Here is a 144,179-nt window from a genome sequence, read left to right on the forward strand (position 1 = left end):
GTAGGAACATCTTCCACTAGCCCAGCACGTATATTTGGGAAGTTCTCTTCTGCTTCCCTCTTTGGAAAGGAATTTACTTATGTCCTTGCCAGGAATAAATCTTTGATCATTTCCTAGAGGGGGGTCAAAGAGGAGTTTGAGAATACCCACAAACTCAGAAGTTTATGGGTGCTCCCAAACTTCCCAAAGAAACCATCGCCTTTCACACCTCTTAAATTGACATCCACTATTTGTCGACACCTGGATACTATTTCATATGAATAAAATGATGTACGACCCTGTTATAGTCTGAGAATTACTTGTAGTATTCCATCAGCCACTCACAAATGTAAAGCAGACTTACAAAAGTAAATGGTTTTGTGAATTGAACCAAAATGTGTCTGTTGGATCAGTTTCACCTGCACTTTTACTTCATTGTTAGAGACTACGCCAGGGCAGTGAGAAGTGAAAACTCGTGGTTTAATGTGTCTGTTGCAGTTATATTACAATAGATTTTGTGCTAGTAATCTTCATGTATTTTTCATTCTGCACCCGTTTCTATCATTTGTTAGTAGAATATTATGGGTGTTAAAATAATGATACAATTCATTTTATTCCTTATAGGTTTATAGCTGGTTTAGATTTAAAAAAAACCTGTGAGCCTGATTCACTAAGGTAAACATAAGCTTTTGTGTAAGTTTACAATTGTTTGCTATCAACAAAGGGATTTACGGGCAGTATCTTTATGAGTGCGGAGTCTCCGTGCATAAAAAGATTGGTGTTTTTATGTGCAGAGACCTTGCACTCATTAAGACACTACTCATAAGCAGCGGCGGCTCCTGCGCAATGGCAGAGGAGCGTCGCCCCACTGGCTCAGCCAGCAGCTGAAAAACAAAACAATATTGTTTTATATTTCATCTGATGGATGACGCTGCCATGTTCAATGCACCTGCATAGTACAGCTTTTTTTGTTTTACAAAACAAACTGAGAAAGTGGGCGTTAGTGTTTGTAAAACAAATGTCCTGATATTCTATGTTTTCCTGACCTCGACAGCTATGTTGCCCCTGGCAGCCCCAAACGAGTACATCAGAACGTCCCCACTAAATAGGGTAGATAATATGAGGTGCTTAGACTTATGTCCAAGGGGTTGTCGGTCTAAGGTTTCCACAGACAGAGCCAGTGGAAGCTCAGCTGGCAGAAACATGTCGGTTGACCTGACTATAAACAGAGCAAGGGAACCAAGAGTTTGCCTGACATAGTGCTCCGCCAAATTTGTGGCAAAGTACTCTTGCTGTCATATTTTAAATCAAACCCTTAATTCCTTTCTGAAAAGGGAGCAGAACAGTGACAGCTTGCAGGGAGAAGGGGGTGGGGTTGGGAACAATATATAAAAAACAGAAAAACACTTACCTTCTCGTGCTGCAGCCACCTCCGTCTCTCCTCCGTCGCTGCTAAAGAGTGCAGAAGCACACAGGCTCCCATAAGCCAATCACAACATCACAATGTAGTGTTGTGATTGGTCTGAGCACCGTGGATCGGCCCTCAGATGGGGACTGGGGGGCTGGGCATGTTCTCCACCAGCCTGTATAATGCAGCCTGGTCGAGAACATGCAAAGTACGCATGATGGTTTGGCTGGGCCAAGATGTCAGTTCAAGCAGTCATGCGCACTTAGTGTGCACAGTGCATTCCTCCCTGATCCGCCAACCCCGCCGTGCCCTAACCCAGCCCCGCAGCAACGGAAAGTAAAATAATAACCTTGTTATTGTCATTTTATATTTCCCTTTTCGTCTGCTCTGAGAGCAGTGGGGCGACGCTCCACCGCCTTAGCACAGGAGCCGCCCCTGGAGCAGAAACTAAATGTAGCCAAAACCAGAATTTGTGGTACACTTTGAAGAATGTTTACATATCTCTTTGACAGACATGTGAATATGTGTCTTTGAGGGTATTGGAATGAGGAGACAGTTAGGTTCTCTATTATGTAAAATAACATAATTCTTGCCTCTTTTTAATCCATGCATTGACCATTCTGCCTCGCAAAAATAAAAGATCATTAGATGTTGAAAAAAAGGTCGCAAAACCTAAACCCGTTCCCCACTATGTCTGAATCTTTTCGGCTCTTCCCTAGCCTGGCACCTGCCTTGGGCATCCTGTGACCGAGTCACAGAATCTCTAGGGCAGGAGGGGCTGTATATAAAGTATCTCTTTTATACACTATCTGACTGTCAAAGCATAGCTGAGCTCAAGTAAGTGCAAGATGCCCCTGATGCCCCAACTGTCTGACTTCATTGAACAACATCATTTGCTGGATGACACCCAATTTGGTTTCAGAAGGAACCATGGGACGGAAACAGCGCTGATAAAGGCGGCTGATGAGATCAGAGCTATTTTAGATCATAATGGGGCAGCTGCTCTCATTCTGCTAGATCTCTCAGCCGCCTTTGACACGGTCGATCACTCTATTTTGATCGACCGTGTCTCAGCACTGGGGGTCAATCTTCGAGCCAGAGACCTAATAGCTTCCTTTTTGGCGAACCGTTCCCAAGCTGTGAAACTTGGTACTTTCTACTCGCCTACTACCACATTACCCTGTGGAGTACCCCAGGGATCCTCGCTAAGTCCGACACTATTTAACATCTATGTGTCGGACTTGGCGAGGGTCATAAAAACTTATGGACTGAATCTGACCACCTATGCAGACGACACCCAACTGGTGTTGGCGGTCCATAAGAATGGTTTGGCAGTTGCCTCAAGATTTCAGGAGGCTTTACTAGCCATAGGTTCCTGGATGTTGGGGAACTGCCTTAAACTAAATTCGAACAAAACCGAGGTGATGACCTTTGGCAACCTGTCTCCGGTGTGGTCTGACATCTGGTGGCCCATAGAACTCGGCCCCCCACCGGTACCGGTTGCCAAGGTCAGGAACCTGGGGGTCACATTTGACACCAAACTAACTTTTATCCATCATGTCAATAATGTGACCTCAGCTTCCTTCTTCATCCTCAGGAAAATTAAAAAACTACTTCCTTTTTTACCCCTGGCTGCAGGAATGACATTGATCTCCACACTTATATTTTCGAAATTGGACTATTGCAATGCCCTCCTGCTGAATGCCCAACAGCAGGTTGTGGATAAACTGCAATTAGTCCAAAATGCAGCGGCCAGGGTACTTCTTTCCATTCCCAAGTATAAATCTGTTGCAGCTGCCATACGTCAACTCCATTGGCTTACAGTTAGAAGCCGCATAAAATTCAAGGCCCTCTGTATTGCATACAAGGCAATACATAACTCAGGCCCTCAATTTTTAAGAAATGCTTTCAGGATTTACACCCCTAGCAGGTCTCTTCGTTCGGCATCTAATTTTCTGCTCCCCCTTCCTCGCACCAGAACAGTTACTTGGGGAGACAGACGTTTTCTGGTAGCTACGGCGAGATTATGGAACTCCCTTCCTCTTTGTATTAAAATCAGTCCAACCTTGTTTATTTTCCGAAAACAGCTCAAAACATGGCTTTTTGATCAATAAATACTTTTTTCTTTTCAGTTTACTGTTCAAATCCTCTGCGCCGAGACACCCTCGGGTATTTGTGCGCATTACAAATTGAATAAACATAAACATAAACATAAACATGCGAGGATCTTCTTATTAAATAACCGGAAGCTACTGCGTTCCAGGCAATGATGTGGAAGCAGGAGGTGCAATCAAGCCCACAATGCGCAAACACCAATAGTTAAAATGTGTGTCACTAACCACCTGATTCATCAAGCTAAATTGCACTCGCAAAGGGCAAGATTCTCAGAATCTTGCCTTTTGCGAGTGCAATTTTTGCATTTGGGATTCATCATCCCAAATGCAAAAATCGCTATTTAAGAATTCGCATATTAGCGAGGAATTGGATTTAAGGAATCTCTAATAGAGATTCCTTAAATGCAATTCATCAACCAATTAGAAATTGCGAAATTGCAATATTTGGTCGCAATTTACCACCAAGTCTGACTTGGTGGTAAATTGCGAAAATAGTGTAAAAAGCACTTAAGTGCATTTTTTTCTTTTGCATGTTACACACACACATGTCCTTTGGACATGTGTGTGCGCAACACCTGTTCAAATGTGCATTTAAGGGGTGCTACAGGGTGTCCTTTGGACACCCCTGGCACCCTTAAAATCGCTATCTTATTTGTGAGTAGCAAATTGCTACTCGCAAATAAGGGATACTCCCCATTCATTCCTATGGGCCTTTTGGCCCATAGGAATGAATGGGGAGTTATTCCTTATTTGCGAGTAGCAATTTGCTACTCGCAAATAAGGAATGTGTAGGAATCGCTATTTATTTAGCAATTCCTACATGAATACCGTTTTGCAAGTCCTCAATAGCGAATCGCTATGATTCGCTATTAGGGGCTCGCAAAACGGCCCCTTGATGAATCAGGCTGTAAGTATAGTAATAATATCGCATCTGACTCAAAGTAAATCACTTTACAAGTGCTACATGTATGCAGTCTTTTCCGACATTCCTCAAGATGTTATATATACTACAGTGTAGATTGGAGTAAAGAAGTCAATCAAACCAATGAAAGTACAAATGTGTCTGTGAGCTGAAAAAATGGGCGTTAGAACAAATTATAGAGGAACAAATATAGGGGCATATTATCAAGGACCGGTGTTAGAATTATCGCCTTTTTATCAGCAGGAAACTGCTGATAAAACGGCGATAATGGACTTGATAATACAGCCTTGTTAATTCCCATAGAAGCCCAGGTTAACACCAGAACATGGGCTTCTATGGGAATTAACAAGAGCGTATTATCAAGCCCATTATCGCCGTTTTATCGGCAGTTTCCTGCCGATAAAACGGCGATAATTTTAACACCGGTCCTTGATAAATTGCCCCATAGTGTGGGGAAAATGAAATTAAATGAAATTTTAATTTATAACACGCACTAATACCCAAGGGTGTTTCGGCGCTATAATATCGTGTCAATATATCAAAGGACAAAAATATTGCAAAGGTAAATTTCTATGGGAAAGCAAAGTTTACCTATGCTTAACTCCACACGTATGTACCATGACAATATATATACCTTCAAAGTACGTAGATATAGAGTTAAGTATACTAAATCTGTACTTACCTTCTCGATATTTTGGTCCTCTGTATTTTTAACACGATATTCTGTCCACACAATATTTTTGCCATCGAGATTCTATCAAACATCTGAAACAATGGGTTTAAGAGCGCCATATGGCTTACATTTCCCAACCAAAATAAGATACAAAAGGAGGCCGACTGTCTGCTGCTGTGTTCTGTGTGTGACCTAAGGTCACAGGTTCAATGATGTTATTACAACATAAGAGGATAATGCACATGCTGCAAGTTATGTGTATAACTGGCAGTTACAGCTTTTTTTTGTTGTTGCAGTTTTACATAGCACACATTTGACATGTGCACCAGTTGCATTACAGATGGATGCATTCATTTGTAGGTAAGGAGAGATTAAGAGATTTGCCCAGAATAACAGAATACTTGAGCCTCCCGCCAGGTTCGGACGTGGTTGCCCAGCTTCAAAGTCAACAGCTCTAGCCGAGCTAGAGCCGAGCCAAGATAGCAGAGTGATATAGTCATCCCTGTGAGACAGCTCTCTGTTCATTTGCTTGCTGCAGGGATATGTCCACCTAATCTTCAGGTCACATAGTCACAACACACGAGCAATGTAGTTCAATATGTTAATGTGCTTACAGCAGATCACAGAATCTAATACCATTAGGGTGGGTCAGAAGTGGAGAGGAGAGACGAAGTGCCTTCTCCATGAAATGAATCATAATCAGCAATGCACATTCATCGTTCCTTGTAAGATATGTCAAGGGCTGGCATGCTGCAAAAATTGTTGTGTGTCCAGCGCGTATGAATCCTTGCAGTAAATCACCTTTTTTTTTTCAACCTTTAATAAACAAAATGTGTACATTTCAACATGATAAAAACAGCTGTTACACAAAGTGGACTCTAGGACTGTAGATATTTAAAATGATACTCAGACGCCACTCTCCAAAAGTAGACAAAAATAGAATCATCAAGCATTTCGCGGTATGGTTTTTGAGGTGGGGAAGACAAATAGAATACATTCATATATTCAATTCTAGTACTTTATTTCGGTAATTTATCAAACTACAAATGCAAAAAAGCTATACAGTGCATTTAAAACAATACACAATCACAAACTCCAATGTCCTGATTTACAATTACAATCTGTGTACCAGCATACAATAACCGCATACAAGAGCCGTATAGACAACGATTATACTTGGGATGATCAACATAAGCTAAATAGGCTGTATGTTCTTTGTCCAGCCGGACAGAATTTTTATTTAAACATTGCTTTTTAGTCAAGGAAATATTTAAGTGGAGCGCAACCTGCGACCCACACACACAGAACAAGAAACAAAATAGAGGGGGGGGTTTCAGGCAAGGAAAGAAGAGGTCTGTTTAACAGTAATCAGTAGACAGACTTGATTATGTGTTAGTACCATTGTGCATTACATTCACAATATAAAGTCCCATATGGTACATAGGTGTCGACGTTTCGATCCATAAACTTAGATACATGGGATCATCTTCAGGACAGTAAAAATGAACATGCCTGTCTTAGAACAAAATTATTACGACCCAAGGGGGGGCCGGGTAACTGCACTTCCAGAATTAGCGTGCAGGTACAAGCGAGAGTCTGGCAACGAATTGTGCCGGGCGTTGATGGTGATTTCGGACAAGTGCCCAAGTGTTTCTGCAATCTACACAGTGCTTGGACACCAAATTTTTCCATATTCAAATCAACCAACGGTGCCTGTCTTTTTGATAGCCAGGACAGAAAAAAAATACATGCAACTCTGACTCCTCTGTGTTGGTACAGGCCAGGCAACCTAACAAAAATATGCCTGCCCATTTATTAGAGAAAAGCACGCAGAGGAAGGACCCCATGCCTAAATTTTATATATAATTTCCTCCCTAGTGCGGGGTGTATGTCATCCAAGGCAGACTCTAGGATGTACTGATCTTTAACTCTCAAGAAAGCAGCTGTTAATGTGCCTGTTGCAGAGCTCTCCTGAAGGTGGGCAAGTTTACCATCCCTATAACTCCAGGCCAATTCCTTACTGGAACTTGTAGGATATGCTTCCTCAGGGTTGTACCATAGGCTCGCTCAACCCATATCCAGAAGTGCATCCCTAACGTGAGCTCACCAAAATAATTTCCCAGCGCCCTGCAGGCCCAAGACCTCCATTAACTTTGCCCTATATACTGCTCATTCCGGGGTAGCCAATAAGCGACGTCAGAAAGTAATGGGTCTGAGAGCAATTTTGTCTGCAATTGGTCTCACCCCTAAGTCCAGGTGAAGCGGTGGGAGGTGGAAGCTAAAGGGGAGTCCAATTAGCTGCCTAGCAAAAAAGTTCTCGGTATTGGTGATGTTTCTAATAGAACAAAGCCCCCAAAGTTCAGCCCCATACATTACAGCACCCTTTGTTTGCACTTTGTAGATCTCAACGAGCGGTCAGATAGGTTTGTGGAAGGAGTTCCTAAATAGCTTGGTCAACCCCCCCCATGGTCGGTGCTCCCTTTAGGCATGTTTTGTGTCCCCCAGTCCATTTTTTTTATTAGAGTGACTGTTATGTTATGTTATGTAATTTGCTTTTATAAGGCGCACAGCTACCCAAGGGTTTCCAGGCGCCGCCTGAATATACACAAAAAGGGGTGGATAGGACCTATTGACAGAATAGCCAGGTTTTTAAAGTTCTGCGAAAGCAAAGACTAGTCTCATTCCTCAAAAATAGAGGAAGAGAATTCCACAAAGTTGGATAATAATATAATGACCTATTCGGAAAAAATGGAAAATGGAAACTACATAGGTTTCAATTGAAACACAAAAAAACAACCATATTAGTTTTTTGTTAATCGTGAAGTCGCCGTAAAAACTGAGGACTGCGACTTCACGATTCACAAAAAACTAATATGGTTTTTTTTGTGTTTCAGTTGAAACCTATGTATTTTCCATTTTTGTCCGAATAGGTCATTATATTATTGTGACTTTGTTTCCTTACTTCTTTTAGATCGACCGACTCTGAAGGAAAAATATTCGCTAGATACCACGTATTTGATGGGCGCCCTTTTTCGGAACTCAAGTGAGATAAATACTTGGTTCACCTTTCCTATTTATTAGGTAGTTATTATGATTTAGTACAACTTTAATACATTTACTGCATTAGACTTTACCTTCACACATTTTTATAGCTCGGTACTGAATGAAGTATATTTGTATCTCTCTCTTGGCCGTTCATAGTGTTTATGAGCCTCGACCTGTAGAAGCAACTTGGACGCGAACTATCTCCCCAATATTTTCCTTATATTGGGTAAAAATTAGGTTAGTAGATCATGCTAGGTTTTTCTACTTTTGTATTTAATTTTGTGTTATCTTAAGCTTAGAGCTTCTTTACACCAATACAATATGTTTGTCTTACTTGATCAGATTATTTGCACATTATCGCTAAAAGACTTTCCTTTGGATTGTTGCAGATAGTTTGTGATTCTGACGATACTTGATGTCCCATTGTTATTTGGATTGGAGGTATGCCTAATTTTTATCTCTTTATGGTTATTAACCTCCCCCCCACCTCTCTTTTGAAAATTCTGTGGTAGTCTGTTAAGTACTTTGTTTTTGCCTCCATCCAGTTTGCGTCGCCATCCAAGTGAATTCCAGTTTGGTTTCTCCTCAATTAAACCATTTTTTGAAGTTGGATATTCTGTTGCTCAAGAGGGGTATTTCCCGGAGATGGTGAGTCTTGTTCTTACAATTCTAGGTGACTACTTTGAACATGCTGGGTGTGATAGGCCATTTCTGCATGTATCATTAATGTATTATTTTGTTGAATTTGTCCGGTTGGTGGATCAGCTATTTTGGTTACTGAGGGATTGCCCTGTCATGATATTGTCTTTGTGTCTCTGGTGTTCTATTTTCCCTTTATGATAAGTTATTGTTGAGGATTGACTATAAACTGTATTGTGCCTTTCTTTTTAAAGGCAAAAACAACTGTTGATGGACAGAATGCAGAACAATGTCATACATTCACCCCAGTACAGAGATCTGGCAGTTTGGGCTGGACTGTTCCCATGAGGCACAGGGTCAAGGCTGATTTGCATATGGCCATGTCTGAACTGGGGTGGTGTGGAGTGCAAAAAAACGATGGATTTAGGCCAGGATCTCTGTACTGGGGTGAATGTATGACATTGTTCTGCATTCTGTCCACCAACTGTTGTTTTTGCATTTGTCACCCCGAGTTGGACGGGTATGCTCAGACGTGAGTCCCGTGCTCTCCACACCACTGGAGTCAAACTATCCTGGCTGATGACAGCTGATAGCCAGAAACCGGTCCTAGGATGCTTGATTCCGGTGCAGGGAAGACATGGCTTGGCAGTTCAGGCTGGACTGTTCCCATGAGGCACAGGGTCAAGGCTGATTTGCATATAGCCATGTCTGAACTGGGGTGTTGTGGTGTGCAAAAAACGATGGATTTAGGCCCAGATCTCTGTACTGGGGTGAATGTATGACATTGTTCTGCATTCTGTCCATCAACTGTTGTTTTTGCATTTGTCACCCCGAGTGGGACGGGTATGCTCAGACGTGAGTCCCATGCTCTCCACACCACTGGAGTCAAGCTATCCTGGCTGATGATGGCTGATAGCCAGAAACCGGTCCTAGGATGCATGATTCCGGTCCAGGGAAGACATGGCTTGGTAGTTCGGGCTGGACTGTTCCCATGAGGCACAGGGTCAAGGCTTATTTGCATATGGCCATGTCTGAACTGGGGTGGTGTGGAGTGCAAAAAGACGATGGATTTAGGCCCAGATCTCTGTACTGGGGTGAATGTATGACATTGTTCTGCATTCTGTCCATCAACTGTTGTTTTTGCATTTCTTTTTAAAGGGGCGGCATTGATGCAGGAATACATGTTGTTGTTAAATTCCAACTCTCAAATTGTCTTTATTCTTGTGCTTATGAGCTCCATGAGCATACAGCTGAATCATAGTGACTGTTTTTTAATGTTGTTTTTTAATGTTGTATATCCTGTATTATATATGGTTGTTATATGTATTTTTTGTGTTATATATGGTTGTGATATATATTTTTATAAATTTTCTTTCTGTCTTACAGTTTATCTTTTGTCAAATATATATTTGCTTGTGGTCCACATTTGTGTACTACATGTAATTTTAAACATGTGCTGTTTCGGATTCTTCTCTTCATGTATGTATATTTATGTATGTATTTTGTCTACTTCTTTCAGCCCTGATGAAGTTCCCCATGAGAACGAAATGTGTTGGCTGAAAATTCTTGTCTTTCTGTGAACCGTTTTTGTCAATAAAGAAATTCTGAAAAAATTCTGGAGCAAATTCCTGGATATTACTTCTTCCTGTGCACACCATTCAAGGACTATAAGAGATCAAATATATCCGCTCCATGTTTTGGAAGTGAGCGACAGTTCATACTCAAGAATCTGAATTCTCTATTCATGCTTTTTACTTCTGCCCCATGGACATATGTGGGGTTACTAGACTCTGTGTTTCTCCTTTGAGACTGCGGGGCCAACATATAGCCACATTTATCACAGCTCCTGATCATAGTTTCAAAGGAAGAGGGATGCATCTGTATGCAGTCAAAATGAGGAATGGTGCGCAAATTTTGCAATTGTTTGGAGAAATAAGTACAGAGGGTTGATGGTAAAGATTCACGAATTCTGGGCCCTGGGCTTATACTGGCGCGAACGGGCACAGACGGGCTTGCCTTTGGCGCGCCATCGACTCGCCTGCTGCACGCGTCTGCTGTGCGCGTCCTTCCTGTGTCCATTAAATAGCTTAATGGACGTGCGGCATGCAGGAAATAGATCATTTAGCTACCAGATGCGCTAACCGCCCAAAGCGCGTGGCTACCTGCAGAGGCAGTCACGTAAACTGGAAGTTTTACTTTTTAGCAAAGGAGTATAATACACTCCATGAGCAACTACAACTCCAAGATACTCAAATACAGATTTATACCCTCTCCAGCGGGGTGCCATGCAAGGCGGGATTTGGGCGAGTTAAACTGGCTGGGTTAAAGAGTATATATTTAGTCTTCTGGATGTTAATCTCCAGCCCCCTGCATTTGCAAAAGGCATTGAAACTGTTAAGTTTCCTCTGTATGCCCATGGGTGATTTTGAGAGCAAGAGAGTATCGTCGCCAAACATCATTGCCGGCACTTTGCTATTCGCTATCTTGGGCGCATCAATGTTCTTCCCCGTGTTCAATGTGTCAACAAGTGCATTTATATAGAGGCAAAACAGGGTGGGTGCGAGCACACAGCCTTGTCTTACTCCTATGTCAATGGCTATTGGTGTCGCGAGTTCACCATGTTTACCAAACCTCATCCGAGCATAATTGCCTTCATGTAATCAACTAAACATATGGCAGAGATAGGTAGGGACCTCCAGATCACATAAGACAGTCCACAATTTGTCTCTTGGTGCCAAATCAAACACGGTTTTTAGGTCCACAAAAATTAAATAGAGGCTGCAACCCTCTATAGTCACAGTTTTCCAGTACAAGAGTTGGAGCCTAAATATTTGGTCGATGTTGGATGTATTTTATCTAAAACTGGCTTGGAATGGACTCAAAATGTTCGTCCATCCAAGTCTGAAGAAGGTCCAACAGTACCCAGGCAAAGATTTTCTGGCTGATGTCAATTAAGCTTATAGGTCTACAGTTGGTGGGTGTTGGACTTGGCCCTTTTGGCCGGTTCACCCTGAAACCTTTTGCATTCTCTTAACCTTTTTCTGTAAACTGGTGTTGGTGATTTTAGGCCTGTGGGCACTTTAGCACTGTGGCCCAGTGTAAAGTGTGTGTGCTCCATGAGTGCATATGGTGGTTTAAAGGGCCAGAGGACCCTGTGTTCTTGGGATGGCCATTCCCACGAGGTCTGGCTGAGGTTCACGCTAGGTACCCAGCGGGTGCTAGGCGTACCGGGCGGTGTGCCATTGTCGCCTCCACCCCCCTCCCGAGACCTATGGGGCGTGGATCTTTCTATTAACAAACCATACAGGTTCCTCTAAATATGAGGAAAATCCCACAATTTGTTGGTTTGTTCTCTTTTTGTTTGCACCTATAGTTTTTACACCTATTTTAACTTTCACGTCCTCTGGTCAGGGTGGGCCTTAGCACGTCCATACCGCCGAGGTACATTCCCCATGGTCCTGAAGAAAGCCCAGTAAATAACACATCAAGGCCAGAAACATGTCGACCCCACTTTAAGTGGAAATACCCAAACAATTAAATTTGGTAATTTCCGCACACATATTTTAACATTTCACATTGACCACTGAATAAAGTTTTTTGCGTGGTATCCAACTGTGCCACTTTTAAACCACTTTTTTCACATTATTGCCACAAAAACCAGCTCCGCAGTATCCTGGCGTCGTAGCACACCAGGGAGGCACTCGGCTTCTCCTGGTGGGACCAATGATGAAGCATGTCACCAACCAGGGTGGTGGGTGAGGGCTTTATAAAAATCCGATGTGTTTTTATCACTTCTGGCTAACCGACCTCGTGTGTCTGTGCTTACACATATAATAAGCGATACTCTTTTGTTGTTTGAAACATATACACCTGGGGGACTAAGAGTGTCCCTTCCCTCCCTCTCCTGTTGTTGATATCTCATTCCCATGAGCGGGCTCGCCGTCGCAGGCCGCTCCACCGAGAGGGGCATTTCTTTTGTGCTGGAGAGGGCCCCTGAGGGCCACAGTTCTTTGGGGGCAGATTGAGGCACATTGTCAGCACCTGGGTGGTTCCGCCAGAGAGTGGGCCGGCCCAGCGATGGTTGCATATGTTTTAGTGCCACATGGGGTCCAGAGGGCACAGAGGTGCCGGGCCCCCCTTTTGCAAAGTGCCACAGCTGCGCTGCACCAGCGCGGGCAGCTACAACGAATGGGGAACAAAGGCGAGAAAGTCCCTGAGTGGGACCGGAGGCACAGAGGTGCCAGTGAGTTTCCCAGCTGCCCAGCAAGTAGTGGGCAGCTGCTACATTTAAGTTTGCGCTGTGGCGCACTGTGGATTCAGCTGCTAGGCAGCAGCCCTGACATTCTGGACACAGGGCATGTGAGCCCCTTTTAATATGGACAGTTGGCCAGGGGGACTGTTGGGCTTATAGGGCACCAGGCCCTAAAGTGATTTATGTGGTGCTAGGAAATGTGATTCATGTAGTATGATTTGCGCACCCTGTTTTATTCCTCTAAATGTGGTTCTTACGATTATGAGGTTGTTTTGCATAACATGGTTTATGCTAGTGAGATTATGTTCCACTGTGAGATTTATGCCCCTAATGTGAGTTATGCTTAGGAGATTAGGGTCTAATGCATTTAGACTTATGAGATGATTGCTTAAGGTGTTTATGCTGGTGAGGTTGGCGCAGAATGTAATTTGCGGCTAATGTGATACTGCGCATAATGTAGTTTATGTTACAGGCTGAGGCTGAGTACAGTGGTTATCAGTGATTACTGGTTGTACGTTTATGATATGTTTTACTTTTACTAAGTTCGCTTTGTGATGGTTCTGACAGAGGTCCAGTGGGCCCTGTCATGTGTAAATAATCCCTTATAGATATGACCTAGTGCCAGGTGGCACCATGTATAATCTGTGTTTACTATTCTAATGTGTTATGAGAATACAATGGCTATTTTTGATGTAACCTTGTGTGGAGTTCCTTTTGTGGTGTGACAGGGATGTTGTTGCTGTGTGCGTGCGCAACTGCTTTACACATGGCCTCCGGGATAAGCCTGACTGCTCGTGCCAAGCTACCAAGGGGGTGAGCAGGGGTTATCTTCGGCGTGTAACTCCCTTGCCCTGACTAGAGTTGTGGTTTCTGCCTGGCTTTGGTGCAAGCCTTAGCCAACCAGAAATCCCATTTCTAACAGTGGGAAGAAGTGGTGTGCCCTTTATGTAGACAGGCAGGATAACCGCTCCAGCCAGGTTGCCGGGATCGCCATGCCCTGAAATATAGCATTAAATAGGATCCACATGGAAGGGCCCCAGATGGTTGGCTCTGTACGAAAGAGGTCCCATGGAATCTTGTCTAGCCCAGGAGCTTTGGACGGGCTATTCTGCTTATGGAGCTGACTATTTCTGTGGGAGTTAGCTCGGGGGCCTCATTGTGCACATTCTGACGTAAAATATTATCTGGAGCTAAAGTAGTACCCTCAACCTCCATCCTTGTGTAAATGCCTCAAAGTGTTTCTTCCAGACATCAGCCACAATGTTGGTTTCTATGGCCTGCTTCCCTTCACTACTGCCTGTGTTAACTATATTCCAGAAGGTCTTCATGTTGTGGGTAGATAGGTCCCTTTTCAGAGAGCCCCCCTTGTCCATCTCCCACATTTTCATTTCTTCAGTAGTGCTGTCTCCCTATAATACCCTCTTTTCTTTGATTAGGGGTCTATCCTTGGCTTTAATTGCATCTAGCAGAGCTAGCTTGGCCTTCCAACATTTATCATTAAACTGGGAGAGTTTGACCTTTTTGCACCCTCTTGAGTGATATGATGGAAAAAATATGAAAGCCAAAGTGGAAGTCAGTACTTTATGGGTCTCAGCGACTCACTTGAGGGAGGTGAATATACCATCTCTAGATATAAACTGGTTTGCTGCCAGTAGGATCATGATAACAGATTCATATAAGGAGGCCAACCTATCATGAGATTGCTGTATAACGGACCACCAGACTGTTCTTTTGTTGTTGGTAAATGTTAATTTGTCATCTAGCGATGTTTTTAAAACAGAGGCTTCCTCAGAAATCGACATCTCTAACTTCACAATCAGGGAGTAGTGATCACTATTGTGTCGGGACATGACAACAAAGTCAGCAACCCTGTGCCACATCCTGGTATATACCAGGATGTAATCTAGAATCTACTGTATGCAATCTATTAAAGGTGTGTTTCCCTGGAGAATCAGTTTTTTTTTCGGCCATTGCATGCCCTTAGGAAATGGTTTAGAGTGAAGGATTTCATCTGAAGCACCAACGGAGTGCAGGCCCTAGTTGGTGGAATATTGTCTCGGGAATTGCCCAATGCAGGTCTTTTTCGCTGGGAATTCCTCCATTGAGATCGTTCAGGGGCTCGAATTGGCAGTTAAAATCACCACCAATAACCAACCAGGGATTGTTAGGGATGGTGGATATAAAAGCAGCAGTTTGTCAAAGGTTGGGGATTCTTGGTTGTTGCTTACAAGCCTAGAGTAGACATTAACTAGGATAATTTTGACCTTCGGTGTAAATGTAAGAAGAATGCACTGGATATCATTTAAGGGGGGCTCCAACAGCTTAGCTGTACAGCCCAAATGAGAACCTACCCATATGCAGAGACCACCCAAAGGCCTGCCCTTACCTCTAGTGGTGGCCGCTATTCTATATGACACAAATCCCATCCGCTGTGTGTCTTCCCTAGCTCAAGTTTCCTGGAACATGCATAAATCATGTTGGTCCACAAATGCCCCCCAGTCAAGGTTGTCCAATTTGTTTCTAAGGCCCGCAACATTCCATGATAGGACCCTCAGCTTGGTTTGTTCTATGTGGTTATCTGGGAAGGATGTCTGGATATCAGCATTGAGTGGCATAGTTTCTCTCAGATGGTCGCTTACACTCTTCACCAGACAAGTAGAGTACATTCACATATATGCACTGGCGGCCCTCAACATTTTGAAAAGGTGCAGCACCATGACTGGGATTGTACACAAACAGCTTGATGCACATGTCTTCAAAACTTTTTTGAAGAGGTTGACACCTGTGTGCCTGTCCAGAGCATAGTTACTTAGGCTGTGCAAGGCTGTTCTAAATAACAATGGCTTCTAGGTTATTGCAATGTCTAAATAGGTGTGATAGAGGGTGCAGGGACCAACTAGCTCAGTTTTACCATACTCATATTGGGCCCATATAACATTCACACTTTGAACTAGTAGTCCTGCCTAACCAATTACTAATTTAGTCACCCTATCAGTTGCCCAGAGGTCTGATTTAGGACTTATACCTGTAAACCATGACTTAAATCCTTTTCACCTTACTATAAGTCCTGTGAATCAGAGAGTTAGAATAAACAGGTAGTATTTAAACACATTTACTTTTGTATAATAACCACAGACTGAGGGAAATTTTTAAAACCTTTATCTATGAGAGATTTTCTGAGTCAAATTGAAAAGCCCACAATCTCGTGACCATAAATTTTACAAGCAAGAATATAACCAATAAGACATAAAGTTTGTAAGAAATCACAATAACACCTTTAGTCATTGGTACCTGGGAAGGGTGAGAAAGGGAAATAGCACAAGGACATAGCACATGGATTATATTTACCTAGAATGATGCAATGACCAATCCTGGCCACGGGCTGGGGCAAAAAAGGACCAGGACCAGGCTCCTGACTAATCAGGTGCCCTCGGGACAAGACAGGTGCAGATCAGGACAGGTGACTTCAGCTAAGTGCAACGCCAGCGTCACAACCCTCTCTCTAGGCAAGCCAATTGGTACCCCGATTGGGAAATCGATTCTTCTGGCAGAGTGCTCCGCCAGCACCTCTGCTCTCAATCACCTATTGAGTGTGTTGGGTCAGTGACAGGTCAGCTATTTGGACAAGTCAGACAATTTCCCTATCTAAGCCTACCTTAGTTATACCACTTCGAGGGCTGTGTACCACCCCTAAATGTTGCAGATCTATGTGTTCCCCTTCAGTGATTGGTTGGAAAGACGAGGAGAGGTCATCACATCATACTAAGATGAGATCATCCCAATTGACTTGAATTGATCACGTTCCTACCCATAATTTATTTTCTCATTGTTTTATTCCGCCCACCAACATTATTTCATTTTAGCATTTTGTCAGTCTTCTTCCTTTTCCCAGGTCATGGGATGAGGTTCTCAGGCGCATCACGGGTAAGACAATCCCTGGCATAGTTTCAATGCCACAGTTCGAGGTCTCTCGTTTCTCCCGGCACATGCGCAGTATGCATTCAAAATGGCGATTCAAGACACCCCTCAGGCCCAAATACGAGCTAGTAACAAAATCAAAGAGAAGCATATTAGAATACAAAAATAAATGAATGCACTGTATACCACTTATCGCTACTCTAACCCCATTACTTTATTTTAAATTGTGCATTAATAGTTAAGCAGAATGAACAAGCTTAGTACAAGCTGCAGCATAAGCATTAGCATGTGAGATTTAAAGCGGCCATTTCTGGCATTAGTGCGCAGAAGCAAAGTTTTCCCACCAAGCAGAAAGGAATTCACACCACATAAGTATGGCAGGCGCAGGCGCAGTGAAATTCCCGCATTGCGGCGGACATTTTAATGCATTTGAGTTACTGTTAGTAAAAGCACATTGTCAAGCTTCCCCTAGATACTAGAAATGTCGTGAAATGTAAATATTAGTTAACAAAACATGTTGCTTAGTATATTACATATTTAGAGAGGGTTGAGTACAAGCAAGTTTCGGTATATGTGAAACCTTGTTCCATCAGGTGGAAAAACAAAGAATCAAATAAATTTGAATTTGAATTTTGAATTTAAAAAACATTTATACAGCGCGCTTTCACCCAGCGGTTTCATGGCGCTATTAAGTTGCAATGGACGGCAGCAGTAGGAGGGAGTTTAGACGGGGTAAGCTTGCGCAAATAAGAGGGTTTTGAGTTCCCTCCGAAACTGAGTGTAAGAGGGCGTTGTGCGAAGGGCAACAGGGAGAGAATTCCAGAATGCTGGGGCCAGGACAGCGAACTTCGTTCCACCTGCCCTCCGTTTTTTAAAACGGGGGGTGACTAGGAGGGCCGAGTGAGAGGAGCGTAGTTCTCTGCCTGGAAGGTAGGGCACAATGGCAGAGCATATAAATTCAGGGGCAGTGCCTGACCTAGCCTGTAAGGTGAGGCAGCCAAGTTTGAAGAGGGCACGCTCTCGCACCGGCAGCCAGTGTAAAGCTTTAAGTAGCGGACTGGCCCGATGATATTTAGGGAGGCCATGAATCAGGCGGGCAGCCTGATTCTGCACCAGCTGCAGACGATGGATCGCGTAAGCTGGGGCCCCATTGTATATAGCATTACCATAATCAATGCGGGACAGTACCATGGCCATGACAATGATTTTCAGAGCCGGGAGGGAAAAAAAGCGGGAGACTTTCCTAATTATTCTTAGGGAGAAGAAACAAGAAGAGACGACCGAACCAATGTGTGAATGGATAGAAAGTTGTGAATCCAAGAAAATCCCAAGGGTTTTAACTTTAGAAACAGGGAGTGGAGGGACACCAAGTGAAGGAGGCCAAAAGGAAGGGGACCATGGACTGCAACCACCTCCGGTCAAGACCAACTCGGTCTTGTCTGGATTGAGTTTGAGGTGGTTGCAGTTCATCCAATCTTGGATGAATGTCATGACTGACTGGACGTTCTGGGCAGATGAAGGGGAGTGGGAAAGGTTAAAGATTAGCTGGAGGTCATCGGCATAATTAAACACCGTGACCTCCAGCTGCTGTAACATAAAAATGAGGGGATAAATGTATAGATTAAACAAAAGGGGGGAAAGTGACGATCCCTGAGGACCCCCGCACTCCACCTTGCGGGAGGCCGCGGCGAAGCCGGCCAGATGGACCGCTTCAGTTCTCCCCGCCAGGAAGGACTCAAGCCACGAGAGGGCCAAGCCCTCTATGCCCGCCGCCCTGACACGGCTGAGGAGGATGGAATGATCCACCGTGTCAAAAGCGGCGGACAGATCCAAAAGTATCAGGGCTTGTGGTACGTTGGTATCAATACCCTTCCGCAGCCTGTCCATCACCGAGATTACCACCTTCTCCGTGGAGTGCAGGGGCCTGAACCCAGCTTGGCAGGAGGAGAGGCAATGATTTGCCTCTACGTGGGCACTCAGGGTAGTCGTGACGTGAGTCTCAAGAACTTTAGCTAGGTAGGGCAGAAGGGAAATAGGACGATAATTGGAAGGGGAAGATGAGTCGGCGCCGGATTTTTTTAGGATTGGGACGACAACCGCTGATTTATGTAGACTGGGAACGGTGCCGTTAGTGAGTGAACCATTAAGAAGGGTCAGGGGCGGGATAGGACAGTGTAAATAAATTTCCCTAAGAATATGGGCTGGGGCGAAATCCAGGGGAGATCCTGATTTGACTCGGTCCAACAACGGTGAGAGAGTATCAGTGGTCAGCAAAGGAAAAGAAGACAGTTTGGAAACCGTGAGGGGAGGGGAAGGGTTTGTAAATGCAGGGGAAGGAAGGGGGATGTTAAGTTTAATTTTTACAACTTTGTCAATGAAGAACTCATTGAGTGAGTTGCAAAGGGACTGGGAGGGAGGAATTGACGTTGTGGCTCTACCAGATGATGCGAGTTCATGGACAGTCGAGAATATTTCTTTAGAGTGAGACTCTGCTGCCATTACTCTGCTCGTATAGAACTCTGTTTTAGCATCAAGGATGCCCTTTTTATAAGTTTGTAGTACAGACAGGTAAACTGCCTTTAGCTCGAGACTGTAAGTTCTGCGCCAAGCTCACTCGGCCCTCCGTGCAGCCAGTTTCTTACCTTTTAGATCCAAGGTGAACCAACGGTTGGCTGCATGGGCTCGCCTGACTGTGAGTCGCCTTAAAGGGGCAAACTCGTCGCCTGCCAAAGTCAGCCAGTTGTCGATGGCGGACAGCTGGGAAATGGCTGTAAGGCCAGATAGCTCGGGACAGGTTTTGGCCAGAGTAGAGCAAAGGGAGGGCATGTCAGTTTTTCCCCATTTCCTGACCCAGGTGTTCTTGGGAAGTTGGGGTTTGGTCAAAGGGGCTAAGGCAAGGGAAAAAGTGATGGTGGAGTGATCCGACCAGGAACAAGGGGTTATTATAGGGGGTGTGGACGGGATGTTTAGTGCCCAAATTTGGTCTAGTACGTGGCCATGCGAGTGAGTCGGGCTATGAACAAGAGGTGAAAAGTTTAAACTAGTCATGAAGTTGGTAAACTCCCTAGATTGAAGGCTCTCAGCAGGATCATTGGGCCAAAAGTTGAAATCCCCCAGGACCAATACTGATGAGTTATTAATCACCAGGGTGGCCAGAGAGTCTGAATACTGGGAAGGAAAGAAGGAGTCAGAGTGACAGCAACAGGATTTTCAGAGTGCTGAAATCGAATATCACCAAAGTGAGAATAGTTTCAGAACTCCCTTATTCATTCACCCACCGATACATTCGTCTGAGTTATGCACCTGTTCCAGACATCTGTCTGAAGCTTACAGGTCACGCATGCCTTATCATTCACATCCTGTAACTGATGAAAGCTTGTTCAACTCTGTAATGCTGGATCTGTTCTTAGGAAATGGAAGATTGAACTTTGCTATTGTTGTGCTGCCCGTATTCTGTGAAGAACTAAAGCTTGTAATGCTGATGCTTGATTTGTACCTGTTTGTGCTGATGCTACACTTGCTGTGCCTGTCTTCTGAAGTAAGGATGCTTCCACTTTTCTTGCCTAAGGGGTAGCAGTTGTATAAAGAGTAGTTTTTCCACATATTATACAAAAAAGGATAATTTTAATGCCCTTGGATAACATGCCCAGGCTGGTCAGAAGCTATTATTGAACCCAGGGCAAAACTAGCGGCCGAATCCTGAACCCCATGCCCTGATTTCAATCACAACGGCCCTGCGTGACCAAACTGAGTCACCCAGGGCAATTACTTTCCTTCCTCTGCTTTCTTGTCAGAGTTCATCACTTTTGAGAGCAACTTGAAATAATGTAGTTCGGGATCTGCACTGTGCAGAAACATCTCTTGTATATGGTTCGATAGACCATAATACTATGACAACAGTAAAGACCTTGAATAGGAGGCACAAAACAACTGTTTTGCCTCTTGGGTCATTAATAATATTGTCATCAGAGCTGAAGGGGGAAGAATGCGATATCCATTCTAGATATGAAGTGCACAATGTCTAACCAGGAATCTTGAATTGAATTCCAGCTTCCAAGTTTGAGCAAACAGCTTGACACTAGCAATTACTTTTCTCCAGGGTGACTCCTTTTCCAAGAACACCACATCTGAGAGCACCTCAGGAATCACACTGTACAACATCCTCTCTTATGTTTGGTTTAATAGACCATAATGTTGAAATAGTTCAGGATGCACACTGTACAACAACCCTTCTTGTGTATGGTTTAATAAAGCATAATGTTTCTCTGTCTACAGAAATAAAAGGCTTCTATTGGAGGAAACAGGACAACTGACCTGCCTCTTGAGCGATTAATAAAATAGTCACACAATAAAGAGTGTTGTTCACTAATTTTAATACAGGCCAGTAAGAGCAGCCATATATTCTAAAGTGCTAGAGTGAAACAATCCAAAATGCATTTTTATATGTAAAAGTTCATACCTCAGCTATAAATACAGTGGCAGTCACTGAACTTTGCAGAAGAGCAGGAAGTCCAAGCTGAGCTGGAAGCTTTCCATCAGCCTCCACAACACTGTTTTTCTAGACAGAATGCCATACAGATGGGACTGCGGAGACCTATGGGACAGGGCGGTCACTGCCTCACTACCACTGCCCCATTGGGGCAGGAGATGCTTTGGTGTTGGGAGTATAGTTCGTGGTATCAAGGCCTACACTCCCGCTGCCCACACCCAGTCAGTTGCGAGTGTGGCTTGGCAGCAAGGGCATGGTTTGCTTTATAATGCAGTCTGTGATCACAATGACTTGGCTTGGGAAACACTCTGCGCATTTACAATCTCACTAATAGCCTGTTGTGAGGTCTGCCCCATTTACCCTCCCCTTCTGAGGCTGGCGAAAATGCCCAACGAAGCATTGATATTTTCACAATATTTGATGTGCTACCCATTTTCCTGAGGAAGGCACCTGACCCACAGGAACAGAATTTAAGAAGCGAAACAAGTTGATGGAAAAGAGAAGTGTCCATTGCTTGACCCTCTAGTGGTAAAACATTTTACACTCACCCGCCTAGAATTGTAATATATGTCTAACAGTTTAACAAAGGGAGAAAATATCAACATTAGTGATATAACATCACCCAAACTAGAGAACCCAATAACTAGGAGACTGTACAATCCGGTAAACAGTAGTAATCTCGAATTCGTCCCAGCGCGAGACATGGAACCCACTGATTTAGCATACTACATGAGGTAGGCAAGGGTTCATCATATATGTGTACATGAATGTATGGTAATTCCATAAGGGGTTTAGCTTTTTTTCTTGCATGTGGTTTGTACTTCCTATATGCTTGCCTGTATATGAGAATTATACAGTAGGCCTTTATCGCTTATTACTCACTCCTTATTGCATTAACTGCCTGTGTTGTACATGTCCTGTATGTGTGAGAGAATCATGTGGCGTTCTCTTTGCTGCTGTCACCTGTCCATAACTTATACCTTGTGTTAGGGAAGGTGGCACTGCTGCTTTCTGTGTTGTACATTTATAGTATTGTGAAGTTTGGTATAAACTTTTCACTTCACATAAGATAAAATCGATCTACATTGGCAATGCTTCTTTTATTACATCACTAGCAGCCCGTCCTGACGTTGTCCGGGTATGAATTGCTGCCGGCCAGTAGTATATTGTTTTGTAGGATTTCGTTTTGATAGCATTTCTTATCTGTGACAGGCCTGTGAAACGCTCCGATTCACAGTGCACTGCTGATGCACTTAAGAGTGCGAGTTCAGTAGTGTGTGAACTCGAGTTTCCCTACTTTATTTTTCCTTGCAATATTATATAGCGCGAACTCGACAACATGGCATGAGCACAATTTACATTCATTTGTGGTAGGCACGGGGAGACACAGCGATTTGCTTGGAATCATAGGATGTTGAGCTGATGCCGAGATTCAACGTAGCTCCCCAGCTCTAAAGTTCGCTATTCTAGAACTTGTGGCGGGAGGTGTGTCTAAAAGTGTATGTAGGTGCTGGCCATCAATGAGAGAGACCTGTGCATTTTTCAAATGGGTGGTGAAAAAATATGAGTATGTTGCTGGAGATGTGGGCCGCCGTGCCACCAATGTACTCACCGGGGGAGGGTAAACACCCATTATTCCGCAACTTTCTTTCCGCAAACCATCACTCTGCATACTTTCATTAGGAAAGTACCATGACTCCGCAATGCCATTATAACGCATGGCATTACATTTTATATGCTTTTACCACGCATACATTTACAACGCAATTCGTTGTAAATGCATGAATGGTAAAAGCATGTTTTATTTAATATTTGGATAAGGTAAGTATGGGTATAGGGGTATATGTTTTGGGGTACTGAGGTATATGTTTTGGGGTGTTTGGGTATTTTAAGGGTTCAGATATAGTTTTGGGTTATGGGGTACAGGAGTAGTTTTAGGGTTTAGGTATAGGTATGGGTTTTGGGGTACAGGGGTGTTTTTAGGGTTCAGGGCTAGGTTTGGGTTTGGGGTATAGGGGTATTTTTAGGGTTCAGGGCTATGTTTGGGTTTTGGGGTACATGAGTATTTTTAGGGTTCAGGGCTAGGTTTGGGTTTTGGGGTACAGGGGTATTTTAGGGTTCAGGGTTATTTTTAGGGTTCAGGGGTAGGTTTGGGTTTTGGGGTACAGGGGTATTTTAAGGGTTCAGGGCTAGGTTTGGGTTTTGGGGTACAGGGGTATTTTAGGGTTTAGGGGTGGTTTTGGGGTACAGTGGTATTTCTAGGGTTCAGGGCTAGGTTTGGGTTTTGGGGTACAGGAGTATTTTTAGGGTTCAGGGGTAGGTTTGGGTTTTGAGGTTCAGGTGTATTTATAGGGTTCATGGCTAGGTTTGGGTTTTGGGGTACAGGGGTATTTTTACGGTTTAGGGATAGGTTTGCGTTTTGGGGTACAGGGTATATTTATAGGGTTAAGATGGGTTAGTGTTTAAGGTTGTTGGGGTATTTTAAGGAGTAAGGGCGGGTTATGATTATGGGGTGCAGGGGTATTTAAAGGGAGCAGGGTGGGATTAGCACACGATATGAGACATGGCATGAAGGGCGGAACGTACCACACACCCCAGCGTTTGTCATGCCCCAGCACACGCCCACAGCACAACGCAGACACGCCCACAAGGGACTACTTTGCTGGCACTGTTCGTTTACCTTTTAAATGTATATGGTGGGCGTTTGCATAGCCTATGTCCTTCTGCTGCAACTGCCCTTTCCAACGCTGTATTGGGTGTTGTGATTGGTGCTGTGGTTCCTGAGATTACCCACCTCAAAGGTTTGGGCTCTCTCTTTATTATATTAGTATAGATGTGATTGAAAGAGTGAATCCTCATAAAATATGTGAGCAGAGTTTACTGTTGGTTTTATGCGTGAAACAAATGTTTTTTTAAATAGAGTAGGAGACTTTGTAAAACTTTAGAAGATTGCTGACAAGTAGCTCGCCATCACAATATAACACCTCCAGCCAAATTTTGGCATTTTAGCCAACAGCACTTTACATGCTGGGGTTTTGATACCATAATGAAACTGTTAAAAACAAAAATATAAGCCCCACAATGCAATATGCTGCTGGCTAAAAACAAATAGATGATGGTATCCTATGTCAAAGTGCTAAAGCGCAGAGTTGTAAGTTGCAAAATAATATGTAGTTCCTGGCTTTCTCCCATTTTTTGTAGGCAATCGGGGTGAAACAACTCAGTGGGCAAGACGGCAAAGATATCCTTTGTCATGCAAATGTCCGTATCTCCTGTTAATGGGTTAACATTAACACTCCTTGGAATACCAACTTTCCAAAAGGACCTATTTACCAGACGAATGCCAACATCAGCCAAAGACACAGATAAAAGAAAATGTATAACCTTCCACTCCCTCTTTTCCAGCCCATCCTCAGCGGTTTGTGGGATTTAAGTGTCACGCTTGGAACACCTGCATGATGCACTTGTCGCAAACAATTGCAGCACAGGCTGCGGGTGCTGCCCCATTGCAAATATGCCAAATTTATGTCTCAATGCACTGAAGCTGACCAGCCAAGCTCTGCACAGCTGACTAGGCCACCGAGCCGGACTGGGAACCCAAAGCAGCCTTGGCCATTTTGTCTGACCAGCCCACGTGCAGGGGATGAGGGGACTAGGCGGGGGTTAGTCTGTGCAAATGTGACGCACTGCTGCTTTTGTTACTCAAGTCAATATTGCAGCAGTGCTGCAATACTGGCCCCCAGTAACAAAACTGGACCCCTTCCTTCCACCCGAATAAGCGACATTAAAACAAATGCGATACAACGCATTCCATACAACGCAGTTGTTACAATAGTAGTATAGTTTACTAGTTCAACTCCAGTCGGTGCAACAGTAGGAAAGGTGTTGTATTTTAAATCCAACACCTTCTGCCCCCTGTAGCAAGCCATTGTAACGACCCCTACAGCAAGTCGTTGTAACGACTTGCATTGTAATGTTTTGCGATGTAACAACGCGTTTGTTGTAACAACCGTGTTGTAATGAAATGCGTTGTATGGCCTTCGTTGTAAATGATGTCTCCCCTTCTGGCCTCCCGGGGAAACACCCGATGCCCGCTAGCCAGCCCTGCCCTGCTAGGCCAACTCTTGCACTCAAAGGACCCTATCTCCCAGGTGTTGCACTACACGCCCTCTGGCGTGTGAACAGTGACATAAACTATAAATTATCAATAAAATCGTTTTTTGTTTTTTTCAAGCATAATGATATTGAAAACTTTAAATGAAACTACACTGTATGGCAAGGTGGAAAATAAGGATTTACAGAGGTGCAGTAGTGCACTGTGCTTCCATTTTCAACAGCGTGAACTTTTAAACTTTCTGGAAGCTGTAATTGGATTTTGGCTCTCCCGGGGATGGTCCAGTTGCCAAATACTGGTACACCCTGTTCACCATGACAACGCAGGGTTCAAAATGTAAAGAACTATTACCATGACAGAAATTACCTTGCCGCGGTTAGGTTGCTGCATGGCCGGTTATCGAATTTCTACAAGCAACGTTGGTATTTTAATGTCCCAGCAGGTTCAAAAGTAAGCAAAATCACCTAAATCTGGTATTTTAGCCCTTAATTGCACATCCTACAAACAGCAATTATAAATAGAAATCATTTCTTTTTAATGTGTTCTAGAGCTGTGTTAATGGACCCTGACTAATAATTGAAGTAAACAAAGGCAGGAATTCATGTTAAAATGATACATTCGATTTTGTTTAAAGGCCTGTTTGGTATCATGTTTGAACCTTTGCAGACTCTTAAAACACCAACAAATGGCTAGGAAAAGCGGCAACCTTATATGTGGTATGTAAAGTGATCTATAGCATGCTCACAGTGACAGTGTTACTGTATGTAAACCACCATTGCGCTGGAGACGTCCACTGTGCACGGATGTGTGAAGCACAATTGACAAACCATTATCCATTTCTAACTGGTAAAGTAGTCTTCAATATCAACAGCTCCTCCCTTTGAAAAGAAAAGCCTTGTCATTCTAACTTTATTTCAATGCATCGATAGACTCAGTTTGATTTCCTGTGTGATCTTGGGCATGTCCAGTATACCTTATGTAACCAATGTAGCTTTCTGAGTTCATGATTAGTATCTCTTCTAAATGACACTCAATGTAAAAGTATAATTTAATATTCTAAACTGACATGAGTTCAATCGGTCACATGTAAAAGAAGTACATTCTTTGAATTTTGAAGGGTCTGTATATATGTAATAGACTCTCTTAGACAAGCAACAGCAGAGCCCTCACCCTCCCTTCTTCCTGAATCCCTGAAGGTCAATGTTGCTCTTGATAGAACCTGCAGGAGACAGGAACCAACCAAAGGCAAAAACAAATGTTATGAAGCACGTGTGCAGAGTGGAACTGACCGTGCTGGGCATCGGGTGTTTACCCGGGAGGCTGGAAGGGTGGAGGCCGGTTTTCCAGCAGTGGGGGGCGGTTCTGTTACGGGGCAACGGTTTTGCAGTGGTGCTGTTATATCGATCCCATAGTAACAAAAGCTGCAAGCAAGTGTTTCCAGCACCCCTTGGCCAGGCAGTGCTTCCCCAGGGGCTGGTATGAAAAAAATGCCAGGGCTGCTTTGGGGTGCCAGTCCCGCCCTGTTCATTAGCTTAGGGCAGGGTTACTAAAATGACAACATACGTACACCTAGGTGCCTGTGCCATTTGCGTGTAGCATCCGCCCGGACAAAAAAATCCTGATACGTAGGTATCAAATGGGTGTGCACCCACTTTTATCTCTAGCTGTATGAGGGACAAATTAGAAGTAATCGCAGGTCAAAAGCCTTTAATTTACTTGCTTGTTGGAACCTCTCATCTGTCCCCATTGCAGATAGAGAAAATAATTCTCCAATCAGTATCAGTTCAACATCTCCTACAAAACTGGAGGTAACTCCCTTAATGACTTCCTGTTCTGTCACCCCAAAAGTCAATAGCCTCCAGAATAAGATGAAGCAGAAGAACACATCAAAATGATCGTGCGAATAGCATTCCCGAAAGTGGTTCCAGGTATCCAGATAACAGCTGGTGGAAGCCCCTTTGGAAGACAATTACCTTCAACTCTGATCTGTAAAGAGTGAGACAAATAATTATCAATCATGGGTGGCCTGCTTTTGAGGGGGGCAAAGTTCATAGTACCCTTGTGCCTAAGGACTGAATGGTCAAACGTGTGCATCAAGGCCACCAGGGCGTCTTCAACACAAAGGCCCACCTAGGGAAAGGTTTGGGGTACCCAGGCATGGAAGGCCAATTGGATAACACCATAACTGCATGCCTGACGTACCAAGCAACAAGAGCTCAGTGCCGACATCAACAATTACAGAAGCCAGCATTGCTCCGTGGCTTACTCGTAGGGCAGATTTTCATGCACTCCCTGATGGAAGACTGCTGGTAGTCATTGACACCTGCAACAATTATCCAGTGGTGGAAAACCTGAACACCACAACATCTGAACTAATACATCCAAAACTGGAAAAACTAGTGGTGGTTTATGGTATCCCTAAATCGGTTAAATTGAATAATGAACCCCCCCTTTCATAGGGCCCTCTTTAAAGCATACATTTCTGAGCTAGGCATCGCACATAGGAAGATCATCCTGAGATGGTTGTACACCCTAAGGAAAACTCTAAGAATAAGGACAGAACAACAAATCAACGTTGAATGGTTAGTCCACCACTTCCTGATGGGAAACCGATTCAACTACCAACTTCAATCCAGGAAATCTTTTGTTCAGGAGACCAATTGAAGTTGTGATACCAACAGCACCCTTTCCCTTGTAAAAGACAGATCGTTGTGGTGCAAATTCAGGACACAATTTGAATGTGTCTCATGGGTGGTTTACCCTAGAAAGTGGCATAGTCCCTGGGCGGCGACTAGGACTCTAACATGCACTACAAATTGATATGTAATACTCAATATAAAAACAAATTGTTTAATGAAAAATGATACTGTGATACTTTTCACATTACCACATTAATGCTTCATGTATTTTTGCATATATAATGCTTGCATGGATAATATGTACATTTACACAAATGTCAATAGTACAAACTTTGTTTAAACAAAACAAAATGACAGAACCCAATGCATTTCGGGACACCAGGTCCCTTCTTCAGGGGTAATCTGTAGGGAAGGAATGGGAAACATTTAAAAAATGCACACTTGGATCAACAACAAGATTTAGAAAAGTAAGAATCGAGAGACATCTTCTAGTTATATAAGTGGTCATGCACCCTACACCATATAGTGATAGAATCAGCGACACAGTGTGATACCAAGAAAATTGGGCACTTCCTGTCTTCACACGAACGATACTACTCAAACATGAAGGTAAAAACAAACATGTTAAAGGTGCAAACAAGGACCAGTGACTGGCGTTTTATATGTCATTAACCGTTGACTCTACATACCTACTGGAACTATGATCAAACTTGTGTATTCCCTGAAGTGGCTTACTGTAGTTTGGCGATGTCAAGCAGCTAAAAAATGAAACATAATATGTTTCCACAATGCTACATCAATCCATCAAATGGCTAATTTGTCTGGTATATTCCAAATCTCACCATGTGCTCAGAGATAAACCCGGTGTTCTAACGAGCAGCGTACCCTCATCGAGCGCTGTACCCCCTACGTCACTCTACGTCACAGGGGGTGCAGCGATTTTGAGAACCAAGCTATTGGCCGTCGTTCCCCCATCGAGCTTTGTACCCCCTATGTCACGTAGGAGGAGTTGTTCATTGTTCGTTGTAGCTTCTGGGAGACGGTCGCTGTGTTTATCGTCGCCCGCCATTATTTTCTAAAAGTGGAATTACGCGGGCAATTCTTTCCAATTGATGGAAATAGTTTAACGGTCGCTGTGTTTATTGTCGCCTGCCATTATTTTCTAAAAGTGGAATTACGCGAGCAATTCTTTCAAATTGATGGAAATAATTTTTTTAACATGTTATTTGCATGTTTAAAGGAAGTTTTTTTTCACATATTGTTGTAATCGTTCTTTTTAATTCTGTAAAGTTTGACAAACATGTTTTTTCGAAATTGATTTTTTAATATATAATTTAAAATATTATATTTATCTTTTAATTTCTTATGCAATATATAATAAATGTTATAATGTATCATGATATAATAATTATGAAGAATTAATTCTTTTTATTAATAGTAATTAATTCTTAATAATATAATATTTATGAATTATAATTTTTTTTCAAAATGGAGCTTATATAGGCCGATTGTAGTTTGCCTGTGTGGGTTTACTAGCCTTTGTCTGGCGTTGATGCGGAGCACGTAGTATTTGTGCTCTCTGTGCTTTTGTATACCCCTTTGGTGAAAAGGGACCTTAAACAGTCCTGATCTATGCTTTTATTGTGCGTTTGCTAGGGTTTGGCTGGCGTTAATTGTGAGCAGCTAGTATTTATGCTTACTGTGGTTTTCTGTACCCCCTATGTCAAAAGGGAGTTTATACAGGCCTGTTCTTGGTTTTTAGTGTGTGTTCACTAGGGATCAGCTGGCGTTCATTGTCAGCAGCTAGTATTTCTGCTCACCGTGGTTTTGTCTACCCCCTAAGTCATAAAAGGAGCTTAAATACAGGCCTGTTCTAGGTTTTTAGTGTGCGTGAACTAGGGTTGGCCTGGCGTGGATTGGAGAGCAGGTATTATTTATGCTCACCGTGGTTATTGTGTACCCCCTAAGTCATAAAGGGAGCTTATACAGGCCATTTCTACTTTGCCAGTTTGCGTGGACTAGGGTTTGGCTGGTGCTGACGGCGAGCGGGTAGTATTTATGCTCACTGTGGTTATTGTGTACCCCCTTAAGTCATAAAGGGAGCTTATACAGGCCTTTTCTACTTTGCCACTGTGCGTGGACTAGGGTTTGGCTGGTTCTGATGGCGAGCGGGTAGTATTTATGCTCACCGTGGTTATTGTGTACCCCCGAAGTCATAAAGGGAGCTTATACAGGCCTTTTCTACTTTGCCACTGTGCGTGGACTAGGGTTTGGCTGGTTCTGATGGCGAGCGGGTAGTATTTATGCTCACCGTGGTTATTGTGTACCCCCTAAGTCATAAAGAGAGCTTATACAGGCCTTTTCTACTTTGCCAGTGTGCGTGGACTAGGGTTTGGCTGGTTCTGATGGCGAGCGAGTAGTATTTATGCTCACCGTGGTTATTGTGTACCCCCATAAGTCATAAAGGGAGCTTATACAGGCCTTTTCTACTTTGCCACTAGCGTGGACTAGGGTTTGGCTGGTTCTGATGGCGAGCGGGTAGTGCTTATGCTCACCGTGGTTATTGTGTACCCCCTAAGTCATAAAGGGAGCTTATACAGGCCTATTCTACTTTGCCACTGTGCGTGGACTAGGGTTTGGCTGGTGCTGATGGCGAGCGGGTAGTATTTATGCTCACCGTGGTTATTGTGTACCCCCTTAAGTCATAAAGGGAGCTTATACAGGCCTTTTCTACTTTGCCACTGTGCGTGGACTAGGGTTTGGCTGGTTCTGATGGTCGAGCGGGTAGTATTTATGCTCACCGTGGTTATTGTGTACCTCCTAAGTCATAAAGAGAGCTTATACAGGCCTTTTCTACTTTGCCACTGTGCGTGACTTAACCTCTTACTTGTCCATTGTTTTCTCCTCATAGTTCAAGCCTGTACAATTCATCTGCCGTTGCCCTCTCAGTGCATGTTGGATCAACCACTTGATATTCATCATTAGACACCACCTTGTGCATACCCACCCTGAAAATGGTTACACTGGCCATTGTACATGCAGACTTTCTTCCAGCCTTTTCATGGATTCTTGCAGTACCATATGTAACCTCCCACCTTCTCTGTTCAATGGATTTTGAAAGCCCTTATCAACCATTCAAGATAAAAACAACGAAGGCTGTGAAACAACTTTATATCCGAGCTCTGCATGCCATCTTAATACCCAAATCATTAAACTAAATGCTTTGTACCTTTCTTTAATGTGCTTCGGTTGCACAGTCTATTCTTGTGTGTTTGTGCGCTTCACAACAATTGAAAGCACCATCTCCATGCATATTGTATAATAAAGCACTTGACACAATGCAGTGACACTATTTATTTTTAGTAATTCTTTATTTCATTTTTTTTTAAATTAATTTCCACAAGTACAAACTAAGTTCCTTTTAATAGCATAATAAATATGAAATACATTTTACATTATACATAACAAATGCCGATATTACAGTAAAGAAATGTTAAGAATGTATCAAAAGTCACAACTGTTAAAATCTTTGCACTTCCAACATTAACATTAAAAAAAAATTCTATATATCACTGTAAAATTTGTGGGCCCACAAATGCCAATATTACTATTTTTAAACAGTCTGTACTGATCCAGTGTAGCTCTAAATTCAAAACATGATGACCACAAACACTGATATAACAGTACAGAACTTGTGAAAATTGTTTCAATGTTTCAGAATAACTCATTTCAATTTACTGACAACATGTTTCTTTACTACTGACATATCTTAGATATGGTAAATGTCACTTACACAGTAAGTGTTTGGCATGTTCTGCTGTACATTAACATGGTTGCCATAATCCTGCCGTCTTGTTTTTAGATGTTTTCAAATTGCTTTGAAGAACTCTATCTAGTCCCTGGTAACGCTGTCTCCTTCTGATGATATTGTGCCAGGGCCTCGACTCTCTTGTTAGCATCATTGTATTAAGATGGTGACAATGGAATTATGAAAGCTATAATATACTCCTTGCATATGTTAGTAAACGCAACAGGGAAACTTGCTAACTATAATAATCCACATTTGTAAAGCGCACAATCACCCGTAAGGGGCGCTGGGGGCCGTTGGGAAGATTAAGCAAGCTATTGCCCAGAGTCACATGGTGCTGGGCTAATCTGCTGCTGGTACCAGGGATCGAACCGTGATCCCCAGATTCCGGAGTAGGTCACCCTAGCCGTGGCGCCACACCTCTTCCCTAAATATACAATGCAGGCCTGACATAGTAGTGACAGACGACATTATATATAACACTTATAAATTACTACGACATAGAAGCGTCCTTTTAAAAAATATGTATTTGCACACTTTATTATGTATATTTTCATCAATTACATTTTATAATTAGCCATAATTAATCATCAATGCGTGTAATTAAATCGATGACATTTACTGTTAAGCAATATATGCAAGTGTTGTCCTCTATATTTCTGGGCAATTATTGTTCTTCTGCTTTTTGAGTAACTATTCAGATGTCGTATGTGACTTGTCTCAGTTACTGGTTTCACACCATATTCTACATTAATAATTCATTACATTTATGTTGGAGTGTAAAGTTGAGTTAGATTGATGTTTTGAATACTTTTAAAAACTGAACATGTTTTCAAACCTAATATTCTTGAATTTGATACATTTGTCCTGTATGTCAAGTGTTCTCTGAAAGCACCCATCTAGCCCTAAAACACTGATGCCCTGAGCCATGTACAAATACAATCGGACCCTGGTGCGAAGAGCCATGCCGTAATACAAAAATCAAGTGCACTTTCAATCCCAAATGGCGTCTAAAGAGGTAGCCATGTGCTTTTCTAATGTGTTATGCAGTTTCATACTGTTTGCTATCTCTCTCAATTTGCTTGCTCTAAAACCTGTATTAAAATACAAGATTATCAAAGTAAGATTAAGAATCTGCCTTCCAATGGGTCTACTCTCTTGAGTACGCTTAAAATGATGGAGCAGGTAGCATCAGACAATAGCACAACAATCTCTGAACAAACAGGGAGGAACCAGGAGGTGGTTAGTGGCAAGATCAACATAAAAGAGATTGACATAGATGTCAAGGAGAAGACATTCGACGTCTAGTAGATTGACGTTGAGAAGTATAAATTAGAAGAGGTCGCCGTCAAGGAGACAGTAACGTGTTACTCGAGAAAGGTCAAAATTCAAAAAATACATATCTAATTGTAATTTTATCGTTTGCTTTCTACAAAAGATCACATTGAAATTTGCTTTATGTAGCAGTTCCGATTCAAATATGTTAACATTAATGGAGTTAAATGTACGTTGTTTTTCGAAGTTCGATTGTAATGAATGTTTGAATTGTGAAGAAAAGTTATAGCCCGTGTGTTTTTAAAAAATACTTGAACATAATGACTATCTTAAAAATCAGAAAGATACCCAAACGGTGAATGATGTAGCGTTCTAGTGTTCCACCTACACTCAGACGCCGAGGATGAAATCACTCCAGCACAAATGGACATGCATACTTAACCACTGGCATGGTGGCAGCTCAGGAGCCTCAAGGAAGAGGGCACATGTTCCATCTGTTTGAAATATGTTTCTGAGCTGCTCATTCAGTAACTCTTGACGGCAGAAGAAGGTGAACCAAAAAAAGAGCTGGAAGCCAAGAAGGTGGCCAATTGGATATGCGCAAAAGTAGCTGCCCCCCGCCCAGAAGCCCAGAAAGGCTCCCAGGCAGGGTAACGGGAGACACGCTCGAAGGCAAGCCCGTCGATCGTGATCCCGTTGACAAGTATAGTCATGTGATGTATAGCAGTATCCAACAAACATCCAACTATTAACATAAAAGATAAGATGTGAGAGAACAGCAACTGTTGATGCCCTCGAAAGAAGAAGGAGGTGAACAAAAAAGAGCTGAAGCCAAGAAGGCGGACAATTGGACATCTAGGCAAAATAGCTGCCCCCCGCCCAGGAGCCCAAAAAAGGGTCCCGGGCGAGGGAACGGGACACACGTCGACGGAGATCCCATCGAACATGAATCCCGTTGACACACACCGATGTAGTCTTGTCATTTGCCTTGAAAAAAACACAGTGAACAGTCAAAAGGAAACATTGAATAACAATTTTGTTCCCTCTGCAAACATTGATTAATAATTGCCTTCCCAGAGCAAGCAATGAATAACAATGTGGATGCTCAACAAAGAGGATCTGAGAACAGAATTAACTGTACTGTATGAAATGCATGTATTACGGCAGGCCCCTAGTGACGGAAGAGAACAAAAAAGAGGTGGAAGCCTAGAAGGCTGATGACGGTAAAAGATGACCCAAAAAGAGGTAGAAGCCTAGAAGGCTCAAAAGTTTTGACTAAATTGCTGCCCCCCGCCCAGAAGCCCATATAGGGTTTTAGGCGAGGGAACGGGGCACACGTCGACGGAGACCCCGTCGTCTGTGATCCCGTTGACACACACCAGTGTCGAAGCATTTCGACTTTTCAATCTACATGTGAATACTGAATGACAAGCAGGGGCAGTGTTTCACAACATAATGTCTCTGAATCGACGAGATGGAAGACAACAAAAAAGAGGTGGAAGCCTAGAAGGCTGATGACGGCAAAAGATGATCTAAAAAGAGGTAGAAGCCTAGAAGGCTCACAAGTTTTGACAAAATTGCTGCCCCCCCGCCCAGAAGCCCATAAAGGGTTCCAGGCGAGGGAGCGGGACACACGTCGACGGAGACCCCGTTGTCCGTGATCCCGTTGAACCACACCAGTGTCGAAGCATTTCGACTTTTCAATCTACATCTGAATACTGAATGACAAGCAGGGGCCGCGTTTCACAACATAATGTCTCTGAATCGACGAGACAGAAGACAACAAAAAAGAGGTGGAAGCCTAGAAGGCTGATGACGGCAAAAGATGACCCAAAAAGAGGTAGAGGGCTCACAAGTTTTGACTAAATTGCTGACCCCCGCCCAGAAGCCCATAAAGGGTTCCAGGCGAGGGAATGGGACACACGTCGACGGAGACCCCGTCGAACGTGATCCCGTTGACACACACCAGTGTCGAAGCGTGTGGACTTTTCAATCTACATGTGAATACTCAATGACAAGCAAGTGCAGCGTTTCACAAAATTATCTCTCTGAATTGACGAGACAGAAGAAAACAAAAAGAGGAAGATGAACAAAAAAAGAGCTGGAAGCCAAGAAGGCGGACAATTGGACATGTCGGCAAAGTAGCTGCCCCCCGCCCAGGAGCCCAAAAAAAGGGTCCCGGGAGAGGGAACGGGACACACGTCGACGGAGATCCCATCGAACATGATCCTGTTGACACACAACGATGTTGAAGCGTCTTATGACCGTACCAAGCCATAAAAGAACACTGACTCTTGGCGGCAGAAGCAGCAGATGAAAAAAAAGAGCTGGAAGCCAAGAAGGCGGACAATTGAACATCCGCAAAACCAATACAAATTTTAGGCTGTTATGGACAGCTCAATCATTGTGAAGGTTGAAGAAAATGAATTAATATAATGATGTTCAGCTTCCAAGTCCATTACACAGAGACATGACTCTGTGCACTTTGGCACACTTTCAAATAAAATCCATCATTAACAAGCCATTGCTTGAAATACAAGCCGGCGACCAACTGAGTATCAGCTCATTGAGTACTGACACCTGTAAAAAAAAATGAAGACATAGTGTGTCCTGTTTGGTTTTTAACCTCCATAAACAGATATGTGGCTTTGAGCAGTACAGCAAACTCCAACTAAGACTAAATACTTGCGCAAAACTGATAGGAGTGTTTGTTCCCAGTCAGGGGATCGTTTGAATGCACATGATTTGCCATGGAGTTGCCTCATTCATGCATTAATGGACCCGTCAACTGTGGCATACAATGGCGTACAAATTGATGTGTTGCATTATGTGGATGCTGAATAAGGGTATTGTCAAAAGTCAAAAATTTTATGCAGTTTTGAAAAGAAGATAACACACGAGCCACATCGAACGGAACCAGATAGCCAGGTGTGGCTGACTGGAGTGCAAGCGCGCAGCATTTAACAACACCACAACAATCTCTGAACAAAGAGAGAGGATGAGCACAGCTCGGTGAATAACCTTTCACACACAACTTATAAGGCAGGCTAAGGGCGGCCTGTCAGATCTGATCTTGAAAGTCATAACCTCCTCGGCCGAGATGAATGCAGTTTCAGATGGAAGACCAGAGACCAGACAGATGCAACCGAGGTGCTGCAATGGGAGACTGGTCAGACTCAGACTGGGGTCAACAAGGAGAGTCCAATGAACGCAAAGACTCACGCTCGGATCAAGAATAGACCCCCAATTGGTCTTATTGTGTCCAGTGTGAATACATGGAAGCAGAAGAGGATAATATCTGCTGACATCAACACAAGTGCATGTTGAAGAACAATTTTAACTACAATCTGCACTGCATTACTTGAGTCTGTGGTGTTTGATTCATTTCTCTAAAAAATGGACTACTACAGTTAGCGAATGACCAATTATAACCACCCCTTCCGGCAGTCAAAGAAATCGACGCCCCAAAAAAAAATCAATGGAACAGCAGAAGAACATCTAGAATAAAAGTACAAGCCCAGAAGGGGCCTGTATTTTGTAATTTCAACACAGGCTCAATAAGTGGCCAGTACTTTAAGTTACAATAACAATATACAAACAGAGCCCAGAAAGGGCCTGTACTTTGAATTACAAGAATAATAAACAAACACTGCACAGGAAGGGTCTGTACTTTGAATTAAAATAATAGACAAACACAACTCTGAAAGGGTCTGTACTTTGAATTTAAAGATTCATAGTGACTGTACTTTCAAATTGGTTTGTTGCATTGTGTGGACGCTGAATAAGTTCTGAAGCCAACTGGACTCATCTTGTCCAAAGTGATCTTGAAGTTGGTGACCTCTTCAGTTGTACTTGGGAATGTGAACAATAACAGTACAGGCCCAGAATGGGCCTGTATTTTGGAAATTCGACAATATAAGTACTGGCCCAGAAGGGGCCTGTACTTTAAAAATTCAACAATAAAAGTACAGGCCCAGAAGGGGCCTGTACTTGAAAAATTCAACAATAAAAGTACAGGCTCAGAAGGGGCATGTACTTTGTAATTTCGACAATAAAAGTACAGGACCAGAAGGGGCCTGTACTTTAGACATTCAACAATATAAGTACAGGCCCAGAAGGGGCCTGTACTTGAAAAATTCGACAATAAAAGTACAGGCCCAGAAGCGGCCTGTACTTTGTAATTTCAACAATTAAAAGTACAGGCCCAGAAGGGGCCTGTACTTTGTAATTTCAACAATTAAAAGTACAGGCCCAGAAGGGGCCTGTACTTTAGACATTCAACAATAAAAGAACAGGCCCAGGAGGGGCCTGTACTTTGGAAATTCAACCAAGTTTGCAAGGAGTTGGCCGTCTGAGAAGAGGTTTCAAATCTCATTTCCAGATAAAGTTAAAGTACCAGGCATTAACAAGCTGGATGACATTAACCAACTCCACAAAGAAGAGCAAAGTGACAAATTGCCTGATTTAAAGACAATGGAACAGCAGAAGAACATCAAGAATAAAAGTAGAGGCCCAGAAGGGGCCTGCACTTTAGACATTCGACAATAAAAGTACAGGCCCAGGAGGGGCCTGTACTTTGAAAATTCGACCAAGTTAGCAAGGAGTTGGACGTCTGAGAAGAGGTTTCAAATCTCACTTCCAGATAAAGTTAAAGTACCAGGCATTAACAAGCTGGATGACATTATCCAACTCCACAAAGAAGAGCGAAGTGACACATTGCCTGATTTAAAGACAATGGAACATAAGAACATCAAGAATACAAGTAATTTCAACACAGGCTCAATAAGTGGCCAGTACTTTAAGTGACAGAATTAATAGACAAACAGAGCCCAGAATGGGCCTGTATTTGAATTAAAAGAATAATGAGCAAACACTGTACGGGAAGGGCCTGTAGTTTGAATTAAAAGAACAGACAAACACAGTTCTGAAAGGGCCTGTCCTTTCAATGTAAAGAATCATAGTGACTGTACTTTCAAATTGGTGTGCTACATTGTGTGGACGCTGAATAAGTCCAGAAGCCGACAGGACTCATGTGGTCCAAACCGATCTTGACGATGGTGACCGATTCAGCTATACTTGGGAATATCAACAATAAAAAAACAGGCCCAGAAGGGCCTGTATTTTTTAATTTTGACAATAAAAGTACAGGCCGGGAAAGGTCCTTTACTTTGGAAATTCGTCAATAAAATTACTCTTTGGAAGGCTAATTTAGAATGATGCATTAGACGGTGAACCCGGGACATGGCAATTCAGTCAAAAAAAAAAAAAAAGGATCACCAGAGACTAAAGAAGGCAGACAAGTTGGATATTTGAAGAATTAGCTGCCCCCCACCCAGAAGCCCATAAAGGGTCACGGGCAGGGGAACTGGACACACATGTAGACGTAGATGTAGATCCATGGTATTGACTTTGACGACATGGCAAAGTACAGCAACGCTTGATGCCCTCGAAGACAGAAGAAGAAGTTGAAAAACAATGTGTGGTGCACATTTACTGACTACAAAATCTTACCTTATATTAGGCAAACACACACCAAAAGGCAGCAGGTGTGCAAATTACCCACTGCATTCACGGGGTAGTACTTACCACAAATGGTCAATTACTGCCATGTACTTTGAATTTGACTAATAATTGGCAAACACAGCCCAGAAAGGGCCTGTACTTTGAAGTTCAACAATAACAGACAAAAAGAGCCCAGAAAGAACCTGTAGTTTGAATTAAAAGAATAGAGAAACACGATAGGAAGAATATTTCTGAATTTCAATAAAGTTTAAAGCGAGCAAGGCAGCAAACGCCTAATCTAACCACTGCAGTATCAGGGGAGTAGTTACTTTGGCTTCCCTGAGCAGTACACAGAATGGGGGTTTTGATTCCACGGTGGGAGCCTGAGAAATGGCTTCCACATGTAAAGAAGAAGAGGAAGGCAAGTGCACAACAATTCCACCTAGCAGAGTCGCAGACACAGCAAGAGCTTCAAAAACAGCCCTGGCAGTACCAACAAAGAGGCCAGTCCGGTCTTGTGTGTGGAAATGGACGTGGACAGAACAGGAGAGGGGGCATAATAGATGCCTACCTACACATCCCAATGAACGGCTACAGGGCTCAAGAACAAGCCACAGATTGCGAAGAAGGAGCCTTAACTTTGGAATTTCGACCATAAAAGTGTACTTTGGAATTTGGACAATGAAAATACAGGCCCAGAAGGGGCATGTATTTTGTAATTTCAACAAAAAAAGTAGAAGACCCAGAAGGGGCCTGGACTTTGTAATTTGAAAACATGCTTAATAAACGGCCAGTACTTTAACTTACAGAAATAATAAACAAACACAGCCCAGAAAGGGCCTGTACTTTGAATTAAAAGAATAGACAAACACAGCTCAGAAAGGGCCTGTACTTTGAATGTAAAGAATTATTGTCACTGTACTTTGAAATTGATGTGTTGCATTCTGTGGATGCTGAATAAGGTTAAGGTGATTCGCATGGACCCTCCTGCCTACCAAACCATAACCTACAGTTGTTTGATGTTATTAGTAATTCTGGAAAGGTGTGGCATCGCGTCAAGGGTGATTCAACTGTGCCTTGCTTGATGCCTTGTTTAATGTCCCCGACAGCCCCCTGCACCTAGAGACCATTGTCAGAAGTTAATTGAACGCTTTTTGGCAGAGGGCCTGAGAGCATACCACTTTTCTAAACGCACATGGCTGGCTTCTTTACGTGGACGCCATTTGCCAGACAGGGGTTATATCAAAGTGCGTAGCAAATGAAAAATAAAACATGGCTGGCTTTCACTGATATTACATTAGATTCGCACATACCATTGGTCACCTAGCGACCGTAACGTATGATGGTTGGTTTGCACTTGACAAACAAGATGATAATTAGATGATAATCCAGACACATTTGGAAAAGGCAGGAAACTAGACACCATGTAAATCTACAGCCAAAAAGCAGAAAAAGGTCAACCAAAATAGATTGCATTTTTAAATACATTTCTGACAAGTAAAACCTTGAGAAGGTAACCAAGACGAGGGGTCACTTGGAATGCACTCCATGTGGATCCATCTACAGCATACTTGGCATTGTGCCTTAGAGGAATTCAGAACAAGCTGTACATTTTCTTGGTTGCAGACCCCGCAGAAGTGTTGAACTGATTCTAAATATGACAGAGGACAAGAGTAGCGCATCAGTGAAGAAGATTATGGACAGGTTTAAAACAATAATGAAACGAAGTACATGGGCCAGTCACTGCTGTTTGAAAGTCTCTGAAAAAACCAATACAAAAACAAGCATTTAAAAAACTACAAGTTAATTTCCATCAATTACTATCTTGGATAAAATGAAATACTTGGCAGTGCTCGTTTGATCATTGAAGAAAAGAAAAATTGCTACCACACACATAAACTTTGAAAGTAACCTAGGGCATTACAAATGTAGAAACATGTTTCGTACAATCTAAAATTCTAACCTGAATACTCCAGTAGCTTTATTGCAATAAACATTCTATAATCACTCAGAAACGTGGTATTGATTTCATTTTCCGGAACTGGTCTTCTAGTTATGTACGATTCTGCAAACTGGACAGAGTTTAAAAACGTACATGTTACACTAATAACATAATGGAAATAAAAATGAACTGATAAATTTAAGCGCTTTTTACTTTTAAATGCTTTTGTCCAACGTCTCACACCTACCACATCAGTAACATCTTCTTTGACAGACAAAATCACAGGCAAATGAAAATCACGACCGACAGGCAGTACCATCAGGACCACTTGGCGTTCAAGACAGTAATTTAAAAATAAAGCAGTCTTTAATGTGTGCAACTACTACAAAGGAGTCAGTAATATTTAACATAAACCTATCTACGACAAATTCAAACTTGTAATTAAAGTATGGAAAAATTACCAGCATGCAAAAAACACCACAATTGTAGCTATCCTGTTGCTTGGCGTTACATTCTACCACTAAGTGCCAGAGCTCACTGTGTGGACAGTCGATTGCCTGTAGGAAAGCCCTTTAGAAACAGACAAACGGTCCTGTTAAATATTGGTTAGAAAAATGAAACACAAGTACGATTACAATATAATACTGATTTCAACTTAGAAGAAAAAAAATGTTGGCCAAAAAGTATCTGCGCACTTTTCAGATAACATATGCAATACAAAGTAAAAGTAAGTGCTACCTCCAATTCTGTAGAAAATTATGGTAGGTCCCAAGGTTGCCATCCAGCGAATCATACACTATAATTTTTCTGGCAAAAGGTTTTAAAATCTGAAACGGTAAGCACAATAGGAAATGAAATATTAAAATATGGACATTTTTAAATGCATTTGTATGCTACAAACGTGACTACTAAATCAAGAAATGGAAATTAATATAGTGTTCTGCAAAACTGTTCAGCAGTTACTAGTAATACTAAGTCTAACTTAGGAAGAAGAATATGACAAAAGTGACAAAAGTGAAAAAAGATAAAAATTACCAAAAGTAGCCAATGAACACCAGTATTGGTCGGACACAGAACTGTATCCTTCATCTCAAAAGGTATCTATACAGTACAAAATAAGCTTATGAAAAAATGCAAGTGAAATACAACATCCATACTCAATGTCTGCAGAACAATGCTAACAAGTAATTAAGAATTAAATGAGAACTGGAAGGGAACAATAATCACTTCCAAGACAATGACAAAAATAAATGACATACAGCATACACCTTTTTAGTAATCGGAAAAATGTTCCAATATTAATAGATGGCATGAAAATTAATTGGAACAATCGAAAAATCATTAACAACCCAAAAAAATATTGTAATCATGATACAGATTTATATATTTACCCGGCAATGAGAGGGGCGATATGATCCAAGGAAAATGGACGAAGAGACTGTTGCAGAAATCAATAAGCACTGAAGTCAAGATAAAATAAAGTAGCTTAGAAACATTTCATACACATTTACTATTTTTGGGTGGTGCATTAATAATTAATGACAATATACGTACATTAGTGGTTAACAGGCATAATCTGCTGAGATACGCATCAATGACCTTTGAAAAAATGAAGAAAACACATGAACTCTACCACGGGACTCACCATGTACATCCTACATAATTAGATACTATAGTAAGAATACATTTTATGTAAACCAACCTCATCAACTATCCAGTGGCCCTCTTTTAAGGAACAAAAAGAATCATCATATAATTTGAAACCCGTCACTACTGCTTCTAACCGTCCAATCGCCGGTTTCCGCCATACATCAAGAAGTTTTTTAAACAATTTGGTAGTAGGACCTAAGGGGGATGCAGTCTTTGTGGGAGATGAAGCGGGCGTTGCGGAAGATGCAGGCGTGGCGGCAGATGATGCAGGCGTGGCGGGAGATGATGCAGGCGTGGAGGGAGATGACGCAGCTGTGGCGGCAGATGATGCAAGTGGTGCGGCAGATGATGGGAGCACGGATGGCCATCGGTCACTGGTCATGTTTCCTGAAAAAAGATTTTTTGAAGTGGTTGGTAATAATTTAAACAGACTACTCAAACATGCAACCGCAAACAATACTGAAACAAGAGTACATATTCATAAATCCCAAATGTAAAGTAGTGTTCTTTACACAACAAAATGTTCATAACAAATAACTTTGCGCATATTAAAGAGACATTTACACAGGCATAGTGATCACCATAATAAAAAACATAAAATTAGGCCATTACTTTAAAAAAGGTAGCCCTAACAAAATTACCTGTCGCACTCAACTGATAAGGCCTCAACATGTCCAGATTATAAGTTCTCCGTAAGACCACGTTGCTACTATTGAGTAACTTTACACGCGTCCCTTTAACCTCATGTATATGGTAGGGTCCTGCGAAATTATGCTCCAAAATGCCGCCTTTCCTTGCCGATCGCCTACAATTTTTAGCAAGGACTAACTCTCCTTCGCTGAACAAGTACGGCTTATATTTCTTACAAACTCTTTTTTTAAACTTTTCTTTTTGCTTTTCCTGAGCAACCTCTATATTCTGCATTGTCTGCTTCTGCAACTCTGCTGCTCTAATGTTCTTTTCTGCAACAAGTGGTGCATACTCGCTTTCTGTTGGTAGTTTAAACAGAAGCTAATGAAGGAAACAAAAATAAAAAAATGCTTTTTACCGATTTTAAATGGAGCGATTTAATATACAGCTATTTTGCAAAAATATGATAAACAAACTTTGTTTCCATTGCAAAAAAAACACGGCAAACATGCATGTCAAAGTACATCAACTGCCAGTTTAAAATATACATTAGAAAACTCTAAAGATCATACCGGTCCATCCATGACCTCACTAGGAAATCTTGCTTCTCGGCCATACATAAGTAGAAAAGAGGAAACTTTTGTGGTGGTATGCGGCTTCGATCGAAAAGCAAACAATGCTTGGTCCAAATAAACATCCCAATCAGTCTGATGCTCATTGACGTACTTGGACAACGTGCTGTAATAATAAAAACAATTAACCGGAAGCATAAATAATACTGTCAGATCAATAGACACATTACTTTCCAGTTACGATTGCACTGCAGCAAAACAAACCTGTCAGAACACATTAGAGAAAGTAGTAAAATAGTAAAGTGCAAAAACATCACCATGACAGGTAACTCACAAGTAACTAACAGAGTCAATGACAAACTTGCAATACCTTTTAATGTTAGCATTTGTACGCTCATCTAACCCATTTGTCTGTGGATGATAGGCTGCACTTACAGAACGTTCTATTTGTAAGAGCCTATATAACTCCATATTAACCTGAAAAAAAAAACATCAACATATTGGGACATGTGGGTGAAATAAACTTTAGAACTGTTAATCAATAAAAAAAAAAGAACACAAAGATCACAATAGACATCAGAGCATTATAAGTTACGGAAAAATGGCTCACTCACTTCATTCACAAACTCACGACCTTGATCGGTTAGGATCCTTTTTGGAGTACCATGGCGGAGGTACATTTGCACCAATCTTGAAGCCACCTCAACTCCAGTCTTTGATTGTAAAGGGAATGCCTCAACCCATTTCGAAAAATAATCTGTGGCTGTCAGAACATATCTGTATCCTGTAGGAGTGGTAGGCAAAGGTCCAATCAAATCCAATCCAATAAGTTCCCAAACTTCTTCCACCTGTTAATAAACACAATCACACGTACAAAAGTTGAAGGCAGAAAAAACGCAATACTAAGAACAAAAACAGGTAATGGACAGAAAGTTTGTAACAGTAGAGTCAACGAATTAAAAACATACTTTGATTGGTTTCAATTCAGGGCAAATCTTGAGGGCTGGTTGTTCCTTTTGACAAACATCACACTGTTTGATCTCAAAGTCAAAAAAATACAAATCTGACAAGTACAACTAATAACCATGTCACAGAGTGCACAATCTAAAAAACTTGATGCCTTACATCTACAGTGCTAAGGGAGAACAAGAACAAAACATACCCCATAGAGTACTTCATTGAAAAACTGTACATACCATAGTGGAGAGAGAGTGAAATAAAACAAATATACAGGTTCAACTTTTTTGTATTAAAAGAACAGTCGCTAAGGATAAAACATATATAATAAGTTTTTATAAAAACAGGACAAATGGAAACTCACCCATTCATCAATTTGAACTGACATATTTGGCCAAATATAACGGGAGGAAATGCATTTCAGAGTTTTATTGATACCGGAATGGCCACCAAGAGTATAGGAATGAAATTCTTGAAAATTTTTATAAGCACATTCAGCACCAATGACCACTTTAGTCTTCTTAGCTTTAGCAGTATAGAACAAACACCCACCTATTATCAAAAAGAGAAAAAAAATGAACAGTTACGCAAACTATGCAAGGCAAAAGTGAAAACATTAACAAAAAACATGCAATAACACATAAACCGTTAACACATGCCACTTACAAATAAATAATGAGATATACTACCATCAACGGTGTAACTTTTCGACATCCGGCGTAATCCATGCTTCTGAACTTTTGCAAAACCATCTGGATACACATTACGGCTCACATAATCCACAAGCTCATTGTACTTTATGGCATCCATTACTATAAAAAGAGAAAGTTTAAAGAATAATATACAGTCATATATACCATTAAGCCATTTTACATGGTGTCATTCAAATAATTACAAAGACCAATAGTTAACGAAGGTGTAAATATAGACCATTACTATACATCTCGCCCTTGTCAAGAACACTACCCATTTGGAATAAGGCCCGAGTTCATAGCACATGGCAGGCCTGAGGGCGTCGGCGCACGTGTTTGCGAACGCACATGGCTGGTTTTCAGAGACATTACATTGGAACTTGGCACACAGCGTAGGCATAAGGGAAAATAATGAACAGCATATGAACCAAAACGATATCATTCAGCATACCATTGCCCAAGCCTTCTGAAGCACAATGGAGCAACACTTTTGGAAGAAGGCCCGAGTTCATAGCACATGGCAGGCCTGAGGGCGTCGGTCATGACCGTAGCCGTCTGCCTTTAAACGTCGAGGCAATTTGGTAAAGCACATGTCTGGCTTTCAAGGTCGAACAAAGGCATTAGCAAAAGAAAAAAAAAAATTGTTGGCTATCAGAAATATTAATTTACATACGACATAACATTGTGAAAGAAATATCAAAAACGCACAACGCTGCTTTGAAATACCAAAAAACGCACATAGCTCGTAGCACATTTCAGGCCTGAGGGCGTCGGTCATGGGCGTAGGCGCATGTGTCTGCTAACGCACATGGCTGGTTTTCAGAGACATTACATTGGAACTTGGCACACAGCGTAGGCATAAGGGAAAATAATGAACAGCATATGAACCAAAACAATATCATTCAGCATACCATTGCCCAAGCCTTCTGAAGCACAATGGAGCAACACTTTTGGAAGAAGGCCCGAGTTCATAGCACATGGCAGGCCTGAGGGCGTAGCTCATGGGCGTAGCCGTCTGCCTTTAAACGTCGAGGCAATTTGGTAACGCACATGTCTGGCTTTCAACGTCGAACAAAGGCATTAGCAAAAGAAAAGGCACATTGTTGGCTATCAGAAATATTAATTTACATACGACATAACATTGTGAAAGAAATATCACAAACGCACAACGCTGCTTTGAAATACCAAAAAACGCACATAGCTCGTAGCACATGGCAGGCCTGAGGGCGTCGGTCATGGGCGTAGGCGCACGTGTTTGCTAACGCACATGGCTGGTTTTCAGAGACATTACATTGGAACTTGGCACACAGCGTAGGCATAAGGGAAAATAATGAACGGCATATGAACCAAAACGATATCATTCAGCATACCATTGCCCAAGCCTTCTGAAGCCCAATGAAGCAACACTTTTGGAAGAAGGCCCGAGTTTATAGCACATGGCAGGCCTGAGGGCGTCGGTCATGGGCGTAGCCGTCTGCCTTTAAACGTCGAGGCAATTTGGTAACGCACATGTCTGGCTTTCAACATCGAACAAAGGCATTAGCAAAATATAGGCACATTGTTGGCTATCAGAAATATTAATTTACATACGACATAACATTGAAGTTCATGGGCGTAGCCGTCTGCCTTTAAACGTTGAGGCAATTTGGTAACGCACATGGCTGGCTTTCAACGTCGAACAAAGGCATTAGCAAAAAAAAGGCACATTGTTGGCTATCAGAAATATTAATTTACATACGACATAACATTGTGAAAGAAATATAAAAAACGCACAACGCTGGTTTAGTGAAAGAATTATAAAAAACGCACAACGCTGGTTTGAAATACCAAAAAACGCACATAGCTACACTACTCACCGACTCAAAGCAACAGAGTCAAGCCCAATCGATACAAGGGTTGAAAGTAGACGATGCAAAGGATGTAGTACACACTGCAACACACGGAACTGCAAGCGATGCAGGGATTGCACTACTAAGTTCAGCAGGGCTGTGGGAAAAGTTATAGAAGGTTGGCGATTAATAAATACATAGAAATGCGATGATTGGTTGAAGCTAACAGTTTAGCGATCGATTGGATGAGAAAAAGACTGTGACTTGTGATTGGATGAGAAAAAGAGTGAGACTTCTGATTGGTCAGAGACAAAAGACGAAAGGGGGTACAGCAAATAATGACCCACGTCACGATACGTCATACAACGTCATAGGGGCATAATATGTGCATGCGAGGAATGTTGGGCATGTGCAAAACGAGGGGGGGTACAGCGCTCGATGGGGTACAGAGCTCGATAGTACACCGGCGTCGCCAAAGAATGAGCAGAAGACACGATGCAACTGCGGTAACACTGTAACAACAATTCCAAGAAATCATTGTAATCCCACAACTATTCGCGTGTGGAACCCACCAGTACAGATGAGTCCTTTGAAAATCGATACTCTAAAGACAGCCCTCACTCGCATATTACATCTAATAATGCAAACCATGCGACTGACCTTAAAAACGGTATGTACTGTTTCAAGATCGCAATCAGCATGTAGTTTGTGTAGGCATCAAAGGTGGCGTGCAAAGCTCGACACAAAAAGAGCTGAAACAAACAACAAAAATACCAAAAGGTTCCTTGAGCGTTCTGAAATTGAAGATGAAAGCAACCAGAATACTGCTCACTGATTATCAGGCTTGAAACGACGTCCGCGCGAACCTGTGTTCTCTATATAGCTCTGCGTTCCCCTCACTCAGCAGCTGTAGTGGTAACCTAATCGGCGCATTCTATTTCAACTTGCTTTCTGGTTGCTGGAAGCAGTCATATGGTCGCACGTCTACGTCATGATAAACATGGAAAGCAGACCAGAGCTGTGAATCTAGTCCGAGTTATGCATGGTGATAATAACAATGGCTAAGCGAACGGATGGGGCAGTAATGATGCCCTCGACAATCAAGACATGCCGTGAGCGCAATGTCAGTCCAAAGGAAACAAAAGTCAAAGAGTAAAATCGTCACTAAACAAATGACCTACGGTTGCAGCGAAGATGAGTGAAAATTGGTGCATCATGTGGAAAAGTTAAAAACATGCATATGTTGACATACATTACAGACAAAAGACAAATAAATATATATGCAGAGTGAATGATGAAATACATACATATGTAAACAAAACAAGTATCCGAATGAAAAATCGTCACTGTCAACACTAGCTGCAATTGCAGCAAAGGTGGCTGTAAATTGGACATGTGTACAAAATGGATGCATCATATGTGAAAAATTAAATACATGCACATGTTGGCATGACATTACAAACAAGATGAGTCTCAATGAAGGGTAAATACAAAAAATACTAATACTACATACATATGTAGACAAAACATTACAAACAAAAGGCAACAAAATAATGACTCGTAGTGTCAATTTTGTAATGCATTGGTGTTTGTGTATTCTAATGTGTAGAATTGTTATCCTGATGGTGTCAGTGTGTTGTGAGAATATGTGCATCACAGAGGTGTCTCTCCATGTATGTTGCTAAAAGGATATCTGGCTAATCCAAATGGTTTGATGTGAGCATTCTATAGGAAACATGCCATCTCGAATTTGTTGTTAAGCCCATGCGGCATCATTGTGTGCAACTTCTTAATCCAGAAGGCTTCTCTCTTTGGGACCTGTTCAATAATTTGAAAATAAAGTTGTGCGATATTATGTCGATGTTCTTCCCAATGAACTTCCAGGCTGGAGGTAATGTATTTTGTTGTAATTTTGCTTTTATGCTCAGTTAGCCATGTTTTAATTGTCTTCTCTGTTTTTCCGATGTATAATAATCCACAGGGACATTTGATTGCGTATACAACATTTTCAGAGTTGCAATCTGTGCTGCCTTATAGTTTGATTTTTGCCCTGGTCCTGGGATGTAATAACATTTCTCCAGGAATTACATTATTGCAATCTATACAGTTCAAGCATTTTCTTGTTCCACTTTTGACAGTTGTTAATTTTGTTGTTAATTTGTTTGTCTTCTTTCTGGAAAGTAACTCTTTTAAGTTCCGGGCTCTTGTGAAAGAGAATAATGGTTTATCGCAAAACAGATTTTTGAAGTCTGTCTCTGACTCAAGTAGTTCCCAACGTTTGTTAATGATAGTTTTAACCTCAGTGGAAACAGTGGAAAATTTGGACACAAAAACTACCTTATTGGTTATTTTTTTAGGTTTTTTTTTGTAACAATTGTTCTCTGGGTGTTGACAGGGCTGTCCTTAGTGGTTGGTTGAGTAGTTCTTCAGGGTATCCTCTGTTTATGTAGTTTCACTGGCCGATTTCATGTTTAATTTCAGAACGCTCAAGTAATCTTTCGGTATTTTAGTTTTTTGTTTCAGCTCTTTTGTCGTTAGTTTGGGCGTCTTAACGCATTGTGTCGAGCTTTGCACGCCACCTTCGATTCCTGCACGAACTACATGCTGATTGCGCACTTGAAACAGTACATACCGTTTTTAAGGTCAGTTGCATGGTTTGTGTTATTTTTTTTAAAATTTTTTTTTGGAGTTCAACAAAATCTTTATTGGCAGAAAAGTTCGATACAATTTAGACCGCCAATGGCCTACAACCCGGGGGCTGGCCGCATATAGCAGTATCACAATATTCTGTAGAACACAGCCATTCAGCTGGTAACCCAGGGGTCCAGCGGCATCATGTTAATTATTACTTTAAAACAACTCGTTCCACCTTGTCACCTCTTTTTCTTGCTATTACATGAACTTTAGTTTTTCATTTTTTCCCAGATCCATAGTGCTTGAACATAACAGTTATAAACAGTTAACCTAAAGTGCCTCGGGCAATTCCACACTCCGTCGCCACCTTGCATGCATCATCACTATTTGATATATTAGAATAATTGCAACTGTTTTTAAATATGCTGAATACCCCCATGCCACATCGTTAGCACATGCCACTGCAGTACCTCCTGTAGTCTTACAATGACTCCCCGTCCTCTTCTGCCGTTAATAGATAATCCGACAAATAACACCAAAAGTCTTTCGGGCGTGATCTAATTGGCAGCTCCTCTTCATAAGTAACTAACTTATCTCTGCAGTACGTCATGTCTGTAAGCCATGTCTCGATAGTAGGTACATTTCTCCCTTCCCAGCATTTTGATATCTGCCTCTTAGCAATCAATAAAGCCACCGCGCAGAACTTCCTCTTTCCCGCCCTTACATTTGATAGAAGGCCCAGCAAACATTGCCTCATTGTACAGTCTACCTCAGTTCCTATCATTTTGCCCATCATGATTGTTACCTTCTCCCAATACTCCTGGATCTTCTGGCAGTACCATGCTAGATGAACAAAATCAGCCTCATCGTGTCCACATCTTTTACATCTAGCATTGTCACGCAACCCATATTTATACAATCTTTTTGGCGTGTGATATGTTTGATGTAGATACTTCAGATGTGTGATACGCAAATTTCCATTTGGAGTGAGTAATTTAAGCAAGGAGCAGGAAGTCAGCCAATCATTCTCTTGTAACGCCTCTGGCAGCGCATCATTCCATCTCCTCATCGCCTTTTCAGCTGTACGTGGGATTTCATTTTGGGCTATCTTGTACAATCTTGACACCAGGTGTGATGTGTTGGATAACGTTATAATGAATTGCAGCGAGTGTAGCGTTGGCGGTTCTTGTGGATAGTCTGGATATAGATCCTGGATAGCCCTCTGCAGTCTATAGTGCGTGAATCGGAAGAGTAGTGTTGGGTTGCTAATATATGTTAAATCTTCTGTTTTGCAGAAGGTTCCCTCGTGATATAGATCCCCGAATCTTTCTATCCCTACATTCCGCAATAAGTCCATGCCCACTTTTTCATTTGTTACTGACACCTCCTGGTGGAAATGGAGTGGGAGCGCTGGTGCATAAAGTGGTAATTTATGGGCCATTCTCCCTAGCGTCCGCCATGCACGTGCAGTGGTATCTATCATGTTTATATCCCTAGAGTGTAGTGGAGGCCTCCTGTGCGTCACAATCGCGGTCAGTGGGATTGGCGAGGCATCACCCTCCTCAATCGCAGTGTGTGTTAGATATGTCGTGGGGTGGAACCAATGTGATGCATATTGTGCCTGTGCACATAAGTAGTAAAGTTTAAAGTCCGGCACACAAAACCCCCCTTTCTCGTAGGGTAATGTTAGGGTATGCAGGTCAATACGAGCCTGTTTACCTGCCCAGATTAGTTTTAAGACTAGCGACGTTATGTTAGTGAAGATGGCTTTAGGGGGCGTGATTGGTATATTAATGAACAGGTACAGAAATTTGGGTAGGATATTCATCTTTACTATCGCAATACGGTCTGCTAGTGACAGTGGCAGCTGTATCCATCGGGCCACATGCCCCTCCAATTCTGCAAATACCCTGCCATAATTTGTCCTAATAACCTCCTCTGGGTCTCGACTGTACCAAACTCCTAGGTATCGAGTCGGTTCTGTCTGCCAATCTAGCGGGAAGTCAGGGACATACTGTTCTGTCGAGTCAGTGAGTGGGATGATTAATGATTTCTCCCAATTAATTTGCAACCCGGAGTGACGTCCAAATCGTACATATTCACGGAGTAATGGACTCAGGTTCTGCTCTGGATCACGTACATATAGCAGCATGTCATCTGCGTAGAGCGAAATATGCAGAGGTCTCCCAGGGAATTGTAAGGTGGAGTGCTTGTGGGTTTGTCTGACTATACATGCCAAAGGTTCCAATGCCAGAGCGAAAATCAGAGGCGATAGCGGGCATCCTTGCCTCGTTCCCCTCGCTATGTTAAAAGGTCTAGATATGTACCCATTCACTCTTACTCTTGCTACCGGTTTCGTGCAGAGTAGTGTAACCCATGTTATAAATTGTGGAGGGAAGCCCATTCTCTGCAAAATCGTGCTAATGTAAGACCATTCAATAGAATCGAAAGCCTTGGCGGCGTCCAACATGACCGCCACAGCTTTAGTTTGAGGTGTAAGATAGTGGGATAATGCAAACAGCGTTCGTGTGTTGTGCGATGTGGCTCTCGTGGGGATGAAGCCTGCCTGGTCAGGTAGTATCAGGTTTGTCATCAAAGGCTGCAGCCGTTCCGCCAGGAGTTTAGCTAAAATTTTTGAATCTACATTTAGGAGTGACAGTGGACAATAAGAGTCACATAAATCTGGATTCTTTCCCGGTTTTAATAGGGTGATAATCACCGCCTCCCGCAGCGTCGGAGGTAGTACCATCTGGTCAAATGCGGTGCCGTACATTTCAACCAGATGTGGGGCAAGTATGTCAGCAAATTTTTTGTAGAATTCGCAGGTGAATCCATCGGGACCCGGTGCCTTTCCATTGGGGAGTGTGTGTATGATTGCGGTAACCTCCTCGACTGTTATTGGTTGTGCCAGATATTCACGTTGACTATCAGACAACCACGCTATGGCTATGTCTTGTAAATATTTAAGCGTTTCCTGTGGTGGAGCAGGCTCTCGAGAAGTATATAGGTCTGCATAACTATCAACAAAACCGCGAAGTATCTCTTCGTAGTGCGAGTGTAGTGTCCCATCCTTATCTTTAATTTGAGTTATCACCTGTGGGCCCTTCCCTTTACATATTTTCCTCGCTAACACCCTTCCAGGTCTGCCCCCCTCGCCAAATTGTCTGGCCATTGGTCGCTTGGTGATGTATTTCAGTTCGTCCTCTGCGAATTTTTGATGATCTGTGATTTTTAGCTTGAGGTCACCCAGTAGCGCCACGTTACCAGTGCGGGCATATTCCTGTTCTAGGGATGACATATCCCGTTCCAGTCTGGTGATATGCGCCCTGATGTCTTTAAGTATCCCCGCAGTCGTGCTGATACACACACCTCTGAGTGTTGCTTTGAATGCCTTCCACACAATACAGGGATCATCCACTGACTCCGTGTTTAATTGGAAGTAATCATGAATGGCTGTAGTAATGGTTGTGAGATATAGTGGGTCCAGTAGTGCCTGTGCATTAAAACGCCAACTAAATGGTGGTGGTGTGTAGTGAGGTATTTGCAGCGTGAGCGCTGAGGGGTTGTGGTCAGACAGGGTGCGCGGCAGCGGAACAATTTTTGCAGTCCATAATACTGCATTGTCAGTCCCCAACCAATAATCTATTCTAGACCAAGTCCCGTGTGCCAAATTAACGTGTGTTGCGCCAGGCGCTGTCGGATGTCGGGCCCTCCAAATGTCTGTCAGCGCCATTTCCTCCATCACAGCCCTGAGCTTCTCCCTGGCCTTCTTGTGAGGCTCTATTGAAGAAGTGGACCGATCTAGTTCGTTACACAACCCTATATTAAAATCACCCCCCCATATCATAGTAGTGTCACTGAATTCCAACACATGATCCCATAATTCCTGAAAGAATTCAGGCGCATCCACATTTGGACCATAAATGTTTACTATTGTTACATTTTGACCTCGCAACACCCCAGACACAATTACGTATCTTCCATTGGCATCTGTAATGGTACGTGTGATCTTGTAGTTGGTCCCCTTCTTCACCAGAGTCATGACCCCCCTAGAGTATGAAGAGTAGTTCGCTGCATAAGTGGATTCCACCCAGCGTGTGCCTATTGCTCTGTGTGTCTTGGGGTCTATATGGGTCTCTTGGATCAATGCAATATCTATGTGGTGCCTGTCCAGAGCGGCGAAAACCTGTCTAATTTTCTTAGGATTGGTAAATCCCCTCACATTCCAGGTTATCAGATTCAGGTTCTGAGCATTCACCATGTTACCACAACTCCCTTATTTTGTGCTGCGATAGCTACCTCCATCCAACTCCCCCGTGTTTCACCTCCAGATAGTCCACCCCCAGCTTCCGATTTGAGAGCACATTCGACTTTGAGTCTTTCAGCAGTGCATCTGCCAGTGGTCTGCAAACCCCTTGAATACAGCACATTATCGTACATTCTTATCATGTGAAATACTTTTCGGTTATTATACATTGCAATATGACATTCGGCAGTGTATCCTAATTGCTCCTTTAGCACAAAAAATAACAACAAACCCCAACTTTCCCCTTTCCCACCCACTCCAGCATCCCAATTCTGCCGAAGCCATTCTACCCTCATAACTTCTCTAAGTATCAGAACTGTTTGGGGACCACCCTAGTAGCGGTCCGCCGAGGGCGCATCCCTCCATCCCGATTAGAGGATGGGGGCAGATCAAGAAACTGTAAACAGTCTACATCATCAAAACATTACAGCGTCCTTTTGTGATCTAGAGCTAGCACTGACCAGTGTTTAATAAGTGATTGGTGAGCCCAGCGGAGGGCTCGTGTAGCTCTGTAGGTGCATAGTCAGTGCATTCCACATATTATTGATAGTGTTCATCATGTCAATCATGCCATCTCCATCTATCTATGTGGGTGTCGTATCCGCACCTATAATGTCCCGCAAATTGTTGCGACACGCAGTATCAGCATTCGGGCACGGTCTAAAGTCTCTCATCAGTGCACCACGGGCTTCAGTCTGAGTCTAGGTGTCTATCTTTGCGGTTGCTTTTTTTTCCTTTCGTAGCAGTAGTTTTTATGAACTCCATCGCCGCTTTGGGCGTCGCCAAGAAAACAGGTTTGTCGTCCCAGGTGATCCTTAAGCGCGCCGGGTATAACATGGCATATGGAATTTGCAGATCCCGTAGTTTGGCTTTGACCTCGTTGAATTCCTTCCGTGCTTGTTGCACATTAATCGTGAAATCCGGGTAGAATTCAAGTTTGTTGCCCTGATGGTGGATCTCACCTTTCTCTCGAGCCAGTCGCAGGATAGCATCCCTGTCTCGGTAGTTCAGGACTCTTGCTATTATTGGTCTTGGTGTGGCACCAGGTTTCGGTGTCGGGGCCAGGGATCGGTGAGCTCGTTCCACTATAAAGATGGGCGAGAGGTTTTCGGCGCCAAAAAGTTCCTTACACAATTGTTCAACATAAGGCTCCATTCTTCCCGTGTTGGTGGATTCCGGTAGGCCTGCTATGCGAATGTTGTTTCTTCTCGACCTCGCTTCCAACTCCTCCGATTTGGCCTTGATCACTTCCAGGACCTTCTCCATGCCCTTGCATTTAGCTGTCGTTGCATGCGCCTCATCTTCAACCGCGGAAATTCTATTTTCGGCCGTGTCCAACCTCTCTCCTTGCTTGTCTAGTTTCGTTGCTAGATTGTCTACTCTGCCTGTTAGGAGGTCCAATTTCTCGTTTATTTCTTGCCTGGACGCCTGAACAGCCTTGAGAATACTCTCCAGAACATTTTCCTCCGGGGATTCTGCTTCTTGTTCTCCTTCTGCTTGTTTAGTTTGGTTCTTCGTTGTCTTCCTTGTCTCAAAAGAGAGGGTGGGTTGTTGTTTGTCTGGTTTCCCCATCGTGTATTTCCCAGTAGCAGTATGGCGATAACAGTGTTGTATGAGCTTGGAGCGTCTGTCACGTTGTGGGGCTATTACGCTTGTAGGTGGATGTTGAGTTCGGGGTGCTTGTTATGCCACAGTGTCTCTCGTGAGCCTTCCCCCTGATACGACCGGGAAGTGCGCGATGCGATGCCTCCTGCGGTCAGATGGGTTTACACCTTGTTGCTTCCCTACTCCTGGTCCTTTGGTTTGCCTTTTCGCAATGTGAGTTCGTGAGAAGATGTTGCCCACTGCTCTATCCCCTGTCCCAGTCACAGTGGGTGGATTACGGTGTTCAATAAGGCCTCTTGTGCCAGCACCGATGGGGAGTCCCGCCCCTTCTACGTTTTATTTTTCGCGCCTTCCAGTACAGACTCCACGTTTGGTCTATGGGCGCGTCTCTCTGGGCCACATGTCACGTTATGTAGAATTATTGCCGCAAGCTGTCTGGGTCTGCTGTACAGTGGTCTTCTTTATTCACACCAGTAACGTCGGAGATTGCGCGCCATTCCTGGGGAGGCTCCTTTTATATGAATGCCCTTTTAGAGCCATCGCTGCTCAGGCTTGTTATATGCTGGGTCGCTGTGTCGCCATGCTGCCTGTTAATTCTCTCCAAAGTGCACCATCAGCGTCTATGCACCATGTTCGGGCATGTGCCCCTGATACTCAGTAGATTGCCGTGTTTCTGGTACACATCAGTGCTAGTGTTAGCCTTCAACCCTCGCACTCCCTCATACCGTATTGCGTGCCATGCAGCTGATTCACTCCCATCAGTCTATGGACGTCGCCATCTTGTCTGCAGCGTCCGGTTATAAGAGTTATGCGTAGCACCAGAGGGCCAGTGTCCGCTGTGCGATTGCCTCCCCCAGTCGTTGCACGGTACCAAGAGAGTGTTCCTTGGTACAGGCAGGGTCGCTCCTATTAATGCCCCGATGAGGCACAGCGCTTTGTATACACACTATGAGCTGGACCTCGGAGCCGCCATGTTGTCCGCTATCGCCCGCCTTCCCCAGCACAATCCCAGCGCCCACAGCGACTGCTTACTGTTTTATGTGTGGGACGGTCACTGGTCTGAGCTTTCACCGGCCCGCCTGCGTGCTCCGTCCTCGCATCGCACAGTGTCCACAGGTCGCGTTGGTTGATCACGGTTCCTCCGACTCTGTCCGGGCTCCAGCCGCCATTTTCCGCTCGTCCGTGTCTTCACGGAATTACCATCTGCATCAAAATTGTGGCACCGTCAGGCTCCTCCCGACCACATTTTCTTGAGGACAGTACTGTCACATGTAAGCGGTTGTGTGTGTTTCTCCGATTTCGCCTGTTTAAGTACAGCTTTTCGGCGTGATTGCGATCCGCCCGGCGGAGCTCCACGGTCAGGCAGCCATTCCGCTGTGCGCCCCCTAGCGCCTCCATGGTTTGTGTTATTAGATGTAATATGCGAGTGAGGGCTGTCTTTAGAGTATCGATTTTCAAAGGACTCATCTGTACTGGTGGGTTCCATACATGAATAGTTGTGGGATTAAAATGATTTCTTTGAATTGTTGTTGAAGTATTACCACAGTTGCATCGTGTCTTCTGCTCATTCTTCGGCGACGCCGGGTTTATCTTTGAGCACATGGTGAGATTTGGAATATACCAGACAAATTAGCCATTTGATGGATTGATGTAGCATTGTGGAAACATATTATGTTTCATTTTTTAGGTGCTTGACATCACCAAACCACAGTAAGTCACTTCAGGGAATACACAAGTTTGATCATAGTTCCAGTAGGTATATAGAGTCAACGGTTAATGACATATAAAACGCCGGTCACTGGTCATTGTTTCCGCCTTTAACATGTTTGTTTTTACCTTCATGTTTGTGTATTATCGTTCATGTGAAGACAGTAAGTGCCCAATTTCCTTGGTATCACACTGTGTCACTGATTCTATCACTATATGGTGTAGGGTGCATGACCACTTATGTAACTAGAAGATGTCTCTCGATTCTTACTTTTGTAAATCTTATTGTTGATCTAAGTCTGCATTTTTTTAAAATGTTTCCCATTCCTTCCCTACAGATTACCCCTGACGAAAGGACCTGGTGTCCCAAAATGCATTGCGTTCTGTCATTTGCCGCCCAGGGACTAGGCCACTTTCTAGGGTTGACACATATGCTCCGCAGGCATAGTTTCTAACATAGCACACATACCGATTTACCCGCAGTAGAGTTTCTTTACAATTAGTGTGTGCTATCCACCAACACTGTTCATGGGTGGTTTAGCCACACAGGGTACAATGGTGACTACCTAGCGGGAATACAAAATAGTAACCCGAGAAGCATCACCGGTTAAAGAGATAAGTTCAACTAACGCTATCCTGGTGGTCACAAAAGGGCCTGCTGAAGGCCTTGTGTGGCAATGATTGAAAGAAACAGTAACCAGCCCAAGGCTCCAGGCAACAACCCCTGACACTGGAACTGTTGATCTGCCCAGGGGCAGTACTGAGGAAAGCCGTCATTGCACTAAACCACTGCTTGTGAAGCAGAAAGTTGTTTAATGCCACTGAGGGTATGCCCAAGGCGAAATCTGCTACCGTTCCAAGGGCAAGGACTGTTGGTGCTGAATTAAGGCAGAAACCCAAAGTCTTAGTTGAGCTGTCTGTGTTTTTCCCAAAAAACCTCTATTAGAATATATGACTTGCAGACCACCTACTAGAATAACCTTCCAATCTTGTGTGCTGTTACATTACAATATTTCCCCCTTTTTCTCCCTAAAAAAAGCGAAGTGGGAACGTACATGGATCTCCCGTAGTATATCCATTTCTTTCAATAAATTAAGTCATTCCATCCATAATGTTGTTGGGTTATGTAAAGACTTCTCATTTAAAATGTCTATATTCAATATCTTTTAATGGTACTATATGACTTATAAACTGTTCAGGGTCATATCACTTATGTCTATGAGATATTCTATTCGGTGTCACTAACAGGAAATGTTATGAAGTGTAATAAATACTGTGATATTTTGTTTTATGCAAATGGTTTTTGAACACCATGTACACCCTAAAATTGGGGGTCACTTAGAAACAACTCAGAGTCACAAAATGGTACCCAAGCTCATATGTGAAGGGATTTAGGACAGTAATCCCCCAGTGTAATCTCTCACCACACTAAATGATTGATTTAGGACAGTAATTCCCCAGTGTAATCTGTCACCACACTAAATGATTAATGCTTTTCATCAATGGTGAATAAGTAAAAAAAGATGGTGTTCCGGTCAATTTCCTTTAATCTTCTCACTATATAACATGAACTAGGAGGCCGTCTTATAGAGACATGTTTAAACATCTCAATAGAAATGTAACTTATAATAGGAGTGTCACACCATCATAGTTACTGACATACATTGGCCAATATAGTTTCACTTTGACCAACATGAGGATAAATATATAATGTAGATTCACATGCCACATCATGTGAAATAGACCTAGTCCCTTTGCTTGTCAATATGTTGGTAAGCTGCACTAAATAGTGTTACTATACAGACTACTCCAATATGGCTGCCACGTTTTCCAAGACAAATCACTTTATAAGTCCTAAAGTTAGGAGTCCTAACTTTACTACTCATAAACTGAAAAAAATCCTAACTTTAAGACTTTTGGTATTCACAGAAGACGTTTAGGAGTCCTAAAGTTAGTAGTCCTAACTTTACTACTCCTAAACCGAGAATAATCCTAACTTTAAGACTTTCGGTCTTCACAGAAGACATTTAGGAGTCCTACAGTTAGGACTCCTAACTTCTGTGAATAGCGAAATGAGTAAGTGCCTTCTGTGAATACCAAAATGAGTAAGTGCCTTCTGTGAATACTAAAATGGTAGTAAGTTTAGGATTTTGTCTTAAGTCAGTTCTATGAATCGGGCCCATTGTGTTTGTGTGATATAAAGCACTCTGACGCCCTGCATTGGGATGAGTACCGCTTAAGTGCTGTCAAAGAAATTAAACAAAATAGTGGTATTTAAATTGTTATTCCTGTAAATACTGGGACAGAACAATCCATCTTACATTCTTAGAGTGCATGCATACCTCTTCTATATTATATTTGCACAAAGTCAAAAGCAGGCCTCTCTTAGGTACCTGTGAAGTGATAATCTTATATGCCTTTCTTTCTCCTCCATTGTATTTACTCTGGGGCTCTCTATATCTTCCTGTCAAGATACTCCAAAACAAATATTTGCTTGCAATAGGTCTGGCAATTGCTATATTTTGAGTTATTGGCATTGTAAATGACAATGCCTTTTATGTATGTGTTTAATTTAAAAAACCTGCAATAATAAAAGGCCTTGTCATTTACAATACCAATAGGTCAAAGTTTCAAAAATGCAAACCCCACATTTCTTGTTCTCTTTATATCCTCTCCACAACAATTCAGGTACCCACCACCTGTACATGGTCTCCCCTAATTGGAACTAAAATAATATCGCTTTCTCCCAGAAAGATCTTAATTCCAGTTTTATGACTTGCATTTTAGCTGTCCACTGCTTTTGTTGGCTCAAATGTCATGCACTCCTTTACCTAGCATCCTTAGGTGCATAGGAAGAAACAAGGATACATCCTGGCGATATGTTGTACAGAGTTCCATGCATCTCTCTTGAAGGCTAAGGCATGAGGCTGTCGCCATACATTTGTAATGAAATGTGGAGATCTAATGAGATGGCAAGCCGTGGTACATGATAAAGTGTAACATTGGGTTCCTCAAGTGAAATAGGGCATTGTGCTCTCACACCAGCAGAGAATGTTAAAGGAGTGTCCTCCGAGCCAGCGTAAAAAGCCCACACTACATTCCTGTTGTCGTAGGGTTACACACAATGTCTATAATTTAAAGTTCTAACATGGAATCAGCTTTTTTGAATCATGGTATCAGGAATTCTTATTAGGGGAAGGGACTCGAGGTGGACGTTGAGGACGTGGGGAGAAAGTAAGAGAAAGTCTCCTTGTTTTGTGGAAGTGGGGGTAAGGGGAGGGAAGCTTATCCAACATTTGGCAAATATATATCTCTGAAAAACGCATTAAAAACAAATTAAAAAACCAAGCACAAATTCTTATTATGACTATTATGGAACTATTTAAAAAATCACTTGAAAGAGACAAATATAAGAAACCTTTTTTCGCAGTTTAGCACGTGTTTGTGTATTGACCTGGGTAGGTTTCTGAAATGTCATCAACAACGTCACTGATGATCTATGTGTAATATATGCGATGTTGTGGGCAGTGCTTTGGAAGTAGAGTGAATCTTTCACTATCGTTAACTTAAAGGTTACCCCCTAGACATTGTTCACATAGCATAGTGCCATTATCGGCAACTTACCCCCACCCACAGTCTGAGCATGCATGAATAAATAAATACAGAAGACCACATTTGTTATGGGAAATATTGCTACATACAAAAGTATGCAATATTGTGGGTTATAAAATGGGCGATCCAAGGGCAGGCAGCTGTACCAACCTATGCTGCCCCGCCCGCATGATGAGCCAGCACTGTGGAACACTCAATCAGTGCTACACCTTTTTGTGATCCTCCTCCTCCGGATCACGCGACACGTTGGTCTCTTATTACTCACGCCCTTTTCAGGGCGGAGCATAGCAGGGCAATCCCCCGGTTGGTCAGGTCCCAACCTCCCGAAGGACTAACGGGGTGCCATCGTGGTTTTCCAGGAACCTGCCCTGAGGCTCCTGGTCTTTGGCTCTGGCACCCCTACTGTACTGCGTAGAGGTACCCTTACTGTACCCGTCTGCCGCAGAGGTGCACTTCCTGTACCTGTCTGCTTCCAGATCGCCCTGTAACTACGCCTGCAACGAAAAAAGAAAACATTACAATGTTCTACGTACATACTTTATCTGGGTGCCACTGCTAAATGTCTTGGTAGATTGCAGGTTATGCAGAATGCCGCCGCACGACTGGTTCTTATGCAGCCTAGGAGGGCTGCCTCCAAGAGAGCCCTGGATACCTTACATTGGCTCCCAGTAAGGAAAAGAATAATGTTTAAGGCACTCTGTACTTGCCATCGCATCACCAAGGGAACTGGTCCCTCTTATTTGAGGGATCTTGACAACATCTATGTGCCGGGAAGGTCCCTGAGATCGAGCGGGACTGGCCTGTTGAAGATCCCGAAGGTGAAGAGGGCCAGAATGGGAGGTAGATCCTTCCGGCTCTTGGCAGCTCAGAACTGGAATAAACTCCCACTAAAACTCCGAATGGAGACCTCTGAAGTTAAATTCAGAGCGGCGCTTATAACCTATCTGTTCTTAAGTTAATTCCGCAGTTGCCTTGTAAACGTAGCACGGGCTGCTTCTTTCGTTCTCACCTTAGCGTTGGGACACGCCGAGATGGCGTAACCATGCGCTTTACAAATTCCTTTATTATTTTTATTATTATTATTATTATTGCCTGCCAACCCCACGCTGGGTAAGTGGTAGGGTGGAAGACGGCGTGTCTGGCGCAAAGAGGATGCCAGAGAGGTGGGTGGAGGTATAAGTACCCTCCCCTGACCTCTGTCCGCCGGAAGTGACGCGTCTAGCATGCCAAGGTGAAGGACTTCTTCATGAGTCCAACCCTTGGCCAGTAGGGTGTCATTTGTGCCCAAATGGCACTAAAGGGCCGCCCTTTGGAATGGCCCCTTGCAGGGGGCGCGGACAGCCGCATAGTGTCATTATCTGCAACTTACCCCCACCCACAGTCTGAGCATGCATGAATAAATAAATACACAAGACCGCTTTTGTTATGGGAAATATTGCTACGGGTTTATTCCATACAAAAGTATGCCATATATCGAGGGTTATCTTACGGGGGAGGCAGCTGTACCAAACTATGCTGCCCCACCCGCCTGATGAGCCAGCACTGTGGGACACTCAATTAGTGCTACACCTTTTTGTGATCCTCCTCTTCCGAATCACGTGACATGTTGGTCTCTTATTACTCATGCCTTTTTCAGGGCGGAGCATAGCAGGGCAAACCCCCGGTTGGTCAGGTCCCAACCTCCCGAAGGACTAACGGGGTGCCATCGTGGTTTTCCAGGAATCTGCCCTGAGGCTCCTGGTCTTTGGCTCTGGCACCCCTACTGTACTGCGTAGAGGTACCCTTACTGTACCCGTCTGCCGCAGAGGTCCACTTACTGTACCTGTCTGCTTCCAGATCGCCCTGTAACTACGCCTGCAACGAAAAAAGAAAACATTACAATGTTCTACGTACATACTTTATCTGGGTGCCACTGCTAAATGTCTTGGTAGATTGCAGGTTATGCAGAATGCCGCCGCACGACTGGTTCTTATGCAACCTAGGAGGGCTGCCTCCAAAAGAGCCCTGGATACCCTACATTGGCTCCCAGTAAGGAAAAGAGTAATGTTTAAGGCACTCTGTACTTGCCATCGCATCACCAAGGGAACTGGTCCCTCTTATTTGAGGGATCTTGCCACCATCTATGTGCCGGGAAGGTCCCTGAGATCGAGCGGGACTGGCCTGTTGAAGATCCCGAAGGTGAAGAGGGCCAGAATGGGAGGTAGATCCTTCCGGCTCTTGGCAGCTCAGAACTGGAATAAACTCCCACTAAAACTCCGAATGGAGACCTCTGAAGTTAAATTCAGAGCGGCGCTTATAACCTATCTGTTCTTAAGTTAATTCCGCAGTTGCCTTGTAAACGTAGCACGGGCTGCTTCTTTCGTTCTCACCTTAGCGCGGGGACACGCCGAGATGGCGTAACCATGCGCTTTACAAATTCCTTTATTATTATTATTATTATTGCCTGCCAACCCCACGCTGGGTAAGTGGTAGGGTGGAAGACGGCATGTCTGGCGCAAAGAGGATGCCAGAGAGGTGGGTGGAGGTATAAGTACCCTCCCCTGACCTCTGTCCGCCGGAAGTGACGCGTCTAGCATGCCAAGGTGAAGGACTCCTTCATGAGTCCAACCCTTGGCCAGTAGGGTGTCATTTGTGCCCAAATGGCACTAAAGGGCCGCCCTTTGGAATGGCCCCTTGCAGGGGGCGCGGACAGCCGCATAGTGTCATTATCTGCAACTTACCCCCACCCACAGTCTGAGCATGCATGAATAAATAAATACACAAGACCACTTTTGTAATGGGAAATATTGCTAGGGGTTTATTCCATACAAAAGTATGCCATATATAGAGGGTTATCTTACGGGCGAGGCAGCTGTACCAAACTATGCTGCCCCACCCGCCTGATGAGCCAGCACTGTGGGACACTCAATTAGTGCTACACCTTTTTGTGATCCTCCTCTTCCGAATCACGTGACATGTTGGTCTCTTATTACTCATGCCCTTTTCAGGGCGGAGCGTAGCAGGGCAAACCCCCGGTTGGTCAGGCCCCCAACCACCCGAAGGACTAACGGGGCGCCCTCGTGGTTTTTCAGGAACCTGCCCTGAGGCTCCTGGTCTTTGGCTCTGGCACCCCTACTGTGACACGCAGAGGTACCCTTACTGTACCTGTCTGCCGCAGAGGTACCCTTACTGTACCATTCTGCTTCTAGATTGCACTGTAACTCCGCCACAGCTCTGGAGGCGGCCCCCATTGCCGCCAGAGCCCCCCCACCAAAACAGCTAATTTCTGACCTGCAACCTGCTTTCTAGGGCCTCGTGCATGTCCAGTGGAAAGTGTCCATGCCCACCTGTGACAAATGCATCCCATGATTGTTAACCTACCTAGGCGTACACCTGGATGACAATGGTTACAATGGGCTCCATCCTTAGCAAAGTAGCCTTTAACATTAGCCTGAATAAGCTCGTGTCTGATGAAACCCAGACCCTTCTGGTCGGTGAACTTATGCCATGAACAATTCCCTCTTGCAGAGATGTTCAATGGCCTCCTCTGATTTAGCTCCGTGCTACCTCTGCGGGGGATCATCGCAGACCACCAGACCTCACATTGACCCATGTAGTTGCTGATCTTACCAAAACAGCACATTTCACACATGCGACCACTCATTTCCTGGCCTCCTGTAAATCTAAAGGAAGAGATCCCTCCCTACTGGTGATATATGAACCCCATCTATATCACAATAGCCCTTGACATTGGCCTGGATCAGCTAGTGTCTGATGAAACTAAAGAACCTTCTGGCCTGTGAATATTTGCTAAGAACTGATCACCCTCCTGCGGGAAAGTCCCACTGCCTCACATGGACTAGCCCGATGTTGCTCTGGGTGTGACGAATTCAGGCACCAAGGCTCACATTGCCCCATCTATTTGCTGACCCCACCTAGCTGCCATCCATCTAGCACCGTGTGTGCCTGAACACCTTTGTCCCCCATCTATGGGACAGCAGCCCACTTGTTAGGTAACCGCGCCCACTCTCCCTGCCTACTTTGGCTATTAGGGTGAGAAGGATTATACTTAACATTTGCAGTCCCTTTGCTTCCTACATCATGATGCACAGGAATGTTCATAACTAGAAGTATGTGACAATGAGCAAGGGTGCCCTCCTGACCTTGCCAAGCATCCTTTATTCCTTATGGGAATTCCGCCAGCTCAGCTCCCTCTGTGGTGAACACCCCTAGGCATACAAGCTAAGAGTGCGCACTGAGCAATATGGTGCCTAACATTAAGGATTGACTAAGTCCTACCTAACCCCCATCCTAGAATATTCCTGAATGGGGGGCCAGGGACATTCACACTGCCCACCCTTGGCCAACCCCACAGGTGGAAAATTACCTGTTTTGTTAAATTGTAATCATTGTTGATCACTGGAGGTGCCAAATGTTCTTTTACATAGTAGCCTTTAATGCTTGGCACCTTGTTTCCCCATTTCTTGGGACGGCAGCACACTATTTTGGCTGACAGCGTCACCACCCAGCAAGGCTACCATGGCTAACCGGGTGGGCCTTGAGTTTAACTGCAGGAACATGTCACCTACCCTTGGTTCTGGGGTACACTTACTTCCCCCATTGACCGACGGTTGCACAAACCCCTTTGATTGCTAGACCCTGGAGAACACCTTAATGGTATCAAAGCTGGTTTGAAACAATATATGTAAAAATATCTTCCTCAACAATTACAAGCTAGTGGTCAGTCATCTCTTGATGAGTACAAGGATGATATTTCACGACTCGAAGTTAGATTTGCTAAGGAAGAAAATTTAGTCATGAACAGGTACAGATTTTACACGCATAGATGATTTTGTGGCACGCTTAGAGAATTATCCGTCAAGTGCAATTTTGGTTCCATGGCTGACGAGATGATAAGGGATCAGTTGATTGTGCAGTGCAACAATAAAAAAATACAGGAAAGACTCTGGGCAGCTAAGAATCCATCATTGAAAGTGGCAGTGGAATTGGCTAAAGTGGTGGAACAATTTGAAATTTGCATGAAGGAATTACAAAAATCGAGTACTCAAACACTTATTTCAGTTGCATCTTATAAAAATTTGCAAGGTTGTGAATGTGTAGATGAGGAGTCTATCGCAGTCCTTAAATCTAAAGGGAAATTTGTAAACAAACAAAAACAGTTTGTTAAGACCTATACAAAATTTTGCTCTAGGTGTGGTAGTAATACTCATGCATCTGGTGCAAGATTTTGTTTTGCTAATAACAAGGAGTGCTTAAAATGTGGGAAAATTGATCATTTTTCTAAAAAGTGTAGGTACAAAGGTAAGAAGAAAATAGCTGTTGTTGAAGAGGATTGCATTGAAATTAAGAGAGAGAAAGGCCTACATTTTAATTGTCAATGACTCCACTTCTGATATAAATGCTGTTAATGAGAAGAGAGATATACGCCTGAAGGCAAATTTTGATACCAATGGCCATATGATAACTCTAATGGTAGACACTGGCTCAAGATATACCATTGTTCCTGAACCTTTGTTTAAGAAAGAATGGCCTGACGTATTGCTCACACAGTGTGATATCTGTCCTACGGGATTTCAAGGAGAACGCATAGACATGTTAGGTTATTTTGATGCTAACATTTCCTTTTCAGGTAGGTCGACTCATGGCAAAGTGTATGTTGTAGTTGATGGTCCTCCGATTCTCGGGTGGATCCATCAATATGATCTACATATCATCATGAACCCTAGAGCTTCATGCCAAGTGATGGTTGTGGATGAGCTTTCTTTGTATGACATTCTACTGGGTGCTGACAGTGTTTTTAGGAAAGAATTGGGTGAACTGAGGGGTTATGTTCACAAGATTTTGTTGAAAAGTAATGCTATTCCTATCCAACACAAACTCAGGAGATCCCCCTTAACTGTTAGGGATGAAGTCAAATCTTTAATTAATGAAAAGCAACAGGAAGGCATCCTTGAACCTGTAGAAACATCAACCTGGATATCTCCGGTTATGTTTTATCGTAAATCTGATGGCAAAATTAGGTTCTGTGTGGACCTTAGGTCTCTTAATAAATGTGTGATTGCTGATACTTTTCCCCTTCCCAATATTGGGGAGTTAGTTTCCACATTAAAAGGTGCAAAATGTTTCACAAAGCCAGATCTTAAGAGTGTGTACTACCAGATTCGTCTACATGAGGAGTCTAAAAGTCTTACTGCATTCATTACCACTGAAGGTATGTTTCAATTTACTCGTCTCCCTTTTGGTTTAACGTCAGCTGCCAGCGTCTTTCAGCAAATGGTCACCGAATTATTTAAAGGTATTGAGAGAGCAGTCTTTTTCCAAGACAACATTTTGATTTTTGGTGAGACTATTGAGGATCACAATTGTGCTCTCAAATAGGTTTTACACAGAGTTGGAAGGGCTGGTTTAACTTTGCATAAAGAAAAGTGTTCTTTCCTGGTACAACAAATTGAGTATCTAGGGTACGGAATTTCTCCACAAGGTGGCATACCAAAGAAAAATGTGTTAGAAGCCATACGTTTGGCACCTTGCCCTACAGACAAAGATCAACTCCGATCATTTATGGGACTCATTGAATTTTATTCAAAGTTCGTGAAACTTTTTTCAGACAAACGCTCACCCTAGGACTTCTTCTAAAAAAAGGTGTGAAATTTGCATGGGGGATTCTCATACTGAGTGCTTCAATGCTATCAAAAAGGAGTTGTGTGATGCTAAGGTGTTAGCACCTTCTGATTTTAGACGTCCTTCTACACTTATGGTCGACGCTAGTGCCACCGGTTTAGGTAATGTCCTTCTTCAGAAGTGTGATGATGGTGAAAGAACTATTGCATTTGCTTCACGCACCCTATCTGTTTCAGAACAAAATTACTCGTGATTAAAAAATAAGCTTTAGCAGCTGCATGGGGTGTGCAATATTTTAGGACGAATCTTTGGGGTACATGTTTTAAACTTATCACAGACCACAAACCTCTCATTAGTGTGCTATCTCCTGGTGGTGCTGGTAAAGGTTCTCCTAGACTGGCTAGGCTTGCATCCAGACTGCAGGAGTATCAATATGATATTTCCTTTATCCAAGGGTGGTGTAATATACAAGCTGATTGTTTGTCTAGATTATCTAGTCAGACTGGGTCTTGCAAGGTTGGTTCATGTGAAGATCAGGATGATGTAGCTATTGCTTTTGTTCATGATGTTTTGGCATTAGGTGTGGGTACCTTTGATAAAGAGTGGTGTTCTGCTATGTCTAAAGATGGTTAGTGTTCTTACGAGTGTCATGGATATGGTTAAATTAGGCTCTAGACCTGAGAGTTGCGTTCAACCTTCGGTTCGTCCATACATTAAAGTTTTGGATGAACTATCTGTTTCTGGAGATTACATTCTCATGAGAGGGGATACGTTTATTCCTCCATTTACTTTGAGACCTAAATTGATAAATTTAGCTCATGAAGGCCATTTAGGTCAAACCTTTACTCAGCGAGAAATTAAAGCGGATTTTTGGTGGCCAGCTTTGGATGCACAGGTTTCCTCTTAGGTTGAGAATTGCTCTGTTTGTAAGAACAGTGAAAAAAGACTTAAGTTAGTTTCTTCTCACACAAGCAACAGTATTTCTATTCCTGAACAACCTTGGCATAGTTTTTGTCTCGATTTCATTGGCCCCATGGCAGTTTTTCCAATAGACCAACTTTTTGCCATTGTTGTTGTGGATTTGTTTTCTAAATGGCTTACAGTGAGGTTTGTCAAAGATATTACGACAGAATGTACTATTAAGTTTCTCAAAGACTTATTTCATGAGGAAGGCTGTCCTTGTATTTTGATAACAGACAATGGTACTCAACTCACTTCCCACAACATGCGCCACTTTTTGTCTAGTTGTGGTGTGACACACCACTGAACTTCTCTATATAATCCTCGGGCAAATGGTGTTTGTGAGAGAGCCAATAGGGTTGTCAAAAGCATTATACAAATGTCTTGTGCTTCAGGTGATTTTGCCAATGAGATGGTACAAAACATGGTATTGGCTTACCGTACTACTTCGCATGATTCCAATGGTAAGTCTACATTTGAGTTAATGCGTGGTAGACATCCTGGTACTAAATTGACTCCATCATGGATCAAGAAAAAAATTGTTAATATTTCAAGTTCAAATGAAAGTGTTTTTTCTGCCAAATATATTTCTCCTGGTGATTTGGTAAAAGTCAAATCTGGCAGAGTCACCAAGGGTCTCAATAAGTTTAGAGGTCCTTATAGAGTTAGAGTATCTTTTCCAATTATATCGTATTAGATAATGGTGAAAAGTGGAATCTTCGCAGAGTAACTTTGTTCCAGAAATCTTGTTATTCTGATACTCCTCCTACTCATGTGAATCTGGAATCTGTCTCCAATTCTGGGTATATGTTGTCCACTTGTGTGGAGATCACTCCATCTTCATCCACAAGTTCTCGTAGGGAGGAAGGTGGTGGTGATGCTTTGCAAAGTGAGAGTTCTCAGGGTTGTTCTTCATCTGTTGAAACATCTGTTGAATCTAGAAGTGTAAGACCTCGGAGACCTCCTGTGTATTTGAATGACTATCTGTGTTAGAATTTTGTTTAACATTGCCCTTGTTTTGCATTTTTTCAATCTCTAGTGTTTTCCTCTCATTTTAAAAGGAGAACATGTGTTGTAATTGCTTATCATTATGTTTCTTCTTAACCCTTCCTTTGTGTCCTTTACTCATAGCGTTCTAGAGTTACTAATGTTCTTAGCCGGTTTCTTTACTCAGCTAGATTCCAGACTTGGCAGTTACGAGTCTGGTCAGCTGGGAGGTTGTATGCCTTAATCTGTGTTCTTGATTAAACTACATCTTATGCCTAAGAAGATATTGGCAGGTTGGCAGTTAATGTGTGTAGGTACTGGTAAGGAGTATGGAAAGGAAGGTTGAACAGGTGGGCTTTTGGTATGTGGGGATAATACTCCAGAAGCTGTAAATCGAACCAGGGAGCGGTGTAGTATGGGGGGGAGCTATATATAGCATCTTCAGGCGGATTGATCTTTGTGTTATGAGTGGAAGTGTTCCAGTGAGGTCTGATTAGGAGGATGGCAAGCTATGGGAAACAGTAGGTTAGGATAGACAGGTCACTGGCTAGTCGGGATGGTGGTCTGTTGAATCAGAGCACCCTGTTATGAACCTGACTCTTAATCCCAGAGTGTGGGTTAGTAAGGTTTGAGCAATGTGTGTGAAATCAAGCAGCGAGTCGGGAGAAGCAACGGGGGAGACTGTAGGACGACAGTGGGTAGATGGTCAAATCAACATTGTTGTAGATGGAAATGGGGAATGATCCATTGAGTAGAGAGGAGGAAGCAATCAGCCTATACTTCTCTCAATATATCTTCTAGCCAAACCTTATAACTCATCTCAAACTTCTTTCTACTACTCTTTTCAATGCACTACCCTATCTCTCACCCTATACATCTATCAATATATCCTCTACATCCACTCTCTCATTTATCCCAGACTCCATACCACTACTATGATCCCCAAAGTAACCCTTTCTAGACTCTCTCCTACTCTACCCCTCCTTGCATCATCTGACACCTCTTTTACTATACCGATCCCCTAAAAAAACCTTTCTAAACTCTTCCCTATGATTCCTCCCCTCCAAAACTCCTTTTTACTCATCCAAAAGCCTCCTCCTACTGCTAACACCTAAAAATAAAAAAAACATTAAAAAAATCCTTCACTCTTTTATCCCTCCACTATCCTTTTCAATCAGAATAACAGACTAACATGTTCACTTCTCAAATTCCATATTCAACTATACTAATTCACCACTACTCCTTTATGGGTTCCAGAGTAGTGTGCTACTCGCCAATGAAGCATCTCAACACCCTATGAGGGTTACAAGCGCTATATAAATGTAAACCTTTTCCCTTTTCTACCCCTCCCAATCCAAATAACTGACGAACATATCCACCACTAAAATTACTTTCATGTTTCACCATACTAATTTAACACTAATACTTATGGGTTCCTGAGTAGCGTGCTACTTGCGCTTTAAACCCCCATCAGAGGTAGCAAGTGCTATATAAATATAAACCTTTTTCCTTCTTCTATCCCGCCACCTACCCTTTTCTACCCAAATAACTGAATATCATTTCTACTACTCAAATTACTTCATATTTCACTATACTAATTTTCAACACTAATCCTTTATGGTTTCCGGCATGGCGTGCTACTTGCCAGAAAAGCGTTTCAACACCCATCAGGGGTAACAAGTGCTATATGAATGCAAACCTTTCTTCCCCTTTTATTCCGTTGCTATCCTTCTCACTACAAATAACTGACTAATATCCACCACTGAAATTACTTTCATGTTTCAACATATTAATTCACCACTAACCCTTTATGGGCTTCCGGAATAGCGTGCTCCAACACCCCATCAGGGGTAACAGGGGTAACAAGCGCTATATAAATACAAACCTTTTTTGCTCCTCTATCCTTCTGCTATCATTTCAAATCTAAATAACTGACTAACCTATCCACCACTTAAAATGTACTTGCATGTTTCACTATACTAATTCAACACTAATCCTCTATGGGTACCGGAGTAGCGTGCTACTCGTCGAAAAAGCGATTTGACGCCTCGTCAGGAGTAGCGCTATATAAATGCAATTACAATACAATACAATAGGAGACACCTCACCCGTTCGTGCAATTACAACTTACACAGCGCACCCCGCTTGCCTAACTGCAGTTGGATCACAGATGCAAAGTACCTACTGTCCATCTCCGACCCTGGATGCCTTAAACCTACCAAAGTGAGGGAAACCAAGATTCCAAGTTCCCTGTTTTGCTACAGTATACCTTCAGTGGGTTGGCTAAGTGATACCACAAACCGCCTTGGCCATGCAAACCTTAAATACACTATTTTCACCTGTTTTACCTCTTAATGAGACAGGCTCCACACAGCTGTAAGGCCATAGACACGCATATATGTGTTGTTCCCACTATTGAAGACAACTCCCCCCTTCGTGGAGTGACACCTACACAGGTGCCTACACAAGTCACCCAACAGACAAGTTGACCCTGACTACGTTGTGTTCTGGTGCCAGATTTAAAGAGCCTTTCCTCCACTTGCTACCCCCTGGGAAACACCCAATGCCCTTGCTCTGGCTGCAACATGGCAAAGCCCTTGTGTAGCATCAAACCCCTGATCAACTAAAAGTGCCACTCCACCTACTTAAACCTACACCTTGACCACAGATGGAGTCTAGCTCTCCCCAAACTTCTGCTGGTGTAACCCACGCACACGCCTCCTGTTCAGTTCAACTTAGTAATTCATGGCACTGACAACCACAAGGGCCTACTGCCGGGCTGTGTAAATGTGGCCCAGGGTGACCTTAAACAATCGGCTTGGTGTGGATCGGTGCTAACATTACCTGGCTTAAGTGCAATCCCTTTGACAATCACTACTGACAAGCTCTACTTGTTCATAATTACCCGAAAGACATATCATCCCCATGAAGACATGCTGGGGATGCTAACCTGCCCCAAACTCTGTGCAAACAGCATGTGCAAGCTTGCGATAAATGTCGCAACGCTGCCACCACCAAACCATCCCCAGCACACGGGGGTATGCCGCCATTCCCTGGCCTGTACACTGACCGAGTTTAAGAGTAAGAATGATGTCGAAGGTTCCCTCTCTGAGCGCAATGCTTGCAACCCTATCCACTGCCTCATTCTAGTTAGCAAAGCCCCTGCAGGGTGGCATACTAAGCTAAGCCACGCATAAATCACCTGCCAATGTGATCAGACCAGCTGCTCCCTAATCCATCAGAACTTGTCGATGACAGGCACTTTGTCTCCCTTATCATATATAAAAGGGCCTCAAAATACATCCAGAGCTTTTAACAGACACCGTTGGGCTTTGCCAGAGGACACAGGGGGGACTTTGATGTCCTTAGTTACTCTTCTGATATTGAAAAAGTCAACATCACCCCTTGACTACCTAACCTCGCATTGAAGCTACACACCTCCTTTCCCTGTTTGTCCCTCACCAACTGCACTAACATAGCACCATGCTCACCACACGAAGAGTGTATGGAACTAAACTGTTTATCGATGCAACTGCTGCTGATTAGTCAGCCACACAGACCTCCACACTTTCCTGCTCATGATAGTAGCAACCATTGCTAGTTCACCCTTGGAGCAAAATTGATTAGATGCATCATGTAAATTGACCTCACCTTGTTCCAATATTGAAAGAGTAACAAAATTATGTGTGGAATCATAAAAGAACTTCCCTCAGTTTGTGATGGGGATGTGGTGTAATACCTCAGGCCTGGGGACAACTCCAACTATCTACTGGTATCTAAGCGGAATCGGGAAGCCCTTGCACTGATGGGGCACCTGGGAAATATAGGAAATCTGATAAATGTCATGCATAGCCATGGATTTATCCTTCTGTGCTGCTGATAAGGGGGCAACCATGACTGGGGAACCCAAGGATAGAGGCAGTGTGCAGGATAATTAGAATGCCTTACTGTGGTAATGTGTAGGACCAAACCTTAATCTGCAATGAAACCAGCAGTTGTGTATGTAACAAATGCAAACTACAAACTAAAAGGCACAATATTTTCATATAGTAACACCAAATGTAATCATCTGTGTGAATAACAATTGCAGGCTGACTGGTGTGCCCTAACCACCGTTCTCAACTTCATATACATTTTGATTTATGTGAATTGCGACCATTCCCCAATAAATCTTCTCATTCCAATAAATGATGCACCACCAACAATGCCTCTAAGCACAGAAATAAGTGTTAAAATGTACTTTCCAGACATTGAGCTTGTGGTGGGCGGCAAAGGAAGACTGAACCTGGGCATTAGGTCCCAGTTTCCTAAAGTAAGGAAAGGCTACCGCAGTGTGGGCCCACAGCTAAAATCCCAAATTCTTAGAGATGCATATGCAGACGCTGTTTGTCCCTACTAGGGGAAAATTAGAGACAGTGCGCTATGAGAATGTCTGGAGAAAAGGAGCCCAAAACAGGGGAGGGGGCAGGTGAGCTGTACTTTCCATTCCCCATTAATCACTGTTCTGTTTTCAATAATCCGACATTCCAGTCAAAACCCTTTTCACTTCTTATGCACACCTAAATGATTTAAAAGAGCCCTAACCTTGTGTAACAGCATGAAGGGACACTGAAATGCTACCCCTGTCCCTTAAAATCAGAATATGCTACGGTCTGGTTCTGTGTGTCGAAGTGGAAGCTGGCTTCTACTCGGTCGCTGGCGCTTGCACCAATCTTTACATTGCCATGCGGCTGGAATTACCACTGCACATTGGCGTAACACGGCGAGTCAGTCCCGTGCAAGAAAGCACGAATATGCTGTAAGTGCCCCCCCCCCCAACACAAACATGTGATATTCATCTGTTATTAGTCATCACTCGAGAGACACAGGGGTAGCGCCGTGGCCTTTCGGTGTGCTCTCTCTGACCTTAACATAAAACAGTGGTGAAATGACTGCCTTGAAATCCACACAATTCGTGGTCCTCAACCCTGGAAAACAACGTGCAATATATTCATTTTAAAGAATTATTTCTTTGAAGGAACAGAGGAGCAGCGCCATCTGTTGGCGTAAATACCCACGGAGCAATGATACATCAGACCGAATTAACTATCATTCGATCATCCCATCAGTTTGTCCTTACTTTGTTATAACAAAATACCCTTCCATCGTCAAATACACTGCATTGCCCTGATGATCTGGAATTTGTAGCCCACAAACCTGTGCTTGCCCGAGGCCACGCAGTGGCCATAAAGAGGGCGGGCCCCTAGTCGCATAGGGCTGCCCCCGCCCACCTTGTGGCCAGCCACTCCTCACCAGGGCAGGCATCGCCCGGTAGGAGGTAGGCGGGATTCTGACGCACGTCCGGGGCGGCTAGGAGGAGCCTCAGGGGGTACTTTACTCCCTTGCACCTTCGTGGAGGCCTCTTTGCCGCTCCGGACGTCGCGCTGCATCTTCGGGACACTCTTTTACGAGACACTCTTTGCGGTGAGTGTGGCCTACGGGCTTTACCCCTCCTCCGCCTACTCCCTCCCTGCGGAGGTACGAGTTATGGCTAGGCGGCCCGCTTAGCGACGGGCCGCTGAGGAGGTGGGGGTTGCGTCTCGGCAACAAGATATTTCCCCCTCGCACCCGGCCGTTAGGGCTGCCCTCGGGGTTGTGTGTCCCTCCCCCTCCTCCCATGCCCCGTCTCCTCCGTGAGTCAGGCGGTCTCGAACGGCTCTTATCCTAGGCCCACATGGAGGAAAAAACCCTAGCGCTGGCCAGGCGGGTTCCCCGACGGCTTCAGCGCGCGGGAGGGGGCAAGGTGTAAGTACCTTGATGTCAGGGCGCATCATATTGTTTCGGCCCGGGCCCTGAGTTGAACGTTTGTCTCGTCTTCGTTCACTTGGGCCAGGCTGGGACCGTGAGATGGTGTCGGTTTGTCCCTAGCTCCCGCCCTTTAGGTCCCCGTGCGAGTCTAGGGGCGGGTCTCTTTTGAATGCTAACTTTACTATTTATTGTAATTTTATCCTCGACGGTGTCTTGTATCATCAAATGATTTATGGTTCGATTCACTTATGTGTATCACAGTTTGCGTTGGTAGGACATGCTTTATTAAGGGGGTTACAAGCATAATTTTTCGCGCGCTATTAATCATGCGAACGCTTAAACGCTTCCGTTAATCGTATTGCTCTGTTGGTGGGGTGGATATGTGTGTTGTCAGCCATTTTGAATATCGCAATCTGTACGGTCATTGTATTCATGCCATCGCTTAACCTTTGGAACTCATATACATGCGATCGCTATTCTATTGATCGTAAATCATATGTGATGGACGGTATTCATGTGTGGGGCAGACATGTCTTTAATAACTGCATCGTGTGTTATGTCATGCTTAGTGCGGAGCTTCCGAGCACTCTTGTTGATGCATGACGTTTCCCCCTACCCCCCTTTTCCCATTGTATTGCCATGTGGTGGGCTGTTCCTGGGGTGTGGTGCCGCCATGCAGGTTGCGTTCCGTTTTATGACGTGACTCGGCAGGGGGATGCATTGATTTCGCTTGTGCACGTGGCTGGTGGCAATTGTGTTCAGTAGGGAATGTTGCCTACCATGTTTTGTGCCGCAGGCCGTTTAGCGGCGAATTTCGTTCTAATTGCGGCTACCAGCCCCCGCCCCCTTTTTATTTTGATCATCCACATGCGCTCTACTACCCCCCCATGCTTCTGCGCCATTGCGGGATCCGGCGGCGTTCAGCATCGGTTCTGCGGGGCTACGATGGTTCAGTCGTCGGGCCTCTCTAGAGCGCAGTTGCAGCCGGATCCTTGCCACGCTGGACCCCTTTGGCTGGGTGAAGGGCGGGCTTATGGCATGGTCTTGTCAGCTCAAAATCGGTTGGAGTCACGGCTATGCCGCTGGCTGTTTATGTATTGGGTATTTGCGTACTCCATGTCCTTCAATTTTATGCTGTGTGTTTGTGCGATGAGTTCAAGCATGATTTACCGGCCTGGAGCGGCCGGGTTTCTGGCGTCGGGTATTCGCTAGCAAGCCGGGTGGCGGTCATACCTGTAGCTGGTCGCAAAGGTCGGTTACACAGCCATTTGGTCGCTGCTTCAGGTCCCACGCAGCAGTAGCAGCTTGTGGGGGCCTCATCTTAACGGTGTCATTTCTTCCCCGTTGCAGGCTCCGCTCGCATCGTATTCCCATTTGCGCACTCCCCGGTGCCACGCGTGTTCAAGCAGCTCCAGCAACCCTTCGGGGAGGTATGTATACTGGCGAAGCGGGAGGGGCTGGTTCAGGTGGGAGCCCTGTGTGGGGGGTACCGGTTAAAGTACTAGGCCTCCCTTTGTGGGGTCAGGGTCCAGGGTAAGCAATACTGGCTGGCGCCCTTGCGCCCCTCCTACAACCTCTGCGCCCCTGCCTCAGGGCGTCTTGTGGTGTGTGTAAATGTTACCGGTTTCGCCCGGCAGTCGTGGGTTGCTTTGCCCTAATGAAATTCTATCTTCTTCCACGCAGTACTTGCCCTCTTCTCCGGCATTGGGCTCGGGGAGCTGATCCTAGTACCCCTCCTTTGCTTTTTCGGGGCCAGGAACAGTTCTGTGAGGTATGTATCGGTGCCTGTTGACATCCGGGGTGTGGGCATGTCTGTGCGCTGGACATATTTACAGTCCAATCTTTTCATTCACATTGTCCCTGTTCACATTCCAAGGTACGGGTTTGTTACTCTCGCCGACTTATGGTATCGTCTCTTGAAGATTGTTTTATTTTCAGTCTTGTGCAGAAAATGCTCCTCCGGATATTCACACATGTTTATTTGTTTGTAGAACGCTTTCTTCCCACAGATAGCATCGTGTCAGTTCTAGGGTCGCTCTATAATCGCGTGTAGGTTGCCTGTACTGCTGTTTGCTCATCGTTTAGTATTTGGTCTTTGGCTCACGGTCATTTTTCTTTCAGGGGAAGAGCCAAAGATAACATGGAAAGTCAGGGGTCCCCTCCGCTTTTCACACAGACGTCTCAGGTCGATGACTCGGGGATAGGACCCTCCCAGGATACCCAGATGAAGGCTCTATTGGACATGATCAAGGCTAATGGGGTGGCGTGGGCCAGTGAACTTTTGTCGGCCAACCCCCCCAAAGCCCCCGGGCTCCCCCCGCCCCCCATGCCCCAGAAATAGACATTGTGGAGGATTCTGGCACAGCGAGGCCCAAGCGTGCGAGGAAGCCGACAGTGAAAGACTTTCCAGCGGAGCCCCCCCCCCAAGACCAGGGCGGCCGAACCCGTCAGGAATGTCATTGTGCACGCCCCAGCCTCACCCCCGGCGGTGACCCTGGCTAGCCCCCCCCCCCCCCACCCCCCACCCCCTCGCCCGGTGGCTGCCACTGCTGAATTTGCCACCCGGGAGGATCTGGGTAAGCTCACGGACACCCTAGCTGTTTTTATGTCCGAGGTCAGAGCGGGTTTGCTTGCCGCTCCATTGCAGTCTTCACCTCCGGTGGGTTCCCGGGTGGTGGAGCCTGCTGTTTTGGTTCCCCGTCCTTTGTCGGGGGATGCAGCCGTTGCTCGTGTGTGGGGTGGGATACCAGTTCTAGGGGGGGACAGCTGCGCAGCGCCTGCTGGCCTCCTTGTTGAGGTGGCCCCCCAGACAGAAATTGCACTGCCAACCTCTGCTACTCCTCCTATTCCTGCCCCAGTGCTGCTTCATGCTTCCCTGGCGCGCTTAGCTGCACCTGCGCTCACAGCTGCTTCTGCGCTTGCCCCTGTTGTGGCCCCCACGTCGCCTGCGCCCCTAGCGGTACCTGCACTCCCAGCGGCTACGGCGCCTGCCCCTGTTGCGGCCACCGCGTCGCCAGCGGTACTGATGACTATGGCTCCCTTGTTGTCTGGGAAATGCTCCCTCGCTTGGCAGGTCCCGCAAGCAGCGAAGGAAGGCATCTGGCGCAGGGAATTCATCGACATCTTTTCTCTCCTGATGTTGGGTGCCGATGGTGTTGACGTTAGAAAAATGGGTTCTAAGGATGAGGAAAAGAAAGCTCGTTTCCAGTCTTGGCATGGAAAACGATCAAGAACTGGAGACAGGCTTTTTCAATATTGGCTGCAGTAATCACGGAGCGCTTCCCACAACAGGCGCAGGGTTTATTTCAATATGCGAGTGTCATTACTGACGAAGCGGAATCCTCTGCTGGCATGGGGTGGTACTTGTACGACTGTAAATTTCGCAAGAAAATGTCTGTCTGTCCAGAGTTAGATTGGGACCAGGTAGAGGTTAGACTCTGGATGCAGCATATGGGGAAGGGTAAATCCGATGCCGTGGGAAAAGCCAACATACAAGTCAAGAAGGCTGAAACAAGTAAAGGGTTCTCAGAGAAAAAAGGTAACTTCAGGCAGTCCTTTCGAGGGGGGCGAGGCGGGGGTGGTTTCCATAGACAGGTTAACAGGAAGGGCTTCTCAGCTACATGCAGGTTGTTTAATGCAGGTAATTGCACCTGTGGAAAGGCGTGCAGGTTCGCACACTCCTGCAGTAAATATGGTGGGCCCCACCCTGGGTCAGCTTGTGACAAACGTGATGCCACCACCAGCGCTTCCAGCAAAGACAAATAAGTCCCTTTCCAAAACAGTGCAGCCTAGCGCCCTTCCTGCCGCGCTCAACATCCCCCCCCGCCCCCTTCCCTGCCTGCCCACGTGGATCACATTGCTTGTGTTGTCTCCAGCGGAGACCCCTCCCTCCTTCACTCTAAGGGCCCGTCTCCAGTCACTATCCCGAACTTGCTGGCCTTGCTGCGGTCCTACCCCAATGAGAAAGACAGGAATGTTCTGACTTTAGGTTTTCTGGAAGGTTTCAGGATCCCTTACCAGGGTCCCAGGGTCAGTAGGGACGCGGAGAATCAGAAGTCTGTTAGGGAACTCCCTGAGATCGTAGACAGGAAAATCTGCAAGGAAGTGTCTTTGGGGAGGGTGGCGGGCCCGTTCACGTCTCCTCCCCTTCCTGATTTTGTGGTGTCCCCGCTGGGTGTGGTCCCCAAAAAAGAGCCGGGGGCTTACAGGTTAATTCACAACCTTTCCTTCCCAGAGGGCAACTCTGTGAACTCTTGGCTACCTGAGGGGGCCTGTTCTGTTTCCTACTGTAACTTGGACATGGCCATTGACCTAGTGAGGAGAGCGGGGGAGGGGGCCTGGCTTGCAAAGGCTGACATTGAGGCAGCATTCCGTTTATTGCCCGTGCACCCAGACAGCCAGCACCTGTTGGGCTTCAAGTGGAAAGAGGAGTACTATTTTGATAAATGCATGCCGATGGGTTGCGCCGTCTCATGCGCTTTCTATGAGGCTTTTAGCACTTTCATACAATGGGCCCTCTCCGCGAAGTATGGCGTCACGGCTGTGTCACATTACCTCGATGACTTCCTTTTCATTGGGAGGGAGGGCACGCAGGAATGTCAGGAGGGTCTGAATTGTTTCATTGACTTGGCTAGTCACTTGGGGGTGCCTTTGGCGCCTGGCAAGACTGAGGGTCCGGCACAGGTCCTGACTTTCCTGGGCATAGAGTTGGACACGCTAACGGGTGTGTCTCGACTCCCAGCTGAGAAAGTACTGGGATTGAAACGGGACATTCAAGACTTGCTGGGAAGGGACAAAGCACCGCTAGGGGTCATCCAGAGTCTCCTGGGCAAACTAAACTTTGCGGCAAGAGTCATCCCGGTGGGTTGTGTGTTTGCTAGACGGTTAGCCAGGGCCACTGCTAAGGTCTCCAAACGTCATCATTTTTAAAACTGTCTTCAGGCCTAAAGAAAGATTTGTTGATGTGGGCTGAATTCCTGACAGACTTCAATGGGACTGTCATCTGGAGGTCCCTGTGGGTGGATAGCCCCGAAATCAGTATGTTCACCGATGCCTCTGGGCGGGAGGGTTTCGGTGCAATCCTGGGGGAGCTGTGGTACGCGCAGGAATGGCCCAATGCTTGGCGCAAGCGGGGGATTACTTCCAACATAACTGTCCTGGAACTTTTCCCCATTGTGGTGTCGTTACACCTTTGGCCGGGCCCGTTATCCAACAGGAAGGTCCTGTTTTGGTCGGACAATATGGCGGTGGTGCAAGCCATCAACGGTCAAACAGCTAGTTGCCCCTTGGTTCTGTGCTTACTACGAGAACTGGTTCCAGTGGAACAATATCTGTAAGTTCAATGAAAAACACAACGATGTGTGGTATAGGTGTGAAGGCTACCAGGGATGTCAGAAAGAAAAACAGAACTCATGACCCGAATAGAATACCATAATTTGATATTTTGCTAGACAAAATTGTACAATTATTTACATATGATAATTCACAAGTCATTCACATGCATTTAGAAAAGGTGTCCCAAGTGTAGAAAGTGAACCGAGAAGTGACCTGAACACATATTGAGGTGACAGCAGTAACCAATTATATACACGGTTTCAACAGGGGAATATGTACAAGGAATGGGAAATGACCATCTATACCGTATTCAATGATATACACAATGGCTATTTCAATTCATAGACATTGAAACAGGTTCGTTTCCCAAGGGGCGTCGACGGCGTTTCGACCCTTTACTGGATATCGGGTCTCATCAGGACAGGGGCAGTGTGGGACATCTGTGGGGGTAAGAAAAGGAGTGAGCTCCATGTGTTAAAAAAGTGAGGGAGTAAACCAAACTGAATATGACTGACTAAATACCTGTAAATTTCTAATAAAGGACTCAGTGGTGGAATGGGTGCCAACCATGCATTAGGAAGAACAAAAATACTCACATGGACCCAGCCGGGTTCTGTGGTAAACAGGGGGGGGAAAATGGAACAAGTTAATTATGTAAGGAATATCACGTGGTAACCACCTGTATATGAGAACCCAGGTCGAGTCCTTACCATGTAAGTAGCCGATGTGCCGATATTTTCAATCTGTATTGTAGAACTTGATAGTCCAAATGTGGGCGCTGTAGTGCTACAATGAGCACGAGTAGAGCGTTACGCAGGACAATGCCTGTAAAAGGGGAAACGAGTTAAGAGGGGGGCTTCGCGGCACATGGTAGCTTGGAGAGTTCCAGTAATGGACCGGGGGTGTTACCTGAGAGTCCGGGTGAAATGCCTACATCCGACTACTGAATAGTGAGGAGGCGCCGTACACGCAGCATTACTAATGCGGCACATGCGCAGGGAGAGTGAAGAGAGCAGAGTGCTCGATCTTCAACGCGGAAGTGGCAGTGAGCAAGGTCGGCACCGAGCTGTCGATATAGATCGACATTAGATACAGGACAGTCCATATAGGAACAGGATAGCGGCACATGACAGTGTATCCACAGCAACTATATTATAATTTTTCTTTGAACAGCCATCAAAAACAAAAATTAAAAATTAGAAACTTTTTTTGTACATATACAATTAGAGTAATGCAAGCCTATTCAGTAGTCGGATGTAGGCATTTCACCCGGACTCTCAGGTAACACCCCCGGTCCCTTACTGGAACTCTCCAAGCTACCATGTGGCGCGAAGCCCCCCTCTTAACTCGTTTCCCCTTTTACAGGCATTGTCCTGCGTAACGCTCTACTCGTGCTCATTGTAGCACCACATTTGGACTATCAAGTTCTACAATACAGATTGAAAATATCGGCACATCGGCTACTTACATGGTAAGGACTCGACCTGGGTTCTCATATACAGGTGGTTACCACGTGATATTCCTTACATAATTAACTTGTTCCATTTTCCCCCCCCTGTTTACCACAGAACCCGGCTGGGTCCATGTGAGTATTTTTGTTCTTCCTAATGCATGGTTGGCACCCATTCCACCACTGAGTCCTTTATTAGAAATTTACAGGTATTTAGTCAGTCATATACAGTTTGGTTCACTCCCTCACTTTTTTAACACATGGAGCTCACTCCTTTTCTTACCCCCACAGATGTCCCACACTGCCCCTGTCCTGATGAGACCCGATATCCAGTAAAGGGTCGAAACGCCTTCGACGCCCCTTGGGAAACGAACCTGTTTCAATGTCTATGAATTGAAATAGCCATTGTGTATATCATTGAATACTGTATAGATGGTCATTTCCCATTCCTTGTACATATTCCCCTGTTGAAACCGTGTATATAATTGGTTACTGCTGTCACCTCAATATGTGTTCAGGTCACTTCTCGGTTCACTTTCTACGCTTGGGACACCTTTTCTAAATGCATGTGAATGACTTGTGAATTATCATATGTAAATAATTGTACAATTTTGTCTAGCAAAATATCAAATTATGGTATTCTATTCGGGTCATGAGTTCTGTTTTTCTTTCTGACATCCCTGGTAGCCTTCACACCTATACCACACATCGTTGTGTTTTTCATTGAACTTACAGATATTGTTCCACTGGAACCATTGTTTTCTGATATAAAATATGCACCCTGGTTCCTTAGTGGGTAGGGTTCCCTTGTTTTTCTTGTGACTACTACGAGAACTGGCCAGTAGGAGCCTGCGCTTCAATGTGGAATTTAGGGCTAGGCACATTGCGGGGGTCACAAATGTCGCGGCTGACGCTCTTTCTCGTTTTCAGTGGGACCGTTTCCGGGCGGCCTGCCCACAGGCGAGAGAGGAGATGACCCCCTTTGCACCAGGACTTTGGCGCATCTTGGAGTGGAGCAGGAGCTGAGAGAGTTAGGGGAAAAGTCTTTAGCCCCAGGTACGAGGAGGCGCTATGCTAGCCACCGAGCCACATTCCACAAAACCATTGCTGACTTAGGTTTGGTAGCCCTTCCGTTGGAGGACAGAGTACAGGCCTTCGTAGTTTGGGCCAAGAAACAGAACAAATCCCATTCCAGGGCCTGCGGCCATCTGGCGGCTATCAGTCACGAAGCTAGGTTGAACGGGGTGGGAGATCCAGCCAAGTCTTTTATAATCAGGGCAGCGCTGAAAGGATGGGCTCGGGAAGAACTTAAGACTCCGGATGACAGGTCCCCCATCGAGTTCCACACATTGCAGGCCATGTTGGCGGTCTTGCAGTCGGTGGTACACTCGCACTACGAGGCCTCCCTCTTCCCTGCGGCCTTCATCTTGGCATTCTTCGGGGCATTCCGGAGCAGTGAGTTAGTCGCACGCTCCAAGGCAGATCGGTCCGGGGACGCTCTTGGGGTGGCGGCCATTTGTATTAAGGAGGGTCTGTCTATCACTCTCAGACGGTCTAAGACCAACCAGGCTGCAAAGGGTCAGTCATCCGGTTGGCCCCCCTCGGGGATCCCCGTTTCTGCCCGGTGTCTGCCTTACAATCATACCTGGCGCTTCGTCCTGCGGTACTGGGTTACCTGTTTATCCACTCTGATCACAGCCCCCTGACCAAATACCAGATGGATAAAATAATGCTAGCATGCCTGGATCGAGCTGGTTTGTTGAAGCAGGGGAAAAGGTTCTCCAGCCATTCCTTCCATATAGGGGCAGCCACCTCTGCTTTCAAAGCTGGTTTGCAGCCAGACAAAGTTCAATTGGTAGGGCGTTGGGAGTCTCCCTGTTATAAACGTTACATTAGCCCTTGAACAAGATATCCCGGCATGTCCATGTTCTTTACATATTTGTTTGCTGTGTTTCAATTTTAGGTGATTATGCCTGTTTGCTGTGTGTGTGCACTCTGATTCAATAAACAGTCGTGAATATATTGCGTCTTTTTCTTTGACAGGGTCAAGAGTGTGGGTCTTGGGGCATTCCACAGTCGACAGGTTGGGCCGGTGGGCAGCAATCAGGAACTGGACCCAGGGCTTCAAGAACATTGACTGTGTTTGGCTGGGTTTTCCTGGCATGCGCTGGAACAGCTTGTTGCACAGGTTGAGGGAATCCCTCGCTACGGCAGGGCCTCCTCCTCAGCACTTGGTAATTCACCTGGGAGGCAATGACCTGACTAATCTGGGGAGATCTACCTTGCTGCAAAAAATGAAAATGGATCTGGGTGTCATCTGCGGGCTCATGCGCGACTGTGAGATTTGGTGGTCTGAAATAGTGCCTAGGAGAATTTGGCGGGGCGCTAAGTCTTGTGAGGCAATCGAGAGGTCCAGGAGGAGAATCAACAGTGCTATGAAAAGGTTCACCCAACGTAGGGGCCTGGGTTTCATCAAACATGAAATGATCCAGGATAAAGTCAGTGGTTATTTTGAGGCGGATGGTGTCCATCTCACGTCTGTGGCCTTAGACCTGTTCCTCCTCGATCTGAAAGAGGCACTTCTGAGCAAAGGTTGCAGGTAAAGAATAGTAGCAGTGGTGGGGGGCCCGGGCGGCAGCGGGTACCACCGCACGGGCTGTGGCGGAGTTACTGGGCGATCCGGAAGAAGAGAGGTGCAAACACTGTACTTCAGCGGGCACATAGGGGTGCCAGAGCCTAACCTGTAACCTCATGGGAGGTGCAGGAACTCGTGTCGGCGCCCTAGTAGTCCTTCGGGCGGTTGTGGGCCTGTGCAACCGGAGGTTTGCCTAGACACGCCCTGCAAGGGGCGTGAGTAGTATAAATATAATAATTGTGCAGCAGTTGGGTGGTTCGCCACTGTGCTGATTGGCTCAACAGGCGGGCAGGTGGTGAGAATGCGGCCTGCGCTTGGATCGCCCGTAAGATAACCCACCATCATTACATATGTTGTATGTAATAAACCTGCAGCAATTTTTCCCAAACTTAACACTTGTGTCAGTGTGTTATTTGCGGGTTTGGGCATTGTGGGGCGGGGGGTTCTTGTGGCCCTGATGTGATTATGTGCTTGCCCGAGGCCACGCAGTGGCCATAAAGAGGGCGGGCCCCTAGTTGCAGAGGACTGCCCCCGCCCACCTTGTGGCCAGCCACTCCTCACCAGGGCAGGCATCGCCGGTAGGAGGTAGGCGGGATTCTAACGCACGTCCGGGGCGGCTAGGAGGAGCCTCAGGGGGTACTTTCCTCCCTTGCACCTTCGTGGAGGCCTCTTTGCCGCTCCGGATGCCGCGCTGCAGCTTCGGGACACTCTTTTCCCGCCCTTCCTCGAACCCAGAGTGTCTGCTTGAGGGGAGCTCCTGGGGGAGCTTTTAATGTGTTCCTTTTTCATTGCAGGCGGAGTTACTGGGCGATCCGAAAGAAGAGAGGTGCAAACACTGTACTTCAGCGGGCACATAGGGGTGCCATAGCCTAACCTGTAACCTCATGGGAGGTGCAGGAACTCGTGTCGGCGCCCCAGTAGTCATTCGGACGGTTGTGGGCCTGTGCAACCGGGGTTTTGCCTAGACACGCCCCGCAAGGGGCGTGAGTAGTATAATTATAATAATTGTGCAGCAGTTGGGTGGTTCGCCACTGTGCTGATTGGCTCAACAGGCGGGCAGGTGGCGAGAATGCAGCCTGCCCTTGGATCGCCCGTAAGATAACCCACCATCATTACATATGTTGTATGTAATAAACCTGCAGCAATTTTTCCCAAACTTAACACTTGTGTCAGTGTGTTATTTGCGGGTTTGGGCATTGTGGGGCGGGGGGTTCTTGTGGCCCTGATGTGACTATGAAAACAGCATAAAATATTCATTGTGCAGGATCAATTTATCGTGTAGCAGTGCGCTCTGACGGACTCGTGCATGAAACCAAAACAATGTTAACATATTTAAATCTAAAGATCTTTACAAACATGAAATTCGGACCACACGCTGCGAATAAGCTTGCACAATTGCCCTGCTGAACTCGTGCGCGAAACAAAACAATGTAAAACGGTTAAAATGGCCGTCAGCATCCCATAAACTGCATTGCCCTGATGATGCAGAATATGTAGACTGCAAACCTGAAAACAACACGCAATATTGCTTGTGCAGTCATAATTTGTCGAGAATAGTGGAGTCGTGCCACCTGTAATGTTCGAGCAGCTCACTGGTTTGTCGTGGCCCAGCCTGCTATGTGACTGGCCTCCATCCTTGTCCTCACGTATAACAACTCCGTAAATAAATTAAACAGCAATCATAAAAGCACACAGCATTGCCCTGACGATGAATAGCGACTCAAAAATTAGTTAGCTTTTGTTTGGGAGAGCATTATTGCACCCCTCGTACGTACTGACCCGTAAGGGGGCTTGTTGTTCGTAGCACCCCACTGTAATCGATTGCTAGCAGGCCCGCATTCAAACTGAAAACAAAATATCACACATCTGTTCAGTAGCCGTTAACATTGAAACCAGTAATATTGTATCATTACTGTGTATGTTATGGCCCACGCTGCACACCCGAAGGCCTTTATCCGCCCACCTGTGCACAGCGAACAGTCATGTGTGTCCCATCTTTACCGTACTTTGTGCGCCGACTCTTTCTAATTCACCATCGGCGTTGAACTTTCCGACCGCGTGTACCTCTGCAGCCAGAAAAAAGGAAAATAGTCCCTGGGCACAAAACAAAGCTTTGCATCGGACATACTTTCACATAGACTTGGTAACCAGTTTTCGATTAACCGGGAAGGATTATAACTATCTCTGCCCTAACAGGACGTACGTGACTTTCGTTCTGAAAAGGTAGACAGCCTGCTGATCTTCCAGACTGACGACTGAGCAATGCAAAACATATTTATATATAGGATTATACCAGGGTTGGATTGGGATTGAAAATCGGCCCGGGCACGCCAAAACAAAAATCGGCCCACTGCTTTGGCGTAATCTTATAGAAAAACTTTAGGAGGGGGTTAAAAAATGCATGCGTTAGTTTACATTTGTGAAACAAGTGAGGCCACTTCTACTTAGGCCCCCTGCCCCTGCTCAGTATGTGCACACATTAATGGGCCGGCCAGCGAGAGAAAGGGAGTGACACCTCTGTCTGTCGCTAAACAGAGGTAATAAGCGCCCATCTGCCTCTAGAAAGGCCACTCAGACACCCACTGGGCCGCTGGCTGAGCCTGTATTCGAACAATAGACACAGCGCCCAAATGGCCCCCCAGACTGCTCAAAAAAAGCAGCCCACAGCAGAACTCGGACACCGGCCCCTCGGGCATTGCCCGAATGCCTGTGTTACCAATCCGACGCTGGATTATACACATTAAACGCAACCGTTATGGTTTTGCATCCCTCCTTACCGTTGAGCGCAGGACTGGTAAACATTCAATTGTTCCACCGCTCCATAGTACCGGTCTGCTCCTCACCTGGAAAACAGCATATGGCAACCCGGGGGACGCAGCCAACCCGCTCAGCCCCAACCCGACAAGATGATTAGCTGTCGCAGAACAACTCGCGCCAACACACAAGTTGGGACCCAGGATGACGCCGATGTGTGGAGGGGACTATTAATGCCCCGCACTCACTGCTAAAATACCACCGCCCGTGGTGTCTCCACAGTGATACTTAGATTACATGCTCTTATGCTCCCGCCCCACCGGCCACCGGTCAAAAGAGTGCCGTGAGCCACAGCTGCACTCCAAAGCAGAGACTCATTTTGCAGAGACCGCAATCCTGGAATAGCAGGGGGTGGACACCTTACCATTGGGTACAAATCAGGGACATTAAACAATAACAACAGTGATCATGCCCACATTAATGGCTACCCCCATTGCAACCGCCCCAGGCTCACTACGATGCCGCTCCCATGCGGCCCTTGTGCCTGCATAGTTGTTAGAGGGCCGGTTGGGGGGGTGGGGTAAGGGTGTCCTGTCTGCGAGAGACAGAGAGACCCCAGATGTACAAAGGGGGGTGGCCTTTGGCTGACTCACCGCACTCTCATGCTAGCCTGAAGAATCGTGCATGACACAAACAACGGCAGGTGACTGATGTTTCACTGAGCCCCTGAGGCATGACTGGGCCTGAAAGGACAACAACGAACGACCCTTCTAGACGGCATTTCTGGTGTAAAGAGGACGCCAGAGAGGTGGGGGAAGGTATAAGTACTCTCCCCCGACTTCTGTCCGCCGGAAGTGACGCACCTAGCGCGCCAAGGTGAAGGACTCCTTCCTGAGTTCAACCCTAGGTCAGTAGGGTGGTGTTTGTGCCCAAACGTCACTAACGGGCCACCCGTTGGAATGGCCGCCTGCGGGGCCGCGGACAGCTGCATGTCATTTATTTTAGTGTATCATGTTAAGCATGCATTATCACTGATGGCAGATAGTTGCATTATTCCTTAACAAACAAAAAAAACTTCAAGATGAAATAACATCCTATCTATTTACTGAGTTGCTTTTGGGCCAACATTGTCAAATCCTTTACAGTAAGGAGCTATTTGTATTGATATGAGTTCAGCCAAGCAGTGAGGGGGAGAAGTATTGGGAGGACTTAATAGCTTTTACATCCAAGAATAGCCTTGCATAGAATGCAGCTTTGGATAGCTGAATGAGTGTAAGTTGTAAAGAATCAGGCCAGGTCCAGGTAGTTAAAGGTGAAAGGAAATAGTAGCGCGATTGTCTTTGAGGTGATTATTGATCATTAGTAATTGTGTAACTATGACAATAATCTTTGTCCCACTTCCACTGCTACCTCATTGGCCAAGTTGTTTACTTTTTCCCAGGCTTGCCCTATCACACTTTGCCCATCCTACCCGTTTAGCTCACAACATTTCTCATCTTCCACTGCAGGACTATTATAACCCACAGCGTGAAATAGTGTCACGCCTGAACCAAGTATGAAAGCAGCTACAGAAAAATATTGGTCGAAAAACAGAAGTCATGAGGTGCTAATGCCAGGCAGCTGATAATGTGTCTCTGCTCTAAACATACTACAATGGAAACCAATATGCGTTCTGCCCACGACTGCTGCGCAGAGGAAACCCCAGCTCATGCTCGGTATGAATGTAAAAAGTGCCTCCCTCCCCTGACTCTTACAAAAGTCCTTCGTATGATACAGATTGTTGTGGTGTCCAGCATAGTGGTGTTTACATTGCAAACGCTGTATTCAGCATTAAAAAAAGTTCTGTAAACAAAGACATGAAGAAATTAAGCATAAGGGGACCCTGCTTGACCAGTGCTGAAAGTGATATATCGCTCTAAAAGAAGACAGACAGAGGAGCGAACCAATGGTAAATATGCTGCGGGAATAAAGTGGTTTTATTGATTACCACAGGTCTTGTAGACAGCGAATGCGTGCTGATGCTCGACCTAAAAGGGAGGCCTGATGGCCCTTTAACTTCAGCCTTTGTTATGGGCCCAGCTGGAATCTGATAAGCCCCATCCCTGCCTGCACTTTGCTGCTCAGAAGGAAAGCAGACAACATGCAGATGCTGCAGAATGTATCTCAGTGTCTGAAAATTGCACTGAGACAAGTTCAGCATATTTGTGGAGGCGTCCACCCTGTGAAGAGTGGATAGATGCCATCTACCCCCGTGTACACTCGACTTGTGCAGACACTCACATCACCAAAACAGTTGCGTCAGAGCTACACTGTATGCTACATAACTGCAGATCTGCAAACAAACACAAACTGGAAATCTCTGACACTATCACTCACCACAATCTCGATATGCTCTTTCTCCCTGAGACCTGGTTTAATGACTCCTCTCACACTTCTTTCAATCTTTTGTTACCTACTGACTACTCTATCCTCAGAAACGACAGAACAGGCAAGATAGGGGGAGGTGTTGCGATTATCGACAGAAACGCCCTCCAAATCAAAATCTTTCCCACCACCCTCCTTCGCACCTTTGAATGCCTTTGCCTAGAACTCCAAGTTCAGCATGGCTCACCCTTCAGGTTCCATATTATCTACCACCCGCCTGGTAATTGCTCTTCCTTCATAGACGAAATCATCGGCTTCATTAGTGATCAATATTCACAAAGCGACAAGCAGATCTTCCTAAGTGATTTCGATCTCCACTGGGGCTCCATGGAAAACTCGGCTGCCAACAAGCTTGCAAACTTTCTCTCAGCTAACGATCTTGCCCAACACTGCTCGGAAACTACACACGCCAAGGGCTCAATTCTGGACCTTGTGATATCCAATTCAGACCAGATTACCACTGCTTCACCCATCCATGTTGACTGGTCTGACCATTTCCTCATTCCCTTCTTTTTTCACCTCTCTCACATTTTAACTCTCGGCCAACCTAAAAGAGCCTCTACGTAGTTCCGCAACACAAAAAACATTGATCTTGAGATTCTATGTGACTCTGCTATGCGTTCACTTCCTAGTCTAGACCCCAATACGGATGTCAATGATCTCACTCCCCTTTGCCTCTCAATCCTTGCAGTCGAAATCGACAAGGTTGCTCCACTCCAAAGCAAAAGGAAAATACCCACCCCATCAGCTCCTTGGTTCAACAAAGCTCTCTATGACGGAAGGAAAAACCTCAGAATCTTAGAGAAGCACTGGAGACAATCTCCATCCACCCCAACCTTTCTCTTTTACTCTCAGCAAGATCCAAATACCAACAGCACATCTTCCAGGACAAAAAATCTCATTTCAGATCCCTCCTCGATTCAGCTAAAAACAGACCCCAAAAACTTTTTGACCTCATCAAAAACCCAAATTGTTCTCCCCAAACCATCAAGCCTGAGGATGCTTCAAAGAAAGCAACTGAGTTCGCTATATTCTTCGATCAAAAGGTAAAATCTCTGGGGGAACAGGTCACCCACTCCACCCCCATTGTGGAGCGAAAACAGAACTTTGCCACCATCCCGGAGGTTGATCTCCTCAAATGCATCCGCGAAACCAAACCCTCCAACCATTCTTCTGACCCCATACCCAGTGGCATCGCCATTGATTTCTATACTAACACTCTTTCCTACTCGACCAGGCTAGTCAATCTCTTCCTCAGTCAAGGATCCCTCCCAGTTGTCCTCAAAACAGGACAGGTTACCCCCCTTCTAAAAAAAAAACCACTGCAGATGCAAATGACCTCAATAACTTCCGCCCCATCACCAATCTCCCTTTTCTTTCAAAGAACACAGAAAAATGTGTTGCAAAACAACTGTCCCAACACATTATGGACAATAATCTCCTCGACATGTTCCAGTCAGGCTTTATTCAAAATTGCAGCACTGAAACAGCCCTGCTGCAAATGATCGATGATGCGCTGCATATTCTCGATTCGGGGGAATTGTGCCTCCTGATTCTTCTTGACCTCTCTGCAGTTTTTGACACTGTTAATCACATCACCCTCCTGAACATTTGTCATCAGAGAATGGGCGTGGAAGGCACAGTACTCAAATGGTTTGCCTCTTTCCTCTCGGACAGATCCCAAATGATTAAGATTGCGAACAGTCTCTCGTCTCCACTGGTGGTTGGTCAAGGCGTCCCTCAAGGTTCTATCCTTGCTCCCACTCTGTTTAATCTTTATCTGGAACCTTTAGGGAACCTCCTAAGCAAATCTGGAATCCTCTACCATCTCTATGCGGATGGCACCCAAATATACCTCAAGGTGTCTTCCCCTCATTATCTCTCACTACTCAGCTCTACTCTTAACGCTATTCACAACTGGATGTTAGTGCACCAACTCATTCTCAATCCCTCCAAAACGGAATTCCTCCTCTTATCTAGCTCTCTCTTCCCGCCTCCTGTTCAATCCTGGTTGGATCAGTTGAATCTACTCAACAGTAAACCCATCATTGTGGACTGCGCTAAATCCTTAGGTGTCATACTTGACAAAAGACTCAACCTAATCTCACACATCAATTCCATGTCCAAGAGCGCACGTTATCAGCTGTGCCTTTTATGGGGGATTAGTCGGTTCTTCCCAGAGAATGACCTAAAAACCTTGGTCCAATCGCTAGTTCTCTCTAGACTGGACTATTTTAATTCTCTTCTGACTGGCCTTCCCAAATCTCACTTCTCTCCTCTCAAATCCGTCCTCCATTCAGCACCTTGCTTCATCTCAGGGTCCAAACGAAATGACCACATCACTCCTATCCTGTTTTCTCTCCGATGTCTTCCCATCGAGGCTAGAGCTATCTACAAAACGGCGTGCATCACCCAAAAAGCTGTGCACTCTTCCTCCCCTCGCTATCTGGTGAATAAACTGAAAATGTCTGGAGGCTCAAGACCATAACGGAATGCGTAAAAGTTCCTTCTTGAGCCCCCTCCTTCAAAAGGAAAAAATAGATAGCACAATCGTTCTCAGGTAATGCCGTGAGAATCTGGAACTCGCTTCCTCCTTCGCTCCGTGCCATCACCTCCATCCAGATCTTCAAAGCGGACCTCAAATCTCTTTTATTCCAAAGACACTTTCAGAACTAATTTCCTCCTTCTCAGACCCCGCCAGGAAGTTCTTTAGTCATTGTAAATTTGTCATATATATTTATATTTTTGTTTGTACATCCTGTGCTTGCTGCGTTTGATTTTGTGTTCCGTTTGCCTGCGTTGTTTTGATTCTATGGCCTGCTATTTTTCGCCAGCAAGTTCTTTAGTCATTGTAAAATTTGTCATTTATATTCATATTTTTGCTTGTACAGTCTGTGCTTGCTGTGCTTGAGATTGTGTGCCTTATGCCTGCGTCGCTTTTCTATGGCATGCTATTTTTATTTGTTCCATTCCTGTAACAGTTCTCTCATGTAACGTAACTGGTTCTATTGTACAGTGCTCTGACACCGTCGGGGAAATTCCGCGCTTTATAAGAATGCATTAAATAAATACATAAATAAAGAAATAAATATGTCTACAAAATACCATTCAAAAACTATTAGTTAACAGGAGCAGAATTTGCAAGCTATACCTCCTATAACCACTGAGCGGCAGTGCGGCGCCATGACTGTTCATTCCCGTGTTTTGAATTACGCATTGATTTCCTGTTGTGCCACAGCCCTGACTTGTAGCAGCTGTGGCGAAGCACTCCAATCCTCACCTGCATCACCCGCTTCCCTTCAATCAATGGGACCAGTAGCTCTGCAGGTGCACGTCGGTCATTAACTAAAGCACCACCCCTCTGTTCATCACTGGACCTAGTGCTTGATTTGTAAAGGACTGTCGGTGCCCAAAGCTCTGCTCAGATGCCCATTAAATGTTGGCACACGAAATGACGTTTTAAGGCAAAGTGGGCTCTGGCCTAGGGCCCCAGACTTTCAGGAGGATCCCCTGATAGAGCTTCCTCTGTTCTGCAGAGAGTCTTGCCCTGGTGTCCTTGTTTAATTTGGTTTAAATACCGCTTTCATGCAACATCAATAAAAAAAGGTCTTTTTTTAGATAATAATAGTACCTTATATTTGAGAAATTAGAGGGTGTCACATAGATTTTTTGTAGCAATACTAGTGAGCAGCTGCTGTGTTCCAATATTATAAACACACATCACTATCCCAGGATATTAGATGTAATACATTTTGAATTTGGAAGAGTGTGCCTGTGCACTGTTAGTGACCTGACAAACACAGCATGAAAGAGCTGAAATTGGATAATAAATTCAAATCTGTTCCGAACAGGGGCCCCCAAAATTCGTTTGGCCCAGGAACCCCAAATTCCTTAAGATGTCCCTCCGAATACCAAGGTTGGTAGTCTTAAATCCACCTCACGATTCTTTGATCCATATCTAACCCCCTCCCAACGCACCCCCCGCCCTATTATCTCAGCATTGCAGGTTCCTGCTTTCCTCTTGTCTTTCTCTTCCTGTGTCTTCCTTTCTCTTCCTGTGTTTTGGGGTATTTCCGTTTCTTGCTCTCGAAAATGTCTGAATAGGAAAATAAGTGCTGGTCCCCAAAAATAGGTTCCGGTGGACCCCCACAGGCAACCACCGGCTTAAATTAAGCACGGCTGGACCAACAACAGCTCAGCTCTGCTGAGGCACTTGAGAGCTGTACAGTAGAACCTCATTCTATTCCTTCACAGGAACCACAGGCATCACAGCCAATCAATCTGCTCAGTCCCAAACCAAATAACTCCCTGCTATTCAATCAGTGAGTTCATAAGTGGCGCTGCTGACGCACTCCAATACTGGTTTCCGGGATATCTTCCTGTTCTGCTCTCATACATGTCAAAAGACCCAATTGAGGCGGGAGACACAATTTCCTACCACCAAAATAGCTTTATTTTAGCTGTCTACCACCTAAATATCCTCAACTTTAATGTAAGTAATTGGGAAAGTAAATTGCCCAGTGTTTTAAAATCTCCTTCTTTTCGGGTTCAGAATGTTGGTATGTATGCACTATTGGTAGTGTAACCTTGTGACTTCCTGCATTGGACCCCTAACTAAGGAACTACCACATCCCATTTAACTTCCTGTGTCCTCTAGAAACAGTCAACCCTGGTTTTCCTAGGGCACACATGCCTCTCCTGGTTGAATGACTGAAGACCTCTGGGGGGCCTCCACCTCCTCATAGGTGTTTGAGTGTAAGCTAAGGAATCCCATTTTTCTGAATGCTGGTTAATGGTGGGTGGTCACACGTAGAGATTCACCACGCGCCGAACAGCTCTTTAGCTTTTACTGCAAGGCGCTTAGCGACCTTTTCTACTGGCATGGTGGGCAGATTGAGCGGCTACTAGACAGCACCCAGGTCTACGTGGATCTCTTAACCCCTTAAGTGCTGCCGTCGGCCAACGGTCGTCACGGGCACTACCTCCCCAGTGCTGCGTGCGACCGCTGGACGTCCAGTTCAGCACCGGATAATGGACAGCGCAGCACTGGGGAGGTTTGTTTACTAGCTCCCAAGTGGTTAAGAGCTGAGGTGTTTTGTTTCCATTCTTGCATGAGTTATAACCATTTTGTTAAGTCTGGGCTTTACCAGCACAGTCAATCAATAAATCAGGGGATTTATAAAGCATGCTACTCACCCGTAAGGGTCTTAAGGCACTGGGAGGGGGGGGGGTGCAGCTCTGGTTCACTCGAAGAGCAAGGTCTTGAGGTTCTTCCTGAAGGTGTGGAGGGTGGAGGAGCATCTGATGTTCACTGGGAGCTCGTTCCAGGCTTTGGCTGCTACGTAGGAGAAAGCTCTTCCTCCTGCTCTGGTTCTGTGGTAGCGCGGGGTCTCTGCGAGGGCGAGGTCTGCAGAGCGAAGGTTCCTCTTGGATACGTGGAAGGAGACTCTCTCATTGAGGTATTTGGATCCGATGTTGTGGAGGGATTTGTAGGCGTGGGTGAGCAGTTTGAAGGTAACTCTTCTGGACGGGGAGCCAGTGGAGGTTACGAAGGTGTCGGGTCATGTGTTCGTGCCGTGGGGTTCCGAGGACAAGACTGGCTGCGGCATTCTGGATGGTCTGAAGCCTGTGTAGGAAAGTTCTGTTGATTCCGGCAAGGAAGGCGTTGCCTTAGTCCAATCTGCTGGCAATGAGTGTGTGGGTGATGTTTTTTCTGCATTCTGGGGGTATCCATTTGAAGGTCTTGCAGAGGATCTGAAGGCAGTTGAAGCTGGTGGAGGAGATGGAGTTGATCTGGTGGGTCATGGTGAGGGAGGAGTTGAGGATGATGTAGAGGTTCCGTGCGTGGTCTATCGGGATGGGCGGATTCCCGAGGGCGGAGGGTCACCAGGTGTTGTCCCAGGTGGAGAGTCCGAGGATGAGGACCTCTGTCTTCTCCGAGTTGAGCTTCAGGCAGCTGCTTTTCATCCAGGCAGCTACGTCTCACATTCCTTCCTGAAAACAGAGTCTGGTGTCTTCGGGGTTCTTCGTGAGTGAGAGGATGAGCTGGGTGTCGTCGGCGTAAGATACTATACTAAGCATGTGTTGTCTGAAGATGGCGGCGAGGGATGCCATGTAGATTTTGAAGAGCATTGGGCTGAGCGATGATCTTAGGGGAACTCCGTAGTTGAGAGGAAGGATTGGTTCCAGGTGAGGGCGATTCCTCGTATCCCAGCGTCATGAAGTCTGGCTGCGAGGGTGTGATGTGAGACGGTGTCAAAAGCTGCGGAGAGGTCTAGTAGGACGAGGGCTCTGGTGTGCCCCTGGTCTAGTAGACTGCGGATGTCATCGGTGACAGCAAGGAGGGCGATCTCAGTGCTGTGGTAGCTGCAGAATCCGGACTGGGAGGCGTCTGGGATGGAGTTTTCTTCGATGAAGGCGGTCAGTTGGGTGTTTACGAGTCTCTTGGTGACTTTGGCAGTGAAGGGGAGGAGAGAGATGGGCCGGTAGTTTTTCAGGTCTGTCGGGTCAGCTGTGGACTTCTTGAGGAGAGGTTTGACTTTCTCCCACTTCCAGTCATCGGGGAAGATGCCGAATTCGAAGGAGTCATTGATGATGCGTCCTAGTTCGGGTTCGATGGTGGCGGCGCCCTGTGGTAGATGTGCAGTGGGCAGGGTTCTGTGCGGGCTCCTGAGTGGGTGTTCTTCATGGTCACGGTGGTGTGTTCAACAGTGGCAGGATTCCAGGTGGTGATGGTCGGCTCTTTGTCGGTGGTGGTGGAGCATGGGGTGGTGTCTGGCATCTGTTCGCTGAAGTTTTCGTAGAGGGCTTTGATTTTCCGATGGAAGTAGGAGCTGAGCTTGTCGCAGAGTCCCTGGGACAGTGTGATGTCCGTCACTTCGCTGGGAGGGATGGTGAATTACTGTATGACGTTGAAGAGTTCTTTAGCTTTCGTTGCGTTGGTGTGGATTTTGTTCCTGGTGAAAGTCTGCTTGGTGTCTCTTAGATGCTGGTGGTATTCCATCAGGGCTTTCCGGTAGTTGTTCAGGTCTTCTGTGGTTTTCCGGTGTGGCCAGGTTTTCTCGAGGCGTCTGCAGGAGCGCCTGGCTGCTTGGAGATCGGTGGTGAACCAAGCTGCTTTTAGGGGGCGTTGTTTGCCGGGGTGGCAGAGGGGTGCAAGCTTGTCGGCGCAGCTGGAGATCCAGTGGTGAAGTCTGTGTGCTGCGGATTTGGCGTCGGTCTAGGAGGATGATGGCATTGAGGTGCTCCTCTGTGATCTTGCTCCAGTTCCTTCGAGGTGGGCGTGGGGGGAGGGGGTTTGGGTCCGGTGGATGTGTTGAAGGTGAAGTGTATGCAGTAGTGGTCTGTCCAAGGGGGCTGCGAGGTACGGCTGAAATTGATGTTTGTCCCTCTTGCGAAGATGGGGTCGAGATTGTGTCCAGCTCTGTACGTGGGGGTGGTGACGAGCTGCTTCAGTCGGAGGTTGGAGAGGTTGTCGAGGAGGGTGATGGAGTCGGGGTCGCTGCGGTTGTCGAGGTGGAAATTGAGGTCTCCGAGTAGCATGTAGTCTGTGGAAGCGATGGCATGGGGTGAGACAAGATCGGCGATGGTGGTTGCGGACTGGATGAGTGGTCCAGGTGGTCTGTAGGTGAGACTGCCCCGTAGCGTGGTCCTGGGGTTGGTCTGGATCTGGAAGTGAAGGTGTTATTTGTTGGTGTGGGGTCGCTCATGCTGGAGGTGGAGAGTCGAAGGGAGGTCTTGTGAGTGATTGCGAGTCCTCGTCCAGGGCGGTGGGGGCGGTACCTTCTCTGGTTCTTGTATCCGTAGAAAATGGCGGTGGTGATGTCTGGGCCAGAGGTGCCATTAGTCCAGGTTTCAGTGAGGAAGGTGACGTCGGGTGAGATGGTGTCGAGCAGGTCCCAGATCTCTATGCGTGTCTGTGTAGGGAGCGTACGTTGAGGAGGATGCATGTCAGGGCTCCGGGGTGCGGGCATCCAGCGAGTTTTCAGCGGGCTTGGGGGCGCATTCGATGGTGAAGCATCGTCAGCAGTGTCTGCAGGAGAACTGTCCTTGGGTGGTGTTCGGTGTGACTCTTTGGCAGCTGTTGAGTCTTCCCGGGTTGAGTGCGTGGAGGGCGGCAGAGAAGTATCGGTAGGGTTCTGGAGATCCAGGGTTCCTGGCTGCGGTCGGGTTGCAGAAGGGCTTGCATAAGGCGCGTTGCTGCGCGTGGCCGTCATTAGGTAGGGGAGAGGGGCAGGACTTGAGATGGGGAGGCGGGAGTGGGGGCTGTGTCGAAGGGAGGGGCTGCAGGGGCAGCAGCGACGGGAGAATTGAGCAGGCTTGAAGCGAGCAAGAATAAGTAAGAAAAAAAATTCAAAAGGGCATGCAATTAAAACACAGTTGTAAAGCAGGCCTACTATCTCTAATATACATAGTGAGGACTTGAGGTCTGCTCCTCTCAAAAACAGTTTTTTTACCAGCCTGTGTCAGCCATTGGCTTGAGGTTTTGCCACATCTTGGTTCACCCCAGAGGAGTATTTCTCTCACACCTGATGCTATTGGCTGTTAGGATGGTTCTTTCCACCCCCAGTGGGGTGTTTGTATTGAACTGCACAAAGAATATTTTATAATAATAGATCTCTGTGTCAGCTCCTGGATGTGAGTTCTCACCCATTCCAGTTTTCCCTCTGGGGCTGCTCCTGCCGGCTCCCCCCCGTCTTCCCTCTTTCCCATCTGTCTGTTTCATTCTTCTATTCCCCCGCCAGCCACCCCGCGTGTTCCTCTTTACTGCCCCTTCTTCTTTTCCATGCGTTACTCACCCCTCCTTCTTTTGCCTGTGTGCTTCTTGTTACCTCTTTCACCATCTTGCGTTCCTTTGTCCTACACCTTCCTCCCATTTGCTCCAATGTGTACTCTAGTTTCCATGGCTGTCCGCCCCTTTCAGCAGCTTCTCATTATTGCTACTGGTGCTTACCTGGAAATTAAGGGGTGGCTATACGATGGCTTCTTTGCCTTCCATACATGCTTCTTTAGGTGACAGGGTACAGCACAGACCACTAACAAGTTGTAGTGTGAAAAAGCCCACTTTAATGAAGCCGATGAACATCACAAACATTAGATATAGCCCTAGGCAAATTACCTTACAAAACACCAATAACCGCCTACTGCTTGGCCTACCACCTCTCCCCAAATTGTACCCGGACAATAGCCCCAACTCGACAGCCTGTCACTTTATGTATACTTTACATCCGGAACTAACTTACTTCATAAAATGGTAAACTTTTAGCTTCCTGTCTCCTGCAAGTGTAAACTTACCCCCAACCTCCCCTTCAAACTGCTTCACCCACCCCAACAGCAATCAAACTGTGAAAACGTCTAGCCAAAATGCCCGAAAAACATCTATCAGCGACAGTACCTTTGCATAAGCACCACAACCTGTGCACCTGGTCCATACATACCAGCTCCATAAGGGGCACCCTTCCAACCCTTGCCCTTGCGGGCAGGTGGTTCAAAAAACCTGGCCCTACTTAAGCTACCATGTCAGCTCATTACAAATTGGTGGCTTTTAGTCACATTTACACATTACGTAGCTACCCCGCCCCTGCCTACTCAATACTCCAATACTTCCCCTAACAGTCCTCTGGACTGCACTAATGCCCAAAAAGCCAGGGGGGCACCCCTATCTAAATTGGCTGCCCCTCAAACCCCTATTTTGTATCTACTTCAAATGAAGGTCTGGTGGAAAGGGATCCGGCCGCGGCCCGTGCTGGTAAGAGCAGTGGGGTGGTGATTTCGACAGACAATTAAGAGGGAAAATTAAATAAATAAAAACAATTCCCTCATCATCGTCCGTTGAAATCCCCCCACCTGAAGAGCGGTGGGGCCTGGTGGGGTGGGTGGATTTCGACAGACGATGACGAGGGCAAATTAAATAAATAATTAATTTTCCCATGTCATCATCTGTCGAAATCCCCCGTACCCCCCGCCCCCCGCCGCCACCCCTCCAACACCCGGCCCTACCACTCGTACCTGCACCAGTCGTGGCTGAAGGGATGCTTCATTATAGTCCATTCTAGATTTCTATGGCACAGAATCAAAAAGGTTATAACAAAGGCTTCATTCCCCTCCATCATTTAATCGACTTAGAAGCAAAAACAAGAAGTTATTGCAAGCAAGGTAGCCTTCAAAATGTGCAGTCTTTCGTTCCTTAAATGTTTCTGCTTTTCATGTGTTTATGCTGCATACGTTAGCACATTAAACCCAGAATTATAAACACGCCATTTGAGTGCAAGTGTTTTCTTGCTCACTCTCATGCTCCTCGTGCCAGGGCTCTTGTCAGAAGGCAGTGCGCACTAGCCCATTCCTCCTGTTATCACTGCCTAAAACAGAACCAACTATTAACCATAAAAGTGGAGGGCGGATGTGGTGTAATGGCCAGAGCTTCGGACTTCGGCGCTGGGGAACCAGGTTTGAGTCTCGGCATCAGTTTAACATCCTGTGAATCTGGGCAAATCACTTAATCTCCCCACAAATAAACGTGTCCTTTACTGGTGGTCATGAAAAGTGCTGGTGTTGATGATTAAGTGCTGGTGCTAGTACCAGAAACCACTGGCTCAAATTATGCACTGGGGACTGCTTCCTTCCTCAGATGCTTGCCTGAGCACTCCATGTTCCTTTTTTCAGCGTCCACTCGCTCTCTCTATTATGTGTGTGTCGTCTTTTGCATTCCATACCTGCCCACCATGACTATGTGTTGCCCCCTCTTCCTCCCACCTTGTTGATTGCTTCCTCTTTACTGGCCGTTTGTCATTTTGTTGTTGTTGCTGTTGTTTATTCTTCCTTGTGGCCAAAAACTTGTCCACTGCTCCACCTGCCTGTTTCCCTTTGCTTCCTCACTACGCCCAGAGTCCGGTTGTTGGATTTTTCCTGCCGTGAGGGGAACCGCATAGTGCTTCTTACCCATGCTGTGAGGGGAACGGCTGAACCTAAAAACAGCCCCCAGCAGCCCCTGCACCTGCGACACTGCACTCGCTCCCGGAGGCGCTAGAAAAGCGCCGCCGACCTCCCACGGTGTGAGACGCCCAGGGTCCGGTTGCTGGATTTCTCCTGCCGTGAGTGGAACGGCATTGTGCTTCTTACCCGCGCTGTGAGGGGAACGGCTGAACCTAAAAACTACAGCCTCCAGCAGCCCCTGCACCCGTGATGCTGCACTCGCGCCTGGAGGCACTAGAAAAGCACCGCCGACCTCCCGTAGCACAGGACGTGCCCGGGCTAAGGGCAGGCCCGTCCTTGCCTGTCATTGTCAGGAAGAGACAGGGCCACCCCCCTAACTACTAAGCAGGCGCGGTTCGTCCATTGGGGCGTGGGGGCGTAGCCCCCCTGCCCGACGCCACCCGCAGCTCCCTCATGACAATCATGTCAATGAATCAACATGACGTCAGACCGCCGGGCGGGCGTCATGTTGATTGATTGACATGATTGTACAGGCGGCAACACAAGTACGCATGCGTGGGGACGGAGGGTGAATTTATACCCGTACCCACGCATGCGCTCTTGTGTTTTTGCGGCGTTGCGCATGCCCATCAGGAGCCCTAATGGGCGTGCTGCGGGCGAGAAGGTACCTGTGCCCCTGGCGCCAGGATTGGCCAGGGGCGCTGTGAGCCTGTGACGTGTGGGGAGCAGAGCCCAGAGGTGGCGCGGACCAGGACCGGCAGCAAGGTAAGAGTGTGTGTTTTTCTTTTATTTTAAAGTGTTTGGTGCGAGCGTGCGTGTATGCATGAATGTTTGGTGGAGAGTGTTGTGACTTTGAGTGTTGTGTATGTGGGTGGGGGGGGGTCGCCGCCGGCCTGAGTGGCCTGGGGCCCGCACTTGCAAATCAGTTTGCGCCACACCACTGTAAAATGTCACCAGCCGCCCCTGCTACTAAGGACCAAGACTCTCGTGCTTTATTAGAGGAGGCAGAAAAGGTACTGTGAGACTTTCTTTTTTAACAGTTATGGTACCCGTAATTGCCCCTTCCCCTCATGCTGATACTTGGGGCTGGTTAGCTTTACGGCCAGTTGACAAGCTCCAGTATCAATAATCGTCTTTTATCCCGGCGTTGGACTACTGGACCCTATTGGACTTCTTTGTTTATTACTGGGACCCTATATAACGTGTTTTATTAGCAGTAAATCGTTTACACGCCCATTACAGCTGCTAAATGTACCTAGCACCTTGCATTTTTGTTCATAGGGCCTGACATTGCTAGCCCTCAGCACCTTGCACTTTATGGTCCATGTTTCCATTTTCCTATTGTTGCTAAACACATAATCACGTTGTCCTGTTCTCTCTAGGGACCTGCCATTGCTATCCCTTTGTACTTGGCACTTTACGGTCTAACTGTTAAACAAGATTTAATGTTTTTAACTATTTATTAAGTGTAATGAGCATTAACTGGATTGCATATTTTCGTTTTAAACATATCTGAACCATTTTGACAGCAGTGTTGTCTGCAAGTGAGTTTTCAAGCTCTTGCCAGCGAGTTTGCACGTTGTTGGACTGGTAACCAGGTAGATTGTACTTGTTTGGTTGAATTATTGTTTTGAGCTCTCAAGTACTTGGTCACTTGAACTAACCATAGCCAAGTAGTTGCTCCACTATTTTGAGATTTAAGACAATTATTAGTACCTAAATTAAAGCCATCCATAGTACCTAAGATAATCGTCCCAACCCAAATACAATGAGGAATCGAGCCCCTCCTATTTCTATAGCTAAAACCAAGCTGACGGAGGAGGAGCTATGCTACGAACCAAGATGGCAGCGTAAGCTCCCGGCTCCGCCGACCTCCGCCAGCAGCTCGATTATCCTGTCTTCAATCCTGACCTTACGCCTGATTTCCTTGTTTATGAAGGTCTACTGCTTCTAAAGGTGCAATCCCGAGATTTCTACCTCATCGGCTGACGAAGATACGCCGTGTTTCCATTCTCGGCCTTACACCGTGTGGAAGCCGGGACCTCGATTTCTGGACTACCCGGGTCAGAGTTGAACAACATCGGCCGTGAGACCTGGACTGAGCCCGGTCTCCCGAAGAGTGCCTGAATTGTTGTCTTTTTGTGAAGATCCTTTGAACGATCTACACGGGGGACACGCCAGCGTGTCACGCCGGCTGCTGCGGTGGGGGCCCGGTGCCCGGAGACCTTGCTGCCTTCCTGGGGTCGACGGGCTGGGGCCCTCTCTGACGGCGAAGGTGTGTTCTGTAAGACGAGGAGCGCCCATTATTTGATACCAGATTTGCGTGGCCTGCGACTCCGGAGTAGCCGGCCTCCGGGGTTCAAGTCCGGCTCTGTCGCCTACTGAGAGAGGATGGAGTGGACCGAAGGCACGCCATCGCTGCAGGCCGTTGTGGCCGCCATTGGGGCGCTCCATTCGCACACAGTCGCTGTGTTCCGGACACTGATGGTGAAAGTGGACGGTATCCTGGAACCGGAGGACGACACCTCGTTTAGTTTCCAGCTAGAGGTGGTACCAGCGGTGCATTGCCCATCAGAGGTCGAGGCCCCGTGCATAACCCGGAATTCATGAACCTTGACGGTCCCCTGTTACCGACGAGCCAGCCCGTGCTTCTCGCTAGCGTCTCTTGCCTGACCCTGCGGCCGCCCAACGCATCTATAGACGGTCTTCCATGTGGCTACGAGTTCCTTGGTGATGGTTCCGGATACTCGCTGTTCTTGGACACCTTTCCTCGTTCGAGCCGTGAACTATTATCCTGTATTCGATCCTCCTGTGCTGTCAAGAACTTTTATGGACGCTTTGCCTTTACCATCAACATGGCGGCTCGAGTGGTACAGACTTTTCTGACGGACCGTACTCGCCAGGGCTGAACTTTATCGATGGGGTCCGATATAATAGCTTTTGGCAATGCCGGGGTTGTGCCTATATTGTGACGGGAATTGGGTGGTTGTTGTTTATCCGCCCCTGACTGGTTTGTATAATTGCTAAATATTGATTTTATCATGTCTCGGGGTGGTCGCTGTTGGCGGGGGGTATGGGAGACCGGGAGTGTGTTTGCTTTCTCCTCCTCCGCTTTCTCTTTTCCCTTCCTTTAGGGTAGTTCTTGGGCGACAGGCACGCTGCTAGTGGGGTTAGGCCGTAGTCATTGCAGGGGTGCAGGGTGGGGGGTTAGGGGTGGGGTTTTTTATTTTGCCTTTCTTTTGTTCTATGGCCCCTTTTGTCTTTTTCCTTTCCTTCTACGAGAGATGGGCTGTTTATTTTTCACGGATCCTTTATTGTCTGGGTGTGTTCGCTGGCTTAATTATCCTGTAACATTGTGGACGAGGTCGCGCGGGTGGGATCGCTTTTTGATTGATTAATAGATTGCTTATTTCCTTTTTCCGTTATGTGTACCCGTGATGGGCCTTTTACTTTTTACAGCGATTCTTGTTTGTATATTTCCCCCGCCTGGCCCTGTTCTGTATTTCACTGCGAAACACCTGATGTCTGTATTGCCTACTCTTGTCTTACTGTTAAAATAAAAAAATATATTTAAAAAAAAACAAAACAAGCTGACTTCCATAGATAGGATGATGGAAAAAGCTCTAGGAGCAGTTGCCACTGAAATTGAATGGATAGAGAGAGACGATTATCCCTCACACCCAACTTGGACATGCATACGATAAGACTCCTATACTTCGCAGCACCAGGAACCCAAGGAGTCCCGATAAATGAGTCCCCTAGGGTCCAAACTTCAATTGCTGAAGTTAATATTCCTGACCAATTCACGGTGGGATCTCCTATACAACCCGTCACAAGGGGGAGACCTTAACCGCAAGTAAAAACGGCGGCAAGAAGGAAGAAAGCCATGGTAGAAAAGAAAGACAATAGGAATACTGGGATGGGAGGAGTTGACAACAGCATTGAAACAACCAATGAACAGCCAGTGTGGGTTACTAAGCTAGTGGTGGATCTTCAAATCCAAGTGAGGGACATAGTCAAGGACGAACTTAAATTACTTGTAGGTAGGGTTGATAAATTGACCTCACTCATTAACAACTGGACCAGCTATAGGGGGGCGGTTTATGGTGACAGTTCAAATGGATACTGGTCCCGGAGACCAGGTAACTGCGAACTCTACACAGACCGTTCCAACCTCTAAACACAATGACCGCCCAGCTACCCAAGCATTACATTTAGAGAGACAACAACTATTAGCCCCACCTAGACCCAACATAGAGAGGTTTTCTACCCCCACCACTAGAAGAGCAAGCCCACCGCCCTTACTTAAACAAGCCATTAGACCTTGGCAGCCGAATAATCAGAGGGTAGGGGTACAAACAGGCACAGAGGCTTCCAAGGAATATGCCCAACCCCAGTTATTAATCTACCACCGGCCTCAACCCCATACGTCCTCATCCTGGCTGGTATCCCTGAGCTTGCAAAGGGCCAACATGAATTACACCAAGAGCTAAAAAATAATTGTGTGCATTGGTTAGCGAATCATAGGTACTTCCGGTATGACGATGCTGAAGAGATTTTAACTTCACGTAGAGTGGGATGGCTAGGTTGAAGGCCCAAGGACAAGACAGGCGATTGCAGAGTGATTAATTTTAGAAATCCGCACATGGTGCAAGAAATTCTAAATAGAGAGGATGGGAGAAAATGGGTTCAATTCTAGCCCTCCCTCTGGGCTACTTTTATCCCCCTTAGAGGGTCTACGAAGACACAAGGCAATATGGGTGGGACCGGAGACAAAAAAAACAGTTATAACAAAGGCGCCGTAGAATATTATTGGCCCAGGCAACAAATGTATAATATTAGTACAGCAAACAGATGTAGTAGCCTAGAAGGAGTGGATTGACTTGAGGCCCAAGTCATTGGCCTAGAAGTGCAGTTGGGCGAAACTCCGTTGGTAATTGAGTCCAGTGAGAACGAGGCAGGGAACTGTACGATGTTAGGGTAAGGGGAAACCTGTGGGAGCATGAGCAGCTCACCAGGGAATACCCATGAAGGCCCAAACATGACTTTGATTTCTAACCAACAACCTCCATCGTTCTGCAGGTCTCCATCCTCAGTCTTCCCTACAAGTTGCCAAAAGCCAACTCTCTTGACTGCCCAAGGCTACGTGCTTTATCCTGGAACCTAGCAGGCCTGAACAGCAAGATTGATGATCCCGAATGGGGCCATTTCATTGATCAACATGAGCTCTGCATGTTCCAGGAGACGTGGGCAAAAGGGGATGTTTCAAAATCAGGTTATGCTATATTCAATATCCCTGCAACATCAGGTGGGAAAAGGAGACCTTCAGAAGGCCTGATCACGTGGGTGGCAGTCCACCTAGGATGCAAGGCAAAACTGATAGAATCATCCTCAAATGACATTCTCTGCGTTCTTCTGCATTTTCCCCCCAAGATCTCCATTGCCCTTTTAAATGTGTACTCCAGACCAGTTAGCCAGGGCCAGGAGTCAAAAACTCTTGAGGAACGAACGTAATTTCTAGCTACCATCTCAGATAATCATATGGTGATCATTAGAGGGGGATTTTAATTGTCAATTTGAGCCACTAGATGGCTTGCAAAAGGATAGTCTTGGTGAGGAAGCCGAATTTTTGGCCATCCCGGAGTCTTCATGCTCTCTTTAAGGGCATGCAATGGAAGAACACAGTCTTACTCATCTAGTAATTATACTTTCACTAGAAATGGGAGAAGCTCCTTATTGGATTACATTCTAATCTACTCCAAATCCTGGCATAGGGTGATTGATTTAAAAGTTAATGCACGTCAAGAGAGTGACCATAACGCCCTTGTGCTAGAACTACACAAGCCCAAACCTGGGAGTGCAATAAGTGCCTATTCCCCTATTGATGAGAGGCTGTCCCTCTCAAACTGTAGGAGGAGAGTACGTTGAGCAGACATAAGCCAGTCCCAGTATAAATTAGGCTCCCTGTACGAAGCCCTTATCCCGGTGCTGTTGTCCGCAATTAATTCTGTACCTAATAATGGTGTCAGAATTGATCTCCAGATGGTCACCCAGAATCATACCAGGCTATTGGCTCTTGCTGTAGACTTCTTTTTTCCTACAAAAAATTTTAGGCCCAAATGGAAATCTCAAAAAGACGGGGGACCCCACATCAATATCAGGCAGGTAGACGTGGAAGACAAGAATCAAACAAGGAAGGGAACCTGCCCTGGGATTTAAGAAAGATGGCCTACAAGAGGTCCAAAAACACTTTATATTACACTCTGAACCCTGGGAGGATGTCTCACAAATGAATTAGACACATATGTATTATCAAAACCTGTTTATTAGGAATTAATTTTTTTCATTTTCATTTTATATTTTAGTAGTATGAACAGACATGTTCAAGAAGAAGAATTATAAATATACAGTAATAACATTTTTTTTACAAGGGGATTAATTCCTATTCATAGCCCATACTCCCACGACGCAAACTACCAACACACAAACATAATCAATCACACATCATTCAGCACTTCACGCGATAGCCACAGATGCATAGGATGGATTGGGGACAGATTCCATGGAATCCCGGATGGTCTTGTAGGTTCCTAGGGTGGAACAAACGCCAACGCGCGTTTCCGACACGGGCTATACCTTCATCAGTGCAAAGGTGAGGTGGAGGGAGAGAGGGCCACAGGGGAAAGAAGATTTTCTGTAGGGATGACATGTTTAAAACAACATTTGTTTAGAGAACAATCAACGTGGGGTTCAGAGTTTTTTACAAAATGTATAGGTTTACATTTCAAAAAAATGGTATAAAATAACAGCGACATCCAAGAGTTCCAAAGATTCGTTAGGCCATCCCGGAGTCTTCATGCTCTCTTTAAGGGCATGCAATGGAAGAACACAGTCTTACTCATCTAGTAATTATACTTTCACTAGAAATGGGAGAAGCTCCTTATTGGATTACGTTCTAATCGACTCCAAATCCTGGCATAGGGTGATTGATTTAAAAGTTATGGCACATCAAGATAGTGACCATAACGCCCTTGTGCTAGAACTGCACGAGCCCAAACCTGGGAGTGCAATAAGTGCCTATTCCCCTATTGATGATAGGCTGTCCCTCTCAAACTGTAGGAGGAGAGTACGTTGAGCAGACATAAGCCAGTCCCAGTATAAATTAGGCTCCCTGTACGAAGCCCTTATCCCGGTGCTGTTGTCCGCAATTAATTCTGTACCTACTAATGGTGTCAAAATTGATCTCCAGATGGTCACCCAGAATCATACCAGGCTATTGGCTCTTGGTGTAGACTTCTTTTTTCCTACAAAAAATTTTAGGCCCAAAAGGAAATCTCCCAACCCTTGGTATAATGATGAATGTTGCAAGGCCAAAACAGCCCTGATTGCCTCTATTAAGTCTAATGATCGTCCCTTAATTAAAACATCTAGAGCAGCCTATAAGGCCAGTGTTAGTGAGGCAAAAAAAGGGTGGGAAAGCGACAGGTGGGATATCTTGAGAAGCTCTCTGGGTGCTCGGGACATGAGGACCTTTTGAAAAGTGGTCAATACAGGCAGTTTTGAGGCTAAATCTCCAATAGAGCCAAACTTGGAGGCAGGCGTATGGCAGGAACACTTCGAGTCGCTCTACTCAAGGGTGGGAACATTGGATGAACCAGCTCTTAATGTCTGTTCTGTGGGGATGGTTCCACCCACTACATTTATGTCTATCCCCACAACATTGGATGACACCCCTGTGATAGCCCTCAATGAGATAACTGGTGCTCTTTCCAAAATAGCACCAGGAAAAGCCCCCAGACTGGACAAGATCCCTGGGGACCTTTTCCGTAGTGAACACATTGTCTGGACGCCATACCTCTGGGCGCTATTTAATGCTATACTCCAAGGTATGGAGATCCCTGCTAGTTGGGCCAGAGCTGAAATAATTTCCATATACAAAAAGGGCTCACCGCTGTTGCCACTAAACTACAGGCCAATAAGCGTACAGATATCACACAAAAAATCTTTGCACGCGTGTTGCTGCTCCAGCTGCAGAGCTGGATGGAGGAGCACAAGAGACTCATTCCCCTGCAGGCAGGGTTCGGGGAAAAATTGTCCACACTGGACCAAATTCTCAGACTACAGATATTACACTTGAAGATCGTGTATCTAGAGGGTGGCAGCCTCTACCTAATATTTGTAGACCTGAGGTCTGCGTTTGATCTGGTCCCAAGAGAGAACTTGTGGGCAGTTCTCCATGAGATGGGGGTTCTGCCTTACTTATGCACGAGGGAAATTACACCCAAATTAGATATGGGAAGGAGGGAAACCTTACGGCCCCTATCCCTGTGAATATAGGTGTCCATCAGGGATGCGTACTCGCCCGACCCTATATAGCCTCTAAATAAATGGCCTAGTAGATTATCTGCTCAGTGAGACATCCCTAAGCTGGCAACAAGCAAAATCCCAGCTAAGATGTTTGCCGACGATACTCTACTAGTGTCTAAGTCACCCATGGGGATACAGAGGGTATTAAATAGGTTTGGTGCGTTCTGTAGGGAAAGAGAGCTTGAAGTCAACCTCCAAAAAAAACAAATACACGGTGTTCAATTCCCCCCAAATCACTCAACCAAATCCATCTCTACATGGCAAACCCCTTGAAGGAATATCTGCATTCGACTACCTAGGCTATTACAGATTCCATGGATTGGGGTCTCAAATTAAAAAATCATCCCTTAAACTATCACAATCATCTGGAGGATTGATGAAGGTTTTTCGAAAATCAAGCTACAAACCTGTGAGTCCTGCCATAGAAATCTACAAGGTGCAAGCCAGGGTAGGGGCCTTGTATGGAACAGAATTATGGGGACACTGCAGCTCTGAGAGTCTTACGCAATCAGAAAATATCTTTCTTAGACAATTGTTTAGTCTACCGCAGAGCACCCCACTCACACCACTACGTCTGGACCTGGGAGTTAGGCCCATAGCGGATGAATCTAATCTTAGACCCCTCCTATTCTGGCGGCGTCTGTGGGTTCTCCCTGAACTTGCAGCATATAGAGACAAATTAAGAGAAGTGATGAGCCTTCCAGGGGCGGGCAAATTACCCTGGCTCTCTTATATTCATCAAACGTTAACAAGCTTGGGAAGGGGCAACCTATGGGATGACCCGGAGTTTACTTGTGCCTCAATCTCAAGGAAAATGCTATGGGAGAGCTACGGGGAATTCAAACTGGCCCTACTCCAATGCAACCCCCTAGTAGGTAAGCTGACTGCAATCTTCCTAGATTCTAAGGATAGGTATATCTTAGAGCCGTCCCTGAATGATATCAAGCCGGCAACTGCAAGAAAGCTTTTTTTTACAGTTTATATACGGGGTCTTGCCCCTGCGCTCCTTTACAAACAACTGGGGTGGCTCACAATTTGTGGGATGCCTGGCTTGTGATTGCCCAATAGAATCTGACCTTCATGTCTTTTTTAGCTGCCCTGGTTACTATAAAGTGAGAAAACGGTGGGTGGTCCGAATTTGTAGAAATCTTGGAACCAGACGCTGCTGCGAGGCTTTCAGGATATTTAAACATGATACCAGCCTCCCGATAATTTATTCGGTAGCAGTTTTCTTATTCTCCATGTGGTGCACCCGCAGAGTCTTTTTAAAAACCAAACCATAGTAACAAGCGAGGGCCACTGCCATTTGACAAATTAAATGAGGAATTTTATTGGGCCAACTATTATCTTCATTTAACTTTGATCACCTACATTGATACACCTAACCCATATTTGGTCTCTTTTGCTACCTTGGTTTTCTGTCCCCGAATCTGTATTTTGTGGCCTGGACCAAATTCTGATCATCCGCATCTGGTTTTGTTATCGGTTTTATATCTTGCATCGATGCACATGCATGTGCACTTTGTATTGTCAGAATTTGCACTTTGTAGTGCCAAAATTGTCTCCAGCTAAGATCAATCAATTGTTTTACATGATTAGACTCTACCATAGGTGGGTGTAGTCAAATAGATTACACCACATATTGGTGATAGGCCATACTTCTGTATGTTTTACACATCTATGTTTATCTTATGTATCCAGCCGTGCTCCACCTTTTTTATTCTTTTTTACACAATGAAATTTTTATTATTCGATTGAGTTGAGCAGAGCAAAAGACGTGGTTCCCCACAATCAGGAGAGCGCCACCAAACATTGTAGTACAGCTTACATTGTCATATCGAAACCAAGTAAGAGTAGAATAAGCCAAAGTAAGTAGCCCCCTCCCCTACCCCGTCCCCCCCAACAACTCCCAATGCCCAACTTCCCTACTACCCACCCCTTATCCCTCCCTAACCCCATGCACGTGCAGCAGAAACGCAATTGCTATCAGTCGTAAGGTATGACACAGTGAATAGGCCCTCTAGGCACTTCTGCCTATATCTCTTCCTCATGTGCTACAGGGGGATCTAGAGGCAACTCCCTATAATCCGCCCACCTCTTCCAGATCTTAAAGTGTTTACGGGGGCAGCCTCTCGCCTCAAACACAGGTCGCTCCAGTCCCATATAATAATCCAGGCCGGCCTTCCATGCACACAGGGGGGGGGGCTCGGACTCCCTTCCACGCTCTGGCGAGGTCTCGCTTGGCCACCACCAGTCCCAGGAGCAATAGGTGGCGCTTGTATATGTTCCCACCGACTCCTTCAAGTATGTGGAGTAAACCTAAACGGTGAGTGCGTGGGAGGTCCCATCCCAAAACTTCAGACAAGCAATTCCATACGCCCCTCCAAAATCCAATCAGTCTAGGACATGACCACACTGTATGCAGCAGCGTACCCACAGCCGCTCCGCACCGCAGACATTCCGACGAGCCAATCAGCCCAGCCTTCCAGAGTCGCTCTCGGGTATAATAAGACCTATGGAGGTACTTGAATTGAATCAGTCTAAGCCGCATCGCTATTGCAGTTCCGCGCGGAGACTCTAGGGCCTCCCTCCAGTCATCCTCATCTAGGGGACCAACGTCAGCCTCCCAAGCTGCTTTCAGAGGGAGCAGGGTAGAAGAGCAGTGTGTTACCATCGTCTGGTAGATGCGAGAGATCTTCTTATCACCAAGGTCTCCCATGAATACCTTCGCCTCAATGGGGCTAAACTCAGGGAGCGAGTCCAGATCCGCAATGCTGGGCGTGAGTGCATGGCGGAATTGTAAATAACGAAAGAACTGGGTTTGGGGCATACTGAACTCAGCACTGAGTTCCTGGAAGGACTTAAGAGTAGTCCCGGACATGACATGTCCCAACATCGAAATCCCAATCGCTTCCCAGCCATCGAACCCCGGGAGTGCCGTCAGTTCGGGGAGTCGTCCATTATGCCACAATGGCGTCTCAGCAGTTAGCCTACCCCACCAACCCATACGACGTAATGCCTGCCGCCATACCGCAAAAACAACTTTCGTGACGCACGGTAGCGTCCGTCGCAGCCGGGCCGAGTATAGAATTGTGTGTAATGTATGATCGCCCATCAATGAGCGCTCCAGGGTATATGCCGGGTCTCCTCTGTCACCATACCACCACTCATTGAGTATGAGCAGCTGGGAGGCCTGATAATAAGACAACAGATCAGGGGTGGCCAAGCCACCACAATACGTGGAGAGGAAGCACGTCCTTAGTGCCACCCTGGCCGCGCCCCCAGCCCACAGGAAGCGATTCAATGCAGAGTTAGCCTGCCGAAACCACTGGGGAGGGATGGGATGAGGATAGTTTTGTAATTGGTACAATAGGCGTGGAAGAGCCACCATCTTGAATATTGCTGATCTACCGAAAATGGTCAGAGGCATCCGGGACCAAGTCTTAATGTCCTCTTGAACCTTATCCCACACGGGTACGATGTTGCGCTCCCACGTAATACGGGTGGACTCCGAGAGGAACACCCCTAAATACTTCAGACCGTCGGTTGCCTGCTGTAAGCCTGTCGCCCAGGGGCCTATCTCCGCCGCGCCTCCTAGCACCCAAAGGGTGGATTTGCCTAAATTCAAGCAAAGTCCCGAGACCTCTCCAAATATCCGCATAATTTCTAACACTCGGGGCCCCGAGCGACTCAAGTCAGTGAGGAAGAAGAGGACGTCATCCGCATATAAGGCAATCCTATCGAAAAGAGTTTCAGTCCATACAAAACCCCGGATCTGTGCGTCTATGCGCACCCAAGAAGCCAGAGGCTCCATGGCTAGGGCGAACAGGTACGGGGACAACGGGCACCCCTGACGGGTCCCCCTTCCAATGGAGAACACCCCCGAAACTGCCCCAGCGACCCTAACGGACGCCGTAATATCGGTATAGAGCAGTGAAATATATGACAGGTACACTGGGCCCAGGTTGAGGCGAGACAGGAGCACAAAAATGTACGCCCAGCTAACGGAATCAAACGCCTTATGGATGTCCGCCAGTAACAAAGCCGCCCTGTCTCCCGAGGTCCCCATCGCATCTACCGCTGCCTGCGCGCGCCGGATGTTGTGTCGTGTCGCACGGTGTGGCATAAAGCCCGCCTGGTCCGGATGGACGAGGTCTGCTATATAGGGGAGTAAGCGGTTCGCCAGTGCCTTCGCTAATATTTTAGCTTCTATATTGAGCAAGGAGATGGGGCGATACGAGTCATGTCTGTCAGGGGGTCTGCCAGGCTTTTGAAAGACCACAATTTCGGCGTGGCGCCAGTCTGGAGGTAATCTGCCCCGCTCACGTGCAACCTCCAGTGTACACCTATAATGGGACCCCAGGAGAAGCTGGAATTTCTTAAAAAATTCGCAGGGGTAGCCATTCGGACCGGGCGCTTTCCCCACATTGAGTTGGCCCAGTGCCTCCCCAAGTTCCTTGGCCGTAAGGGGGACCTCGAGTTCCTTCCTGGCCTCGTCGGACACAGCCCGAGGCGGCAAATCGTCTATGAATTTAGCTACGTCGTCTGTGCGGAGACTGTCTCGCGGGGCATATTGTGACCTAAAATATTCAGCAAAACTCGCTGCAAGCTCAGCCGGGTCTGTAATCGTCCCTCCGTCTTCAGCAGTGAGGCCCGGCAGCATGATCGGTTGAAGACGTTGCTGACACAACCTATGGAGCATGGTACTGGACTTATCTCCCCATTGGTATATTCTGCTCCGCGTGGCCAGCCACGCCTGCTTAGCCTCATCCATCAAGAGAGAGGCGTAGGACTGTTGCGCTTGGAGAAGCAACCGTATCGCCACTTCGTCTCCTCCTCCCCGACTCCGCTGTTCCAGTTCTTCTACGAGTTTGGCAGCAGTAGTGGTCGATTCCCGTCGTCTACGGCGGGCCGCAGCACACCACGCAATGTCCACCCCCCTGATAGTAGGTTTCATGGCCTCCCACACTACCGCTACGTCCATACCGTCTACTAGATTTTCCCGCCAGTAGTGTGCGACGGCCTCCCGCAGGTGTTGGACATAAGCGGGCTGCTGGAGATGCCACGAGGACATCCTCCATCGGAAAGGTTGCCGCTTCGTAAGTAGTTCTACTGTGATCGATACCGGGGAATGGTCCGAGAGCCCTCTTGGAAGCATCGCAGCGTCGCGCACCCTGCTCAGACAGGCACCAGGCACAAACACATAATCCAGTCTCGAGAACGAGCCGTGCACCGCAGAAACATACGTGTATTCGCGCGCTGCTGGATGCATATGTCGCCACACATCTACCCATCCTAATCCCTCAACCATAGCTCGTAATCGGGTAGGGGAACTTGGAGAAGGGCCAGCGAGCACTCCCTGCTGCCTCTGACGGTCTACACACACATCCATCACCTCATTCCAATCACCTCCAATCACAGCCAAGGACTCCGGGATATCCTCCCACACTGTAAACAGCTTCTCGGACAGGGCCCACTGCAGAGGGGGGGGGGCATAATCACTTCCAAAGACCACCGGCTCAGTACCCACCATACCCTTGATAAATATATAGCGGCCTTGAGGGTCCGCCCACTGCTTCTCATGGGCGTAGGCTACTCTACGGTGTATCAGAATAGCAACACCTCTAGAGCCCCTAACGAAACCAGCATGAAATACCTGATGATATCCAAACCTCTGCAAGCTAAGCACTTTAGAGCCCATCATGTGAGTTTCCTGGAGCAAGAGTACATCAGCAGATTCCCTCTTCCCCCAATGTAAAACAGCTCCCCTTTTAATGGCATCCAGCATCCCCCTGACATTCCAGGTAATTATCCGTAAGGACTCCCCGGGGAGTCTATGAGTCAAGTCAGCCATAGTCAATTGAGGTCCAACAATTAGGCCTCCTGTGCCACTCCCACATACCTCGCACTTTCTTCAGGTCCTTAATAAACAGCACGTGCATTTCCCTCCCCCACCCGTCCCAGACCCTCCCAACACCAACAGTAACCACCCCGGCATGTCCTTCATTCCCAGTCATCTCTGTTCCTACATGTCCTACCCCCAACCCCTGCCTAAAACACCCCCCACCCCTATACCTCATAGAACATTGAAGTACCTGTCGCGGCATGGGTAGCCCCGGGTCCAAAACAGAGGGCCCAAGACCAACCATACCAATGGATCCCAACACCCCTTAAGAACAGCAAATCCCGCCCCTCCCCTAGCCAACACCCACTACGCGTGGTAGTCGGAGGCCCCATCAAGTCACCCCTAAACCCCTAACCGCCACCCCAGTTACAACTAAATCAACCCCCAGAGTAAACACCATGGGCAGCGCCCACACTTCTGAGGACGAGGCCCGGCCGTGGGCCCTCCGGCAATTCAATTTCACTGCAGCAGTGTAGTCTTGCCCAGGGACTCAAGAATTATCTTCAGATTGGTCGGATGTAATAGCCCCACTATCTTGAGTCGCGCCAGCAGAGGCGGACCTCTTCCTCGACCGGGACCTCCGCTGTCGGCCATGTCGGGCCGGCCGGCCCCTCCGCTCCTGCGACGAACCTCCCGGGGCATCAGGATTCAGACCCGGCTGGGCATGCGGCCTGATCGGCACAGACTCGTCAGTCCACTTGAAGACATCCTCAGGAGAATCGAAGAAGTGAGTCCGGGACTGATAGACAACCCGCAGGTGGGCCGGGTACAACAGGGAATATTGGATCTTCAATCCTCGCAGTTTGGCTTTGGCATCCAAAAAGGAACGACGCTGCTGCTGCACTAACCTGGTATAGTCAGGAAAAATCATGATCTTCCGATTTTCGTACATGATGGAGTCTCTGGCCCTCGCCTCTCGTAGAATCACGTCCCGATCATGATAGTTCAACAGTCTGGCGATTACTGCCCGGGGTCGCTCTCCTTCCGGTGGTCGCTGTGTTAAGCGCGATGGGCACGTTCAATTACAAAGCAGGTGGAAAGGGCCCCTGTGGGGAGCCAGCTCTCCAGCCATCGGGTTAGAAACAGTTCCATATTGTCCTTCTCGCATCGCTCCGGAAACCCAACAAAGCGCAGGTTGTTTCTACGCGCGCGACCTTCAGCATCTTCCACACTGGTTGCAAGGTTCTTTTGGACATGTTCCATCGCAGCCATTTTGCGTTTCAGGGTCCCCACATCATCCTCCACCACCGAGATCCTCGACTCCGTCTCTGTAATCCGTTCCACGGCATTTCGCAGATCTCGTCGTAGCAGGGTCACGTCCGCGCCCACTGCACCAATCTTTGCGTCCAGCATATCCCTGGATTGGGTGATCGCCGCCATGAGCGCCGCATTATCTGGCCCTGTTCCTCCGCCACCACTGGGCGCTCCAGTCCCTCCACTGGGCCCCGTAAACTTGTCTATGGGCCCTTGTTTGGGCGGACCGCCACCTCCCCTGGTCATAACTGCGTGTAGCTGTAGGGCCACAGTATCAGAAGAATCTATAGAGGGAGCGGGGGAGGTCCTCCACCGATGAGTGGGTCTGTCTGTGGTCCCGCAACCCCCGGAGATGAAGCAGCCCACAGCCAAGTCCGGGCAGTGCCAATGGGTCAATGTAGGTCGGCCACCAGGCCGCTTCCTTCTCTCCCTTCCTTCTGGTCACTCCGTGGGTCACTCAGCGGACCGCCTCGGATCCCGCAGGTCCCGCTGGTCTTCGGGCGCCCTAACTGCCCCACCGCCGGCCGCGCCAACGACGTCCCAGGGGAGGATCGATGTAGCCTGCAGGCTGCCCCAAGTAGAGTCCGCACCGCAGGTCGTGATATGGCCAAGGGGTTCGCTCCAGAAAGCAGCCCAGCGGCGCCACCCACAGCCTGCCGCCGTTTCCACCGTCACGGAGGCACCTAAACACCTCCTGCTGTCAGCGTCGGCTCCGCCTGCAGCCGGCTCTGGGAGAGCGCGAAAATCAGGCTGCTTACCGGCAGTGATGTAGGCCTCCGCTCCTCCCAGATCCTCTAAATGTGTCGCAGATGTGCAGCGAGTCCGGCCGGCACCCAGCCACAGCACCCTGGGGCCTCCGCCGCCCTGGGCCAGCCCGCCAGCCGAGTAGTCCGCCGGCTCGGGCAGGCCTCCACAGCCACTCCAAAATTGAGGCCCCGGCGTCGGCGGCAAAGACCAGGCCGCACGTCTCTGCCGGCGGCGCAGCCCCGCCGGATCATCTAGGGAAGCCGCTTGCCGAGCCGGAGGATCCCCAACACTGCTGCCAGCACTCGCCCCGCTAAGATCTGGCGGAATGGGCTTAGGGGCCAGAATAATTAGACGGATAAGGTTTGGGCCGGCGGGAGCTCTGTTAGGCTGCGACCGCCATCTTCGCCCGTCAAGCCACGCCCCCTTTTTTTATTCTTTTTTAACTACAATCAATTTCAAAAGTAAATGAATTGTTAGTAATTTTAGTTGTACTTTTAAGGTCAAACTGACCGAAATAAAGATATTACTGACTGACTGGCTTCCTCACAACCTGTTGCCCCACCAGCTCGTGCGCTGCTCCCTCTACCTTTGCAGTCCTCAAAAATACATATTTTTAATTTCTGTGATGGCCCAGCGACTACTGTGTGCTATTGACTCACTTCTCTTTCAGAAAAGTACGTACACGCAAGTAAAAACTTTAAAAACAAGCATTGGAAATGCAATAGGTCTCGCATTAGGAAAGTTTGAGCAATTGGTATTGTAAATGACACTTTTTTATTTATGTGTTGGTTTTGAAAATAGCAAAAGTAATAGCTTTGTCAGTTACAATGTCAATAGTTTTAACTTTCGCAAATGTGACACCTATAGCATTTGTAATGCAATGTGTGTTGTATTTATGTGACTTAGAGTATTGATATTGCAAATAACAATGGCTTTTAATTTTGTAAATAATTAATACTTAAATAAAATGTATTGTAATTTATAATGGCAATAGCTTAAACGTTTGTAAATAACTTTTGTGAAGATTATGTTCAGTGTATTTTATTGTGACGAAAATCCAAGAACATTGCATTTGCACCTACACACACACACAGCCACACACACACACACACACATAGATGTGGTGGTGGTGGATCTGGGGGATATGGTGGTGGTGGATGTGGTGGTGGTGGTGGTGGATGTGGTGGTGATGGTGGTGGATGTGGGGGTGGATGTGGGGGTGGATGTGGTGGTGGAGGTGGTGGTGGAGGTGGTGGATGTGGTGGTGGTGGATGTGGTGGTGGATGTAGTGAAAGGGGTGGTGGATGTGGTGGTGGATGTGGTGGTGGATGTGGTGGTGGAAGTGATGGTGGTGGAAGTGATGGTGGTGGTGGATGCGGTGGTGGATGTGGTGGTGGATGTGGTGGTGGTGGATGCGGTGGTGGTGGATGCGGTGGTGGTGGTGGATGCGGTGGTGGTGGATGTGGTGGTGGTGGATGTGGTGGATGTGGTGGTGGTGGATGCGGTGGATGTGGTGGTGGATGTGGTGGTGGTGGGTGTGGTGGATGTGGTGGTGGATGTGGTGGTGGATGCGGTGGTGGTGCATGTGGTGGATGTGGTGGTGTTGGATGTGGTGGTGGATGTGGCAGTGGATGTCATGGTGGATGTGGAGGTGATGGTGGATGTGGTGGATGTGGTGGTGGATGCGGTGGTGGTGCTGGATGCGGTGGATGTGGTGGATGTGGTGGTGGATGTGGTGGATGTGGTGGTGGTGGATGCGGTGGATGTGGTGGTGCATGTGGTGGATGTGGTGGTGGATGTCATGGTGGATGTGGAGGTGATGGTGGATGTGGTGGATGTGGTGGTGGATGCGGTGGTGGTGGTGGATGCGGTGGTGGTGGAAGTGGTGGTGGATGTGTTGGATGTGGTGGTGGATGTGGTGGTAGATGTGGTGGTGGATGTGGTGGTGGATGTGGTGGTGGATGTGGTGGTGGATGTGGTGGATGTGGGTGTGGTGGAGGATGTGGTGGTGGATGTGGTGGTGGATGTGGTGGTGAATGTGGTGGTGGTGGGTGTGATGGATGTGGTGGTGGATGTGGCGGTGGATGTCATGGTGGATGTGGAGGTGATGGTGGATGTGGTGGTGGATGTGGTGGTGATGGTGGATGTGGTGGTGGATGTGGTGGTGGATGCGGTGGTGGATGCGGTGGTGGATGCGGTGGATGTGGTGGTGGTGGATGCGGTGGATGTGGTGGTGGATGCGGTGGTGGTGGTGGATGCGGTGGTGGTGGTGGGGAATGGGGTGGTGGATGTGGCGGTGGATGTCATGGTGGATGTGGAGGTGATGGTGGATGTGGTGGTGGATGTGGTGGTGATGGTGGATGTGGTGGTGGATGTGGTGGTGGATGCGGTGGTGGATGCGGTGGTGGATGCGGTGGTGGATGCGGTGGATGTGGTGGTGGTGGATGCGGTGGATGTGGTGGTGGTGGATGCGGTGGATGTGGTGGTGGATGTGGTGGTGGATGTGGTGGTGATGGTGGATGTGGTGGTGGATGTGTTGGTGGATGTGGTGGTGGATGTGGCATGACATTTTTATTATATACAGAGGGGTACTTATTTTGTACCAATCACTGACCGATGTTAATGTAAGGGTTGTAGATGGTGGGTTGCGCATGCCTTGTTTTCATTTCCATTATAATGACAATAATCCTTTCCTTGACCCTGTGCTCAATCAACGTGGACTGTATTATAGTGAATACGAGGGGCTTAGATAAAGAAATAGGAGAGGCGAGGAGGAAGGGAAACTGGGGTAAGGAACAGCCGACGGAGGAGAACAAGACGGAGGGCATTGCTGTGGGGAGGGGGGAGGAGAAATGCGACACGGCGGGCAGGGGAGGGGGCGGAGCGGGGAGAGCGGCGATGAGGGTGTGAAGGTCTCACATGAGGGGGCGTGGTATCTTAAGTCGTGTTGCTTTGGGAGGCAAGATTTAAAAAAAGCACCATACTGAAAGAAAGGCGTGCGCCGCCTTGTTGAAAGTGAAAGGTGCTGAAAATAAACATATGCAGCGGCACTACTGCTGAAGCGCAAGTGCGGTGCTGGTTAAAAAACCATGAGTAATTGAAATTTAAGGGAGCCTGCTGTGAGGAAAAAAAGCCTCGCCCGCCATTGTTTGTATGCGCTGTGCTTTGCTCAAACATGAAGCACGACGCCCAGGCGATGAGGAGTGCACGACCCCAGAGCCTAACCCTGCTTGGTGTACATTTAAGAACTCCGTTTGGTCTCTCATGAAGGGGCGTGGGATCTTAAGTTGCGTCGCTGCGGGAAGCAAGATAATTAGGGGGTGAATAATTAGGGGGTGAGAAATGCGCTGGGAGGGCTGCCTTTGATGTGGTAATGCGAGGCAGGCAGGCAGGCGGCTGGTGGCATTGTGCACGCGCTTTTTAGGGCTTGCGCTTGCGCAATGACCTAAAAATCACATGCACTGCATGGAATCGCCAGTGGAATCGCCAGTTCGGTAAACTCTCGATAAGCCCGTATATATCTCGCTCCCGCTCAATGCGCATGCGCATTGAGATAGGTCGCTCGACCTAAAAATGTACTGGTCCCAGTGGCATGCAAAATCATAGAATGGTAAATAAAAAAATTGAAAAAATAATAGCACCTGCACGATTCTATGAGTGTGTGCATGCATGCTGATGCATGCTACATCTACTTAATGGTGTGGGTACCAGCAGCATCCTGTCACGTAAACAGTCATGTGCATCATCACTCTTTTTTTCTTTTTGCTTGTTTTTTTTGCAGTAGCTGTGCAAAATTGTAAAAAAGCATTTTGCTCTATGAAAATGAAAGATAGCATCAGCGAAAAGCACTGCAAAAGCCAATAAGGCATAGAAATGCTTGTTTAGTGAAGTGCGGTCATTTTATACCAGGATGAACCTCCTCTTTATTCAAAATCACTGAAGGCACTATACTTCTCTGGTTTCTTTTTATTTCATCACTCAGAATGCCGAAAGGCTTCTATTCAACCGATCATTACATACCTGTCCAAAGGCCCCCACATTTCAGAAATTGTTTTTGAATATTCTGATGATTTAGCCCTAATTTTCTTCACTCTGCTGTTGTAACTTGCACTGAGCTATTAAGGCCATATTGACAGGTCCTGAGAACAAGCCTGTAAGTGCAGCCTGGCTGTCCCCTGTGTTTTTTTAGCCAATGTGACTTTGTACACAATTAGTGGAGCAGCACTCTGGGCCAACCCTCTTGCAATTTTTCCTCCAATGGACCTTTTCTTCGCCGCCTGAAAGATAAAGAAAGTTAGCATTAAATCAATCAATTTCAATTAACAGTGTAAATAAAAACCCATTTGGCATCACAATAATGACCAAGAATCAGTGACTATAGTTAAGAAGGCTTATTACAAATTAGAAGTCAAATAAGATGGTCAAACCTCAGCACCATGGTGTACGCATATAGAATATTACCAGGGAAAGCCAATCTCTTAAAGAAGTTTAGGTGCCTGTAATGCAACCGGTGCTCATGTAAAGCACTCTGATACTTTTGGGTCTAGTTCGTGCTATATAACCCCCAAAAAAAAGTTGTTCAGTCACAGCAATACAAAAGATCAGCCCTGATTGCCTCTATTAAGTCTAATGATCGTCCCTTAATTAAAACATCTAGAGCGGCCTATAAGGCCAGTGTTAGTGAGGCAAAAAAAGGGTGGGAAAGCGACAGGTGGGATATCTTGAGAAGCTCTCTGGGTGCTCGGGACATGAGGACCTTTTGGAAAGTGGTCAATACAGGCAGTTCTGAGGCTAAATCTCCAATAGAGCCAAACTTGGAGGCAGGCGTATGGCAGGAACACTTCGAGTCGCTCTACTCAAGGGTGGGAACATTGGATGAACCAGCTCTTAATGTCTGTTCTGTGGGGATGGTTCCACCCACTACATTTATGTCTATCCCCACAACATTGGATGACACCCCTGTGATAGCCCTCAATGAGATAACTGGTGCTCTTTCCAAAATAGCACCAGGAAAAGCCCCCAGACTGGACAAGATCCCTGGGGACCTTTTCCGTAGTGAACACATTGTCTGGACGCCATACCTCTGGGCGCTATTTAATGCTATACTCCAAGGTATGGAGATCCCTGCTAGTTGGGCCAGAGCTGAAATAATTTCCATATACAAAAAGGGCTCACCGCTGTTGCCACTAAACTACAGGCCAATAAGCGTACAGATATCACACAAAAAATCTTTGCACGCGTGTTGCTGCTCCAGCTGCAGAGCTGGATGGAGGAGCACAAGAGACTCATTCCCCTGCAGGCAGGGTTCGGGGAAAAATTGTCCACACTGGACCAAATTCTCAGACTACAGATATTACACTTGAAGATCGTGTATCTAGAGGGTGGCAGCCTCTACCTAATATTTGTAGACCTGAGGTCTGCGTTTGATCTGGTCCCAAGAGAGAACTTGTGGGCAGTTCTCCATGAGATGGGGGTTCTGCCTTACTTATGCACGAGGGAAATTACACCCAAATTAGATATGGGAAGGAGGGAAACCTTACGGCCCCTATCCCTGTGAATATAGGTGTCCATCAGGGATGCGTACTCGCCCGACCCTATATAGCCTCTAAATAAATGGCCTAGTAGATTATCTGCTCAGTGAGACATCCCTAAGCTGGCAACAAGCAAAATCCCAGCTAAGATGTTTGCCGACGATACTCTACTAGTGTCTAAGTCGCCCATGGGGATACAGAGGGTATTAAATAGGTTTGGTGCGTTCTGTAGGGAAAGAGAGCTTGAAGTCAACCTCCAAAAAAACCAAATACACGGTGTTCAATTCCCCCCAAATCACTCAACCAAATCCATCTCTACATGGCAAACCCCTTGAAGGAATATCTGCATTCGACTACCTAGGCTATTACAGATTCCATGGATTGGGGTCTCAAATTAAAAAATCATCCCTTAAACTATCACAATCATCTGGAGGACTGATGAAGGTTTTTCGAAAATCAAGCTACAAACCTGTGAGTCCTGCCATAGAAATCTACAAGGTGCAAGCCAGGGGAGGGGCCTTGTATGGAACAGAATTATGGGGACACTGCAGCTCTGAGAGTCTTACGCAATCAGAAAATATCTTTCTTAGACAATTGTTTAGTCTACCGCAAAGCACCCCACTCACACCACTACGTCTGGACCTGGGAGTTAGGCCCATAGCGGATGAATCTAATCTTAGACCCCTCCTATTCTGGCGGCGTCTGTGGGTTCTCCCTGAACTTGCAGCATATAGAGACAAATTAAGAGAAGTGATGAGCCTTCCAGGGGCGGGCAAATTACCCTGGCTCTCTTATATTCATCAAACGTTAACAAGCTTGGGAAGGGGCAACCTATGGGATGACCCGGAGGTTACTTGTGCCTCAATCTCAAGGAAAATGCTAAGGGAGAGCTACGGGGAATTCAAACTGGCCCTACTCCAATGCAACCCCCTAGTAGGTAAGCTGACTGCAATCTTCCTAGATTCTAAGGATAGGTATATCTTAGAGCCGTCCCTGAATGATATCAAGCCGGCAACTGCAAGAAAGCTTTTTTTTACAGTTTATATACGGGGTCTTGCCCCTGCGCTCCTTTACAAACAACTGGGGTGGCTCACAATTTGTGGGATGCCTGGCTTGTGATTGCCCAATAGAATCTGACCTTCATGTCTTTTTTAGCTGCCCTGGTTACTATAAAGTGAGAAAACGGTGGGTGGTCCGAATTTGTAGAAATCTTGGAACCAGACGCTGCTGCGAGGCTTTCAGGATATTTAAACATGATACCAGCCTCCCGATAATTTATTCGGTAGCAGTTTTCTTATTCTCCATGTGGTGCACCCGCAGAGTCTTTTTAAAAACCAAACCATAGTAACAAGCGAGGGCCACTGCCATTTGACAAATTAAATGAGGAATTTTATTGGGCCAACTATTATCTTCATTTAACTGTGATCACCTACATTGATACACCTAACCCATATTTGGTCTCTTTTGCTACCTTGGTTTTCTGTCCCCGAATCTGTATTTTGTGGCCTGGACCAAATTCTGATCATCCGCATCTGGTTTTGTTATCGGTTTTATATCTTGCATCGATGCACATGCATGTGCACTTTGTATTGTCAGAATTTGCACTTTGTAGCGCCAAAATTGTCTCCAGCTAAGATCAATCAATTGTTTTACATGATTAGACTCTACCATAGGTGGGTGTAGTCAAATAGATTACACCACATATTGGTGATAGGCCATACTTCTGTATGTTTTGCACATCTATGTTTATCTTATGTATCCAGCCGTGCTCCACCTTTTTTATTCTTTTTTAACTACAATCAATTTCAAAAGTAAATGAATTGTTAGTAATTTTAGTTGTACTTTTAAGGTCAAACTGACCGAAATAAAGATATTACTGACTGACTGGCTTCCTCACAACCTGTTGCCCCACCAGCTCGTGCGCTGCTCCCTCTACCTTTGCAGTCCTCAAAAATACATATTTTTAATTTCTGTGATGGCCCAGCGACTACTGTGTGCTATTGACTCACTTCTCTTTCAGAAAAGTACGTACACGCAAGTAAAAACTTTAAAAACAAGCATTGGAAATGCAATAGGTCTCGCATTAGGAAAGTTTGAGCAATTGGTATTGTAAATGACACTTTTTTATTTATGTGTTGGTTTTGAAAATAGCAAAAGTAATAGCTTTGTCAGTTACAATGTCAATAGTTTTAACTTTCGCAAATGTGACACCTATAGCATTTGTAATGCAATGTGTGTTGTATTTACGTGACTTAGATGTATTGATATTGCAAATAACAATGGCTTTTAATTTTGTAAATAATTAATACTTAAATAACATGTATTGTAATTTATAATGGCAATAGCTTAAACGTTTGTAAATAACTTTTGTGAAGATTATGTTCAGTGTATTTTATTGTGACGAAAATCCAAGAACATTGCATTTGCACCTACACACACACACAGCCACACACAGCCACACACACACACACACACATAGATGTGGTGGTGGTGGATCTGGGGGATATGGTGGTGGTGGATGTGGTGGTGGTGGATGTGGTGGTGATGGTGGTGGATGTGGGGGTGGATGTGGGGGTGGATGTGGGGGTGGATGTGGTGGTGGATGTGGTGGTGGATGTGGTGGTGGATGTGGTGGTGGAGGTGGTGGTGGAGGTGGTGGATGTGGTGGTGGTGGATGTGGTGGTGGATGTAGTGAAAGGGGTGGTGAATGTGGTGGTGGATGTGGTGGTGGAAGTGATGGTGGTGGAAGTGATGGTGGTGGTGGATGCGGTGGTGGATGTGGTGGTGGATGTGGTGGTGGTGGATGCGGTGGTGGTGGATGCGATGGTGGTGGTGGATGCGGTGGTGGTGGATGTGGTGGTGGTGGATGTGGTGGTGGTGGATGCGGTGGATGTGGTGGGTGTGGTGGATGTGGTGGTGGATGTGGTGGTGGATGCGGTGGTGGTGCATGTGGTGGATGTGGTGGTGTTGGATGTGGTGGTGGATGTGGCGGTGGATGTCATGGTGGATGTGGAGGTGATGGTGGATGTGGTGGATGTGATGGTGGATGCGGTGGTGGATGTGGTGGTGGATGTGGTGGTGGTGGATGCGGTGGTGGTGGATGCGGTGGTGGTGGTGGATGCGGTGGTGGTGGATGTGGTGGTGGTGGATGTGGTGGATGTGGTGGTGGTGGATGCGGTGGATGTGGTGGTGGATGTGGTGGTGGTGGGTGTGGTGGATGTGGTGGTGGATGTGGTGGTGGATGCGGTGGTGGTGCATGTGGTGGATGTGGTGGTGTTGGATGTGGTGGTGGATGTGGCGGTGGATGTCATGGTGGATGTGGAGGTGATGGTGGATGTGGTGGATGTGGTGGTGGATGCGGTGGTGGTGCTGGATGCGGTGGATGTGGTGGATGTGGTGGTGGATGTGGTGGATGTGGTGGTGGTGGATGCAGTGGATGTGGTGGTGCATGTGGTGGATGTGGTGGTGGATGTCATGGTGGATGTGGAGGTGATGGTGGATGTGGTGGATGTGGTGGTGGATGCGGTGGTGGTGGTGGATGCAGTGGTGGTGGAAGTGGTGGTGGATGTGTTGGATGTGGTGGTGGATGTGGTGGTAGATGTGGTGGTGGATGTGGTGGTGGATGTGGTGGTGGATGTGGTGGTGGATGTGGTGGATGTGGGTGTGGTGGAGGATGTGGTGGTGGATGTGGTGGTGGATGTGGTGGTGGATGTGGTGGTGGTGGGTGTGGTGGATGTGGTGGTGGATGTGGCGGTGGATGTGGCGGTGGATGTCATGGTGGATGTGGAGGTGATGGTGGATGTGGTGGTGGATGTGGTGGTGATGGTGGATGTGGTGGTGGATGTGGTGGTGGATGCGGTGGTGGATGCGGTGGTGGATGCGGTGGATGTGGTGGTGGTGGATGCGGTGGATGTGGTGGTGGATGCGGTGGTGGTGGTGGATGCGGTGGTGGTGGTGGTGGTGGATGGGGTGGTGGATGTGGCGGTGGATGTCATGGTGGATGTGGAGGTGATGGTGGATGTGGTGGTGGATGTGGTGGTGATGGTGGATGTGGTGGTGGATGTGGTGGTGGATGCGGTGGTGGATGCGGTGGTGGATGTGGTGGTGGATGCGGTGGATGTGGTGGTGGTGGATGCGGTGGATGTGGTGGTGGTGGAGGATGCGGTGGATGTGGTGGTGGTGGTGGATGTGGTGGTGGATGTGTTGGTGGATGTGGCATGACATTTTTATTATATACAGAGGGGTACTTATTTTGTACCAATCACTGACCGATGTTAATGTAAGGGTTGTAGATGGTGGGTTGCGCATGCCTTGTTTTCATTTCCATTATAATGACAATAATCCTTTCTTTGACCCTGTGCTCAATCAACGTGGACTGTATTATAGTGAATACGAGGGGCTTAGATAAAGAAATAGGAGAGGCGAGGAGGAAGGGAAACTGGGGTAAGGAACAGCCGACGGAGGAGAACAAGACGGAGGGCATTGCTGTGGGGAGGGGGGAGGAGAAATGTGACACGGCGGGCAGGGGAGGGAGCAGAGCGGGGAGAGCGGCGATGAGGGTGTGAAGGTCTCACATGAGGAGGCGTGGTATCTTAAGTTGTGTTGCTTTGGGAGGCAAGATTTTAAAAAAGCCCCATACTGAAAGAAAGGCGTGCGCCGCCTTGTTGAAAGTGAAAGGTGCTGAAAATAAACATATGCAGCGGCACTACTGCTGAAGCGCAAGTGCAGTGCTGGTTAAAAAACCATGAGTAATTGAAATTTAAGGGAGCCTGCTGTGAGGAAAAAAAGCCTTGCCCGCCATTGTTTGTATGCGCTGTGCTTTGCTCAAACATGAAGCACGACGCCCAGGCGATGAGGAGTGCACGACCCCAGAGCCTAACCCTGCTTGGTGTACATTTAAGAACTCCGTTTGGTCTCTCATGAAGGGGCGTGTGATCTTAAGTTGCGTCGCTGCGGGAGGCAAGATAATTAGGGGGTGAATAATTAGGGGGTGAGAAATGCGCTGGGAGGGCTGCCTTTGATGTGGTAATGCGAGGCAGGCAGGCAGGCGGCTGGTGGCATTGTGCACGCGCTTTTTAGGGCTTGCGCTTGCGCAATGACCTAAAAAGCACATGCACTGCATGGAATCGCCAGTGGAATCGCCAGTTCGGTAAACTCTCGATAAGCCCCTATATATCTCGCTCCCGCTCAATGCGCATGCACATTGAGATAGGTCGCTCGACCTAAAAATGTACTGGTCCCAGTGGCATGCAAAATCATAGAATGGTAAATAAAAAAATTGAAAAAATAATAGCACCTGCACGATTCTATGAGTGTGTGCATGCATGCTGATGCATGCTACATCTACTTAATGGTGTGGGTACCAGCAGCATCCTGTCACGTAAACAGTCATGTGCATCATCACTCTTTTTTTCTTTTTGCTTGTTTTTTTTGCAGTAGCTGTGCAAAATTGTAAAAAAGCATTTTGCTCTATGAAAATGAAAGATAGCATCAGCGAAAAGCACTGGCAAAGCCAATAAGGCATAGAAATGCTTGTTTAGTGAAGTGCGGTCAGTTTACACCAGGATGAACCTCCTCTTTATTCAAAATCACTGAAGGCACTATACTTCTCTGGTTTCTTTTTATTTCATCACTCAGAATGCCGAAAGGCTTCTATTCAACCGATCATTACATACCTGTCCAAAGGCCCCCACATTTCAGAAATTGTTTTTGAATATTCTGATGATTTAGCCCTAATTTTCTTCACTCTGCTGTTGTAACTTGCACTGAGCTATTAAGGCCATATTGACAGGTCCTGAGAACAAGCCTGTAAGTGCAGCCTGGCTGTCCCCTGTGTTTTTTTAGCCAATGTGACTTTGTACACAATTAGTGGAGCAGCACTCTGGGCCAACCCTCTTGCAATTTTTCCTCCAATGGACCTTTTCTTCGCCGCCTGAAAGATAAAGAAAGTTAGCATTAAATCAATCAATTTCAATTAACAGTGTAAATAAAAACCCATTTGGCACCACAATAATGACCAAGAATCAGTGACTATAGTTAAGAAGGCTTATTACAAATTAGAAGTCAAATAAGATAGTCAAACCTCAGCACCATGGTGTACGCATATAGAATATTACCCGGGAAAGCCAATCTCTTAAAGAAGTTTAGGTGCCTGTAATGCAACCGGTGCTCATGTAAAGCACTCTGATACTTTTGGGTCTAGTTCGTGCTATATAACCCCCAAAAAAAAGTTGTTCAGTCACAGCAATACAAAAGATCAGCAGCACAATTTGTTGCACAGAGGTATGTTCTGCTTCTCTCGTCTATAAATGAGTAAAATCTAAAATCATCTATGTCAAATTTAAACTAAGGAGGATGATGTTTGAACCTAAAATATCTAAAAAAAATCAGGGAAATGCAGAAAAATAGGGAACATGCAGGAAGGTGCAAGAAATAAGGGAAGGTGCTGGCAACTCAGATGCTCAGTCAAGAGTCTTCTTGGGATATGGAATGAGTATTAGCCTAAGCCACACTCAGCAATAGTCAAAGGGAATTCATAGAGGTCTAAACCTCTCAAAGTCCAAAAGAAAGTAGCGTAATGTAAGACAGTGCGAACTCCAGTTATTTGTGCCAGAATATCCCAGATGACACCCCTCTGTTTGCAACATTTTGGGCTCCATTGTCCTTTCCATTCTCATGTTGTGATCTGTAACATCAACCTTTTCTGCCAGGCTAGACATGGGAACGGTATTGTCCATTGCCACCTATGAGCTTTTGCAACATTATCAAATGGCCACTTTCAGTTGATGCTCTGGCTGTCCATGTGCTTAGTCAATGTCTTCTTCTCAGGCTCTTTCTCTATCATTAGTACAGTATCGTATTTATTCTCATACTAACAAAGCATGTGAACGTGCCTGCAAGGAAAAAGACATGCAAGCAGAAATGGAAAACAGCATTTTAGCAGAAAGAAAAACAGGCCTAGTCAGGACACCATTAAGTATTAATTAGAAAATTGGAATGTTGGGAGCTCCATTGGAAACAATGGAGTGCTCTGAGCTTATAATTGAATTGAATTGAAACAACACTTGTATAGCGCTAGCTACCCGGAGACCTCGTAGCGCTTATGACAGGAACTTAGTTAGCGAGGGCTCAAGGTAGGTCAGCAGAGTGTAGCATACAAGTGAGTTTTTAGAGTTTTCCTAAAAGAGAAATGGTTTACAGTTTCTCGCAGAGACAGAGGAAGGGTGTTCCAGAATTTTGCCGCAGTGTGTGAGAAGGAGCGGCCACCCCAACGAGCCTTCTTGACTCTGAAGGGAGTAGCCAGCCGGGCGGAGCTGGAGCGAAGGGAACGAGGTGGGGCATAGGGGATGACCAGTGACTGAAGAATTGCAGGGCCGGTACGATGGAAGGCCTTGTGTAAAATACACATGGCCTTAAATTGTATTCTTCCGGCTATAGGGAGCCAGTGAAGTTCCCTTAAAGCATTCCTCGCTGACTGCCAACGGGGGAGGTTATAAAGTAGGCGGGCGGCACTGTTCTGGGTGACTTGGAGCCTCTGGATGGTATAGGCAGGAGCTCCCATGTAGAGGACATTCCCGTAGTCCAGGCGGGATAGTATAAGGGCCTGGACCAGGATCCTCCTTGCCTGGAAAGGGAGCAGAGGGAGCACCCTCCGAAGCATCCTCATCAACCCAAAACAGGTAGCCGAAGTCTTTGTAGCTTGAACCGAAAAGTTAAGGTCGGTATCAAACCAAATCCCCAAGCTTTTTATTTGGGGTTTAGGCGTGGGGGGTGGGCCTAGACATGGAGGCCAGGAGGATGCAAAGCCCGAGGGGGAAGGATTGCCCAACAAGATGACATCTGTCTTCTCCCCATTCAATTTTAGACATGAGGATTGCATCCATCTGGAGACCGCCTCCAAGTAGGAGCCTAAGGTGCTAGACGATCCCTCCTGGTGGTCTAAAGAGACCACCAGTTGGGTATCGTCTGCGTAGGTGACAATACGCACACCGAAGGGATGGACTATCCTGTCTAGGGGCTCCATGTAGACATTAAACAGAGTGGGGCTCAGGGAGGAGCCCTGAGGAACCCCACATCTGAGAGGATGTTTAAGAGATGCCACCTCGCCCTCGAAGACCTGGAAGAAATGGTCAGCCAGGAAGGATGTTAGCCATTCCAGGGCTGCGTCCGACACACCCAGGTCCGCCAGACGTTGTAAGAGCGTGACATGGTTGACTGTGTCGAACGCAGATGGCTGGTATAATGGGTGGTATAAGCCTGGAGCTCCAACATTCCAATGTTTCTTTGTCCACAGCTCTGGCTGTGAACAAAGGCTTCAGGGAGCCTGAGGGGATTCCAATCCCCTCACGCTTCCAAAAGGCTTTGTTTTTTTTTGTTAGAACATTCTCTCCTCTAGTGACAGAATGTTCTAATAGCCTTATAGCCCTTCGTAGATGGGCTATACCGTTATTAAAGTCCCTCTCCCTTGTTAAAGGCCCTCGCCTTCGGCTCGGGGCCTTTAACGCTGGAGAGGGCCTTTAATAGCCGGTATAGCCCTCTACGGCGGGCTATAAGGCTATAATCAATGGGGCATATTTAATATGTGTGTGCAAATTCAAACACAAATTATTAGAACTGCCAGTACATTAGACTCATATTACCTGTAGCATACAGTAAAATCTTGAATACGTGTGTATGACTGAGAAGTACATTTAAATACAAATATGAAACATTAGCGCACAGATTACATAAATCATTGTAATTTCTAAAGTGAACACACTTTTAATAGGTGAGGATTGTTTATTCAATCAAGTCTCTAGAGAATATAAAATATAATATGGCTAAGGCTCCGAATGTATGTATGAATCTCTAATCCTACAGTGAATGCACTTCAATAATGATGTCAAGTGCAACTTAATATCATTAGAGCACACAGAGAAAGTGATGTGTAAGGTGGAGCCAAATTTACACTGCTCCAGGTGCATACTTGTGCTATAGTTTCCCTGTAAAATGTCAAGGGTAGAACGTAGACATGGATCAGTTATCTTGTTGCAGAAATGGGTGCACTTTCGAAAATTACACTGTCTGTTCCAATAGAAACATCAATTGCATGAGGAGGCCCTGTGTAAAGATATGGAAACATAGGAAGAACACATCAGTCATTAAAACAACACTGTGCATTTATCCAAGAATTAAGACCAGACTTCTTTAGCCTCTCTTAGGATACATCTTCGAGGAAGTGTACTGGCACAGATGGCTCAGGATCTTCATGTGGGCGTCAATAAGACCTCACTCTCCATATACACCAGCATTATGCAGAATCAAGAAGACAGAAAGTAGCAAGTCAGGAAATCGAGATGGATGAGGCACTTAAGGCTTGAACCATACGTTCTAGCCAGAGACCTGGCACTAGCTAGGCTTGAGGTCCTCTTGGACTCTCAAGCCCAAAATTAGCAGAGCTTTGATGTGACTTCTCCCTGCCACCCATGCTCTTCCATTATGCACCATGAATTAAAAACAAAGCATAAACCTTTGGTATAAAAAAGGAGGGGAGAGAGGCAGTCATCTCGTGGTTAAAGTGCATAATGTACAACTAGAAAACCTTGTATCAATCCTTGCTTCCCCACTTGTCCAAATTTAGTGATCTTAGGCAAATATTTTATTTTACTGATACTCCTTTTTCTTCACTTTAGTATATGAAAACATCTTCAAATGCATGAGTGCCGAATACCAACCTGCCACTGTTGCCAGGATGAGGAAGGGTCTGAATAGTTCTACGTTCTTTTTTAAAAAGTATTACTTTTAATGAGTACTTCTCCGTGCAGTGCATTTTCAGGGCTTGGCTCATGCACCAGCTCCAAAAGTCAAGCCAGACCGTTAGCTCGGCTCTAGCTCAGCTCCAGTGCTTAATTTGAGCCAATGGTTTCCAGTGCTTGGCACCAGCACTTAATTGCCAACACCGGCTCTTATGACAGTCAGCCACATGGAGGCGCTGTTTTTTTTTTTAATTTAGAGATGAGCACAACAACACTTGTTTATTAATTCAATTTACATTAAAAGTGACTAATTCCTGCCACTGAAGCCATTTCCATAGATCTGGTGACCTTGACTATGATGAATTGTCACACTTGTGGGAGTGTGATGATTAGTAGATATTCTTGTACTGTTACTGGCAGTGTTGGCCGAGGCACTGGGTAGTGCAAGCTGCAGCGGACTCCTGACAAGGGCCATTACACTTTTCTTTCCTTTTTGTTTTACAAATCAAGCACTTTTCAGCTCGCCCTGTTAATTTGTTTGCTCGCCTCCCTCTGTTTGTTGGATGATTTAGATGATGCCTATTTTCAGGGCTTGGCTCATGCGTGGGCTCCTAAAGCCCAACCAGGCCCTTGGCTCAGCTCTAGCTCTGCTCTTTGGGGATCTTTCATTAGGGCTCGCCCACCTCTGTCAGGAAAGCCAAGACTCTGGAAATTGAAATAGAACACCAAAGAACGTGAACTCTAATCTGAAGTTTAGGGCTAGTCTGCTCAAAGGAACAAACTGAAGAGTTGTAATGTAGTGAATCACAACTGTGCACTGGTTTAGTTACTCCTGCAAAAGGAAGAGCCAGAAAGATAGGGGTAGGTCATTGGGAAGCCATGTTGAACTGGCACAGCTTTCTAAGAATGCAAAACAACAGTTGATGGACAGAATGCAGAACAATGTAATACATTCACCCCAGTACAGAGATCTAGGCCTAAATCCATCGGTTTTTTGCACTCCACACCACCCCAGTTCAGACATGGCCATATGCAAATCAGCCTTGACCCTGTGCCTCATGGGAACAGTCCAGCCCGAACTGCCAAGCCATGTCTTTCCTGGACCGGAATCAAGCATCCTTTCTAGGAAAGCATGATCTTGTTGTGGTGACCTGACTAACCCACCCAGATTCCTAGGATAAATAAGGATGCATGGAGCTAATCCCTGCCGTGCGTTGCATCTTGCTCGGAATGCTCGATCTTTCGACATGCAGTCCCGCCATTCTCCATCAGGACCGGCTTCAGCACTGGTGACGCCCGGTGCGGCAGTATTTTTTGGCATCCCACAACCTCCATGTCCACGAATTCCCTCAATAACACTCTCCAACAGTGCCCCTCTTGTACATCGCCCCACTCTGACATAAATTTCATTTTTTATAGCGCCACTCATAGTTCAATCACACTCAGTTCTGTGATCTGCATGGTACACGTTCTTTGCAGCAGACACATTTGCCCTCTGCACTACTTTATGATGAGTCAAAACTGCCACTTGACAAATTTGTGATCTCTCAGAAGCAGGAACATTAATCACCAGTTTTATTGACATTTTTAGTGTTGCCTGAAAACTGCTGGACACACAAGGTCACCAAAGTCAGCTCCATGTGCGTCTGCACCAGTCACACTGCCCTAAAGAGGGCCCCATGTATCTCCAGACGGGTGCATAGAAACAATGGTAAGACTCCACCATAACAGTGGCACTGAATATCCTTCCACTTGCCAAAAAAGTTAGGGATAAGGGGCTTGATGGCTTCATGTGTAACACAATGAAATGAAGTAGGAAACTGCTTACAGGCACAACAAAAATGTCAGCCAGTGCCAATAGCCAAATGAACTATTGGAACAAGTGGCTGAAAGGGGATGCCCAAAAGCTCCTCTCTATGTATGTTGTGTGTTATCATACATGCCATAAAACCCGATTCAGGAAAGCTGTCTCCTTCCTGAAATTGCCTCTGCTTCAATAGAAGTCAATGGGGGAAATACATTCTCCCAATTATGTTTTTTTAAATCTCCCACTTTCCTCTTCTAAAATGTTGGCATGTATGGTGTTATTTATGTGTTGTGTGATGGCAGCAAGCTCTCACTTAACATTGAAAGCTATCTGTAGGTGAGACCTAACAAGCATTGGCAGAACCAATAGGTCTCGCCTATGCAAGAGCTATTGGATTTGTCAAGGTGTTTTAGCCATGTTGTACACCATTGTGGCTGCTGATCGGCATGGCTAAATGTTAGTGGCATGGAATGGAGTCAGGTGGGCTGGGGTTGGCTGGAGTGGGATGGGGTAGAGTTGTGTTGGGTAGATTGGCGTAGAGCAGAGGTCTTCAAACTTTTGGATGCCGAGACCCCCCTGTCAACATTTACAGGCGTAAGGACCCCCTCCTGACAAAAATTTCTAAACCTCTAGGCAGGGCTGCTGGAATTATGAGACAGGTGAAGACCAAATTATGCGACAGGCTTGACTAAATTGTGTGAGTAGAACATTTAAATAATGTTCTGTGATTCTGCGTATTTTGGGATAGCATTGCTTTATTATTTTGAAATTTGTTAAACACAGTAACACTGAGGAATGATTTCACCCCATCAGTACCAATTTATAACCAAAATACAGCAATTAACATCAGAAAGATGTCTAGACAACCTTTGTGAAGGGCCTCCCACTCCGCAGGAATACGCGCTGCCACAATAGAAGCTCACCTGGCCATGGCCGGGAGCAGCAAGGGTCCCTTCAAACCCTGGCGGTCTTGTGCAGAGTTAAGCAGTTTACCCATGCCCCTTTCCTCTCACCCCCTTCCTTTCATCCCTCTCTTCTCTCCTCTCCCAACCCTGGATCCCTCTCTCACATTGCTGGCAGATGGTTATTAGCCCCAGGACACCTTTCGGTAACAGTAGCGCACTACGAATGTAAATAATAATAGGCAGAAGCAGGGGATCCACTAGACCCAAACTTCGGGGGGGTTAACACTCCCAGCCAGGGCTGGCCCTAGCACTGGTCGCAAACGGTGCAACAGTCTTTCCACCTTCTCCATGAATTCCCTCACTACCACTCACCAACAATACACCTCATCTCTCTATAGCACCTGTCTGACAAAATACTCATAGTTTACTCACACTCAGTTCTGTGATGTGAATGGTACATCTTCTTTGTACCAGGCACTTTAACTGTCTACACTGAGTGGGTGACAAGAGTGCCCATGTGACTGCACGGTGAGCAATGCAACAGTGTGAGAGTAGGGTGAAAGGAGTGACTACAGGGTGAGTGAGGTGACCATATGAATTTGGGTTCGGCTGTAAGTGCAGAGTGGGACGAATTAGTGCATGGTTAGTGATGGCCTTGTTTGAGTGAGCTACAGATTGAGCAGTGAGGGGGGGACAGGTGAGTGAAGTGACACATGAGTGCAGGATGACAACTGTGCTCGTGTGACTACAGGGTGAGGTACAGAGTGAACAATGCAAGCGCATTTTTAGTGCAGAGTGATCACTGTGAGAGCAGGGTGAGCGGGTGAATGTTGTGAGTGCATGGTGATCAGTGTGAGTGCATTGTGATCACTGTGAGTGCATTATGATCACTGTAAGTGCAGGGCGAGCGGGTGAATGGTGAGTACATGGTGATCAGTGTGAGTGCATTGTGATCACTGTGAGTGCAGGGTGAGCGGGTGAATGGTGTGGGTGCATGATGATCAGTGTGAGTGCATGGTGATCAGTGTGAGTGCAGGATGATCAGTGTGAGTGCAGGGTGAGCGGGTGAATGATGTGAGTGCATTGTGATCTGTGAGTGCATTGTGATCACTGTGTGTGCAGGGTGAGCGGGTGAATGTTGTGAGTGCATTGTGATCAGTGTGAGTGCATTGTGATCACTGTGAGTGCAGGGTGAGCGGGTGAATGGTGTGAGTGCATGGTGCTTGGTGTGAGTGCATGGTGATCAGAGTGAGTGCATGGTGATCAGTGTGAGTGCAGGGTGAGCGGGTGAATAGTGTGAGTGCATGGTGATCAGTGTGAGTGCATTGTGATCAGTGTGAGTGCATTGTGATCGCGGTGAGTGCATGCCGATCGCTGTGAGTGCATGGCGATCAGTGTGAGTGCATTGTGATCGCTATGAGTGCATGGTGATCAGTGTGAGTGCATTGTGATCGCTGGGAGTGCAGGGTGAGTGTGAAAGTGAAGGCGAGAATGAGAAGTGAGTTGTCTGAAAGCAGGGTGCATTCCCAGAAACTTGAAGCGTAGGGTTTCAGATATAAGTTAAACTATTGCTATAATGGCATTAATCAGGGATCGAGGGTGGAGGAAATAAATAATTTGCTGATCCTGCAACAAACTTCCAGTCTTATGATTAGGGTTACCAGCTCATTATTCTGATGGCCCAGAAATATGCAGTCACCTAAAGCGCTATTTGTAACACTTATCTGTGAATACTTAGAACATTATATATAAATAGAAAGCACTTTTAATTGTGTTCTAGGGATGCCTCAATGATCCATAACTGATAATTATAGAGAACAAAGACAGAAAAGTCACATAACTAATTAATACATACTTTTTAAATTTATAACTCTATTTAGTGTCAAGAGCAGGTCTCTGCAGGCTCTTTAAACAACACACAGCAGGCATGTTTCTTTTGGCAACCCAAATTTATATTCCTTTTCATTAAATGCATTCTCACACTACAGCAGTAAGTGTAAAAATGTAAGGAATAGGCAGAGTGGGGGCCCAGGGGGTACTGCAACCATAAAAAACACTAAGCCTTGGTAACCGGTTAACAAAGGCATGTAAATATGCTAATGGTCTTTAAAGACCTGTGAAAAACTCGGGCGTGCTGGAGATAAGACTCCAGACACTGCCCAGCCGAGCCCCCAGCAGCGCGAGCTGCACTGCAGCAGCCCGGGCTGAGACACAGGACGGGGGAGGAGGGAAGCTGAAGCCCTAGAGGCCAGGGCAGAAGTGTGACTGCGAATGCGCAACCCCTTCACATCACCCCACGGCCCCCCTGGGGGTCGCGCCCCACAGTTTGAAGACCCCTGGCATAGAGTGAAGTGGGGGTAGAGTGGGGTAGAATGGAGTGGGGTGGATTAAGGTAGATTGGGGTACATTGGAGTGGGGTGGAGTAGGGTAGATTGTGGTAGACTGGAGTGAGTTATATTGTAGTGAGGTAGATTGAAGTGGGATAAATTGGAGTGGGGGAGTTGGGTAGATTAGCATGGTCAACTGGAGTGGGGTATATTGATAAGAGGTGGAGTAAGGTAGATTTGGGTGGAGTGGGATAGACTGGAGTGAAATAGATTGGGGTCAATTGGAGTGGAGTGGGGTAGATTGGAGATGGGTAAACTGGTTGGATTATGGTACGGTAGAATGGAATGGAGTGGGGCTAGATTGGGATAGCTTGGAGTGGAGTAAATTGGAGTAAGGTAAAATGGGGTGGAGTGGGTGGTAGATTGGAATGGGGTGGAGTGGGGTAGATTGGGGAGGAATGGGTTAAATTGTACTGGAGTGGGGTAGATTTGGGTGGCCTGTGGTAGATTAGAATGAAGTGGAGTGGGGTACACTGGGTAGCGTGGAATGGAGTGTGGTCGATTGGGATAGAATGGAGTGGAGTCGAGTAGATTGGGTTAATTGGAATGGGTAGACTGGACTGGGTCGATTGGAGTAGGCGAAGTGGAGTTGGATAGATAGGAGTGGAGTCAAGACTGGAGTGGAGTGAGATAGATTGAGGAAGAGTGGAGTGGGGTAGATTGCAGTGGAGTATAGTTGGGTAGATTAGGGTGGAGTGTGGTAGACTGGTTGGATTAGAGTAGGGTAGATTGAATAGAGTGGGGTAGACTGAAGAGGGATGATTGGAATGGCGTAGTTTGGAGTGGGGTAGATTGGAGTGGAATGAGGTAGGATGGAGTGGGTTAGAGTGAGATGGGTGGGGTAAATTGCAGTGGGGTAGATTGGAGTAGGGTAGATTGGGGAGGCGTAGGGTGGGGTAGATTGGAGTGGGTTGGATTAGAGTGGAGTGGAGTGGGGTGAATTTGGTAGATTTGAGGAGTTTGGTAGAATGGAATTGAGTGTGGTAGAGTGGAATGGGATACATTGAGTGGATTGCAGTGTGGTAGATTGGAGGGGAGTGGGGTAGCTTGTGGTAGATTTGAGTGGGGTAGATTGAGGTGGAGTGAGGTAGATTGGAGTGGAGAGGATTTGGATAGATTGCACTGGAGTTTAGAGTGGAGTAGGGTAAATTGGAATGGAGTGGGGTTGATTGGAGTGGAGTCAGGTAGATTGGAGTAGAGTGGGTTGGATTGGAGTTCATTGGAGTGGGATAGATTAGGGGAGATTGGAGTGGGTAGATTTGAGTGGGGTGGACTGGGTAGACTGGAGCAAAGTAGAGTAGATTTGAGTGGAGTTTAGTAGACTGGGGTGGAGTGGGGCCGACTGGAGTTGGGTGGGGTTGATTGGGTTAGATTGAGTGGATTGGGGTAGAATGGAGTGAAGTGGAATAGATTGGGGTAGAATGGAGTGGGATAGATTAGAGTGGGGTAGACTGTAGAGGAATGGGATAGATTGGATCATAGTGTAGTGGACTGGCGAAGATTGGAGTGGAGTGGAGTGTGGTGTAGTGGAGTGAAGTAGATGAGGCAGATTGTAGCGGGGTAGAGTGGAGTGGGTAAGAGTGGAGTGTGGTAAGTGTTGTGGAGTGGAGGGGCATAGAGTGGAGTGGCATGTTGTGTCATGGAGTGAGTGACATAGATTGGAGTGGCGTGGAGTCGAGTCAAGTGGCATGGCATGGCATGGCATGTCGAAGGGTGTCTTAGAATGGAGGAGGGTAGAGTTGCATGGCGTGTTGTAGTGGGGAGTGTCGCAGAATGGAGTAGCATGGCATAGAGTGGAAGGGCAGTGAGTGGAGTGGAGTGGCATAGTGTGGAGTATGCATGGTGTGGTACTGCACTGCCACTACAAACATCAGATTTTCAATTGAAATGACCATTGCATTTGCACCGAAATACAGATTTATAGCATGCAAATGATAATGTGTGCAAATGTCATCACCTAGTATATTGATGTGTTGTGATCGTAGTCAAATATTTGCTTCCACCACACTTCAGAATTGCAAAAAAATGGTACTAATTCTGATACATTCTGAAACGTCAGCACACTTTTTTTTTGTTCTGTGCTAGAAATTAAAGCATCCTGCACTCTCTCCTCTTAAATGTGCACTCAGCAGGATTGTCACATATATTCTCTCACTTTGAAGTCAGAAAAAGAAAAGTGAACACAAAGCCCCCTGGGAAGACCGCTTGACATTTGAACTCAGCCTTTAAATACACAGCAAATGTGACAGGATAAGAACAAGATTTAAAGGCCAGTTTACAGAAAGTGAGTTTGTGGAAGAATGCAGTAAACACGGTTTGAGCAACAGGGAGGGGCAAACTCAAGCTGGACAGCTAAAACAAATAAAACCAGCAAATGGAAAGCCAGAAAATGTTAGTTACAAACCACGTAGCCAATGGTCAGCAATAGATAGAATGCATTCCTAGGTGAGCTTTCTGAATGTCCCCAAGATTTCTTTAACAAACTAGACCTACCACCTAAAAAGGGATAGCCATCACAGCTATAAACCACAGCCAACCATAACATAAAAGCAGAGAAAATACTCAACACTAATAATTAGATAACCGATTTGACTTCACAATTAAATACAATTGAGTTGGTTTAACACAAAATAAAAGCGCTGCAATGAAACGAAAGGAAGTTTTTCATTTCCAAAACATAATCACATTTATAACAGTTAAAAGGGCGGAGAGAGAAGACAGTATTCCCATATCACAGACAACAGAGCACATTAACCAAACCTAATTTATTCCAAACGAAAGCCACCAATCGCGCAATAATCAGGCCACACTGTTGTTAAGCGTAAAAGGCCATTTTATTAGGACCAGGCTGCACCAACATAACACAAAAATACAACAATCAACAACAACAAATCTCCCCCCCAACATCAACTCCAGCTTCATATACTCCAGACTCTCCTTCCATTCCACTCCACGCCACATTCCGTTCTTCATCCCTTTACTCCAATCTCTCTTCGCATCCTGGCACTACTCTCAGGCCACCAGTTGCCCCCCCATCATTCATTCCTCCCCCCACGAGAGGTGGGTGCGCCCGCTAGTGACTCCCCCACCCCTCCCAATTACCGCCAACCCCGCAACCCATCCTAAACTGGCACGCTCTGCCAACCCTACCCCCAAACCCTAATAACTGTAGGGTGGGTGGGTGGCCTTCAAAAAACTCTTCCCACCCAGCAATGCCAGAATACAGGAAGAGGAAGTCGCCTTCCTCTCCTGTACTCTTATACCCACCCCCCAAACCCCACCCCTTCCCCCAGCCTGGCCCTTCCCCGCGCAAACGACCCCAGAGGAAGACTAGACTGCGTCTTCGCTTCCCCTGGGGCCCTCCATCGCGCAATAATCAGGCCACACTGTTGTTAAGCGTAAAAGGCCATTTTATTAGGACCAGGTTGCACCAACATCAATCAATCAATCAATCAGACAATTTGTATTGCGCGCTACTCACCCGGGAGGGTCTCAAGGCGCTGGGAGGGAGGGGTCCATTACTGCTCGAAAAGCTAGGTCTTGAGTTGCTTCCTGAAGGAGAGATGGTCGTGGGTCAGCCGTAGGTGGATGGGCAGGGAATTCCATGTATTGGCCGCCAGGTAGGAGAAGGATCTTCCACCGGTGGTGGCTCTGCGAATGCGTGGTACTGTAGAGAGGGCGAGGCTGGTCGAGCACAGCTGGCGGGTGGGCGTGTAGAAAGTGAGGCGGTTGTTGAGGTACTTGGGGCCCAGGTCGTGGAGAGCCTTGTGTGCGTGGGTGAGGAGTCTGAACGTGATCCTCTTGCTGACGGGGAGCCAGTGCAGGTCTCTCAGGTGGCCGGAGATGTGGTTGTGGCGGAGGATGTTCAGGATGAGTCGTGCGGAGGCGTTCTGTATGCACTGGAGTCTTTTCTGTAGTTTGGCAGTGGTTCCTGTGTAGAGGGTGTTCCCGTAGTCCAGTCGGCTGGTGACGAGTGCCTGGGTGACCATCTTCCTGGTTTCGGTGGGGATCCATCGGAAGATCTTACGGAGCATGCGCAGGGTGTTGAAGCATGATGACGAGACATAACATAACATAACACAAAAATACAACAATCAACAACAACAAATCTCCCCCCAACATCAACTCCAGCTTCATACACTCCAGACTCTCCTTCCATTCCACTCCACGCCACATTCCGTTATTCATCCCTTTCCTCCAATCTCTCTTCGCATCCTGGCACTACTCTCATGCCACCAGTAGCCTCCCCATCATTCACACCTCCCCCCATGAGAGGTGGGTGCACCCGCTAGTGACTCCCCCACCCCTCTCAACTACCGCCAACCAGGGAACCCCCTTTAGGGCGGTTACCTGCCCCCCCCAGGGCTCCACTGTGCATCTTTCACCTCTGACCCTTCATGCATTCCTGTGACACTATATCGCCTTGTTCCACAGCTTGCTCACCATATCCCTCACTTCCATCATTTAATAGGCATTCCCAAGTGTCGAAAGATGCACTCCGTCAACCCTAAAAAACAGTCCTTCCTCAAGTCGTATTCCAGGGTGGGCTATCACCTTAATGTCTCTGCCTTCACAAAAAGCCCTCATAGCCCTGTTCAATTTCCTCCGGGCTTTCTCGACTGCCCCATGCTTGTTTGCCCCTTTCCAACTTCTCCTGGGAACAAATTCAGTCCATGCAAAGCAAGTCTCATATAATTTCTGTTTCATCACTTCCAGGTCCCACTGCATCAGCTGCAAGAGCGCCAAACCCGACAGCTGCACCAAGTCATTTTCCCCCAAATGAATAATCAATAGATCCAGGCATCCTGTTTGAGGGACCATCTTAGCAAGCCAGGGCAATAGTGCCCCCCATCGCATCCCCCCTTTTCCCCACCAATGCACCTCATGTTGTTGTCCTCTGAGTTCCCGGTTACGGCCGTATACCTGCTGCTCTGCATATTTCGAGGCCCAGTGCACAAATTAATGCCCCACAATCCATGTCACTGTCTTGGACCCCGGTCCGCCCACGCAACCTATGAAAGAAAAATAGATTAATACACACTGTGGGAGTGCAGGGCGGATATACAGACGCGGAGGCTGAATATATTGTCGAACGGATGGTACTTTATTCTCAGGTAGCCCAGTATTTGGTTTGGGACCAGTATCAAAAGTCTCTTCCTCTTGTTGGATCTTTTCACTCTCAGGGTGGAGAGTCGTAGAAGCGACTGCTGGACCTTCCTCTTCAGATTGGAGATAGAGGGAATGGAGGTCTAATTCGTCCGTGGTGCCAACTTCACCTGGAGGCTCGCCAAGAGGAGAGAAAAGGGAGCCAGTCAGTGTACTGAGACACAGGTTTTACCCTTCACCTCACCCGGTAGTGCTTAGTAAATAATCAGACTGTGAGGGAATAAGAGAAGTAGGTAGGAAGGGTAGGGCTTTGGTATGCACAAAGAAACAATAGGGGTTTGGTATACGCAAAGAAACTATAGGGTGTCAGGAGTATCACAGATCTGTGAATAGTTGCAATCTGGTGAGGATTTCACGTAGCACTGTTTTCTATTCATTCAGTGCTTTGTGCTCCCACTTGCCCTTCACCCGTGTTCCTTTTTCCTTCCTCCTCCCTCAGTATTACCAACCCGCTTCCCCAGAACCCGAGGTGCTCACATGGCCCCGCCGTAACTCTCCTGAGTTACGGCCGCTCCACAGCAACCTCTGGTGGACACCACCACTCTTCCGTCCAGTGGTCGTTGGTTTCTTCCACCTCCTCGTCCCGCCGACCGTTGTCTCTCCTCCAGTCTCTCTGTTCTTCGTCCTGGTTCTCACTCGCGTTGTCCGGCTCCACGCTTCGCGTCTTCAGCCCCTCCTTCCTTTCGCCGGTCCAAGATGTCTCTTCCTCGTCAGGTCCTGCTTTCATTGGTTCAACGGGAGCGCTTCCGGGGTTAGCTCATCCCTCTTCCGACACTGGGTCGAGAGAGAGGAAAGGTGGGTGTTTGATTTTCTCTTCGTGGGTATGTGTTCCTGCCCACATAGTTCCGTCCTCTCCACGTGGGGAACTCTGGTCACGGTAGTCCCGTGCCTGGCTGTCTCCCGCGAGTCGCCTTCTCACACACACCCTAGCATGCAGTGAACATCAACCCCCAACAACCCCGGCCTCCGAACCCCAAGACCCTATTTCCTAACGTAACGTTCACAACACCGTGACTTCCACCTACCAATCCGCCATATCCTATCCCACGACCAACCCAATCTTGCCGCTGCTGTCACTGCCCCAATTCGAAAGGAATGTGTCCCAAAACATGACGGATTCAAACCCAACCTGCCCACTACCATTGGCAAAACCGCCAACAACTGAGTAGCCGTAACCCTGGCCCCAGAGGCATGACAGAAAATATCACCGCTTGCAACCCCCGCTCACCAGACCCATTTACCCCTCCCCAACTGATCAGTTTTTGACTGGCCCAACCAAATCCCCAGTCAACCCGTCTCCAACCGGACCTCCTCAAACCTCCTACCACTCCTAGCCCTTGTCCCCAACAACTCCGAGACCCTAAAGGCCCCAAAACACATCCACACCATACACAGCCTGAACAGGCGAACCTCGGAACTATCGTAACAACACAATGGCAAACACTTCAACTAAACGGGACCAACAACTCAAAGGTCACTGCTTCCCTCAAAACTTCCCCCCCTTTGCATTCCCTACCCCAAACCCTAAGCATCCTACCTATGATCACATCTTTTGTGGGGTTGAAACCAAAAAACAAAC

This window comes from Lissotriton helveticus, chromosome 1_1 (genome assembly GCF_964261635.1).
Source record: "Lissotriton helveticus chromosome 1_1, aLisHel1.1, whole genome shotgun sequence".
In the NCBI taxonomy this organism is placed as follows: domain Eukaryota; kingdom Metazoa; phylum Chordata; class Amphibia; order Caudata; family Salamandridae; genus Lissotriton; species Lissotriton helveticus.